Genomic DNA, 112,768 nt, shown 5'->3' with positions numbered 1-112,768 from the left:
TGCGGCTGAAAGAGGTGGAAAGAGAAGTCAGAAGGATCTCATGGTCCTTTCCATCATTCAGAATAGTCTTGAAACCTCTATCTTGGAAGCTTACTCCTACTGTGAAACTTCCAAGGAGCTGTGGGATACTCTCCAGAAGGTATATGGAAATATATCTAACATCAGTAGGGTGTTTGAAGTCAAGAGGGCTATCAACACTCTCAGTCAAGAGGACACTAAATTTTCCAAGCATTTTGGGAAGTTCAGATCGTTGTGGGCCGAGTTAGAGATTCTAAGACCGGCTAGTCTTGATCTGGATGTACTTAATGAGAGAAAGGAGCAAGACAAGGTCTTTGCTTTGTTGTTCACTCTCAACCCGGGTTATAGTGATCTAATCAAACACATTCTAAGAATTGAGAAGCTTCCATCACTTGAGGAGCTTTGTGCTCAGATTCAAAAGGAGCAAGGCTCAGTGGGACTCTTTGGTGGCAAAGGAGACCTTATCATAGCTAACAAGGCTGAAGAAAATGAGCACAAACATGAGGGCATAGCAAACAAGGGATATTACAAGCCAGAAGACAAGAAAGTGTGGGTGTGTGACCATTGCAAGAAAAAAGGTCACGGCAAAGACAAATGTTGGATCCTTCACCCACACCTCAAGCCTCAGAAGTTCATGACACCTTACTCTGATGCAAGAGGGAATTTCTCTGGTGAAATGAGCGAGCCATCTACTCCTCGTCCCATGAACTCGGTTGCGGCTGGAGAAGGGAAGACCTTGGGATTCAGTGGCTGTTCTATCATGAGGACTACCCAAGATGAGACAATCAAGAGGTCTGACCTTGATGCTCTCATCAAAGCCCTCAAGGAGAACTCTGGTAACACACTTGGTTTATCTTTGAATGCCTCTTATAAACTGTCCAATGTTCTTGTTACAACCTTGAATGCATCTGATAGCTTTAAGCCAGTAGTTATTGATTCTGGAGCTTCTCACCACATGATTAGTGATGCTAGGTTAATCAGTAATGTTAAGCCTGCCTTAGGCAATGTTATGATTGCAAATGGCGACAACATACCAATAAAAGGTGTAGGAAACTTGAAACTATTTGAGAAAGATACTAAAGCATTTTATATGCCATCTTTTGCATCTAATCTATTATCTGTCAAGAAGGTTGCCACTGATCTTAACTGCAAGGTTATTTTTAGTCCTAATGATGTCGTATTTCAGGATATTGAGACTCTTAAGATGATCGGAAAGGGTGTTACTAAAGGGGACTTGTACCTGCTTGAAGACACCACGACTAGATCATGTTTACCTTATGCTTTTAGTTCAATCCCTGTCTTAGAAAATGATGTATTGTGGCATGCTAGGTTAGGCCATCCCCATTCTAGAGCACTGAGCCTGTTATTGCCTAATGTTTATTTCAAAAATGATGGATGTGAAGCATGTATTCTTGGCAAACATTGCAAGACTGTGTTTCCCAAGTCATCTACTATCTATGAGAATTGCTTTGATCTGATACACTCTGATGTCTGGACTGCACCATGCACTTCTAGGGAAAATCATAGATATTTTGTCACCTTCATAGAGCAGAAATCTAAATATACATGGCTGACTATGATACCATCTAAAGATAGAGTACTAGATGCATTTATAAACTTCCAGAGCTACATAACTAATCAGTTCAATGTTAAGATCAAAGTATTCAGGTCAGATAATGGAGGGGAATATACAAGCACGGCTTTCAAATCCCACTTGGCCAAGCATGGAATAATCCATCAAACCAGCTGCCCTTACACTCCACAACAAAATGGTGTAGCTGAGAGGAAAAACCGACATCTGATGGAAGTGGCCAGGTCCATGATGTTCTACACCAACATGCCTAAGAGGTTCTGGAGTGATGCAGTCATGACAGCATGCTATCTCATCAACCGAACTCCAACAAGAGTCCTTGATGATGCCACACCTTATGAGGTATTGAACAAAAGAAAACCATCTACTGACCATTTACGGGTATTTGGGTGCTTGTGCTATGTATTGAAAACAGGTGATCATAGGAACAAACTTGAGGCCAGAAGCACAAAGGCAGTGTTCATTGGGTATTCTACCACTCAAAAAGGTTACAAATGCTACTTTCCAGAGACAAGAAGAGTCTTAGTATCCAGAGAGGTCAAGTTTGTGGAATCTAGAGGCTATTATGAGGAGAAGAGTTGGGACAATCTCAAGGATCTATCTCAAGGGGCCTCAGATAGGGCAAACAACCTATGGATTATCATGGAGAGCCTAGGTATCATCATGACACCAAATGAAAGAACTACTAGTTCAGCAAATAGTTTAGATCAAGCCAATGGTATGGATGCGGCTGAAGAGGCTTCTCATCCTAATCCTGAAAGGGGGAATCAAGAGGATTCGTCTACTGGTCAAGAGGAACCACACATGGGTCAAGAGGATCCGCAGACTACTGATCAAGAGCAAGAGGTTCATGATCAGGATGAAAGCCAACAACAAGAGGAATCAGATCAACAAAATGAAGTTGAAGCTGAGATTGTTGGAGAGGTCCAGCCGCTTAGGAGAAGCACAAGGGTGAGAAAGCGTCCATCAAATTGGAAGTATTTCAACAGTCAAGCAGTAGCCCATCCCACTCAAGCAACTTGCTCCCTTGCTTACTATCCAAGAGATCATCAAGCCTTCATCACCAATATAGATCAAGAGTATATTCCGAGGACCTATGAGGAGGCAATGGAGATAAAGGAATGGAGAGACTCAGTAGATGATGAGGTCAGTGCCATGATCCGAAATGGAATTTGGTTTGAGAGTGAGCTCCCCAAAGGCAAGAAGGCTGTCACAAGCATGTTACTATTCACTATCAAGTACTTGGCTAATGGGCAACCAGAAATAAAAAAACCAGACTTGTTGCAAGAGGCTACACTCAAGTCTATGGTGAAGATTACCTTGACACCTTTGCTCCAGTAGCTAAGCTTCACACGATACGGATTGTACTCTCATTGGCTGTGAACTTAGAATGGGATCTGTGGCAAATGGATGTCAAGAATGCTTTTCTACAAGGAGAGTTAGAAGATGAGGTCTACATGAGACCACCACCTGGTATGGAACACCTTACCAAACCAGGAAATGTATTGAGGCTGAAGAAAGCCATCTATGGTTTGAAACAATCACCAAGAGCGTGGTACCACAAACTAAGCACCACACTCAATGGAAGAGGTTTTGTCAAGTCTGAAGCTGATCATACCCTATTCACCCTCACTAGCCAGCAAGGAATCATTGTCATTCTCATCTATGTTGATGACATTATCATCACAGGCAGTGACAAAGAAGGGATCATCTCGACCAAAGCGTTCCTTAAGGCTTCATTTGATATCAAGGACTTGGGAGAGCTCAAATACTTCATAGGGATCGAGATGTGTAGGTCTAAGGAAGGGTTGTTTCTATCTCAAAGGAAATACACCCTTGACTTACTAAATGAGGCTGGAGATCTTGGTGGAAGAGCTGCCAAAACACCTCTAGAGGAAGGATACAAAGTGATGCGTGAGGGGGAGATTGAAGACAAGTCATATGAAGATGTAAACCACTATAGGAGAATGGTGGGAAAACTCATTTATCTTACCATTACCCGACCAGATGTATGCTTTGCAGTAAACCAAGTAAGCCAACACATGCAAGCTCCCAAGGTACACCACTGGAACATGGTTGAGAGGATTCTCAGGTACCTAAGAGAGGCACCAGGCCAAGGAGTATGGATGGGATGCAATAGAAGCACTGAGATTGTTGGGTACTGTGATGCGGATTGGGCAGGAGATCGAGTTGATAGGAGATCAACTACTGGATATTGTACCTTCATTGGAGGCAATTTGGTAACATGGAAGAGCAAGAAGCAGAAGGTGGTGTCTTGTTCAAGTGCTGAGGCAGAATATAGAGCTATGAGGAAGCTCACAAGCGAGTTGATTTGGATCAAGGGACTTCTTAAGGACTTGGGAATTGAAGTTACAACGCCAATCACGATGCATTGTGATAACCAGGCTGCTATACACATTGCTAGCAACTCAGTCTTCCATGAAAGGACCAAACATATAGAGGTAGATTGCCACAAAGTGAGACAAGCCGTGGAGCAGAAGATCATATTGCCGTGCTACACAAGGAGTGAAGATCAGCTAGCTGATATCTTCACCAAGGCAGCAAGCACTAAGGTATGTGAGTTCATTCATCCAAAATTGGGACTCACAGACCTATCATGTCAATGATCTCTTTTTCATGAAGTGTTCTACTCTTTTTCCTTGACTTGGGTTTTCTCCCAAAGGGTTTTACCTAGTTGAGGTTTTAATGAGGGAATACTTCATGGCTTCCAAGCTTGACTTGTTCCACATGGTCAAGCTTGAGAGAGAGTGTTGACATGAAGCAGAATTAAGAAGTTAGACTTGAGAATTAAGCTGCCAGACTTGAAAATACTTATAAGGTTTTATAAGGTCTTATAAAGGTTTTATAAGGTTTTATAAAGGTTTTATAAGAAGCACCAGACTTGAGTTTAGAAGCAGAAGACCAGACTCGAGAAGCAAAGAAGAAGAAGAAGAGAGAAGAAGACCGTTGAGTATTTTAAACAATAAATATTTTATTGTATTGTGTATAGAGGCAACTTGCCTTTAAAAGACTTGGATCTAGATCCACAATTTAAATTTTTAAAGAAATATAGTTTCTCTCAGATCTACTTTCTCTCTCTCTTCTTCATCTACGTCTCATTATCCTCACATTCTTTGAAATGGAAAGTGGAAACTACTACTCTAACATAAGTAACAATAATATCAATGTCATACATGTTCTGGTCTAGAATAGAAGAAACAACGTTGCTTACACGATTACATTCGACTATTACATCAAAGCATTTTAAATAACTAACTAAAAAACATCCAGGCTGGCCGGGAAAATGTAAAAAGCTGACGCCGTGAGGTGCCTGTCCGGCGAAACATTGATAACCAAAAAAAACGAAGAAGCCCAAAGGCCCACTATACGAATCAACGATCGACGGAAAATATTATTTTTATTGTCAACATAACTATGGTTTTAATCTTGTTAGTAATCGTCGTCGTCATCTAAGTAGGATCGGAGAAGCATTGTCGCGCAGAGACGAATAATACAGAGACGAGCGTGTTGTTGTCTCATCAACGAAGTGCATTTGGAAGTGAAGCTGTTCCTCGTTTTGGAGTTTGAGTTTTTCCCAGCCATTGGTAATAAATCGATTTCGATATGAAAATATATCTATGAATCATCCCCTTCATATATATATATATATATGGGATTTGAAGAAAGCTTGTGTCCCTGAACTTGGTCTGGTTTTCGTCTCTACAAAACCTTAGGGATTTTGCGCGTGAGGCAATCTCGCCGTACATCGATGGAGTAACCTTACGTTTTCTTAACTTTTATTCAATCGATAACAGACGATTCTGTTTGAGAAAAGAAAAAAAATCAAGAGTTAACTTCGGTTTCACGTTTCTCTTTTTACTACTCTTTGTAGTTTTCTGGACAAGTAAGTTTATGTTCAATGTATGTCAATGAGTTTACCAACGCAAAGAAGTTTCCAGGAAGATACGTCTGTTTGGTTTCCTCTAAGCTAATGCTAATAATCCCCATAGATTATTACACAAGTTATCTTAATAAAACATAACTAATATCATATTTTATTTCAAGACTACCTAGTTCCTGACTCTGTTTTGTCCTTTTGGGAAAATAGTTACAACATGCTTTACATGTTCTGCAATGTTTCTGAACAATTAATGTCCAGAATCAACTGTTCTATCTTCTCCTCTCTGTACTGAACTTGGATTATGTTGTTTACTTCAAGGTGATGCAACAAAGTCAATATCTGCAGAATATCAAAAAATATTCATGTGAGAATCTGAAAAAAGTGAATGAATGTTGGAAATATCAGTGAAGAGTGTGTATGGATACAAACCTTTGTTGGATTTTTCTTCTTCTAGAGGAGTTTCTGAAGTGATGGAAGAGGAAGAGAGGCTTGTTGATGATGCCCTAGCTTCGAAAATCATAGCCACAACTTCTCTCATGGTTGGTCTACTAGCTGGAGAGTTGCTGGTGCAGAACAGTGCAATCTTTAGTACTAGAGACATCTCATGAACCGTATGCTTATCTGTCCTATCCAGCCTTTCATCAAACATTTCAACTGTAGGAACCATGTTTCGGATTGATCTTCTAACCCAATTGACTAGATCCCCTCCTTGCTCCAACGGTTGTACAGGTGGCTTTCCTGTTATCAGCTCCAAAAGCACAACTCCAAAGCTGTATATATCGCATTTCTCTGTCACCTTCATCGTGTAAGCATATTCTGAAACACATCAAAACATAGAATCAGTATTCGGGTATCTGTAGCATAAGCTTAGGAATCCTGGTTCGGGTAATTCTAAAAGTTCGGTTCAGTTAGATTCAGTATCCGAGTAGTTTGTTTTAAAATATTTTACCAAAACTAACCAAAATTTTTGGTTTCGATTATATTTCGGTTAAAATATGATTAAATTAAGGTAATTTCGGTTAGTTTGGTTTGAAATTATTAGTTAATTCAGTTGGTTTGGTCCGAAACTTAGTTGGTCTTTTTTTAAAAAACCGAGCTAAAAACCGAGTCAAAAACCAAAGCTTTTTTTTATAAACCTGCCAAACTGAACCGAACTCATAACCGAACTAACCAAAAATTTCAGTTCGGTTCAAAACCGCATGCCTAGATAAGCTTGTGTGTGGAAAAAGAAACCTTAATTTGATATTAGACTCACCTGGAGCGATGTAGCCATAAGAGCCAGCAACAGCAGACATAGACTTTGAGTAAGAGAGATCAATCAACTTAGCAAGTCCAAAATCTCCCACATGAGCCTGTAGCCTCTCATCAAGAAGAATGTTATTCGATTTAATATCACGGTGAACTATCTGAGGTCTGCAATCATGATGGAGGTAACACAACCCCTCTGCAGCCCCCAGCGCGATTCTATACCGAACATTCCAATCCAACAAACATGCCTTCCCTCCTCGCTGAAGCTGCTCACCAAGACTTCCCTTAGATATGTACTCATACAAGAGAAGATTCGAGTTCTGATGATAGCAGAAACCATATAGCTTTACTATATTCCTGTGCCTTATCTTTCCAAGCGTTGATATCTCAGCTCTGAAGCAATTATCAGAGCTAGCTCCCTCGCCGCGAGAGTTCAGTTTCTTAACTGCAATCACTTCACCATCTGGCATCTCAGCTTTGTAGACCGTTCCACACGCCCCTCTCCCTAAAACAACGTCTTCGGAGAAGTTTCTAGTTGCGTCCACTAGTCCTTGGTATGTGAAACCTTCTTTAGGGAAGTAGTAGCTGTCCATTACATCCGGTTTTGTTTCATCCTCAAGAGCAACAAACTCTGGCTCTCGTCTCTTTATTACCAAACAAATACTAATAAAAGCAAGAAAAGAAACAGAACCTATCACAACACATGTGATTGTCAAGATCTTTTTCCCTTGTGAGCCTCTCATCAACCAACTCAGCTTTGAATCAGAATGTGTGACAAGTGGTTCTTCTTCACAATGGCTTCTCTGAGGGTTACACAAACGGTTGTTCCCAGCAAAGTTCGATGAATCCATCCTCTGGAAAACAGCTGTGTCCGGTACCGTTCCCGCCAAGTTATTGTTTGAGATGTTGCAGATGAGGAGGCTCATGAGATTCCCAATAGATGCAGGGATCACACCTGAAAGCTTGTTGTCGTCGAGGTAAAGTATCTCCAGCATCTGAAGGTTTCCTAAACTGTCTGGAATCGCGCCGGAGAGATTGTTATGACTGATGTTGAGTGAGATTTGAAGAGAGGTTAACTTACCTAGCTCCAAAGGTATGTTTCCAGACAAGAGATTGCCCCCTAGCTGTAACTCCATGAGCCTTGTAAGATCACCAAAGCTATGAGGTATCTCACCGGTCAGTCTATCATCAGACAGCTTCAAAATCTCTAGGTTCACTAACTGACCAAGCTCTTCAGCTATGTACCCTGAGAACTTGTTGCCACTAAGGTCAAGCCTCTGGATGGTGACACAGCTCCCCAGCTCTCTAGGGATGTGACCTGTGAGGTGATTTGATGAGATGTTTAATCCAACGATCTTTGTGAGGTTCTTGATCTCAGGAGGGATCTCGCCGGTGAAATTGTTGTTAGCTAAACGCAGTCTTTCTAAGCTCTTCAGCTTCCCCAAGTCTGCAGAGATGTTCCCTGATAACAAGTTTTGGTGTAGCTCTAATGCTGAAAGGTTATTAAGATTAAACAACTCAACGGGTAGAGTTCCTGTTAGCATGTTGTCTCCTAACATAAGCTTTGTCAGTGACTTGCAGGTTGTGAGATCGCGAGGGATGTTTCCTGATAACTTGTTCGAGCCAAGACTCAGAAGTATCAGCTTCTGGAATCTGCAGAAGTGAGCAGGGATAGAACCAGAGAGGTTATTAGCAGACATGTCAAGAACGGTAAAGTTGCTGTAGTAACCAATGAGAGGAGGAATGGTCCCTTCAAGGTTGTTGTCAAAGAGTTGCAGATCCACAAGTGAAGTTAAACGCTGAAGCTCTTTTGGGATGGTGCCGGTTAGTCTATTGATAGACAAGTCTAGCTTCTGCAAGAGTGATAACTCTCCAAGCTCCCTAGGGATTGAACCATGGAGATTATTCTCAAAGAGATGAAGTAACTTGAGATTTAGAATCTGACCTGACTCTCTTGGGATGTAACCTGTTAGCTGATTCTCTGAAAAATCTATCTCAACTGCATCTGTCAAGTTACCTATCTCGCAAGGTATCTCTCCTGTTAACTGGTTTGTGTACAGATACAGCCTTTTTATATTTACCAGCTTCCCTATCTCCTTAGGGATTGTTCCAGTGAAGTAGTTTTCGTGCAGCGCAAGCACCTCGAGGCTAGTGATGTTACCTACCGAAGAAGGTATCTCTCCGGACAAACGGTTTTGCCAGAGGATCAAGTCAGTGAGATTGAGAAGCTTTTCAAGCTGCTTAGGAAGAGAACCCTCGAGGAGATTCTCTGCTAATCCAAGTACCTTTAGGCTCACGCAACCGCTGATCTCAGACGGGATCACACCGGACAACATGTTCCTTCCTGCTCTGATGACTCTGAGCTGTCTTAACTTCCCTATGGAAGAAGGGATAACGCCGGTGAGGTTGTTGCTGTAGATCTCAAGCTCTTGTAGCGAACTCATGCTCCCGATAAACCTAGGGATCGAACCGAAGAGATAGTTCTCGCATAGAGAGAGCTTCTGGAGAGTGTTGATCATGGTGAGCTGGATCGGTATCACTCCATGGAACCTGTTAGTGCAGAGATCGAGAATCTCTAGGGTTCTACAGAGAGAGAACTCTCTAGGGATTGGACCAGAGATGAAGTTGGTGGAGACGTTGAAGTAACTTAAACCGTGAAGCTTGCAAATGAGAGGAGACAGTGTACCTGATAGATTCATCCCACTGAGATCAACGGAAGTTACGGTTCCGAGACGGTTACATTCGACTCCGGTCCAGCTGCAAGGGTTTGAATCTGAACCGTTCCAGCTGATAAGATAGCTATTGGAGTCGTTGAGAGATGCTTTAAACTCAAGAAGAGCTTGTCCTTCTTCGTTTAGTGATGTGACTAAGATGAAGGAGAAAGAAGAGAGAATCAAGAAACGTATGATACTACCACTCATTTTTTTTTTAGGTTTTGTGAGGAGAAAACAGAGTTTGATGTGTGCCTTAGCTTCTACGCATCTGGATAAATCTTGAAGAAACAAAAAGAATGAAGAAACATAAAGTTTGGAAATTTATGGAATGGGGGAAATTAAAAAAAAAAGGACTGATCTTGATTGATCAAGAAAAGACAATCTTGCAAAATGTCTTTGTTTCTGTCTGTACAAAGTCAACTTCTTTGTCGACGACACCTTCCGGTTTGGTTTACCATGATTTTCAGCGGAAAGTGGGTTCAAGTCACGTGGTGGTGAGAAGCTAGGTTTGTACAGATCCATTGAACTAAAACTCTTTGGATCCGTATTTAGTGTTTCTCTGGGTTGTCAAAACAGAGGATATCGTGTTTGGTTGGGACGGTGAGGATTTGATGAAGACGACACGTGAAAAAGGGATGATTTTTCCAGGACAGTGATCTTTAAAGCGTGCTTTTAATTTTCTTTGGTCACGGGTGAGAGAGAGAAGTGTTGGAGTCTTGTGAGCTCATGATGTGTATCGTTGACCGTTAAAGCCCCACACACACGCACAACAAGTGGAAGTGTGATCGCTGTCTCTTTCGCGCCCATCTTGTTGTCTGTTAAATAGCCACTAAAGCGTTGTTCTTTGACACTCGTACCCCTCTGCCGACTCACGAATACATAGTGCTAGACTGTATGTAGCTCACATGAAATGAGATAATTTTTTTTTTTTTTTTTTGAAATGAGATAACTTTACCATGATAATTGATACACTTACTATTTTGAGCATTATGAGTAAACTTCTAAATAGCCCTTTGGCAAATCAAATGAGTACAATCAATTTATAACGGTGAAAATAGCTTTTGTTCAAAAACAGAACAGTGAAAATAGCTTAATCTAGTCGTTTGGGTAAATAATAATTTATTAATGTTTCTACGCTAAAAAATTTGGATAGAAAATGATTACATGTGATCTTCAACATATTAATGAAGAAAAATGTTATATGATTCAGATAGTACGTTTAGATATAAATATCATAAGACAATTCAGGTGTCACGTTAAGACAAAAATCATCATAAAACAGATATAATTGTCAGTTGTAATATTTTCGTAATCTTTAATATCACAATTAAACAATGTTAAAAATATAACTTTAAAAAGAAATCATTTTATAACACAAAACTTGAATTAAATGGAAGGATTTTATACAAATATTTAAATAAGTAATTACCTTTTTGATTTTCTTTTTCAACAAAACATTGTCACATTTTGCTTTTGTTTTTTTTTGGCCCTACATTAATCGACTGAATGTAGAAACATTTGCCATATACAAACATGAGATCATGCAAACAATGTACCAACCAAACTGTTGTGTGACTCAAAGCTGCACCATGTTTGCTTGAGCTTTCTTTGATGACTAAATTTACAGCTCAAACTCCAGCCTCTTCAATTGCAGCAGACATTGAAGCAGATGCTTCTTCTAGCGTTCTCCTCTTTTGAACAGCGTTAAAGGCCTCGATGGTGTCTCCTTCAATCCAATCATCATAGTCATCCATACCAATACCACATTCTAATCCAGCACCCACCTAAAACAATACAAACAAAGCGAAATTGATATTGACAAAGTAGGCAAGTCGAAAAGTCCACATTTGCGTGTAAAATGGATGTTGGTGGAAGGAAAATGTTTACCTCTTTCACATTTTCTTTGACACGTTTTAGAGAATCAAGGACACCGACATGGACAGTTTTACCCTTCCTGATAACCTTGATGCCACAGTCTTTGACAAACTTGCCTTCATTCACCATGCATCCAGCCACACGGCCGCTTCCACTGCTGAAAGTAGCTCGAACTTCTGCTGACCCTATTGGGATTTGTTCCTATCAACAGCCACATGAATCTTCAGTTTTCAAAACTCCAAATTGGCTTATCAAATGGAAAGAAGATATCTCATCATGTGTAACTCTAAATAGGCATGTTGATCAGTTCAGACAACAACAAAACGGTTGAGAAGTGCTTAAGAAATTGATGCTAACCTCAACAGATTCAAGAAGTCCTTCCATAGCGTTTCGTACATCGTCAATAAGCTCATAGATAACTCTGTACAGTCGGATTTCAACACCTTTGTTTTCTGCAGCTTTTTTAACGGAGCCAGATGCTTTGACATTAAATCCAAAAATGATGGCTTCACTCGCTGACGCTAGATCAACATCACTGTTGCTCACATCCCCTGTCGCTTGTAGCAAAAACTTCAATGTCACGTTCTCTTGGGGAAGGACTTGCAGAGCTTGTCTGACAGCTTCAATCGATCCCTAGTAGTCACATTAGTGATTTTCATAAGCATAAATTAGAAAAAGACATAGGAAACCAAAAACCTACTGATCAAGCTGGCTATTTACCTGTACATCGACCTTCAAGATGATATTAAGCTGATGCAAATCTAAGCCTGACATCTTTTTCGCTGATACAGCAGAAGCTAAGGATGAAAGCGTGACTTTTCCATCCCCAGCCTTTGCAGATATTCTTTCATCTCGTAGTGATACAGCACGTGCCTCTGCCATCTCACGCGCCACATCAAGGGAAGAGACTATCTCAAACTCATCACCAGCAATGGGTACATTGTTTAAACCAATCACCTACAATTTCAATAAAGATCCTCAGACAAGATAAATAAATCAATCCATACATGAGAAAATAAACATTTATTTAATGTAGTTAATGTATGAAACAACAAACCTGTACAGGAATGGAGGGTCCAGCTTCATCAACTCGTTCCCCGCTGTGATCAAATAAAGCTCGTACCTAAACACGGAAACATAGAAAGACCAAGGTAAGGTAAGTTCCTAGCCATTTCATACCATCTGCACAGTGTGGATTGAGGAGAATTCAAAATTCTGAATAGACCTTTCCGAAAGCTTCTCCACAAACAACAACATCCCCTCTTTTCAAAGTTCCCTTCTGAACAATGAATGTGGCAAATGGTCCTTTCGCTTTATCAAGTCCAGCCTCAATAACAATGCCCTTGGCATTTCTGCGTGGATTTGCTTTCAACTCTTGTAGCTGAAATAACCAAAAGACCGTCAGCTCACAAACATCAGCTAATGAGAAGATTTTGAGCCATTTTGGAGAAAGTATGTAAGCATTTTGTAGCCACTATATCATGCCTCAAAGAAGAAAACAAAATTAGGAGGAATAAACTTTAAGAAAAGTGATCACATCAACTTAAGACTATTTTGCCTCTACCAAAAAAGAGAAGAAGCAAAAATAAAATATCAAGCAAACCTGTTATCATGGGATGAATAACAAACTAACCTCTGCAACAAGCATGACAGTTTCCAACAGATCATCGATATTCTCCCCTTTCAACGCACTGATCTGTCAAAGGCAAATATGGAGAGGCGTGATATGAGACACCATGGCATACATAGAGACTGAAACATATATGCGATGAGAGTTTGTATTCCAACCTGAACCATTGGAACATCACCGCCCCAATCTTCAGGCATCAAACCAATTGAAGAAAGCTCTTGCATCACTCTCTCTGGACTAGCTCCGTCTTTATCTATCTGCAACAGGAAAAGGACTCAGAATGAGAGAAACTACGTATAATGGTAGAGTACAATGACCAAGCAGTACTCTGGGTGCTACATGGACCTATACCTTATTAATAGCTATGACTATAGGGACACCAGCAGCCTTTGCGTGAGCTATTGCTTCGTTTGTTTGAGGACGGATTCCATCATCAGCAGCAACCACAATGATTGCGATGTCAGTGACCCGCGCTCCACGAGCTCTCATTGCCCCAAATGCCTAGATGAGCTCTTAAAAGTCAGATAAGCAAATTTATGGTATGCGCAGCTATAGATGTGAGATACACTTGCAAGAAAAAGGATCTACCTCGTGTCCAGGAGTATCAAGGAAAACGCATGACTGAACCTTCCCATCAACAGGAACTGACACCTTATATGCACCAATTCCTTGTGTAATCCCCCCTGCTTCTGAAGCTGCAACCTGGCAGATATCCAGAGAAGAGACATTAGCTGAAACCACTATCTAGTACTAACCTTCACAATAAGCCAATGAATAAAGAAAAAAATATTTCAGATAATAAAGCAGAAATGTTAACACTCATGCTAACGGTCAGATGTATACTCAACACATTAATTGCTATCAGCCATGCTCTAAAAATGGTTAAAAAAAACCTAAGAGGTCACAATAAAATTTCCTGATAAACAAAAGGCAACTCAGTGTTATGTTGGATAGCTAAACTCATAGATAGAGAGGTTTCATACCTTGCTTTTCCTGATATAGTCCAGAAGAGTGGTCTGTAAAACAGATAAATTTAGAAAATGTATTATGACAAACCTGCTGCTTTAAGAAGTGAGAGTAGAAAATGGTTAGAGCAAACTGTGGCTACCTTTCCGTGGTCGACATGACCCATAATGGTGATAACAGGAGGCCTGTCTTCTAACTTGTCCAAATCTTCTTCATCAAAATTTTCCTTCTTCTTTGCCATTTCTTCAACTTGAACTGAATCAGCATCAAGGACCTCGACATCATAATCTCTACAAATCATCCTCACCATCTCTCTATCCAAAGTCTGCACACCATCAGGCCTAATCCCTTTCGAGTATAGATACCCAAGGATGTCACCTTCACCGATGGCCAAGTTGTAAGCCAAATCCTCTATAGACATGCCTTCTTCCTCAACCTCTAAGATCTCAGCTTTAACAGGCGCCGCATCCCTTGCAGCCTGGAGTCTCGCAGCCTTCCTACTAGCTTTACTCCACTTCCTCCCTTTCCTACCTGATCCAGGAATGGAGACGTTTAACTCCGACGCATCTTCGTCCGCGTCGTCTTGAGCAGCCATTCTCCTCCTTGGATTAGCTGATGCGTTTCTTTTATTACGGTGCTCAACTCTGAACTTGCTAGAAGGGGGACCTTTTCCAGGCTTAGTAGGAGCTAACACAGCTTGAGAGGCTGCAGGGTCAGCACTTTTTTTCTTGGAAGCAAACTTATCAACCAATATAGGCTTCCTCTCTTTACTTTTGTTGCTGGAATCAACAACCTCTTCGGAAGCTGGAGGCTTTGATGCCATACCAACATCTTTTAAGATGGGACCTGACGGTTTTGATGACATACCAAGATCTTTTAAAATGGGTTTCTTCACAGGTGGTGGAGCTACCATAGGCCTCCCTTGAAGCTGTGGCTGGGGTCTTAAAGGTGGTTGAGGTCTTAAAGGTGGCTGAGGTGGTCCCCTACTATCAATTTTAGGTTCTTCCTTGACAACTTTTTCCACAGCTGCAACAGCATCTCCCTTACGCCACACGCTCTTCATCGTTTTGGTCTTCCTTGTCCCTCCACCACTCGCAAAGGTTCCGTTTTTGGAGCCACTACCGTTGCCACTAGGCTGTGACGGTTTAACACCCTCGCCGCCTTCTTTGCTACTCGGTTTTGGAATCTCTAAACTCTCGGCTTTATCCAACACTTCGCCAAGAGATTCAATAACCTTATTCCTCTCATCTTCTCCATCAAACTTGGCCCCGTTTGACAACTCCTTACTCCAAGGAGCAGAAGAACTCGCCCCGGAACCACCCTTTTCCACTCTTGCCACAGGGGGTTTCAACACAGGTTTAGGAGCCTGCTTGAGCACGATCTCGCTAGTATCATCCCCTTCTTTACTTGCTTTAAAAGAGTTAGAGTCTATAGAAACTGAGTTGTTGTTGCTGTTTGCCTCAGCGATGAAGTCAGTAGTACTAGTAGTAGCTGAAGACGAAACGGAATATCTACACAACCATCTCTTACTTCTTCCTTTGACGCTTCTCCTTGACAAAGAAACCCTCTTTACTAATGCGTACGATGCATCCGACGAACTCGCTCCGGAAACACTTGCACCAGCACTAGCCAGAGAAACCAACGACGGCACTGTGCCAACGAGAACCAGCATCGACGTCATCTCAATCAACACAGAACACGAACAAAACAATAATTCACAACAACATCAGAAGCTTTATCTCATTCCAAAGGAACTCGACCAAGAAAACTACGAAATTCAAAAAGAAATCGACGAATTATAATCCGATAACAGAAGCTAATTTGAAAATCAATGAGCAATTTGGATAGAGAGAGAGGAGATAAGTGAAGGAGAGAGGAGGAAGAAGGAGAGGGATAACTTTGAAGTTGAGCTTGTGTGGGTGTGGCTGCTTCTATGCCTGAAAATTTTCGCGGATTTCCGATAAGGCCATTTTTTACAAAACAAAAAAATTAAAAACCATAATAAATCCTTTTTTTCCTCTCTCGATAGGTTTTGTCCGAAAATTTCTGGTCCACTAGATTTTATGTCTGAGAAGACAACAAGTTAAAGCTATTGGGCTCGATAATAAAAAAGCCCATTTATAACCGTCTGCTGCGTAACTGACACACGTGGCGATATTCTAGCCGTGAGTACTACGAAGGGCAACTTCGTCATTATCGATAAGAAACGGAGCATTAAACAAAAAAGTAAATTCGATTAATAAATAACGTAGAGAGAGAGAGAGAGACTGTGTGTTTGAAGGCCCGATTTAGAGAACGAGAGAGAGAGAGAGAGTATTGTTGACGGAGAAGGATGAAGGAAGACGATGTGAGTTCGCGAAACGTAAACCCTAGAAGCAACCGGAACAGTGTAGCATCGGCTTCTGCTTCCGCCTCTGCAGCTCCCGTTGACAGTCTCCGACGACGCGCCAGATCGCCTTCTCCCCCTCAGACTGGTGCCGCGAGGTTAACCAAGTCCTAGATCGAGTTCCAAAAGTGATGAATTGTTGTGTGATTTTTGATTTTAATTCGATTCGTTTGTTGAATTAGAACGAGACGTTTCTAGGGTTTTCGTTTTCTAGATTTGTTTAATTTGTTGCAACGATTCGAATCTTTACATTTTCTGGAAGTGCTTCGATTTTTTCGTTAACTTGATAAAGCTATGTTATTGATAGCTCTGTGGGAGCATCTTCTCCTGCTGTTCCGGTGAACGCTGGCAGTGTGGATTGGACAGGTCACGGGCTTGGATCCTCGGGGCGTTCGTGTAGGCCTTGGGATAGAGGAGATTTACTTCGACGCCTTGCCACTTTCAAGCCTTCTAATTGGCTTGGCAAACCCAAAGTAAGAGTCTTTGTTTTCTCTTTCGTATGTTCATGCTCACCAAAACTAGATCTTTTTGTAGTGCATTTTTGAAGTTCAGATTTTGTAGATTTAAAGTGATGGAGGAGTTTTTCCTTGGTCTCTGTAGATTCTTTGTCGGTTCCAACAGTATATTTAATGTGCCTTTGAGCTGAAAAGTCAAACATAAGAAGTCATGAAAATGATGCATGCGTTACATATAAACGGGAATTAAAAAAATGAGGAAGAATAGTTTAGGTTGCTTCATTTTGTGAGGTTATATACGTTTTCTTCTTTCTCTCTTTTCTTTTCGATTGGTCCTTTCTGTATCATGTGGTATATGTTCCAACTTCCAAGTTTTCACGGGTTGAAGGAGATGTTGTTTGATTAACATTTGTCTTGTCTTGTCATGGTATATTTTTTTTTATAGACGGCTAGTTCTTTGGCTTGTGCTCAGAAAGGATGGGTAAGTATTGACCTGGACAAAATTCAATGCGAGTACTGTGGATCCAGTCTGCATTACTCTCCCCCACAACATCAGTTGAATCATCCCCAAGGTCAATTCTTGTTATTGTAACCAAACTGAACTTCTTTTTAGTTCCAAATGCTCACGAATGCCTGATCAATAACCAACTTCTACCAATGAAAAAGAGTTTTTTTTTTTTGGGTCGTAGTGTCTGTCGCTGTGATTTCTTTTCTCAAGTAAGAAAGATTATTAGACATGAAATATGCAGCAACGTTTGATATTCCTTGTCTATCTTTTGATAACAGCTGATAGCAGCAGGGAAGAATTCTCCAAGAAGCTTGATGACGCACATGAGGGCTCTTGTCCTTGGATAGGAAATTGCTGTCCAGAAAGCTTAGTTCAGTTTCCTCCAACTCCTCCATCAGCCTTGGTTGGAGGTTACAAGGATCGTTGTGATGGGCTCCTACAATTCTATTCTCTTCCCATCGTTTCGGTGTCTGCAATTGACCAGATGCGTGCGTCAAGACGACTGCAAATTGACCGCCTTTTGGCACAGCCCCAAGTCTATGCTCATGATGATCCCAGTTTAAGAATGGATAATATCTTAGCCGCAGAAACGTCCAAACAAGAGGCTCTCAGTAATTACTCCCGCGTAAGAACTCATGAACATGTGACTTTAAATTTGTGAAACTTCACGCTTGCTAGCCATAGGCTACTATGTTTCTAATTTGAGTTTTATCTTGTAGGCTCAAAAGCTGATAAGCCTATGTGGATGGGAGCCTAGATGGCTTCCAAACATCCAAGATTGTGAAGAACACTCGGCCCAATCAGCTAGAAATGGGTGCCCTTCAGGTCCATCTAGAAATCAAAGTCGTTTTCAAGATCCTGGTCCAAGCAGAAAACAGTTATCGGCTTCATCCCGAAAAGCCTCCGGAAATTATGAAGTTTTGGGTCCAGAATATAAATCAGAATCCAGATCACCTTTGCTGGATTGTAGTTTATGCGGTGTAACCATCAGAATTTGGGATTTCCTGACCACTTCGCGGCCAGTTCCACTTGCGCCTATCAATGCTAATCTTCCCGAAACAAGCAAGAAAACGGCACTGACGCGTGGAAATAGTGCAACAAGTGGAGTCAATGGATGGTTTGCTAATGAAGGCATGGAACAGCAGCAAAACGAATATGTTGACGAGGCTGAAACATCAGTTAAGAGGAGAATAGCATCAAACGCAGGTATAAGCTTCTATCAAAGTGCCGCTGGTGCATCATCCTCTGCGCAGCTGAACATGTCTGTGACACGTGATAATTACCAATTCAGCGATAGAGGAAAGGAAATTCTGCTAAGGCAGCCATCAGGAAGTGAGGTGGGTGATCGTGCTGCTTCGTATGAGTCACGAGGGCCAAGTACTCGTAAGCGGAACCTGGAGGATGGTGGAAGCACGGCTGATAGGCCTTATCTACGAGTACAACATGCAGACAGTGTTGAAGGAACTGTTGTTGACCGTGATGGTGATGAGGTTAATGACGATTCAGCAGGGCCTTCAAAGCGTAGCCGAGGCTCTGAAGTGCATGAAACTTATCTTCCCTCTTATGGGAGAGAGTTATCAGTGGGTGGGCCAAGTCACTCAGTGGATGCTGAAAACGAGAGGGAAGTAAATAGAAGTGACCCGTTTAGTGAAGGAAATGAACAAGCTATGGCTTTCCCAGGTGCCAGAGACTCCGCACGTGCTTCCTCTGTCATTGCGATGGATACAATTTGCCACAGTGCCAATGATGATTCTATGGAAAGTGTGGAAAACCAACCAGGGGATTTTGGTGACGTAAATTATCCCCCTGCGGCTACAGGTCAAAGTGCTGATCCTTCTGAACTGAATTTCAGCAATCAAGCTCAGCAGAGTGCATGCTTCCAACCAGCTCCTGTTCGGTCTAACGCTGAAGCAGGCATTAGCAGCATAAATGACGGCGAGGAAGTAATGAACACAGAGACTGTCACAGCTCAGGGAAGAGATGGACCGAGTATAGGCGTCAGTGGGGGTAGTGTCGGAATGGGTGCAAGTCACGAGGCAGAGATCCACGGAGCTGACCTTTCAGTCCATAGGGGAGATAGCGTTGTTGGGGACATGGAACCTGTTGCGGAAGTCATAGAAAATCTAGGACAAAGCGGTGAATTTGCACCAGACCAAGGCGTTACTGATGATTTTATTCCTGAAGAAATGGACCGGGAAGGTAGGCTTGGGGATATTCAGGATAGGGTGTCTCAGTCCGTTGCGAGGGCGGACAGTGGCTCTAAAATCGTTGATTCACTGAAGGCTGAGTCTGTTGAAAGCGGCGAGAAGATGAGCAACGTTAATGCGTTGATGAACGAAGATAGTGTTCACCCATCATTGTCGTGCAATGCGATTGTGTGTTCTGGTTTTGAAGCATCTAAAGAGGAAGTGACCCAGACGTGGAACGAGTCTCCGCTCAACGCTGGCTTTGCGCTCCCTGGATCAAGTTACACTGCTAATGACCAAGGTCTGTAGAAATTTTATTCCTTTTGGTTTATCAAACTCTACTGATGCAAACTTCATCACTTTGAAAGAGAGTAATATGATATGTATAAAAGCATATGCTGATTCATTTTCAGGGCCGCCGAACGGAGATAGCAACGATGAAATTGTGGAGTTTGATCCAATAAAGTATCATAACTGCTACTGCCCTTGGGTAAATGAAAATGTGGCTGCTGCTGGATGTAGCAGCAACAGCTCGAGCTCTTCAAGTATCACTGAGGCGCTTTGTGGATGGCAATTAACTCTTGATGCCCTTGATTCGTTCCAGTCACTCGAGAATGCTCAAATCCAGCCAATGGAATCAGAATCAGCTGCATCTCTCTGCAAGGTTTTGCAACGACTACTCTTCCCTTTCCTTTAATTTCCTTTACCCAAAGATGATCTGGAAACTGACACTTGTTGGTTTCAACTGTCTTGTATGTAGGATGATCACCGAACTCCTTCCCAGAAGCTCTTGAAACGCCACTCTTTCATCAGCAGACATGGGAAAAAATAATAAATTTACTTGCAAGGTACTGTTGCAAAAAAAAAAAATCTCGATATATATATAGACCAGTATGATCACTGGTTAGGTTCTTTAGCTTGGGTTTATTCTCTTAGCAGTACTGTTGCAAAAAAAAAAAATCTCGATATATAAAAGAACTCTGCATAATTTCTCGGATCTGCAACCTTTGTTTTTAAGTTTGTGTAGTAGTGAAGTTAAAGATACTTAAACAGAGGTGAGAGGATGATACTCATAATCTTTATATTTAATTCTTGTTTCTAGTTATGTTTCTCCCTGCTTGATCCTGTTTATCATCATTCTGAAATCTGATCAACAACTTTTGTTGGATTCATATCAATTTACAAGATAATGGGTGCCTTGAACCGTTATTTTGAAATTAATTACAATACCCCGTAACAACTCATTTCTCCCATAACTTTTTTATTATTTCCATGTTATATCCGTAATGGTAAATGTGTTTCTTCCTTCTTTATCTGGCTTCATCATAATTCATAACTCTTATTCTAGTCCTAATCAACAACTTTGGTTGTACTAATTAATAACTTAACAACTGCCTTCAAACGTATGTCGAGGTTATAAAAAAATTTCCGTTCTCCAGTAATTTTGTATGATTCTCATGTCTAAAAACCACAGCAAGGCACGCGAAAATGAACATCAGATTACAAGCATTATATTCTTGATCAAAGTTATTAAAAACAGTAGAGACATTGTAAACACGACAAATTAGAGATGTCTTGAATAAAGAAAGCTACGGATCAACTTCCAAAGACAGCAACTTCGACGTTTTTGTTGGAGTCAACGGTGGCTGGAGGATCAAAGCGAGTAAAGAGCTTATAAGAGGAGATAAGAGAGAGAACGACATAAAAGCAAACCACAACGAATGTGATTATAACAGAAGCAGTGGCTTTATGGCAGAAACTGCCAAATGAACTGCACGCATCGCTCCACGTAATGGCATCGTCTCCTTTGTAGGCTAAGTATAGAACTTCAGTAGACACAGCTCCAGCAGCAAGAACCACGTAGGTCAGAATCTGACAGAACCATGTTATGAAATTACTTTAACTAGTTTTATTAACGGATGGTTTGATAAATAAAACCGAATGTACCAAGAACTAATATGAGACCTGGTCGAGACAGAAGATGGTCCAAACACGAGGCATAGTGGAAGAAGAACCAGGCATGGCTGCAATGGCTGCTGAGAGAAGAGAGTAGCCTGCACATATTCCATTTGCGTGCACCAAGTACCTAATCGTAAGCTCATTATTACCACTACTAATAGTTACTTTTTCATTTGGTTTAACGGTCCAAATTAATTAATAATTATGTACATAATAGGGTTCTGATTAGTCTACCAAAAATATAAATAGATGTAATATGAACATGTATACACATATGTAGAGTCAATCTGTTGGAACTACAGCGATAATCTTGTTTCCTATGACGTTAGTGGTACATCATCTCACAAACCCTAATGGTATATAATAAGCAAGAAGATGTCACTCTAACATAACTATATATCTAAGCATGGAGAAGATACCTGAACGCTGTGAGGTTGGAGTAAGAAACTTCGCCGTACTCATTAGTCTGAGAGTCTTTGAGCATGATAACAAGCGCCGCAACACAAAGACCCACCGGAGCTACCCGGAGCATTGTCTCGGCGGTTCGGATACCAGTACTAACCTCTTCCCACTTCTCTGTCGCAGCACCAGCGGAAACACTGTGGCTAGGCTTCAGATGATCATCAATCTTCTCCATTTTCTTTGATTTTTCCTTTGTCTCTAGTTCTTGTTATGGTTGCTTGAGGGTAAATGTGGTTGGTTATAAACAAGTGGTGATTTTAATGTGTGATATTAAATAAAAAGCAAGTGTTGGATCGATAGGGTTGGTGAAAGCATTTAATTCGATATTCATTGACACTCCTCGGATTTCCCTAGGAGAAACATTTAAGGGGTTTCTAAATTGACAACAACGCTACAAATGTGAACATTCATAGGTCCACTACGATCTAGCTAGACTGTATAAATTAATTTGTAAAGCTCTATAATTAGTTTTACAACTTTATATTTTGGTAAATAGTCATACTTTCTTACAATGGACTAAAGAGTTGATTGGCGAGTGCTTTAGAAGTGCTGTAAGATTTTTTTACAGCCTAAATTATTTCTACAGCCCAAAATTTTGTCAATCATGCTTTGTAAAGATTTTTTAAAGTTACAAATTTTTCTTTCCTTTTTATTTATTTTTAGCTGTGAAAAACCATAAATCTAGAGTACTTATTTTTTGCTTTAGAAAATTTATATGTACGTCTTTGAATCTTTTTAAACCTACAGCTAATATTGTACAGCAAAATTATCTACAGCCACAGCAAAGAAAATCTACAGATTTATTTCTAAAGCAAAAATATAAAGCTACAGCTCTTTTCGATCATCCCCTAAAACTAGAAAATCACCAAACCCTTAGGTTTGAACTTTGAAGCAAAGATTTCTTCGTTTATATTTTCAAAAACATAAACCATGTTTATGGGATATTGAAATTAGAAGCTGCTCCAATCTCGTGACCGACATAGATCCAAAAGTTAGTTGTTTTTATGCAGAGAACAAATTAAATAGTGTGATAGTGTCGCCATGTTTTATATGATTAAATGGTTAGCTAATTTAACAAAAGCAGCAAACTGTGAATTAAAAGTCCACGATGAATTTTTGGTGGATTAAATGAATACTCTTAAGTCTTAATCGGCTGTAAAATTTCATAAGCATAAAGCCGTATCCATTATGTTGTTGGTTGTTGAATAATGCCGTTGAGCCTTAGTCTTTTGAGGCCCACTAGTGCTAGGATTTTGCAGGACACAATTATATATATTTTGTGATTCCTCTAAACCTAGTTAACAGCTGTAGAGAAACTAGATCTGATCTTCTCGTAGACAGATCTCTGTAATTCCTCCATCAATAAAATCTCTCTTTGCCCGTGGACGTAGCCGTTAGAGGTGAACCACGTTAAATCTCGGTGTCTTTCTTTATTGTTTATCCATCTGTTAATCTCTATCTTCTCACATCCGTCACAACAAACTGGTATCAGAGCTTCGGGTTGAATCTGGTGAGAAGATGTTTGGGATGAATATGAAGATCGACAAGTTTACTGGAAGGAACAATTTCAGTCTCTGGCAAATCAAGATGAAGGCGTTGCTGAAGCAACAAGGTCTTTGGGCACCGTTGTCAAGGAAGAAGGTTGAACATGTTACTACTGAGATGGAGGTTACTGAAGAGAAGGCGTATTCAACAATTTTGTTGTGTCTGGCAGATGAGATCATCATCGAAGTTTTCGGTGTTGATGCTGCAACTGATTTGTGGTCGAAGTTAGAGAGTCTATACATGACGAAGTCTGTGACTAAGAAGCTACTTCTGAAACAACGTCTTTTCGCTCTGAGGATGCAAGAAGGTACACAACTCCAAGATCATCTTGACAGTCTAAATTCCATCTTGTTGGATCTGAGGAATATTGAGGTTAAGGTGGAAGATGAGGATGCGGCACTGATTTTGTTGGTATCACTACCAAACTCATATGAGAATTTTGTTCAGTCATTCATAGGGAGTAAGGATACAGTGATTATGGAGGAAGTCAGGTCAGCACTTCATAGCAGGGAGTTGCGACACAAGACATCTGGTTCTGGTACAGACGACCAAGCTTCTGGGTTGTTCGTAGGTGGTGGAAAGAACTTTGGAAAAGGCAAGAAGTCGAAAGACAAAATGTCGTTTTCAAAGGGTCCTAAACCAACTGATATTTGCAATTACTGCAAAGAGAAAGGACATTGGATTTCTGATTGTCCTAAGAAGAAGAAGCAGACTGGTTCCGCTGCGGTAGCCGAGAATGAGGCTAAATCTGATGAAGATATTGCGCTGGTTGCTCATGGAAAAACACATCCAAGAGATGTGTGGGTCCTGGACACATGCACATCTTATCATATGTGTCTAAGGAGAGAATGGTTCTCAGAGTATGAGGCAGTGACTGATGGCAAGATCAAGATGGCGAATGACTTTGCTTGCGATATTGCATGAATCGGTTCTATTAAGCTCAGGACACATGATGATAGAGTCTGTACGTTGACTGGAGTAGACATGTTCCATCTATGTCCAAGAACTTGATCTCAGTTAATCTTTTGGATAGCAGAGGTTTCAAGTATTCAGGTGGAGATGGAGTTCTGAGTGTCTACAGAGGTTCAAATGTGATTCTCAGAGGTTTCATTCATGGTACTTTGTATTTGCTGGAAGGTTCTACGGTTTTAAGTTCAGCAAATGTTGCATCTCCATAGGTTCGCAAGGAAGATATGGACAAGTTGTGGCATATGAGGCTTGGACATATGGGCGAGCGTGGGATGCAGATTCTGTCGAAGCAGGATCTTCTTTGTGGTCATAAGACCAAGAGCCTTGAGTTCTGTGAGCACTGTGTGTTTGGGAAGTTGCACAGAAAGAAGTTTCCTAAGGTTGTTCATAAAACAAAAGTCACGCTGGATTACATCCATTCAGATTGTTGGGGTCCCTCCAAGGTGAAGTCGCTGAAGGGTCACATGTATTTTGTGTCCATGATTGATGACTATTCGAGGAAGACTTGGATAACATTCATGAAGCACAAAAGTGAAGCTTTCAACATCTTCAAGGAGTGGAAGATACTGGTGGAGAATCAACTGAGAAAAAGATTAAGAGGTTTCGTACTGATAATGGTCTGGAATTCTGTTCAACAGAGTTCAATCAGTTTTGTAAGGATGCAGGGATTGCTAGGCATCATACAATCAGGTATACACCATAGCAGAATGGTGTAGCAGAGAGAATGAACCAGACATTGCTGGAGAGAGCGAGGTGCATGCTTTCTAATGCTGGTTTAGAGAAGAGGTTTTGGGCTGAGGCAGTGAACACGGCTTATTATTTGATCAATCTTGGACCGCATACAGGGATCGAGTATCGAATACCTAATGAGGTCTGGTCAGGCAGATCTGTTGATTATTCTATTCTGAGAGTCTTTGGTTGCACGGTTTACTATCATGTTAATGAAGGAAAGCTGGAACCAAGAGCGAAGAAGTGAGTGTTTATGGGCTATGGAGATGGTGTAAAGGGATACAAAGTTTGGTCTCCATCTGAGAAATGGGTTGTTATGAGCAGGAACGTTGTGTTTGATGAGAGTTCTATGTTCAAAGTTTCATCTGAGTCCATTTCAGAAGCAGAGCAGGAGGATGTTGACAAGCAGGTGGAGCTGCAGGAAGTGCAGTCAGACTACCCAGGATCAACCGATCCAGTGTCAGGGAGCGATCGATCTACGCTAGACACAGGATTGGGCGATGGCAGAGATCTCCGATCGATGTCCGACAACACGAGATCGATCGATCCTCAGAAAGAGAGCGAGCGATCGACGTCTGATGAGCAGCCTCAATCTTCCAATTCTGGAAATCAACGTATTGGGTCTGAAAAACGCAGTATTGCTAAAGACAGGCCAAGGAGAGTTGATGTTAGGCCACCAGAGAGATATCAGTTTGAAGATATGGTGGGTTATGCACTACAGGTTGCAGAGGAAGTGTACACTTACGAGCCGTCTACTTACAAAGAAGCCATTTCAAGTTATGCATCTGAGAAATGGTTTGCTTCAATGGGAGATGAGATGGAATCTCATGAAAAGAATCACACATGGGATCTGGTCACACTACCACCTGGGAAAAAAGTTGTGACTTGCAAGTGGATTTATAAGCTAAAAGAAGGTCAATCACCAGAAGAGGGAGTCAAGTATAAATCTCGAGTTGTTGCTAGAGGTTTCAGTCAAAGAGAAGGCGTGGACTACAATGAGATATTCTCACCCGTGGTCAAACACACCTCTATCAGAGTGCTATTGGCGATAGTAGCACGTCAGGATTGGAGTTGGAGCAACTTGATGTGAAGACTGCTTTTCTTCATGGAGAGCTTGAGGAGGAGATCTATATGACTCAGCCTGAGGATTTTCTATTTCCTGGTAAAGAAGATCATGTGTGCAAGTTGAGGAAGTCGCTGTATGGACTTAAGCAGTCTCCTAGACAGTGGTACAAGAGGTTTGACACCTATATGATCAAGTTGGGCTACGACAGGAGTCCTTACGATTGTTGTGTCTACATGAGCAAGGTGTAGGATGAGTCATATATCTACCTGGTGCTGTATGTAGACGACATGCTGATAGCTGCCAAGAAGAAGTGTTATGTTCAGAAGCTGAAAAACTACTGAGTTCTGAGTTTGAGATGAAAGATTTGGGTGCTGCGAGGAAGATTCTAGGAATGGAGATCTTCAGGGATAGGACGAAGAAGAAGTTGTTCTTGTCACAAAAGGCCTACATTGAAAAGGTCTTGACAAGATTCGGGATGCTTAATGTTAAGCCTATCGATACTCCATGTGCTGCAAATTTTCATCCTACCATGAGTGATGAAATGTCTGAAGGGGAAATAAATTATATGTCACGTGTTCCTTATGCTAGTGTTGTAGGAAGTTTGATGTATGCTATGGTTTGTACAAGACCAGATCTTGCACACGCAGTCAGTGTTGTGAGTAGGTTCATGGTTCAACACTGGATCGCTGTGAAGAGGATTTTCCGGTACCTTAAGGGTACATATGATATTGGTCTTGTCTATGGAGACAAGGATCCGAGACTGGTTACTGGGTATTCTGATTCGGATTATGCAGGAGATGTGGACAACAGGATATCTATGACTGGTTACGTATTTACTTTGGGTGGTTCTGTTGTGAGCTGGAATGCGACTTTGCAGTCGACAGTGACTTTGTCTACAACTGAGGCAGAGTATATGGCATTGACAGAAGCAGCTAAGGAGGCAATATGGTTGAGAGGATTGGTCAGTGATCTTGGTCTTCATCATGATCAGGCTACTGTGTTTTGTGATAGCTTAAGTGCTATCTGCTTAGCCAAGGATCAGGTTCATCATGAGAGAACCAATCATATCGATGTAAGATACCATTTCTAAGAGATGAGAAGAGGATTGAAGTGAAGAAGGTAGGAACAGCTGATAATCCTGCGGATATGTTCACTAAGTCGGTTCCTCATAGCAAGTTCAAGCATTGTCTTGATTTGCTAAACATCTCAAGCTGTTAAATCTGGCTCTGATGGGCGTTTGGCCCTGAGGGGCATCTGGCTCGAAGAGAGCATCTGGCCCAAGTGAGGGCATCTGGCTCTGATGAGCATCTGGTCCGACGGGACATCTGACATCTGAGTTCGACGGAACATCTGAGCAAAGAGAGAGTCTGGTACATCTGTATTCTGAGCACGAAGAAGTGCATTCTGGTACATCTGATTATGCATGATTCAAATCAAGGTGCAGATTTGTTGAATAATGCCTTGAATCTGTTGGGCCTTAGTCTTTTGAGGCCCACTAGTGCTAGGGTTTTCCAGGACACAACTATATATATTTTGTGCTTCCTCTAAACCTAGTTAGCAGCTGTAGAGAAACTAGATCTGATCTTCTTGTAGACAGATCTCTGTAATTCTTCTATCAATAAAATCTCTCTTTGCCCGTGGACGTAGCCGTTAGGGGTGAATCACGTTAAATCTCGGTGTCTTTCTTTATTGTTTATCCATCTGTTAATCTCTATCTTCTCACATCCGTCGCAACATTGGTTACCAGCATAAAATACATACTCCGTCTAGGCTTTCTTTCTTTTGTATCATAATCTGATAAAATATGAAGTACTACGAGCAGGTGTAGTTTATACGAGCAAGTGTAGTTTAAAGATCAAAATTCAAAAACAGTATCTTGTATAATTCTATTGAGATATTTCGTGACTTATTATCACTGTTCTAAAAAGCGGTCTAGATGGGCACTTAGGCGATATATTTAATATATTACTATAATTTATAAATGGCTAAGCCGCCTAACTAATAATCTAGATGTTTGTTTTATCTTTTTAGGCATTGGGTCACAGTCCGCTTAACACCTAGTTATTTTTCGAAGACTGCTTATTATCCTTTTTGGTGTGTTTTTACAAATATGCCCCTTTGAGTCTGATGTTTAAAATTTATGGAGGTGTATAATCAAAGAAATTAACGTTTATGGTCTACCAAAAGTCATTCAGATGAAAGAGGGAAAAAACATTTTTATCATGGATAATCCTACTTTTAGAAACTAGAAAGTATTAAAGAAAAACAAAAGAAAATACAAATTTCACATAAAACATAACATAACAGGCTTCTTGATATCAATGTGTTCAGACTCAATTCGACAACATGACAAAGATCTACTCAGCTCCCAATTTCCTCCTGAGAACGTAAGCATACTCGACAATCTTGTCAGAATCAGCTATTGACATAACCACGCTCTCTCTCTCTAAACACCTTTTGGTCCACTGAGTCAATTTTGGGAACTCTGCTTCGATACTGAACTCACCGAACTTCTCAATGGCTTTGAACCAGCTGTAATATCCCATTAGTGCAATGTCTACGAATCCGAAGACATCCCCACCATAGTAAGTTTTGTCTCCAAGCTCTGTTTCAAGTGTCTTGAAATGTTCAAGCAATTCTTTCTTGGCTGTAACTTGTTCTTCTCCCGTTGTTCCCCATACTTTCCATGATGGGTCGTAAAACTGAACACACACGACACAACATCAAAGTCATAAATCATTAGAAACTGTTGGATAATACGATATATTTAATTCAAAATGATGAAAAGAATATTAAAAATATCAATATCTAAGGAGGAGTTTTGACCTTTTTGTCGATGAAATCACCCCAGAATCTAGCTTGAGCTTTCTGGTAAGTATCAGAAGGGAGGATAGGATATGTATCGGACCAAACCTCGTCGATGTACTCGAGCTGGATAAGAGGTTCACAGATCTGTTTACCTTTGTGGATGAGAACCGGAATCTTCTTGTGAATTGGATTCGTCTCGATGAGCAAAGATGTCTTCGCCCTAGGGTCTGTCTCCTTATACTCATACGCCACTCCTTTCTCAGCCAAAGCTATCTTCGTCGTCCCCATCCCGAACATGCTTGGCCAATAATCAAGAAGAATCACTTCGTCGGCCATTTTTTGAGATCCAGTTTAGCTCTGATTGATCACAAACTGTTTTCAACTATACCCACTTACTATTATTATCTTTCTTGAAAATGTAGAATGAAGATATGAGATTAGTACCTTCTAGTTTTTTATATTATAGCATCCCCGACCACGAAATAAGGGTTTCCTAGTTTAGCGCTAAACGTAACATGACATGATTATTTCTTAGTATTCTGTTTTCAAATTATAAATACTTTATCCTTATAGAATACGTGGACTATGTTGTTCACGTTTACGCCATGACTTAATTATTTCTTACATTAAATGTCACCTAACATTACGATTCAGGTGGAGATATATCACACCATATTATTGAAGAGTTTTTAAAATGAAAGTAGTATTGTACGTATTTTTAATCGTAGAAAGTGCCCTTTTTGCATAAAGCAAGGCTACAAAGTTTGACTTATAATATGAATATATGATCAACTAAACCATTCCTTCGGTAGTAATTCAAAAAAAAAAAGCCATTCATTTAGTAGAAATTTTGTGAAAGAACGTCTAATGTTTAACATCTTAATATAATAGGAAACCAAAAGATGCATTTTTGTGGTACAGGTTTCACCTTTAGCCGTTCCAGTGTACTTAGTTTTGGATGCTTGCATTTAGTTACTGGACCTAGCCTATTCGGCCCGAGACAATAATCACCCCGGGCCAGTTTGGGTTGAACCATTGAAGCATTTATCTGACGGTAAACCATCGGTGGATGTTTATAATATTATGACGACTCAAAACAGAGCAAAAACACGACAGAAATTGAAAAAGGAAAAAAAAAAACAGACAGAACAGAAACTAAAATGGAACACATCTATTCCATACCAAGTCTTTTCTTTAGCTCGGGAACGTACTTAGTGATCTTGTCTGAATCAGGAAGAGACTTAGCCACACTCTCTCTTTTCAGACACCTTTTAGCCCAAGCAATCACCTTTGGACACTCTGCTTCGATGCTGAAGTTCGCAAATTTCTCATATGCGTCAAACCAGCAGTAGAACCCGATCAAGGCTATATCAACATAACCGAACGTTTCGCCTCCAAAGTAAGTCTTGTCTCCAAGCTCGGTCTCTAGCGTCTTGAGCACCTCGATGAACTCCTTCTTCCCCGCTTCTTGCTCCTCGCCTTTCCCTCCCCAGAGAACCCACGTCGGACCAGACACCTAAACCAAAATTGTTAATCAGATTAAACCAAACACTAATCTTGATTTTCTTGCCCTATGAACTCTTCTCTTTCTACCTTCTTGTCTATGAAATCTCCCCAAAACTTGGCTTGAGCTCTTTGGTAAGGATCAGAGGGAAGGAGTGAGTTTCCCCCTGGCCAAGTCTCGTCGATGTACTCGACCTGGATGAGAGATTCACAAACCGGTTTACCATTGTGGATGAGAACCGGGATTTTCTTATGAACCGGGTTCATCTCGAGGAGAATCTGGCTTTTGTTGAATAGATCTTGTTCTCTGTGGTCGAATTTGATGTCTTTCTCCTCAAGAGCAATCCTCGTCCTCATCCCGAACGCACTAGGCCAGTAATCCAGAAGAATCACTTCGTCTGCCATTTGTTGCTCTTGATAATTAAGCTCTCACTGAGATCTTTTATTTATTTTGTTCTGTGCAAAGTGTGGTGTATGATGAAGAAGAGAACCAAGTTTCTTTAATTTATAGCGGATATATGCCAAACATAAACACTAGTCGCATTTTGCTTGCTAAAGTCATATTTATATTAATATTCTAATTCTCCTGACTTTGATTTTGAAGCTAGTGAAAAAGATAAGTTCAGCCGATTCAAAACTGCATTTCCAAACAATTCTCTTTTTTTTTACCGCAATCCATGTTTCCAAACAAATTTCTTTTTTAAACTTTAATCCATGTTTTCAAACAATTTTTTTTTTTCAAATTGCAATCCATATTTCCAAACAAACCTAAGATGTTAATTTTGTTTAGATGGTGGCTTGAAAATCAACTGAAAATTTTATTTGTCCAAAATTAAATTGCTAGGAAATGTTATATTATATAGTATGTTCATTATGGACCATTCATTTATCAAATTGAAATTATTATATATTCTTTTCTTAAATAAAACCTATGGAAATACCTAATGTGATTAAGATATAAAGGCAATTAATGATTTTAAATAATAAATATTTGCTAACAGTCTGTATAATTTCTATCATTTTTGTTTAATTATTTATTATTAAAATAAATTACACAATTACATTAATCATATAATAAAAATTTAGATTTTTTTGTATATGTTGCATTTTGAATTTTTGAAAACGAGTATAAATTACTAAAATTGTTAAAAGTCTCACATAAACTTTTGTGATCAATGTTTAAATTTTTTTTCTATAATAAGATACAATGATTATAAAATCATATGAATAAATAATTTTATTTTAATAGGTGTTTATGTTAATATATAATATATATCATATATTTTAAATTAAACTATACAATATGAAAATACATACTTATATTTTGATATCTATGTTGAACATATATTGAAAAATTAATATTTTAATTTTGAAATCTTCATTGTTTTTTAAAATGATTATAAATTATTGAAACCACTAAACATTCCGAATTAAAAAAAAAAATCGTTGGTGTATAATTTTGTTACACAAATATGCAAATAATCATAAAATCATATGAGTAGAAACCTTATTTAATAAATATACGTATTAAAATTATACTATATTTCTATGTTAATACCATTTAAATTTAATTATATATCATATACGATAGATAAAATTGATTGTTTTGATTTATTTACCCTAAAATGATTGCGAATAAACAAGATCAGTCGTTTGATTTATATGCGCACACCAATTTATTATATAATAGTAACTGATTTCTTAGTTATTTAATATATAATTATTATTTTATTATTTCATAATATGCAAAAAACATATAAAAATAAATAAATATAAAATATTTATTATGCACAAGGCGCGGATCTTAACCTAAGTATGTATCTCTTTAATAATTTTAAATTTTAAACATTTTCTAAATCTGAGGTCAACATAAAATAACGAAATGAGGATAAACTCAAAAATCAATATTCAATAGCCAAAATTAAAAAGCGACACAAAAATGAAAAAAATATTGAAAATATATAGGATTGGCACGTGAACGTAAACTTCTCATGACCATAATTAACTTTTAAATTGCTAAATCATGATATAAAATCGAACTGACATAGTTTCATTGTAACCAAATATAGTAGGTCTGAGATTATTCGCCCTAAACTTTAGATTTTTATGTGATAAGTGACTTTTTGACATAAAATATTTTTAAAAATGAAATCAGTTTATCAGTAAACAAATTATATAATTAAAAAAAAAAGTTTTTTAAAAAGTTGTTTAAGGGCCAAAAATATTAATTCGATCAAGAATATAAATTTTATTTTTTTATACGATATTTTTTAAATGATTTTCATATAAATTCATTCTGCACAAGGCATATGTCTTATCCTAGTTTTAATTATTTAATGAAACTTCTACTTTGTTTTCTGCTAAATTTTTGATAAAAATTAAATCAAATGCTATTCGGGAAATCCTTATTTAAGTGGACCTACTCATTTTAAGATGTTGGCCACGTGTTTCACAAGAGCGACGGTTGATTACGCCACTGCTTACGTCGTTGGAACTTTTGACTGTGGATATCAATTAGCAGTAAAAGTCATGGCTACTTTAATGACACTGTTAATCAAATCATATCCGTGAAAGTCATAATAATTTTGATTAACAACAGTAAGCATGTTCTTTACCGGTCGGATAAAAATATTTTAGAACACACGAGAAAGTGGATTAATTTGCAAAAAAAAATTACATATTGAGGGTTTTTTTTTTTTTTGCAGAAAACCCTTTTTTGTATCAATTTTTTTTTGTTATAGAATTCCAATAGGATCATATGATTACGATCCCCTCTTAAAGTCTTCCACCACTATATGAGTCGTGATAGAAAGTCTTTGGAAAACGCCACAACTAGGTCTGGAACTTTTATCCGAGATCCGGATTCGATCCGAGATTCGATCCGAATCCGATCCGAAAATCTGGATATCCGGAGAGGCCAAATCCGGATCCGGATAGTAAAATGTTGGATCCGTCAAAATCGGATCCAGATCCGGATATCTTAATTTTTAAGTCCGGTTATCCGGATCCGTAAGTTTTATTAATAAATATTTCAAAATAGTAATATCTATATATAAAAATTAATTTTATTTAATATATTTTTATTTTTATAATAGTATATATAAATTTTATGTAAATTTTGTAATATTATACATAGAAATAATTAAAGACATTATATATATATATATATATATATATTTTTAAAAAAATTATTGATAATATTTTATATATATATTAATATTATTTTTTATTTATTTTAAAGATCCAAATCCGGATATCCGTTCTAAGTAAGTTTAACGTGTTTTGAACTAATCTAACTGCAATCATAAGAAATAGAATAAATGGACTGCTGCTTGTAATTTCATGATTTGACATAGATCCCTTATTATCGACTTTTCAACGAAATGAAAATTTATATCCAAATACAGAAAAGATAGAAAAAAAAAACAACCGAGCAACGGATCAACACATGCACTTAAACAACCTCACAGAATCGCATTATTAAGCAACAATAAACCTTAAAAACACAACAAGAGCAGACATAGGACAACAGAACACCGTAAGAGGATGATCTACTCGACGCCAAGACGTTGGGAAATGAACGTAGTGACCTTCTCCGACTTAGGCAGGGTTTTAGTAACGCTCTCTCTGTGCAAACACCTTTTGGTCCACGCAGTCAACGTTGGACACTCTGATTCGATACTCATATTCCCAAACTTGTTGTAGACTCCAAACCAGCTGTGGAATCCGATGAGGGCTATATCCACATACCCGAACGTCTCACCTCCAAAGTAATGCTTGTCTCCAAGCTCGGATTCAAGCATCTTGAATATCTCGATTAACTCCTTGGATGCTTCTTTCTCCTCACCTTTCGTCGCCCATATTCTCCTCGCAGTAACATTCACCTTATATAATCCATTTTGGTTAAAGAAGTTGCAATATATGGTGGAGAAAAAGATCAAACCAAATTAATCCAAGACACTTAAACCGAAACCAGAATATATTTTTACAAAATGAAAATACCTTTTTGTCGATGAAATCTGCCCAAAACTTAGCATGAGCTCTTTGATAAGGATCAGAAGGAAGGAGTGGGTTTTCACCGGGCCAAGTCTCATCGATGTACTCGACCTGGATGAGAGACTCACAGACCGGTTTACCATTATGAATGAGAACCGGGATTTTCTTATGAATTGGGTTCATCTCGAGGAGCAAGGAGCCTTTGTTCCATAAATCTTGTTCTCTACAATCGTACTTGACTTTTTCTCCTCCAGAGCGATCCTCGTCCTCATCCCAAACATACTCGCCCAGAAGTCCAGAAGTATCACCTCGTCTGCCATTATTACTCTTTGATTAAACTCACCAAGAAGTTTTTTTTCCCTCTTGCGTAGTTAGCTAATAATATTGTGATGTGGGGACTGAATTGAAGAGAACTATAATCGGTTATATTTATAGGGGTTTTGAATCGCATTGTGCTTGCCCTTAAAATAATAAGAAATTGTATAATCGAGGACAATTTGGATTCAACTACTCTAAGCTTTTAATTGTTATCTTTTTAAGCATAGCCAAGAGACTCGATACTATTATTTTATTTTGCTTTCCCTTATGCGGTTTGGCGCGTTGTATTATACTCCTATCATATATTTTGGTAGTGTTATTGAATATATGTATTATTTTCATGAGATTTGTAAAATCAAAAGGTAAAAAATTAGTTATTCAAAATTCTTTTGTTATGCTCAAAATAATTTAGTTACTTAAGACACGATCAATTTTTTTCCGAATTAATTTTTCCCAACATGTGTAGGTCATAATTTTTGTTTTTGTTTTTGTTTTTTTGCTTAAATGTAGCTCATAATTTGTTATGCTCAAGTAATTTATTTACTTCATACATGATCAATTTTTCCGACTTTTTTTTTCCAACAATGTCTTACGTTTAACTGATAATCTAACCTATATGATTGGTTTTTGATAATTGCGTTTGCTTAGGCCACTGCATGCGTCATCTTACTTTTATAACGGTGGATACTCGAATTAATTTTGTTTTTGGGTACAGTTTTACTCATTTTAGAGCGTGAGTCTCATGTAAGGATGACGCGCGTCTAATGAACTCTTAAGTAGTTAAGTTCAATACTTCAAAGTTCGAATCGTAATATTATCCAAAAAAAAAAGAAAAAAAGTTTCTGCGTTGACTCCGGCGAAAAAGCGTACGACGATGATGAAAGGGATTTCACTTTCTCAGTCGAATACTTTCCATCCAAACATCAAATTCAATCGATCGAATCCTCCTCCGATCAACATTGTCAATCCAACCCTCCGCGTTCCCGGAAGATCCCTCCGCGTTCTCTCCCTCTCCGTCGACCCAACGGCAAATGCTAAATCAACCGTTAAATCCCACGCGCCTCCGCTGGTGGTCGTTGGATCCGCGAACGCCGACATCTACGTGGAGATCGAAAGACTGCCCAAGGAAGGCGAAACGATCTCGGCCAAGACAGGGCAAACGCTCGCCGGAGGAAAAGGCGCGAATCAGGCGGCGTGCGGGGCCAAGCTGGATTATCCGACGTACTTCGTCGGTCGTTTGGGAGAGGACGCGCACGGGAAGCTGATCGCTGGTGCCTTGGGGGATGGATCCGAAGGGTGCGGAGTCCGCTTGGATTACGTGAAGTCGGTGACGGACGAGCCGACGGGGCACGCGGTGGTGATGCTGCAGTCGGACGGTCAGAACTCGATTATTATCGTAGGTGGTGCTAATATGAGAGGATGGCCTGAGAAGATGAGCGACGATGAGCTTGAGGTCGTTAGGAATGCTGGTGTTGTGTTGCTGCAAAGAGAGATCCCTGATTCCATCAATGTTCAAGTTGCTAAGGTTCGTTTAAAGTTTGTGACTTTCTTCCATTCCAAGTTTGATTGACACTCGCAGCTTTAGGTTTAGTCATTAGATAATGCAATGGTGTCTTGAAAAATAATGTAGCATTTGAAATTGGAATATGGATTTGATCATATACAATTTGAATCATCTGTTGTGAATGCGAATGCGAATGCAAGATTATGTTGAGTCGATTTTTGTAAGGAGTTTTGGTGGGTGGATGTTTTGCAGGCTGTGAAGAAAGCAGGTGTTCCGGTCATCCTCGACGTGGGAGGAATGGATACGCCAATTCCGAGTGAGCTATATGGTTCCGTAGACATCTTGAGCCCTAATGAAACTGAGCTCAGTCGCTTGACCGGAATGCCTACTGAAACTTTTGAACAGATTAGCCAAGCTGTTGCACAGTGCCATAAGTTGGTAAGTCCAGTACTCAACTCCAGATTTTGGTTAATCCTTTTCTGGCAATTTGGATCTGTGAACAAAAAAAAAACGGTTTAGTGGGTTTAGGTTGGTAAGGTTCAATCTAATGTTTTTTTTTTTTTTTTTTTTTTTTCTCAGGGAGTTAAGCAGGTCCTAGTGAAACTTGGTTCCAAAGGGTCTGCGCTATTTATAGAAGGGGAAGAACCGATCCAGCAGTCAATTATACCGGCTGCGCAAGTGGTGGATACTACAGGAGCCGGGGATACTTTCACAGCAGCGTTTGCAGTGGCTATGGTAGAGGGCAAGTCACATGAGGAATGCTTGAGATTTGCTGGTAAATTTGTTACGAACACTAAATAATATAGTTTCCTAACCCATAATTCAGATTAGTTTTGTCTTACTTTTTGGGTTCAATGGTTCTTATTTTTTCCGGTTCCTACAGCTGCAGCTGCCTCTCTGTGTGTCCAAGTAAAGGGTGCAATACCCAGCATGCCTGATCGAGCATCCGTCTTGAAGCTCCTTCAGTCTAGTACTTAAAGACTGATACTCTTTCAACTCAATCTTCTTACGAATAAAAGCTAGTCAGGTCACGAGAGAAGAGGTTGAATTGGATCTCGCGATGGTACTCATCAGTGGTTGCATTAGCTACACCAGATCAATGGTTGTCAATAATGTGGTCTTTGTCTCTGTTTCTTTGTCCATCAACTCCTTTTAACTTGTCTAGTCTTGTGAGTTGACTAATTTTATCATTCTCAAAGAGTCAAAGTTACCAACACAATGTTATCACTGAGAGATATCACCAATGAAAATAAAATAAAAATGTCATATTAAGCTCTCTCTTTGGGACTGACTTTTTACAATCACATCTACACCAGTAATGAATAAATACCAAAATCAACTAACGATAAGCTCAGTTTAAACAACTCGGAGGAAACATCTTGCCACGAGCAGAACCATTAACGTACTCACACAACGCGGTGGCTGGACCGTCAGATCCATTATGTATTAAGTTGATGTCAATTAACTGAATATCTTTGCATGGAAAGCTTTTACTACATTGCAGATTTACAGCCACTTTGTCCCTCGATGTTCCCCAAATATTCTTAAACGTCACGTTTCTGATCTGAACATGAGAGTCTCCCTGCAGACAACAATATCATGATCTATCTGATTAAAAAACTGAGCAAAATTAAGAAAGATAAGGCTGTTTCTTGCGTAAGAAGCTTACTAATTTCAGGCACGGTGGGTAAGGACAATACTTCTGGTCGATGTTGATAGGATGTCGTGTCGGACATCAACCATCTTGATATTCTCGTACAAGAATCCCGAAACGGTGATCTCAGCAACCGAAGATTCCCATGTCTTGAACCTTATACCGTCGCTTGTCCCAGTAAAAACCGTGTCCCTAACCCTAACATTCTCGACGTTCTTTTCTTCTTTGTGCTTTCCCAAGCTTCCGGCACTGATCCCATGTCCAGGACCACAAGTGATGTTATGGATATCAAAGTTAGTTTTTCCAGAGAGATTGCGATACAATCGTCTCCGGAACCAATGTGACTGTCCCGAATCTTAACGTTGTTGGACATACCAATCTTGATTCCGTCAGTGTTGGGGCTGTTTCCAGGAGCCGTTAAATTGACGTGAGAGATGTTGAAATGATCTACGCAGAAGAAGTTCAAGTGTTCCGATTTGCTGTTGAGTGATATTAGTCCATTAATTCTTGATTTTCTCACGAAAACGAATGCCATGTTCTGCAAAAAGATTAGAGATTAGAGAATATAGGCTTTCTTTAACAAATATTTTATCAAAATTTAAATTTAAAACTAAAGACGAATATCGTACCGCTGGTAGTCTACGATTCATGTCGAAGTTAGTGGAGGACCAAGAATGGCTTCCTAAGCCGTCGATAGTTCCGTGGCCGGTGACTACGAGATTGTCGATGTACTGGAAATTTATTCAAGCGTCTTGTTTGATATGCTTGGGATGTAGAGGAGCCAGTAATATTCTGGTCCCTTGAATATGACAGCACTCATATAGAACTTTTTTCTTGGTATGTAAATTTGATTTCTTCCACTATGTGCGCATGCATCTTCCCAGGCTTTTATGAATGACTCAGATATCTTAGAAACACAAAAAGTTATAAGAACAACTTTTCTTATTAGCTTTAGAAACTACTCAAACTAAAACTCTCGATATGTTTCTCTTAGATCATATTGAACACCTCTCCATTAGACTTATATTTATATGAAAGACTATTTCCTTTAACATGTGGGATATGAAAAATACAAAACTAACCTAAATAGAAACTTCATTTTCCTATTTCTAGGTTTTTTTTATTGTGTTTATCTTAACATATTAAACATCTAATAATATGTTAAGTTCTTAGAATTATCCAACATTCACCCCCTTAATTCCAACTTGAATTAGGGAGATCAATTTCTTGAACTCCGATTAAGCTCCTCATTTGCTTGAACATAATCCTTGCTAATGGCTTGGTAAGGATGTCGGTCTTCTGCTCAACACCCGGCACATGCTCCACTTCGATCTGCCCGTTCTCCACACACTCACAAATGAAGTGATACTTCTTGAGTACATGCTTACTCCTTCCATGGAAAACTGGATTCTTGGTTAGAGCAATGGTTGATTTGTTGTCGATCCTAAGCTTGACCTTCTCGCCTTCTTTGCTTAGTATCTCACTCAACAATTCCTTGATCCATATAGCTTGCTTCGCTGCTTCTGTTGCTGCCATGAACTCGGCTTCGCATGATGACAATGCAACTGTCTGCTGCTTCTGCGATGTCCAAGTGATCAGTGATGAACCGTAGTAGAATGCATGACATGACGTGCTCCTCCCGTCATCGAGATCAATGATGTTAGGAGTTTTCAAGGCTCCTAAGACAAATGTTGTAGTATAGTGAATGTCGAACCAGTTCTGAGGGAATTCGAAGCAATGAGAATGCAAGTACTCACTTAATCTAAGTGCAACCAATGATTTAAGAGGTTTCTAAACTAATGATTAACGATAAATGAAATGACTTTCTTTACTTAGGGAAAAGAGAACTCATGGGCATAGGGATTAGACCTTGGGTGATCAAGTTTCGAACTAAGGATGGCAAACGATCAATCAAACTATCAACCTTAAGCTTAGACACAATCTTAAACAAACTCTATGTCTAGATGAATGTTCATTTACTAACATATCTCAAACATCAAATGTCTTTGGTTGAATAATATGAAAGCAATCATTACTAACAAGTCTATTGGCTATCTTAACACCTTTAACAACAAATGTCTTTGGTAAAGTATGTTAAAAGCTTAGGAGAGTTGTCTCAGGCATTTCATCAAACACCTTGTGGGTGGGAAATGCCTAAAGATCAACTTTTGAGTGGCCAACTCAGAAGATGCATTATGAATACTCTACTAGCAAGGAACAAGAATGATCTACACTAAAACATCCTAGAACTAACCTAATCACCCTTGATCTCCCTAACCCATGAATTCAAAAGGTGATTACTCACTAATCTCCATGATTCCTCTTAATCCCATATTGGATTTCAGATTAATCATGTAGAGAAATAGATAAGAAATCAACAAGAACACAAGATGAAAGCAATGAAATCTGAATCAAAAGAAGTTTTACTAGTTGTTCTTTAGAAAAGAGATTAAGATCCTTCTTCTGGTGGCTTCCAAAGGTACTTAAAATATAGGTTTTTGAAAAGTAAAAGCGTGCATAATGAAATGACCAAAAGACCCTTGAGAAATCATGAATTCGCAAACAAATAGACGCGGAGCGACCTCGGCACGTCGCTGCGAGAGGTCGCTCCCGGGTCGTTTCTTCGCGAGCAACCTGGCTGTGTCGCTCCGAAGACGTCGCTCCTGGGTCATGTCTTCGCGAGCGACCTGGCTGTGTCGCTCCGAAGACGTCGCTCCCGGGTCGTCTCGTCGCGAGCGACCTCGCTGTATCGCTCTGAAGACGTCGCTCCCGGCTTCGTTTTGTGTCGTCTCGCCATGGAGACGCAAGCGACCTCGGAGCGTCGCTCTGGCCAGGTCGCTCCGGGATGTGTGTCACAGCGACTTCACGGTATCGCTCCGGTGAGGTCGCTCTGGTGCGCTGCTCGTCCGTTGATCGCTTTAAACACTTCTTTTGAGCTCCAAATGCGCCCAAATGTCTCCAGGAACTCCATGTGGTACTCCAATACCTAATAGAGACATATGTATGCAAAATGCAACCTAGACATGGCTAAACCCTAATCTATATGATAAAAATGCACATGAATAAATGTATAAGACAATGTAAATATGCAAGATATCAACTCCCCCAAACTTATTATTTTACTTGTTCTCAAGTGAACTTTCTAGAACTCATAGGGAGAGAGGTTTGAAGGTGGGAGCTCATAGCCAAAATAAACACACAAAGCACTCAAATCAACATCTAAATTCAGCATTAGTACACCTTCTCTTATTATACTCTAGCTTCTCTAGGCCCATCTCAACTCTTTTCATCCCTACACTCATCATCATGCATTCACACATGCAAATTAGCCAACTCTCAAGTTCATTAAGCATAGCATCAAGTGAATTCTTGCAAATGGTCAATTGGTCCAAATCATTTGGGTAAGGGGAGGCTTTTTAATCAAGTGAGTCAAGGGGTTCAAGATATATGATATTTAAGGTGGTATACTCTCAAGACATGTAGCCTTGACATTGCACATAATATATGTAAGAAAGGGATCAACTCATGCATACAATGCTCAATCTCCATTGTTCTACCATTTTCCCAAACATATATGATACACATTCATTATCCCATTCCAAACCCAACTCACATCTCTCACCCAAGACTTCAAAAGCATTTCCCAACATAAAACTCTTTTTTTTTTTTACAAGGGATTTCTTACACTTTTTGAACATCTCTTAGCTCATACTAATTTTGCTAGCCCCTTTTTCTTTATTCTTTCTTTTTTTTTTCTTTTTTTTTTCTTTGGGGGCCAAGACTTTTCACAAATTAAGCTAGAAGTTTCTCTACTTATCCCATAAAGACTAGTCAATTAAGCACAAGAGTTCACTCTTTTCCTTCTACTTTCTCATACTCCCAAATCAAACTTTACAACACTCACCCCCATCCTATGGCTAGACAATAATGTGCCTAATCTAGCAAGAATGAAGATCAAGCATTGTCGTTCCCGATACTCTCAACATTATGCACATGTAAGGCTTTCCGAAAAAGGCCTCACTCATCAAATAATGAAAGCTCAAAAAGAGGGAAGAGTTTTGGGAATGGTGTACCACTCGAGTTTGTCAAAAAGATTGGCATAAAGGATGTGACAACTCAAGTGTGTATATCCATGACTCAGTACACAAGGGACCATAAGCAAGAAGCATTAAGTTCGTTCAGTTCAAACAAGGTTGTAGTTGGCTTCAAAGGTTGAGTTTCAGCAATCAACAAGTTTCAGGAAGAGTTTTCAAGGCTCGAAGCATACAAGTCTTTTTGAGAGGTGCATAAGCTACTCAGATGCAAAGTAATGTTCTTTACAAGGCATCTCAAATCATTGCTCCCAATGCAAGTAAATGCAACCTATATGCTCTAGACTCTCCTAGAAATGCAAATGATGCAAACTAAATGATTTTTTTTATGCAAATAGGTATGCAATGCATGACTCAATGAAACAACATCAAAGCAAACGTGATCAAATACTTGGTACCTCCCCCAGACTTAAATGACACAGTCTCTGTGTTGTCAAGGAGAGAGAGATACCCAAAAAGAGAAAAATAATATGCAAAAACGAAATGGTATATACAAGGGAAAGTTGTGGGTTACCTTCTATGGGGAATGAGTAGAGGGATATGCTCCCTCCTCATTGTCTTCAGGTGGTAACTCTTCAAGGGGTTCATCAGCAGGAGTGCCCATCTCTTCAATGTAGAAGGCTTGCCCGAACACAGTTGGTTTCTTCATTTTCTCCTTGATGTCAAAGTGGAGAACATGTCCTTTACCCAAATGGAGATCAACCGTGCCCTCTTTCACCTTAACAATTGCTCCTGCTGTAGCTAAGAATGACCTTCCAAAAATCAATGGGTCTTGAGCCTCCTCACCCATCTCAAGCACCACAAAATCTGTAGGTATCTCATACCTTCCAATCTTCACAGGTAGGTCCTCTAAGATGCCCACATGGTACTTCACTGAACGATCAGCTAACACCAGAGAGAGTCTACACTTCTTGTACTGAGTGAATCCAAGCTTCTTTGCAACAGACAAAGGCATCACGCTGACACTAGCTCCCAAATCGCAGAGACATTTCTCAAATACCATAGGTCCAAGAGCACAAGGTAGTGTGAAGCATCCTGGATCCTCTAACTTCTCTGAAACGTCAAGCCTCTGGATGATGGCACTGCACTCATGGGTAAGAATCATCATGCTTTCCATTTTCTTCTTCTTTGCAGCTACAACATCTTTCAGGAACTTGTTGTATTGAGGAATCAACATGAAAGCATCGATGATGGGCATTGCAACCTGAGCTTCACTCATTTGCTTCTCAAACAGAGCTTTGTACTTCTCTAGCAGCTGCCTCTTGAATCTACCAGGGAATAGAAGTTTGGGTTCATAGGGAGGAGGAACAAAAGAATTCTCACTTGCTGGAGCAACAACTTCACCATCTTTCACTGTTTTCTTTTCTTCCCCAACCTTTCCTTTACCTTTAGCTTCCACAATCTTCTCCAAGATTTCATCATTGATTTTCTCATCAACAATCACCACTTCATCATCTAAGGTATTGAATGTTATGAGTGGAACAACGAAAACGCATGGCGGAACAGAAATCATGGTACCATTCATCTCTAATAACTATACAAAACACATGATGTGGTTTAAAAGTAAAAAATAATAATAAAAAAAGAAACAGGAAGTGCGTTTCAGAATACGCACGTGAACCACAGAAGTAGCAAAGTAGGTGTGGTTTGTTAAGTGGTTGAGTGGTTAAGTAGCAAAGCACGTGAAACACATAATTTTTTTTTATTCTTTCAGAAATTTTGTTCGTGTATAAATAGATATGAAAGAGGAAAATTTTGCAGACACAACTTCAAAGCAACGAGCAAAGGTATGGCAATATATCTGGGGTTTTCTTTATTTCAGTTTATTTTTTTTATTTAATTTCATTAACAATTTTTTGTCATTTCATTTTTTTTTGCAGGTGCACCTTGAAATCACATTTGAATTTTGGAAAGGTACACCCATGAATCTTTAGTTTATAAATATTAATAATTAAGTTTAAAATATATATTTTAATCTTATTTTCATATATGAAACAAAAAACTGTTATTTTAAAAATATAATAATACAATATAAACTACTATATATTTATTTATCAAAACTTAATTATTTAAGTTAAATTATTATAGAAAATTTTTAATTGCGTAAAATATATTAATGTTAATTTTCTAGTTGGTGGTTGTTTTCTCAAAGTGTTTTTTAAAACATTTATATTAAGTTCATCAAGTTCTACTTGGAAGCAATTGAATTGCTTACACCATTTCAAGTTTGTGTGTATGAATTTTTTTTTCATTTCAAATTTTTCTTTTTACATTTCATTTTCATTAACTTATAAATATATGCAATATACATAATATAAAATAATATATATGTAAAGATTTATTTATTGAAGTTAAAAATGTACGCACAATTTTAGTTGTGTAGAATATATAATGCAAATTAATGATAATTTTTGTTATTAATTATATTTTTACTGTTTAACAAACCCTAGATTTTTATGTGTTAAGAGAACTATATATGTTTATGAGTTAATTTATCATAAGAAGTATTGTTAAAAACATGATAGTGTTTACATAAAAATATTTTTTTTATTGTAGATAATGCTTTATAAGTAACCATATTGAAACACATAATTTAAAAAAAATAAAAAATATATATATATATAGATTCTAATAGTGTAGAATGTCGTCTAGTCATCGATGCAGTGCAAGTTCTTCCAGACAAAGAGGCCGAAATGTTTCTAATGAAACTAGAACAAGAGTAAGTTTTAATTCTAAATATTTTATATATGCAAAAATATTAGCTAAAACATATATATTATAATTTGTAGAGCACGGACAGATTCAAATGGACATATGAACAAGAAAAAAAACTCATTGAATTGTTTGATCATGCAATCTCTATGAACAAGTATACTCTGAAAGATCCTACGGCTCTTGGCAGAGATTATATCGTTGAACAATTCAATCTTGCATTTAACATGAATATAACTTACGGGTTTTTCAAAAATAAGCTCGACGAATTCAAAAAATCATACAAGATGTGGAAGTTTCTGATGAAATCCACCGGTATTTCGGTTGATCCTGAAACATCAATGATTTAAATCTCCGGAGTGGTGGGATAATCACGAAGCGGTAATAACCACTAAATATTATATTTACATTATCAACTATTAAGATACATATTACAAAATTAACATAATTATACTTATATATATATTTTGAATAGGGATGTAGATTAACAAAATCGTTCAACCGAGAGCCGCCAAAATTTTGGGATATAATGGTATGATGTTTTGCGTTACATGATTTATACTCGCAACCCCAACATTCTGCACGACAAAGAAGACAAGAGATAATGAATGAGAGAGGAGGTGATGACTCCACACATGGATACTCAGATTTTGATGGGAATGAGATGCTACACACTGAAGTTCCAGACACACAAGAAAATGAAGAAGTGTATCGGGTCAACCTAGATGATGATTCACATCCTTCAAATGAATTTACCCATGATGCAGTTGGAATCAATATTGGAAGAGGTGAACAACGTGGAAGACGTGGGAGTAGTTCACACTCTAGTGGCAGACGAGGGGGTAGTTTGCACAGATCAGGTGGAAGCTCAGGAACTAATTTTGGAAGTGGTTCACGAGGAAGTCGGCGAAAACAATCATTTGAGACAACAATGCAAGAAACTATTACTGGATTTAAAGATTTTCAACGACAAAGTCTACAACAACTTCTTCCTGGTGCGTTTGATCAAGATGATTACGATGAATGGAAAAAGGCGGAAGCGTTATTCCTTGATCTACAAGTTACAAAACATACTAAATTTTATTGGAAATGTCTTAATACACTCCAAGAGTTAAAATTTTGGCGTAAGTATTTTATTGATATAGCTTCAAACACTGACGAGGACAAGCTACAATTGCTTGAAGCTATGACTGGTGTTTCACGAAACAACGAAGATATTCCAAAACAGTTGGGTTTGGGACTATAATTCTGGCGGTCAAAGCTCACCAGGTTTATGGGGTCCTGGATTTCAACAGTGGGGAACACCACCAAACGCACAACATTGGGGCACACCGCCAAATGCGCAACAATGGGGCACACAGCCAAATCCACAACAATGGGGTGTACAGCCTGGTTTTCAACAGTGGGGAACACCACCAAATGCGCAAAAATGGGGAACACCGCCAACTGGACAGCAGTGGAGCGCACCGTCAACTGCACAACAATGGGGCACACCACCAACTGCACCACAGTGGGGCACACCACCGAATGCTCAACAATGGGGCACACCACCGAATGCTCAGCAATGGAACACACCGCCGAATGCTCAGCAATGGGGCACACCACCGAATGCTAATCAATGGGGAACACCACCGAATGCTCAACAGTGGGGTACACAATCAAATGTTCAACAGTGGGATACACCAACGAGTGCTCAACAGTGGGGCGTCAAAGACCTAATCATGGAAATAACAAATCAGCCGGAACGAATCCAACTCATGTTCAATATGGATTTTCGTTGGACGATCATCATGAAGTTTCAGATAGCGCAACAAAAAGAACTTCGCCTGATACCCAACAACCACAATCACTCGGTCTTGGTTTCACAAGTCGTTTTGATTCTGGAAAAAATTCACGACAACCCAGAACAGGAGGTCTGTTCAACATATGGGGAAACACACAAGATAATCAAAGTGATGACGAAGATGAAGATTAGTTTGCTATAACATTAAATATGTTTTGTATGTTTATGTTTTCTGTGTCATGTCATTGTAAAATTTAAATTGAAATGTTGCTTATGGTTTTATTTTTGCTTTTAAAATTTTCAGGCGTTTCGTATATGCCAACTGCGGTCACAAGGTGTTCACAATCTAAGCTACGAAGAGAGAGTTGAGTTGTGGAATTTGGAAAATGAAGAATTTGAGGAGTTAGTAATTCAACCAAGTTTGAATTATTATGATCAAAATTTCCAAAGAGCGCCGCAACGAACTGGCAGAGGTTTGGGATGGAGAAATATTTGGAATCGGTTACTAGAAGATGATGCAGCTTGTCTTCAGTTACTAAGAATGTCACTTCCATGTTTCACAGCACTGTTTAACATTCTACAAACAAATTACGGTCTACAACCGACATCCAATATAAGCATTGAAGAAAGTGTGGCTATATTTCTAGTGATATGTGGACACAATGAAGTTCAGAGAGATGTCGGTTTGAGGTTTGGACGAAATCAGGAGACTGTGATGAGAAAATTTAGTGAAGTTTTAACAGCAACTGAACTTCTTCCATGTGATTATATTAGAACTCCAACAACACAAGAACTACAGCGAATTCTTGAAAGACTTCTAGTAGACCGAGTAAATTATCCGTATTTTAGCGGTTGTGTTGGAGCGATGGATGGAACGCATGTTTGTGTCAAAGTCACTCCTGAGTTACAAGGAATGTATTGGAATCGACATGATAATGCATCATTGAACATCATGGCAATATGTGACTTCAATGTGTTATTCACTTATATTTGGAATGGAGCTCCAGGATCATGTCACGACACAGCTGTTCTAACCATGACAAAAGAAAGTGATTCTGAGTTTCCTATGCCTCCACTTGACAAGTATTATCTTGTCGATTCCAGCTATCCCAATAAACAAGGGTTTCTAGCTCCCTATAGGTCATCACGTAATAGAGTTGTGAGGTATCATATGTCACAATTTAACTATGGTCCCCCTCCAAAAAATAAAGAAGAACTCTTCAATCGGCGTCATGCTTCTTTACGTTCCGTAATCGAGAGGACTTTCGGGGTTTGGAAGAAAAAATGGAGGATTCTTTCTGATTTTCCAAAATATGATATTGATATACAAAAAAGAGTGATAATGGCAACTATGGGACTACATAATTTTATCAAAATTTCAAATTTTGCAGATGCAGATTTTGCTGAAGTGATGATAGAGACGGGAATAAACGACACAAACTCGGAGAACGATTTAGACGACACAGAAGCATTAAATGCTACAAATACAATAGATGGAGAATATATGGCTCGAATAAGGGATAATATTGTAAATATGTTGTGGAAAAATTTAAATTCTTGATTGTATATTTGTCTATGTGGTGTAATAAGAAGAATTTAAATTTTATATATTTATTAATAATAATTATATCTTTTTTTTTATTAAAATATATTTAAATTTAAGTTTTATCCGCACCGCTTATTCTACTTTTACCATTCTACTTTTGGTTATGTACCGCACTTGCTTTTTGTTACCATTCACATTTTATTTTGTACCGCTTTTTTTTTGTTTAACCGCTAATAATCCGCAGTTTACAAAACCGCAGTTAAACCGTACCGCACTATCCAATCCACTTGTCCCGCACCGCTCAATCCGCTGTTACCATTCGGAGCCTAAGTTGATGGCCACCTCCTCACCTAGTTTCTCAGCATCCCTTGTGAGGGTTGTAGGAGGTAACTGCTTACCACTCCTAAGGGTGATAGCTTTGGCCTCCTTGGGGTTTTGGTCAGATTTTCCAGGTAGAGATCCTTGCTGGCGATTCTGGTGAGTGTTCATGGAAGCAAACTGATTCTCTAAATTCTTAACTGTAGAAGCAAGATATGAGAACTTGTTGTTGAGCTCATTGTAGCTCCCATCAATCTTGGAATAAAGGTTCTTCAACTCATAACCAACATGCTTCTCACTTCTAGTCTGAGACTCCAAGATTTGTTTCAGTAAGGTATCAGTGCTGATATCTTGAGGAGCAGAGGAACCAGATGAGGGGTTTTGCTGAGGTTGATAGCTGCCTTGCTGGTTGTTTCGAGGCGGATAACCACTCTGTTGGTTGTTGGGATAGGATTTCTGTTGGTAGTTGTTGTACTGAAAGTTGGGCTCTTTTTTGTACCAGCTACCATTGTTGTTGATTAAACACAGCTCTTCCTGACCTTCCAAACCCTCAACCTCATGGACAACAGGTGGTGTCTCTTGGCTTGGGTTACCAACAAAGTGCAGCTGCTCTTGTGTGGCTTTATCAGCAAGGAGGATGTCTATCTTATCCTGTAGAGCTTTCAACTCCTTCCTCGTCTGCTTATCATCTGTTCGACTGCCTCTGTCGTGGTCTCTACTGTAGACTGCATCACTCTTTACCATGTTGTCAACCAGCTCCTCTGCATCTTCCTCAGTTCTCCCCAAGAAGAACCCATTGCTAGCTGTATCCAGTCTGGCCCTGTACTTAGGAAGAGCACCACGGTAGAATGTGCTCAGCAAGCTCTCCTTAGAGAAACCATGGTGTGGGCATTGAGCTTGGTAGCCCTTGAATCTCTCCCAGGCTTCACTGAAGCCTTCCAAGTTCTTCTGTTGAAAGCTGGAAATCTCATTTCTCAGCTTAGCAGTTCTTGAAGTAGAGAAGAACTTCTCCAAGAATGCTCTCTTGCAATCATCCCAAGTGGTGATAGAGTCGCAGGGTAGAGACTTCTTCCACTGACGTGCCTTATCCCCCAAAGAGAAAGGGAATAGCTTGAGCTTTAAGGCATCTTCGGACACACCATTGGTTTTTGACAACCCACAGTAGCTGTCGAACTTGTCCAAGTGATCAAATGGGTCCTCTAGAGCCAAGCCATGATACTTGTTATTCTCGATCACGTTGAGGAGCCCTGACTTGACCTCAAAGTTGTTGGCTGCCACAGCTGGTGCTCGGATTCCTAGTCTATGACCATGAATGTTGGGCCGGTCATAAGTACTAATGGGTCGAGCTACCCGCGGTTGGTGTTCTGCCCCTTGCGGTTGATCTTCCATATCAATATCGAATCTCTGCAAGTGGGCTTGTTGTTCTTCTTCTCTTCTAGCTCTAGCACACTCCCTCTCAAAAGCTCTGATGTTTGATACTATTGGAACTAGGTTTGATGGACCCCTGCTCCTCAAGTTCATACACCTGAAAGTGAAAGGTAGGTGAAGAAGAAGAATCAGTAACAAAACAAAATTAAAATGACTTAGTCTCACGCAAGTGACTAAATCTCAATGTTTAAATCTACTCAGAAGTTGGCAACGGCACCAATTTGATGTTAGGAGTTTTCAAGGCTCCTAAGACAAATGTTGTAGTATAGTGAATGTCGAACCAGTTCTGAGGGAATTCGAAGCAATGAGAATGCAAGTACTCACTTAATCTAAGTGCAACCAATGATTTAAGAGGTTTCTAAACTAATGATTAACGATAAATGAAATGACTTTCTTTACTAAGGGAAAAGAGAACTCATGGGCATAGGGATTAGACCTTGGGTGATCAAGTTTCGAACTAAGGATGGCAAACGATCAATCAAACTATCAACCTTAAGCTTAGACACAATCTTAAACAAACTCTATGTCTAAATGAATGTTCATTTACTAACATATCTCAAACATCAAATGTCTTTGGTTGAATAATATGAAAGCAATCATTACTAACAAGTCTATTGGCTATCTTAACACCTTTAACAAAAAATGTCTTTGGTAAAGTATGTTAAAAGCTTAGGAGAGTTGTCTCAGGCATTTCATCAAACACCTTTTGGGTGGGAAATGCCTAAAGATCAACTTTTGAGTGGCTAACTCAGAAGATGCATTATGAATACTCTACTAGCAAGGAACAAGAATGATCTACACTAAAACATCCTAGAACTAACCTAATCACCCTTGATCTCCCTAACCCATGAATTCAAAAGGTGATTACTCACTAATCTCCATGATTCCTCCTAAACCCATATTGGATTTCAGATTAATCATGTAGAGAAATAGATAAGAAATCAACAAGAACACAAGATGAAAGCAATGAAATCTGAATCAAAAGAAGTTTTACTAGTTGTTCTTTAGAAAAGAGATTAAGATCCTTCTTCGGGTGGCTTCCAAAGGTACTTAAAACATACGTTTTTGAAAAGTAAAAGCGTGCATAATGAAATGACCAAAAGGCCCTTGAGAAATCATGAATTCGCCAAACAAATAGACGCAAAGCGACCTCGGCACGTCGCTGTGAGAGGTCGCTCTCGGGTCGTTTCTTCACGAGCGACCTGGCTCTGTCGCTCCGAAGACATCGCTCCCGGGTCATATCTTCGCGAGCAACCTGGCTGTGTCGCTCCAAAGACGTCGCTCTCAGGTCGTCTCGTCGCGAGCGACCTCGCTGTATCGCTCTGAAGACGTCGCTCCCGGCTTCGTTTTGTGTCATCTCGCCATGGAGATGCGAGCGACCTCGGAGCGTCGCTCTGGCCAGGTCGCTCTGGGATGTGTGTCACAGCGACTTCATGGCGTCACTCCGGTGAGGTCGCTCTGGTGCGCTGCTCGTCCGTTGATCGCTTTAAACACTTCTTTTGAGCTTCAAATGCGTCCAAATGTCTCCAGGAACTCCATGTGGTACTCCAATACCTAATAGAGACATATGTATGCAAAATGCAACCTAGACATGGGTAAACCCTAATCTATATGATGAAAATGCACATGAATAAATGGATAAGACAATGTAAATATGCAAGATATCAATCAATGTTGTGACTGCTGTCACTATAACCAACGACACTCCTTGACCCATTTCTCTTGAAGAACAGACCGTAGTTTGTTGTTTCTTTCACATACCGCAATATGTGCTTGATGGCTTGTCCGTGAGAGTCTCTCGGATTGTGCATGTATCGGTTAAGAACACCTACTGCGTAACACATGTCGGGTCTTGTGTGAAGCAGATACCTCAAACATCCTATGATTCTTCTGAACTCGGTAGCATCTATCTCTCGTTCATCTTCAGCTTTTGAGATCTTTAAATTCGACTCCATTGGAATCTGAGTTGCGTTACACGCTTCCATCTTCGTGTCACACATGATTCCTTGAGCATACCTTTCTTGTTTTATTCTGATTCCGTCTGCTCCTTGAATCACCTCTATGCCAAGGTAATACGTTAGCTTACCTAGATCTGACATCTCGAACTTCTTAGACATCTCCTCCTTGAATTGCCTAATCACCTTAAGCGAAGTTCCTGTCACAAATAGATCATCAACGTAGATGGCTATGATCAAGACGTCTCCTCCTTCAGTCTTGCGGTACACTGATGGTTCCTTCGTGCACTTCTCAAATCTCATCTCCTTGAGAACCTGATCGAGTTTCACATTCCATGCCTTGGGTGTCTGGCGTAACCCATACAAAGCCTTGTGTAACACATACACTTGATCCTCTTCTCCTTTCTTTTCGAAACCTTCGGGTTGAGTTACATACACTAACTCCTTTAGATCTCCATTCAAGAAAGCGGTCTTCACATCCATGTGATGTATCTCCCAACCGTTCGTTGCTGCGAGGGCTATTAAGAGCCGAATAGTTTCAATTCTTGCCACTGGTGTAAACACTTCATCGAAATCAATTCCTTCACTTTGTACATAGCCTTTTGCCACAAGTCTCGCCTTATACTTGCTCACTGTACCATCCGCCTTTCTCTTAATCTTGTAGATCCACTTCAACCCTATAGGTTTCACTCCAGTCGGTCTATCCACAAGCTCCCATGTCTTGTTTCTTGTGATAGACTCCAACTCTGCCACCATCGCTTCAACCCATTCTCGTACGAGTTCAGCTTCAAAATATTTTTCTGGCTTGCCATCCACTGTGAGCAACAACATTGTACTTTCTTGATCTGCAAGTAACACATAATCATCAAGATATCTTGGTTTTGTTATGGTTCGGCCTTGTCTAGTCACTAACGGTTGACCTCCACCGTCTTGATTTGCATTGTGATCTGCATCTTCTTCTTCTTCCTTATCTTGGTTTATAGCTTCATGTTCATGATCCTCACCTTGATCATTACCTTCTTCTATGTCACCCTCATGTGGAAGTTTAAGCATGCTCGGTTCACAATCAGCTTGGTTTGTTGTAGACGCCCAGTCCCCAGCTTTCTCCTCATCGAAAATCACATCTCTACTCACCATCACCTTCCTTGTGTCTGGATCATAGAGTCTGTAGGCTTTGGAACCCAGCTCAGTTCCAAGATTGACCATACTCTTTGATCTCTCATCCAACTTCTTCAGATAAGGCCCAATGATTTTCGTATGAGCTACACAACTGAATATCCTCAAGTGCTTGATATTTGGTTTCTTCGATGTAAGGCACTCGTATGGCGTCTGATTCTTCAAGGCTTTTGTAGGAACTCTGTTGATGAGGTAAGTTGAATGCCGTACAGCTTCACCCCACAAGTAGTTCGGCATCTTCATTGCCTTCAGCATACTTCTTGTCATTCCCATCAAGGTTCAGTTTCTCCTCTCCACAACACCGTTTTGTTGAGGTGTGTAAGGCACGGTTAGGTGCCTTTTAACTCCATTCTCTTCACATAATAGATTGAACTCAAATGAGGTAAACTCTCCTCCTATCTCGGTGCGAAAGGTTTTGATGGTTGACCCTGTCTGCTTCTCTACACTCTCTTTAAACCTTTTAAATCGATCGAATACCTCACTCTTCTCCTTCAATAGCATAACCCACATATACCTAGAGAAGTCATCGATCAAGACAAAGACATACTTATTATTTGCTGGCGTTGGTGGTGTGATTGGTCCACACAAATCTCCATGCAATAACTCTAATGGCTTTGTCGCACGAAACATGGCTTTGTTCGGGAATGACTGTCTGATCTGCTTCCCTGCGAGACATGCGTCACACACGCTTTCTTCATGTGTTACACACGGCATTCCTATGAACATCTCCTTCCTTACCATGTTGTTCATCACTCCATAGCTTATATATCCTAGTCGAGCATGCCACCTCCATGTAGCATCTGCGTCCCTGACATGTAAACACTTCGGGTAGCTTATCTCCATAGGGGTCTTGTAGAGACGGTTTGGAGATCTTGTCACACAAACTAGCAATCTTCCATGCGAATCTGTAAGCGTTAAGTAGACATCTTTCATGTTAACCTCACATCCGCTCTCTGTTGCTTGCCCAAGACTCAATATATTGTGCTTCAGATCGGGTATGTAGTATATGTCTTTGAGTGCCTTCTTCTCTCGAGTCTTGCACACAAAGGTAACCACACCCTTTCCTACAATGTTAACACACGATCCATCACCAAACTTCACCTTCCCTTTGGTGTTGAGATTTAAACTCGAAAAGAACTCCTTGTTCCCTGTCATGTGATTGCTCGCTCCATTATCCAAATACCAGACACTTGCATTGCCTTTGTTGATATTAAGATTCTTCGGAATCACCTTATCTTCGTTCAAAAAACACCACCTCGTGTACATACAGTGCATCAGCCTCTTCTGTCTCATTTAGGTTGGTTCCTTGATTCTTCTCTGTCTTCTCGGGACAGACAGTTGCGTAGTGACCAGGCTTGTCACATCTCCAACATATCAGCTTTGAACGATTCTTTTTTGAGTTGTTATCTTTGGTGTGTGACGCACGGTTTTGGTTGTGTGACCTACCTCGACCTCTGTCTACCATTCCTTCCTCTTCCTCTACCACGGGAATTCTCATAGCCCCTCTGACTATGCTCTTCATTGTTTGAAAACAGCAGCTTCCCTTGGTCTTCTTTCTGAGTTTCTTCTCATACATGCTCCTCGTACGCCTTAAGCCTTCCAACTATGTCTTCAAACCCCGTCGAGTTGAGATCTAGGACTTGCTCAAGTGATGCTACGATCTGGATATATTTGTCTCAGAAGACCCTTCAAGAACTTCTTGACCATCTTGGATTCTTCTATGTTTTCTCCCAAAGAGGTTGCTTTGGATGATAGGCCTGATATCTTCCCCGCGAAGTCATCGACCGTATCTGAATCATCCATCTTCAACCTATCAAACTCCATCATCAACGTCTGAAGTCTCGCCTCCCTTACACGATCAGCTCCTAGGTGTCGCGACTTGATGGCGTTCCAGATCTCTTTTGATGCGGTTTGTTCTCCCACCTGGAGAATCAAAGTCTCTGGAACAGATTGAAACAAAAGAGCTATCGCAACATCGTTCTTCTTTTGATCATCTGAACCGGGTTCGATCGTGTCCCACACTTCATGAACACGAGAACCTTCATCCTCATCGACCAAACTGTATAGTTTGTCGATGACAACATCGGACATTGGATGGATGTAGATCCAAAGTCCTTTGTGCGTGGAGACCTAGTCACGTCCGCCATCTTGCTTACGCGATCTCTTGTTCACAAGCACCAGGATCTTAAGCTACAACTTAAGCTTAGATCGAGTCTCCAACCTGAGGCTCTGATACCAATTCAGATCTCTTAGAAACACAAAGGCTCTGACTGGTGACTTTTTCGGGAACACGAGGAATGAATAGGAAAGGAACGTATAGGAATAAAATTGCAGGAATGAAAAGGAATGCTTGTTCCTTATCAAATTTAACAAAGAATGCTTTTGTTCTATATTTCTCTACAAAAAAAAGAATGGGGAGGAACAAGAAGGAAAAACTATTCCTTGTGAATGGTGATTTTTTTGGGAATGATAAGGAATTCAGTGTTCCCTTTCGTTCCTTGGTCACCATTCAAAGCCAAAGAGTTATAAGAACAACTTTTCTTATTAGCTTTAGAAACTACTCAAAACTAAAGTTTTCAATATGTTTCTCTTAGATCATATGGAACAGCTCTCTATTAGACCTATATTTATATGAAAGACTATTCTCTTTAACATGTGGGATATGGAAAACACAAACCTAACCTAAATATAAACTTCTTTTTCATATTTTTAGGTTTTTTTATTGTGTTTATCTTAACGTATTAAACATCTAACAATATGTTAAGTTTCCACAAGCTTGGAATTATCCAACATGAAACACCATCGTAAAAAGCCAAAAAAGTAAATATTAAATATTTAGATCTTTTTAAAAATAAAAAAAATATTTGGATCTTCTATACTAAACAAAGGAAATTTGCTTCTTCTTTTTTTGTATCTGTATACCAATCTATTGGGTTTATAGGATTCTACAGTACTATATGGAGAGACGAGCTTAAGCTTTTGACATGTATATTTATGGTTCAACCAGTTAATATGTGTCGTTTCAACGTTTGCGTGCCCAGCTTCAAATTTTCCTTGAAAATATGACTCTTCTATTGTTAGAAACATTAAACCCTTACGGGATACAAAAGTAAATTCTAAACTATCTCATAACAATTTGAGTATGAAGGATAATGGTGTTTTTAGATGTAAACTAATCATAGGAAAATTAAACGGGTAAAAAAAAATTAATGTCATGTACATTGGCATTATCAGTTTTGCCGTCGCCTTTGGCACCATATTTTCGGACATCAAAGATTTTCCACGTGCCCGATCGACTTGCAACCGCGACGACCAAGAGAAACATACACAAATTCTTAAACACATAACTAATGCAAGCCATGTTTGATTTTTGGAGGATATCAGAAATCTAATATGAGTATTATTTTGTCTTGTCTTGGTCAGGTTTAGATCTTGAATCTCCCATCCAAGGGAGTTTAGGATCTCACGAAAATAATCCAATTTTGCCACTGGCTTCATTCGAGCTAGATTGCTAGAAATACTGTATGTAGAAAACAGTTTGACTAGTTGACAAAAAAAAAAAAAAAACAATTGCGACTCAGTGATCTATACAAAGCTCTTTTCATTTAATACAAAATTTTAATTAGCAATAAATAGACACTTTATGTATAATCTAGATACGGTGACTTTAATTAAAATATATATTTAATGCCCTGTTTTTATAAATTTCTTTAATTGTAAATTTGTTTCCAAACATAAATAACTATCACTTCGCACTATAGTAAAACATGTATAAATTAATAATGTTGAGATTTTAATATTTTATTAATTTATAGAGATATTAATTTATAAAAAAAAATTTAATTAGATTTCTTAATTTAAGATATATTTATTTTAATATAAAAAAATATTTGGTTTTAGTATATAGACATTAATTGTTAGTTTTTGAAATTTAACATTTATTTTAATTTTATTATATTAGTGTATACAAAATATATTGCACATATCTTAAACGTAGTTTTAGATATAATATTACTAAATATTATCAAAAATATATTAAGTGTTAAGGAAATATAAAGATAATTCAATTATGAATATAAAATAAACAATATAATAATAGGTTTACTTATATAAAATATGTATACATATAAATTATTAATTTATAATTTTAATGGGACTATATATTTACATATAATTTTCTAAAAAATTATTATCTTATTATTTTATCGATTTATGTCAAATTTTGAACCGGTCCAAGTTGGGACCGACAAAAATTATTAATTTATAGAGATTATTAATTTACCGAATATTAATTTATAAAAGTTATATTGTATATCTTTTTTTCAGTTCTTACTATATCGATGTCTCCATAATGCAAAAGCATTTGTATAACATAGAAATAATGAAGTATAAAAATTTGTTGATCTACTTTCAGGATCTCATCACAATAAAGAAGAGCATCAAACCTTATCAGTTATATTGAAGTTTTGCTACATTATAATGTCCTTGAAATGTCTTGTTCCGAATGAATATGCCCTCTGATAAATCATGATCGGGATTGTTGGTTAATCACTAATTTGGCAGTTTAGCAATTAAAAGAACATAGGTTGCGAATTAGATTTTTTAAAATAAAATTTGAATTATTTTGGGGGTATACGCATTCTGTATATATCAAAATTTGCCTGCATAGAAAATAAGAAGATACAAGTGTTCTATAGGTTGGTTTCACGTGATGTGATGTGATTCCATATTCCATCAAACAAGGCGTGCTTAGTTTGACCCAGTAAATTATATAATATGGTTCTTTGTAGATCAATAGTTTCCTGATAATAACACCAAAAAATCCATTTATTAATTGGTCCGTCAAGGCTGCTTGAATGCTTGACAGTCAAACCTGTTCTCCACCCATACAAGAATCACGTCAAAAGACCGCATCTATAAAATAACACCATAATTGACCATATAAGTTCTTGACTTCTTGTTTTCTTCTTTTGTTATTGTCAAAAGACCATAAAAACTTTTGTTACTGTCAAAAATCTTAAATGTTAATCATCTATAAAATTTGTTTGCTAAAAAATATATCAAATCTGTCTATGACAGCAATGAATGAAAGATAGCAAAATGAACCTTTCACGAGCACCAACATTCTTAAAATAAGTAATAGTCTCTAATTTCATTTGACCCGTTGTTTACTAAACTCTAAATAAAAGTTATACCTGGGTCTACTAAAGACACAGACTTAATCTCTGGTTGGGAGGTGCAATCCACGACAGATCCTCTTCCGAGTTTTCATACAGACGTATCTGCAGCCGTGGTGAACAGAACAATGTGACTTAGTTTCCGCATCAGGAGGATCGAACCCGGAATGTGATTGCATCGAAAACCCGTCCATTGCCACTGGACCACAAGGCCCGCAATAAAGGTTTTTATAATGCAACTTTAGTTAACTGAGTCTAACCTCGTTAGTAAGTGGAAAATCTGCACCAGACCTTATATTAAAACTCGTTAGTCGTGAACGTAACTCCATACGTAAGCATGTTCCAGAACAAAATATCATTCGACTTACATAATAAAAATTTGCTATTATCCATATAGTTCGTAAAGGAATCGCCACCAATTGTTTCTGAAGATATAATTAAAATAAATACACCATATATAATTTTTGTTGTTGTGTCTATATATATAAATATTCCCATATATTTGTCTGCGCATATAAATAGAACAAACATCTAGAGATTCGAAAGGCAAAGTACTCAGAGAGCCAAACCGAAACAAGATAAAAATCAGATTCTAGTTCTGTTGTGTCTACAAGAAAAGCCAAATCATCAAAACATGTCGAGAGTGAGATCCGAGCCGATGAAGGTTGTTTTCATAAACACACAGTACGTCCAGACAGATGCTCGAAGCTTCAAGACGGTTGTTCAAGAACTCACCGGTAAAAACGCCATCGTCGCTGAAGGTCCTTTCGAGTTCTCAGGCCATGGTTACGGCAGCAAAGACTCGTCACCACAGTTTTCGGGAGGCGGAAGAGAAGCAGAAGGAGGTGTGGAGACGACGGAGTTCGATAACTTTTTCAGGGAGATGCCTCCGGTCGGCGAATTGTACAATCTATGGTCAGAAAGCTGAGCTGTGGCCAGAAAGCCCATTGGGCCTGTATCAAAGCCCTAATTTACTTAATTAAGAGGCCTATGTAAAACACCGAGTGATCCTTTCTGTTTAATGTATATAAAGAAATGTTGTTCGTTTTTTTTCCTTCAAAATTGTGAAACTCTAATAACACCGAAACTCACGCGCGAAAAAGGCGCGTGAAGAGGAAGAGTGAAAACAAAGAGAGATGACGATTCTTTTCTTCACTCTTCCACCGTTTCATCTTTATCATCATCATCATCATCATCATCATCACATCATCATCTATCTCTCTCTTAACTTTCCGTCAAAAGATGATACGAAGTTCTCTTTGTGAATATACACATTATACGTAGAGAAGCACACACACACTCTACTGTAGCTCTCTCAGAGACCAAAGTTCTGATCAGAGTTATCTATCTCTGCCCCTGAGATTCTCTAGAAGCTTGTTAAGGTTTCTTCTTTGGTTCTTAATTCTCATATTCATTATCTTCAAGGTTCGAACTTTGTTCTGTGAGCAACCAGTTGAAGTGATTTTTTTCGTTTCAGTTCGTATGAATTGTCGGAAATTAAGGTTTTAGTTTGTTAGTTTCCGAAAAAGGAAACATTTTTGGATTGGTAAGAGCTCTAAATTTACTAGACAGGTTTGATGGGTAATAAGCTGGGAAAGAAGAGACAGGTTGTGGAGGAAAGATACACAAAGCCACAACAAGGTTTATTATACATGAACAAAGATGTCGACTTCAAAAAGGTTAAGAAACTCATCTTGGAGTCTAAGCTTGCTCCTTGCTATCCTGGTGCTGAAGAAAGCTCTTGTCATGATCTTGAAGAATGTCCAATTTGCTATCTGGTACACAAAAAAAAAATGTATTTTCTTTCTTCGTGAGTGCCTCTTGTTGACTGCGAGTGTATCTTCTTGCTGTTATGTGTGTTTTCTAGTACTATCCGAGCCTCAATAGGTCAAGATGTTGTTTGAAAAGCATTTGTACAGGTAAAGAAATTATTCATCAACCATAACTAAATTTATAATCTTTTGCATTTTTTACCGTATCTTTTGGTTTAATCTACAGAGTGTTTTCTGCGGATGAAGAATCCTACTTCAGCTCGACCTACTCAGTATCCTTTTGATTGCTATTGTTAGGCATCGAGCTTTTGATTGTTATGTTAAGCATGCAAATTTAGTGTCTCTTTTGTGTCCTCCTTAACATATACGAGATGTCCGTATTGCAAAACATCAAACTATGCTGTTGAGTATCGTGGAGGGAAGACTAAAGAGGAGAAGAGCATTGAACAAATTGCAAGTCACATAATTATAACAGTAACTTTCCTTTATATGAGGGATGAGTATTTGCCTGATTATGCCAATTTTGTTTTTACTATGTTGTGAAGGAAGAGCAGCGAGTTATAGAAGCCAAAATAAGGATTAGGCAGAAGGAAGTTGACGAAGAGAAAGAAGAAAGAATGCAGAAACGTCTGGAATCACCTTCTTCTTCTAGGACAAGTGAAGTGACAGCTAATACTGCATATGGTTCTGCTGCAGGTTAGTTCTCTCGGTTCAATATTACTTGCATCCTTTTAAATTTTGTTTTCTCTTGGTCAGCAATATCAGTGACATAACTTTTTGAGCAGATGAGGATGAGGAAACTGTTTCATCTCAAGACTCATGTGTTACTTCACACCCCCGGGTTAGCAGGTTAGTGTTGAGATAAAACAAACATACTTCTGCAATTTTTTTTACTTCTGTTAAAGGATTTTGATACTTTGGGAACAGTTACATGTAACAATGAAGAGATGACTATATGGAGGGTCTTGTTAAGTTGTCTCTTTATCAATTGCTTATTATCAGGTGACTGATTTTGAAAATACTCTTTCAGGGATGGTGAGTTTGACTATGATCTTGAGGATATAATGGTGATGGAAGCAATATGGCTCTCGGTTCAGGTGATTTATTCAGTTACTATTTTCAAGTTCCGTCATTTTTGTTGAACTAAGATAAGCCTTTAACCCTTTTTTTTTTTCTTTCTTTCTGATCAGGAACCTGGAAGTCAGATGAATAACTCTCCTGAAGAAGATCATAATGTAGGACCATTGATGCCGCCGTCTTCATCATCTTCCCCATCTGGTGGGCTAGCTTGTGCAATCGCTGTTCTTGCTGAACGCCAGCAAATGGTTGGCGAATCTTCCTCCAATCAAAACGTTAACATTTCATCACACAACATGGGTCCGGGCATGTGCAACAGCAGTCATTACAATGCCATGGAACAAGATAGTAACCATTACCGTCAAGCAACAGGAATCAGCGAATCTGATTTGACTGACGATAGTGGCAGAGAGGTTTCCAGGGAAGTTACATGGCAATAGTGTTTCCCAAAGGAAAGCTAAAGCTCTTCATAGTCTTTGCTTTATGTATATGTTAGTGTGAGTTTGGTGATCTTGGGTTGTAGTTTTCAGGATGTTTGTTGATCATTTCATACATGTACCAATAGGAAAAATATTAAATGTTTTTCAGTTTTTTTTAATATAAAAGGTTTTTATTATCAATATGAACTAATATTGTTATAGGTTGTGACTTGTGATGGATAGGATAATAGTGGGAGGATGATGCTAAGGGACCGAGTTAAAGCAATTAGTTAGTAGTTGAGCAAAACGAAGAGAACATGCTTTGATCTCTTGCTTTGGTCTCTTTGGTATTACATGCAAAGATGAAATAAAACACCAACCTGTGTTAAATAAAAAGGTCGCTTGATGATGCAAGTTTTGGACGTGATTACTGCTAATGTGTGAGTGCTCTCTCACAAGAAAGCCTCAAATAGTTTAGGTTTTAATTAGTTTATGCAATATCTCACTTTAAAAAACCACCAACCAGTCAACCACTAAAATATATGCACAAAACCAAACAACTGAAAACCACATCCAATTTTCCGCTCATTATTTCTCCGCAACCCTCTTCCTTGCAGCCTTCCTCTTAATTCTTCCTCCAAGGCTTCTTCCAAGAGTTCTTCTAAGTCTTCTTCTCAAACTTATTCTCCTCAGTAAGAGAGAGAGAGAGAGAGAGAGAGAGAGAAACTGATCTATCCAGGCCAGTAGTAAAGATCAACCACTTCTATTTCAAGAGAAACCAAATGTGAGGATCTAGGTTGAGGGAAAAGTTGCTAAAGTTTAGTGTCTTTCAAATTCTTGAATTTTTTTTAAACCCGTTGTCTACCGTGATTATTATGGTATTTTGTGAATCCGGATTCTGGTTAAGCCAATCGTCTATAAAATCTTTCATCAGCAACTTGGTTCTATTTTTGAACAATATCAGTATCAATATATTAATTTTATGATGAAGAAGTGTATGTTTTTATTGATGTTTAGTCGCTATCTGTTAGGGCATGATTATTGGTGGGACTAATTTCTAAGTCCTTAGATTAGTTTAATATTATTTTGATGTTAAGAGAAAAAGCTAAGAACAATGCTAAAAGTTAGGATTATTGGTAGGACTTTTAGATATCTCTTAGTTATTAAAGTATACATTTTTAATAAATAATGACATTTTAAAGATAAATTTAAAATAAAATATTTAACATTAAAATATAAAACATGAGAAAATTACAAACTTGAAAAAAAAACAAGGAAAAAAATTACAAACATTAAAAAAAAGCAAACTAACATTTTATTGAATTCATAGAAACTTAAAAATTCTAGATATTCGGGAAATGTCCAAAATTAGCCCATATATTTTCAATCAAATCTTCTTTTAATTGTTGATGGTCTTGTGTATTCCAACCTTCTGCTCGACGTCCCATTGTAGTACCGAGATTTGTAGTCCGTTTGACTACAAAAGTGGGATCCACATCTTCTCCTTGTTGAAATTCTGAAGCGTTAGTGTATGAGTCTCGTTCATCTTCGACAATCATGTATGGAGTATGATACATGTTCTCATAATATTTTCTATTTTGTTTTTATCCCATAAATTAGATGGATTTCTAACAACCGCGAATCTAGCTTGGAGGACTCCGAAGGCACGCTCAACATCTTTTCGACGGCTTCTTGGTGTTTAGCAAATAAACAATGTTTTGGACCTTGTGGGAGTCGGATAGATTGAATAAAAGTAGTCCATTTCGGATAAATACCATCGGCGAGATAGTAAGCCAAATGGTACTCCCTTCCGTTGACATGGAAATTGACTTCCGGAGCGTTTCCGTTAATTACTTCATCAAAAACAGGTGATCGATCAAGAATATTAAGATCGTTCATAGTACCTGGAGCTCCAAAAAACGCGTGCCATATCCAGAGGTCGTACGAAGCTACCGCCTCCAACACAATTGTGGGTTTTCCGGTTCCTCGTGAATACATTACTTTCCAAGCGTCTGGGCAATTCTTCCACTCCCAATGCATACAGTCGATGCTTCCAACCATTCCTGGAAATCCACTTTGTTCTCCAATATAAAGTAGTCTTTCCAGATACTCCGGTGTTGGACGTCTTAGGTATTGATCACCAAACAAGTAGATTATTCCAGCGGAAAAATGGTGCAAACATTTTCTAGCTGTTGTTTCACCTAGCCGGACATATTCGTCAACGGTATCAGCCCCACCACCATACGCCAATTGACGAATTGCTGCGGTATATTTTTGGAGCGGAGATAGACTAGACCGTCCGGCTGCATCTTCTCTTGGTTGAAAATACTCAATTTCATGGGAGAGACGATGCACAATACCCAAGAACAATGACTTGTTCATTCGAAACCGTCTCCGGAATATATTGTGCGGGAATGTTGGAGTTTCGCTAAAATAATCATTCCAAAGCTTCTTGTGACCGTCTTCTCGGTTTCTCTCAATAAAAATATGTTTTTTCGCTCTTTTGGTTCGGAAAAAATATCTGGGATTTCTAAGAATTCTTCAAACATAGATTCGAATTCAGCATCAACATCTTTGTGGTAGTGATAATGGGAAGATGATGCCATTGTGAAAGGAAAAAAAACAAAGGTTTTGAATGAGATAATTAGAGAGGAGAAGTATGTTTTTAACGAGAAGTGGATATATATAATTGTGAAGTTGGTTTCTCTTATTTATAGGAAAAAGAAGATCATACTCTTTGATTGTTTCTTGTTAGTCTTGTGACCCTTTACTACAACTTGTGACCCTTTAACTTTATTTCTTGTCACAATACACTCACGAGCACACTTAAGTTTTGGTGTTATATTCAATCACAAGACCGTCACTCACGAGCACACTTGACAATACAAGTTCTCACACACTTGACATGACAAAATTAAGACAATACATAAGACATTCACGTAAATACAAAGAGTTCCAATAGTCATAACACATTATAGCTTAGATCAATGATCAATTCATCAAAAACATAAGTCATTATACAGATTACATAAACATGATCAATGATCAATTCCTCATAAACAGATTACATAAAGATGAGGACAATACGTATTACAATAATGACAATGGCCATAACCGCAACAAAGTAATCAAAGCTAGACATTGATTTATTCTTTGCCAACTCAAACACAAGGTTCTCTAGCCTAACCAGCTTCTGCTCAGTCTCGTAGTCACTCAAGAAGTTCAGAGAATCTGCCTTTAGGCTAACTGAAGTGTGTGTCTATCCCTGGCTCTCATCTCCTCCATTACAGCCTCATCCCACCATTTCCAAACATGGCACTCTCCATCATCAACGTTAGAACATGTGTAGTATCTTCTACCTGGATCGGTTCTACTATGCGATGTAGCTAGCTGGGGTTGACTACCACAGTAGCATGTCTGTGGAAAACCGAATTCAACCTCAGGCTGCGGATGGTACATAATCTCCTCACGTAACTTATCTCTGCCTGGTCTTGACGAATCAGCGCTTCAATTTCGCTGTCACTTTCCGCCTCATCCCCACCAAACTCCTCAGATTGGGAAGGTTGGGTGTAGCTGTAGTCAAGACCCATGTTTGATGAAACCTGTAAAAAATAACAAGGGTAATATTAGAGAGTTAATTAATAAAGAAGAACATTCATTTTAATTAACCAACGACCAAGTTCAACAACCACAAAGCACATACATTCATAGATTAACCAACATAAAGATAGAAGTACATTAAAAACATAGAGGATCTTGTTCTTGCGACATTAAAAACATAGAGGAGCTCGTAACCAAAGCAGTACATTAAAACATAGAAAGCTAGGCATAAATTAAAGACACTTAAGGAGGTGGTTTATGCGACACTAGAAAGCTATATATACTCGGCTAGTAGCTTGTTTTTGGCAACTTCTTCAGCCTCACTGAGTGGTTCTTTTTTGGCAAGTAAAGTGTCTAGTATGGCAAGCTTGGAGAGTTTTTCTTTCCTCGCGAGATCCTCCTGCCTCATTTCCCAAATGCTTGTATAATCAGCAACCGACTTCCCCTGACCATTACTCCTTTTAGCTTTTGCAGCCTTGACACCTTCAGGCCGGATCTCATGGTCAGTAACACTGGTGGAAGACAGTTGGGAACCTGTTTCACCGCTTTTCCTCTTTGAACTTCCACAAGCTTTAGTGGTGTTGAGGCTAAGCCATTTATGTTCATGCCTCAACACACACCAAGCATGCTCAAGTGTAAATTTCGATTCCTGATCAGAGTAGAAGATGTCATGGGCCACCTTCAGAACATCGTTATCATTCTGACCACTACTAATTTGCCTCTCTGCAGCCGCATATACACCACAAAACTTGTTAGTTTGATCATTGATCTTGTGCCACCTCTGCTTATAATGGAGATGTTCGCTACTTTGACGACCATCTCTTCTAAGTAGTGCCGCTAAGAAATAATCTCCTACTCGTTGCCAGAAGGTCCCAGACTTTTGGTTATTGCCGACTATAGCATCCTTAGATGTGTTTAACCAGGCACTGATTAGAAGCTCGTCATCCGCTGGGGTCCATTTGTGTCTCTTCCCACGCTCCACGGGTATATCTGTAGGTGGAGTTGGAGCCTCACATTGTTGAGAACTGAATTGAAAGATTTCTGAAGATCCAGAATGAAAACTCTCATAAGGAGAGTTTTCATGGAGAACACTTTCCTGTTGACTGTGAAGAAGGCCCATATAACCAGAGGACTGGCTATACGGATTCATAGCAGTAAGAAGAGAGAAGGGACCCGAGAAGAGAAGAGAAAGAAAATGATGGTGAAAAAATTATCTCCTAGAAGCTCGGTTAATAGGTGAAACTGTAATTAACACAACCATAATGACCTAACTACCAAAGTACATCTCAGTTAATACACATTACACAACCAACTTTGCAAGTGCATTAAGTAACCGTTAATGATGACATTTACATAATAGACTTGGTCTCAATCAAACTAGCCTTTCATTTCAAACATGGCAAACTAGCAATATAGGTATACAAACTAGCATAGTTCATTAGCCTTTCATTTCAAACATGGCAAACTAGCAATAAAGGTATACAAACTAGCATAGTTCATTACAGAAACAAGAGTCCAAGTCTAGACGATTTGGTTGCAAACAAACTAGAGAGTTATTTCAAGAATACAAACTAGATTACTATCATGTCATTATACGAACAAGATTACTTTGAGAGCTGAAGAGAAAGTCAATTACCTTCAACTTTGGACGAAATGATTGTTCTTCTTAGAGTTGTTTCCTTTCTGTTAAGCTAAATGGGCTTCCAACCTAAAACCAACTGGTGATAAGTGGAGTGCTCCATCTATCTTATATATTACTAAAGATCCCTTCCAACTACCGATGTGGGACCTTTGTCCCTAATACGCCCCCTCGAGATGATGGCTCTTTAAGTGTCAATCTCGGAATGTTTGGGCAAGGATCGATGGCCAACTTTGGGCCGGGTCGATGTGGATCGGGTTGGACTGCGTGGATCGGGCTCTGATACCATGTTAAGCTAAATGGGCTTCCAACCTAAAACCAATTGGTGATAAGTGGAGTGGTCCATCTATCTTATATATTACTAAAGATCCCTTCCAACTAGCGATGTGGGACCTTTGTCCCTAATACTTTCCCGGTAATTGCAGACGAACCACACCTAACAAAACACTCAGAATCAAACGAATAAAAAAATTCAGTTTCATCAAATTAGTATTGATTTCCGAAACACATGTTGAATACTTTCATCAAATAAGCACACTCTCTCACACTCTCACAGACTAGAAAGCCGATTATAGATTTTTGAAATCCCTAATTCTACAACGCGATGCGAATCCTAATACATGCAAAGACTCAATACGGAGGAGGAACACCTACCCTCTTCAACTTCGAATCGATGAATACGCTGTTGAGTCGAGAGAGAACCGCTGTTGAGTCGAGAGAGAACCGTCGAGAGTCGAGAGAGAACCGTCGAATGTCGAGAGAGAACCGTCGAATGTCGAGAGATCGGGAGAGAAGAGGAGAGATCGAGAGAGAAGAGAGAACCGAGAGATCGGGAGAGAAGAGGAGAGATCGAGAGAGAAGAGGAAAGTGTTTCTCGTTCCCAAATTGATTTTGCCCTACCCTTTTTTTCCGGCCATTCGTGACACGATACGTGTCTCCTTAGGACGCTACCTTAAAACTCTTAACTAAGGTCGTCCCAGTTTTAATTGCATATTTTTCATTTAATTATAATCCTATTAATGCTAAGATATTCTAAGTGGAACGCCGATAATCATGGTCTTATGGTTCTTACTAATATTTTATTAAAATAATAATTAAATTATGACACCGGTAAAAAAAAAAATTTGGATCCGCCACTGTGCTCATGTCTAGACTACTACTCCTACTAGGAAATGCGCACACACACACCTTAAGCATGTGACCAAAGCGCCCCATGTGCTCGTCTTTGAGTCATCACATCTGTTACTCCTTATTTCTTACCTATCTTCTAGAACTTTTACCCAACTCTTTGCTCACCACGCTTTTCTTCTCTGCTGGGCTCTGTTGGGCTTCCCTTGGATGAGTGGGCCTTCCTGCGAGCACACTGGTGGAGTATAGAACGGTGACAGACCTCATACGTAACACTAGCCTGACCAATATCCATATTAAGATTTCAAATGTTGTGTATATATATTCTTTGCATTTGTGAACTTCATAGCTGGGAGATGATTTATACTAAGAGTGTATTTGATGGTAATTATGCTACTTTTCATGTCGGCTCTTGCTTAGTGGTAATTTGTATTTGGTTTTCTTTTTTTAACATCAAATTCCATGTATTATTAATTCAAGTCAAAAAGGTTTGCCACTGAGGCTAACCAAACCGGAATCATATGGTTTACACGAGAGAAAATAGAATTTTGAGCTCGAGCACCCATTTGTATTTGGTTTAAAAACAAGATTTGGACAGCTGTTCGTGACAAGGTTTCTAGCATCATGTTTGTGGATATAGAGGTTTTGGATTTAAAAGTCAAAAGATGGCTCAAATATTGGACATATTTGTTAATTATTATTTTATTTTTTTGGTAACTCTGGTATCTGGGCAGCCACATTCCCAACTATCCCCCGTAGGGGGTCCAGCGCTCCAACGAAAGAGATGTTAAATCCGTTGTGGCCAAGGCTCGAACCCGGGTGGCGGGCAGTACAGTTGTACCTCTTTTACCACCAAACCACGAGCGCTTGGTTATTGTTAATTATTATTTGTTAAGTAGATCAAATTAATTAGGAACTAATTTGATATTGATATCGTAAATCAAATCAAGACTTCATCGAACTTAATATATTAGCAATAACAATAGTTTTTCCAGTTAAGACTTAAGATCACGTTTCAAGGCCAATGCCGATCTCTTTTGGTGTATGCAGCTGAACATTTTTTGCATTGTTTAACAAATTACAATTTGTTTTTCTTTTTCTAAAATTATTTTGTATGTTATGTATCTTTAATATTTTAGTTTTGAAAGTAGAAAATGAAGAGGACATAACGTATGATGATGCATAAATAACATTGAGAAGAGAGTTACTCTATTTTACGGCCTTGCATGCTAATGATGAAAATTTGTCTATTGAAGACTTTGGTTTAAGACCATTTTTCAACCCCATTGGCCATTTGTGAGTTACTCTACAAGTAATTAATTGGTTTTATTAATGAATAGTGAGTTTTCAAATACATTTAATTCTTACAACAAATAAATGTAAATGTAAATGGAGTATTAGATTTAGCTAGAGCACTAGATGGATCTACTACCTCCCATCATGATGCTTTGGCCACCTCTGCTGCTACAGCTGATCGCCATGTTGGATCACATGTGTCAAGCGAAGCTTTAAAAACAATCAGAGTTATCTTTCATCATGATTCGTCCCTGGTGGTTCCTATCACAACAAACTTCCCGTCAGTTGAAAAAGACGTGGATGTTGTGAAATCTCTTGTTAGATCCAAGGTTAAGCTTTTGAAGGAGGGCGTGGAGCTTCGTTTGCTTCATGTGTTTCAATCGAAGATCTAGAGAATCATAACAACTTCGAAAAAGTTAGAGGATATGTCTTGGGTTTGTGTTGAAGAATGTCTTGAAGGTGAAGTGACCACTGGTGGCACAGAGATGGCGATCTTCGGCCACCATTGTGAGCTTGCAAAAAGCGGGAATAAGACATTGAATTATATCTTGGTGATACTTTTGTTCTCTGCATCCACAAATGCGAGACTCTCTTGCAAATAAAGAAAAAGTTTGAGATCAAGCATGGTGTCTTCGGGGAAGATATCTGGAAGTGGAAGTTTGTGTGCGTATCAACGTTTGTGCGTTACCTCATGGACTCAGAAATCCCCCATTCCTTCTGGAAGCCAGGAGCCAAGTTGAGAGTGGAGCATCCTAGCTTCTAGCTTTCTTCTACTTTCTAGCTTCTATCTTCTATCTTCCTTTTCCCAGCAGTTTTATTCATTATGAAAACTTTGTAATTGGGTACGTTACTTGAGTTTCTTTGATCTGATTTTGTGCAAAACAAAGGAGTATTAGATACTAGTGTTTATTATAGTCACATTTCTAACATTGTCCAACATATGTTAGTTCGAATCCTATCGTGGTGGGAAATTGTCAATTAAATTTTTTTAAAAACCTTTACAAACCTCATCCATTCATTAAGTATACAATTTGTCAATGTTTACAAAGAAATCAAACTTTTAAAAACCTCATCCTTTTTTATATGTCAATATTTGGTAAGTTTTACTCGTTATTAAATCAACAAGTTTATTTGTTACTCTCCCAGTTTCATAAAGAGTGTAACTTAGATACTTTTCACACATATTAAAAAATCATTGAGATGTATTTAAGTTTTCATTAATTACAACTAGTTAACCAATATTATTTGAAATAAATAAATTTATTTATAAGATCGATACATTTTACAATTTATTTGGATGAAATTGATTATAAATTGCATTAAAATAGTAGAACAACACATTTTATGTAACATAGAAAAAAATGATAAAGTGACACTTATTAAAAAACAAAGAAAATATCTTTAATTTCTCGTAATCATCTCTTAAACAGAAAACAAGACATTTTGAGATTCGGTAGATTCAAGTTTGCAATTATTGTACTAACTTATAGCCAGTTTCAAACACATGAAACTGGAATTACTTTAGGTGAATCATCTAATTAGGCATAATTTAAACACATGATATAGCCACCCAACCTAAAACCACTAACTCTTGACCTAAAAATGAAATCCTAATCACTTAGTGTAATATCTAATAAAATATTTAGCTACAATTTTTTATTGATATGGACACTTGCCATCAATATTTTGATTTTCTTTTGTCGGCTATGTAATGTGAATTCAACGCCCACAAAAAAAAAAGATAATATTTGTAGGTTAGTTTTGATTTTATTTATTTTTAAAAACCTTAAATAGACATCAAATTGGCTTCTCGACGTGTTGGAGATCACAAAAAAAAACGTCGACACTAGTGGAGAGTGATAACAAAATAGTGCTTGTAAACTGAACTTTGTAGAAAACCGACGGAAAAAGAAACAAGAGTGTTAGAAATATTAATTATGTAGGTGTAAATCCATGTATGTTTAAAGGCTTCTACACCCAGGTCTGGGGTTCGAATTCCAGATTATGCAATTTATTGCAGATTACAGGAAATCCAGGTTTTAAGTCCCGGAGAAAGCGATTTATTAAACAATTATGCAGACTACGGAAGAAAGGCTTACAAGAGATCTTCAACATGGTGCAAGTAAATCTGGCCAGACGTGGATCTTCATAGGACGGCTCAGGTGATGCAGTTAGGCGTAGGTCTTCATAAGGCAGGTAGTATTGTCGGTTGTCGAATCGTTTATGTAATCTTTCTCATATCATAATTGTAAGATCATAATAAATCAGCGTTAAAAAAAATCCATGTATGTGTGTGTATATTTATTATAAACATTTTTCTACATAAATCCACATTTATATCACCAAAACAAATATGCACGTAAATAAAATCAAATACTATCTTAGATTCAGTTCTCAAACTTTATCATTACATACTCATTTTCTAATAACCATTGTCAGGCTTTGGTATAGGGATATTCACTCGTGTGTTATTGACTTATTCGAACCCAAAACCAACCAAAAAAGAGCCGACTTATATAATGATTATAGAAACATGATTATTATATGTCTTACGTGATTCAGAGACTGGAAATTACATGTTGGTCCTTATTGGCCCCCAATAGTCCCTAAATTTTAAAACTGAAAAACTTCACTACACCCAATTTCGTCAACAACTTTATTTCAAACTAGGGGAGTGTTCGCGCGGAATATTGTTTTATTGTTGTTAAAAGTATGATTTTTTGGATAATGTAATTATGTGATCACTTTTATTTGTTAAGAATGTTATTTGGTATTTTTATTGTGTTATGTAGTAGTAATAGTGATATGTTAATATATTTTGTTTTTGTTTTTTTTAATAATGTGTTTTATCTGTATAGTATTTGTTAGCAGTGAAGTGAGCCTCTAATATAAAAATATATTGAATTTCAATAACTTTGCATTTATGCATTTGTTGATTCTAAGATTTACGGTTTCAGCGTCAAAATTTTCTTTTAATTTTTTTTATATTTTTGAACATTATAACTTTCAAGATGTTTTCGTTTTTTTCCCATATTTTTACATTGAACCTTCAACATCTATGTATTTTCTTTACGTTTCTGGTATGCGGTGTTTCTCATCATCACCAAAAAAGACTCACCTCATGCTCTTGTTCTTTATCGCCTTCTTCACTTTGAGATTTCTGGTATTTATTGTAGATCGGGTTTAGGAGTTCCCAGTTGTGCGGTTGTTTCTCGCATCATTTTAGGCTGCTCCATGCAATATTGGATGCTCCTCTTCTTCCTTAGATTTTAGCTGATGTTAGGAACTGCATCTCTTTGGGTTGAGTCAGAGTTTAGTCGTCTTTGAAGTTGTTTTCCTCGTCGTTGGCTTACCATTGTTACTCCCCTCTCGTCTTGGTTTTCAAGATATGGTTTTTGGTGATATGACTTCTATAGCTCGAGGACGGCTCCACGATTTGATGATTTCGTTTTGTCTACCCTTCCAGCTATGTTCTTTCATCTCGTTGCAGCTTTCAACCCTGCTTGCGTCTCTGTGACTCTCTCTCTCTTTCGCCATGTTTGCCACTCTAGGTTTGGATAGTGTTCTCCTCTGAGTATGCTCTGTAGATTTGGAAGATTGTTTCTGGTCTCAAGTCTGGACTCATGTTTCTCGGGGGTTGGCTTCATTTCTCCCTCACTCATGTTGTTCTCTTCTTCCCTTAGTATAAATGTGTGATATTAGACTCTTGGAGCTTTGGTCCCTTCTATCCAGAATTTTGTGGTTCTTCCCCGGCATAGGCGTCTTGTTTGTGCTTGTTTAGTTTGTGAGATGCTTCTTACCTCTTAGCTGGTGGTTGTGCTTATCGTTTGTTATATATGTCTCTTCCTGCTTCGTGGTGATTTTGGCCTTCTGTTGATTATTCTTACTCTAACCCGCTTTCTTGGTTCTTTGCATTGGTCCTTGATCACGCTCATTTGTGTTCGAGGGATTGCTTTATCTGAAGATTATATTTCTACATTTTACTGACTTTTGATTGTTCTGGCCAAGATACTCTATGATAAAGTGGGGTAAGTTAGTTTTCGTTCTTGATCGCCTTTGAGCTCGGACCTTTATTGAGTTAGTGTTTCTTTGGCATTTTTTTTCTCTGAGATTATGGTGGTTTTATGTTTAAATTATGTGTTCTGCTTTAGTTTGGTTAATATTAAGATAAATATATAGTTGTAAATGAAATAATAGAAAATAGTAAAAAATAATAAAATAACGAAAGTTTATGTTATTTTTAGCTGCGAATAAATTAAATATTTAAAGTACATTTATATTTTTTTATTTATTTTTTTATTCGTTTTGCAATTTTTGAACAATAAAATAGATTAAAATATATTAGCAAAATTCAAATGATGATAGTTAGTGTGAGAAGGATTAGATAATGTATAATTAGAAAATAGTGAACCAAATTGCAATAATCTAAAAGAAGAATGATCTAAAATGTAAAAAGACAAAAAGATGACACGTGGCAGCAAACCCCCCCTGGCACTTGTCGAAAGAAGGGAAAAAATCTACTTTATATATAAAGATCTCCAAAACTCAAATCTCTCTCCATTTTTTTTTTTTTTTTAAATTTCATCTCTCTCCATTTCTCTCTATGCTTCTTGATTTTTGAGTGTGTCTTCAAATAAAGCTGTCTGTTTCGAAAATGTGCATGCGTTACATACAACTCTCTCTCTCTCTCCTCATCTTGGGTCTTCTTCTGGTTTTATGTCGTTGTTACTTGTTCCTATTAACTCACAATCAGCCAACGACAATCATCTTTCTTTCGTTTTCATATTTAGTTCACACACTCTTTTAACTATTTCTACATATTCTCCAAGTTACCTCCTGAATCTCAAATGCAAAGACCTCATCTTTCTTTAAGGTAAGTTTCAAACCTTTTTCCTGTTGGATCCATGCTTATAAAGTGAAAACGAACATAAAAAGGAATAATCTTTTCAAATTTCTTGTAGCTTTAGAATCATCTTCATAGAGAATGATTATTACCTTGTCTAAGTTCCTTGAAAAGTTCCTACATGAGTCATGGCTTTGATAGTTGCTGTAATAAATGACATTTTCTGGTTTTATATATTCTTCAGATTTTCATAACAACTACATAACCTTTGAGCTTCCACCAACTTTGGCTTCTGTCTTAGTTAAATCCTCTGCAGAAAAGACCCAAAATGCCAAGACCAAGGTAAAGATTTTGACTACATATGATATTGATCTCTGTATGTATGTGATGTGTGACTAATAAAGGTTGTTATGGTGTTGTCTTCTTTAGAGTTTCAGATCGAGTTGTCTCAGAGGCAAGCTCCGAAGTTGAGGACATCGTCGTCTACATCTGACTTGAGTCACCCCAACCGTTTGATCAATACTGACCGGAGTTCTAAGCTTGGTGTTGACCGTAGATCTCCTAGAAGCGGTGGGCCTCGCAGTGAACCTCTTGGTCAGAAGAAACTTGGGGGCCGAATATCGGATCTGGAGTCGCAGTTAGGACAAGCACAAGAAGAGCTGAGATTGCTCAAAGAGCAGTTGGCTAACGCTGAAGCTGTCAAGAAACTAGCTCAAGATGAGCTTCATCATGATAACAAATCTAAGAAACCAAACCCTCCGGCTCGAGTGGAGGGACCTGCTTATGAGGCTGATACAATCGATAGAGACGAGATCATCCCTGGAGATGCGCAGAAAGAGACTGATGTGTTTGAGGTTCCTGTTGAGAAGATTGCTGTAGTAAAAGATGAAGAAGCTGAGAAGTTGGTTGCAAAGGAAGATGAGATCAAGATGTTGAAAGCTAGACTGTACGATATGGAGAAAGAACATGAATCACTAGGCAAAGAAAACGAGAGCTTGAAGAGTCAGCTGAGCGATTCGGCGACAGAGATGTCTAACGTGAAAGCTAATGAAGACGAGATGGCTTCAAAGGTGAGTCGGATGGGGGAAGAGTTAGAAGAAAGCAGAGGAAAGACAGCTCACTTAAAGGAGAAGCTCGAGTCCGTAGAAGAAGCGAAAGAGGCTTTAGAGGCTGAAATGAAGAAACTTAGAGTTCAAACCGAGCAGTGGAGGAAGGCGGCAGATGCTGCAGCTGCGGTTCTTTCTGGAGAGTTTGAGAGGGATCGATCTCGGTCAGCAGAGAAGTGTTGTGCAGGTGGGTTGTTTGACCCGAATGCGGAGGTTGGGTTCCTGGAACCGCCGGGGGTGGCTGAGGATTCTGATGATGGATTGGGAAGTGGGAAGAGGAGGAGTTCCGGGATGAAGATGTTTGGTGAGTTGTGGAAGAAGAGAGGACAGAAGTGAGTTGCAGTTGCTCACCATTTCTGTTTTTTTTTTTTCTTTCTAATCGGGATGCATTTTGCTGTATTTATGTGAAGACTTTTGTAAGTTGGGTCAGCTTCATCATCAGAAGCTAACTATCAATCCAAATCATTAGCAGATTCTCTGGCTATTGTCTGTAAAATAATTTTATGAACACTCAGGAAATATGCATCGTATGATCGTACTATCAACTCAGTTATAATAGCACATGGATGGATTCAATTCTAAAACAGTGATATAGAACTTTGAGAGTGCGAAACCTGTTGGCAACCGAAAATAAAAATCAATCCTCGTCTTCATCACTGCCATAGTTCTGGAATAAAGAAGCCAATCCGGCGTTAGCCACAACGTCAGTCTTCTTCTCCTCCGGTTTTGCAGGAGCAGGAGTCGTCGAAGAAGCTGGCTGAGACTGCTTCTTGATGACTGTTATGTGAACGGATTTGAAGGGTTGTTTGCTGGTAGCTCGTTTCTTGGGCTCCTTCGGGTTATCTGATTGAAATGGAGGTAAACTTGAAAAAAGGAAATTAAAGTCAATAAACTTGAAAAGAAAAATTGATAACTAACCTGCAGATGAACTAGTCAAAATATCTGTGGGGTTGCTTGGACTTTCTTCTGATGCCTTTCTCTTCTGTATCAAAATAAAAAGAGTTAACAGTTAGTCCTGATTCCAATAAAAGAGACACAAGATGAGCCATGTCTGAAAAACGTTTAGAGAAATAAGTTCAGATGGAGGAATAACCTTTGAAAGATCTGAACATGATCCTTCTTTCTTCTCCTTCTGAAGGTTGGGATAATCATCATCATCATCCTCATCGTCTTCATCTGCAATTCTCCTAACAACTTCTTTCTGTTTCTGCATTTATATGAAACAAGAGATACTTTGTAAGTTAAGTAAAACTAAATGTCATGTGGAGAACCAACATTTACGAAAGAAGGATATGAACACTTACACCAAATATCGACTTTATAACTGCTTCATCTTCTTCTTCTATACGTTTGACCTTCTCAGCGCCTGTTCTTTGCAAGGCCTCCAGCATAGCATCCACGCTCACAGTAGCGTGTCTAGACTGCAAAAAAAAACCGAATAAAAGAAAAAAAATCAGTACATAGACAGACTGATTCAAGCATGTAACTGAAGCAAAATATAAGCAAATCTCAGAGTCGACCACTGAGAGAGAGACAGAGAAAGGAAGAAGGCATCAGTCACATACCTTCATTGATTTCATCTCATCAAGTGCGGCTATAATATCCATCTCTCTTTTAGAATCCAAAGTTCTATTCTCCAAAGACTTCATAGCGTCCCCCATCTCCTCGGCATCTCTTTTCTGTTGTTCCTTATCAACCGCCTGTACACAAGAAAATACATAGTAATTTAGTAAACTACAAACTTGTAGTTCAACAACACAACAACCCTCAAAGAGCTAAACATTGTCTGAAGTCCTTACCTCGTCTTCAGCACGCCAGGGTTCATAATTACGACTTGCCCCAGATTCCACAATATAATCAGAGTTCTGTGGATCCGTCTTCATCGTGAGCTCTGCAGAACACTTGGTGCACTTGAAGTAAAATCTAAAGATTTGAATCCCTAGATACGTCTGCAACAAATCGAAACAAAACCAGAAACTATTGATTAGAAAAACAGCACATCAAAACAACACAAAGTATAACTACTGAAGTAGTTCGAAACTAGGTTATGTTCAAAGTCATCTCCTTAAACTTGAGACCAAATCATCTAAACCCTAAATCCCCAAATCTGAAATCTTTTTCGGGGTAAGTTTCAATTCAAGAACTGAGCACAATAATTACCCTAATTAATTTCACTGGAATCCCATTAAAATCAAATAATACTCCTAAGCTTCCGAATCAAAACGATAAGCGCTACATATTAATACGATCCGAAGAAAGCTATTACGTTGAAGCGAAAGAGAAATTGATTCAATTACCTCGCCAATGACGTCTTCTTTACGCGAATTAAACTTGGTTCCCATGTAGATATAGTTTCCGCAGGTGTTGCATCGGACACTCATGGGAAGCATCATCCGCACCTTGATCTGCTGGTTCTTCGGTCGCCTGAGCCTGGGAAGCTTCGAGGGATCGAAGTCCGGCGGGTAATACTTATTAAGCACCTTTCGCTCTCCCATGTCGTCTCTTTCTTCTTCCTCTTCAAGCTCCTCCCTCTAAACAAAATCGCAGGTAAAGAAAGGAAAATTATGATTTTAAGCTTTTGGTTCTTTCTCGGCTTCCTCCGTATTATTTATATCTTTCTGAAGCACCGGCATTATATATCGGGTCATGGGCTGTGGTTAATTTGGGTTATACTTAATGTTGGGCTAGGTAACCACCGGCTCAGGCCCAAGCCCAATAACAAGATCATTCGTTCGGCTTACTACCGGTACCTCCCTCGGGTCATAATCATAATGATCTAGAGCTAAGCCTTATACTACATTCGCAAGAGGACATAGCTATAATTTCAAGATAAATCAAATATATTTTTTTTTTGAAAGAATTTTAAATTTATTCATCTAAAAAAAAAAAAATTTTACAGACAGACGGCAAATTTTTCTATGATTTTATACACAAAGTTTTACTTCTTTTACTACTATAATCTATTTTCTCACCATCCAAACTTCCGTAGTCTTCTCATACTTCCTCTCATTCATTCTTCTCAAAGAGGTGATTCTGTTCCTCACCAAATTATCCAACCTTGCAATCAAACAAGAGACTGGTTGCGCCTTCTCCTCAACTCTTGTGATATTTCTCTCATGCCATAGCGCATAAGCAACCGCCTGAAAACAATATCTAAGCAGGAACTTCGAATATTTCTCCCGAGAACCATTCACCACCATCTGTAACACTTGATCCCATTGGTATATAACTCCATTATCCGCGAGATTTCCAATGGTCTCTCTCCAACCTTCTTTTGAATACACGCACACAAAGAAAATGTGGTCTCTCGTTTCCATCTCCATTTTACAGAGCCAATAAGTGGAGATTGCTTGAGGATTATATCTTAGAACCCTATCCCCCGTAGCTAATCTATTATGGTTAGCAATCCACACTAAGAAAGTAAATTTCGGAGTAGCTTCAGGAAACCAAATCCCTTTACTCCAAGGAACTTTAGGTGCATGAACTCTTGTGAGATTCCAAGTTTGAGACGTGATGACCCCTGTTCTGAAATCTCCATTCTCCCTTTTCCAAAGACAGTCATCCTCCAACATGTTAAGCCCTCTGTTTTTTAGCTTCATAATTTCTTGCTCAATCAGCCGAAACACAAGAATTCGATGTCTTCTAACTCTGTAAGTTTGTAATTCTCTTTCCACCGTAGCATTTAAAGGAATGCCCAGAGCCATACACCCTCCATCTCCTGTTAATTCAATCAGCTTCCCTAATGGTGACCATTCTTCTAACCAGAAGGAAGTATTTGAACCACTATTAATCTCCATTTTTGTTAACTGCTGAGCCAAAGGTCTTAGCTTCAACAGCTTCTTCCACATCCAAGACCCCAAAGAACTATTCTCCTTCACACTCCAAAAAGAACCCTTCTTTATGAGATACTTCCAAATCCACTGAACCCATAAAGATTTTCTCGCATATAACAATCGCCAAATGAGCTTTAAACAAGAAACTCTATTCGCTTCATACAAGTTTCTCAATCCTAACCCTCCTTCATCTTTAGGCATACACACATCTGACCATGCTATCTTAGCTTTCTTTGTGGACAGGACTGGACCAGACCATAGAAAAGCCGCACATATGCTTTGTATCTCTTGAATACACGGATTCGGCAGTCTATATGCTGACATCCAAAAGTTTGTTATACTGTATATAACCAAACCAATGAGTTGGAGTCTACCCGCAAAAGAAAGATGTCTCGCCATCCACGAGGAGATACGAGCCCCTATTCGCGAAATGAGAGGGTTATAGTCTTGGACATTCATTTTCTTGGTAAGAATAGGAAGCCCAAGATATCTTACCGGAAGAGAACCAGCTTCAAAAGGAAACTGTTCCAGAATTGCAGCATTATCTTCTTCTCTAACCCCAGCCAGATATAAAGTAGACTTTTCAAGACTAATGTTGAGCCTTGACATTCTTGCAAACTGCTGAAACACTGCCAAGATGCCTTCAATGGATCTCTTCTTCCCATCTGAAAACACTAGCACATCATCCGCAAAACATATATGGGTTAACTTCAAGTCCTTACAATACGGGTGATATCCAAGCCTCTTCTCCATTGCTGCTTTATCAAGCAGCTTAAATAGAACATGCATGCATATTACAAACATGTTGGGTGACAGGGAGCAACCCTGGCGCATAACCCTCTTCCTGTTGAAATAACCAGCTAGCTCTCCATTTATCTGAATAGAGAAAGATGCCAGTTCGATACACTTCTTGATCCATATTATAAACCTCTCTGGAATGTTCAAAGCAGCCAAGACCGTTAACAGAAAAGACCACTGCACCGAATCGAAAGCCTTCGATATATCTATCTTGACTGCACATCTTTCTGAAAATGAATCTTTGTGATAACTCTTGACCAGTTAAGACGCAAGAAGAACATTCTCCATAAGAAGTCCATCCTTTACAAACGCTAATTGATTTAAAGATATGAAAAGAGGAAGCAATCTCTTCATGCGATTAGCCAAAATCTTTGATATTACTTTGTAAATCACATTGCAGCAAGATATGTGGCGGTAATCCTTCATGTAGGTAGCCTCATTATTCTTTGGGATAAGCGCCAAGATGGTAGAATTGACTCCCTTAGGAAGAAAGCCTTTCTCGAAGAAAGATTGAATTGCTATCACAAAATCCTTCCCGGTGATAACCCAAATAGCTTTAAAAAATTCTGTAGTATAACCGTCGGGGCCTGGTGACTTATCTGCAGCAATGGAAAACAGAACCTTTTTCACTTCCTCACTACTAACATCTGTCAACAACATATTCCTATCATCCTCCGAACATTCATAGTTAAGCAAAGATTTCAGATCCTCCAAGCTTGCCCCTTCATAATCTGCCGGAGAATGAGTTAAGAACTTATAGAAATGATCCACTGCTTTTTCCTTAATGTCTTCTTGAGTGTCTGCCACTGAACCATCAAGACGCCTGATCTCTCGTATAGCATTTCTCGTTTCTCTTACTTTGGCTGCCCTGTGAAAACTTTTTTTATTTCCATCACCAACGTCAAGCCAATGAATCTTTGCTCTTTGACTAAGAACCCTTTCCTCTATTCCTGATAAAAACAACCATCTACTGTACGCATTGGTTTAGCTTTCATATTTATCTGCCCAGGATCCTCCAGTGTCTTTACTTGAGCTTCACAAAGATTCTTATAAGCCTCTCTTATCTTCTTAAAAATATCTCTAACCTTCTCCTTACTTAATTCTCTCAAGGCAGCTTTCAAGACATTTCTTGATAATCTGAAAAACACTAAAGTATAGTTATAAAGCGGAACTGTCTCTGACCAAAACCCCTCTACCAGAGCAAGAAACTCCGACATATCCACCAAAGCGTTGATAAACTTGAAAGGCTTTCTCGGCTTCATGATCTCTCATTTTATCATTATTCTACACCTGTGATGATCTGAACAACCTTCAGCCTCAAAAACACAGTAAGACTGTGGAAAACACCTCAATCAAACATCATTTATTAATGTACGATCAAGCTTCTTGCATATAACCCCATTATATCTCTTGTTGCACCATGTGAACCTCGGACCCTGATAGGACATATCAAGCAGCAAACAATATTTGACCATGTCCTGAAACTCTCTCATTCCCAAAGTATCTTCAGAAGCTCCTGTGACTGAGTGTTCAACTTCATTTAGAATCTCATTAAAATCTCCCTGAATAATCCATGGTGCCTTCTTTATAATAGATGAGTCATGATGACCCTTAAGATCCGTCCAAAGTTCTTTTCTTTCCTCTGCCAAACTCTTGCCATAAACGAAAGAGCAGAAAAACTCTTCCACCAAACCCTCCATAAGAACAGAAACAGTGATAACTTAAGCACTCTGAAAGCAAGGCGTAATTCTCACTTTTGGACTCCAAGTAGTCCACATTCTTCCAAGTCTATTATGCTCAAAATTCGCAATAAACGACCAACCCGAAACAACATTCTCCAAAATCCCTTTAACTTTATTCTCCTTCACTCTAGTCTCAATAATACACCCAAACTGAAACCCACACATTCTTATCCAATCCTTCACAATCAGTTGCTTAGATGGCTTGTTGAAGCCTCTTATATTCCAAAAAACGCTGACATACTATTGACGTCGGGGTTTCTTTCTGTTCAGATAGCTTGGACCTGCATCCTGAGCTTTCTACGCACCTTTCAAATATCTGTGATTAACCTTTGAGTCTCGAGGTAAACATTGCCGAGGAACTATTATCTCTTCTTCTTTCTCCTCTGACGAACTCCCTTCTTCCTCCTGTTCCACTTGATCATTTTCATGGTCAGGTAGATCACCTTCATCCACTGGAGTTAGCACATAGAATCTAGACTTCGTGAGGATAGATACATGTCCAAACTCCAACTCTTTTTGTCTAGTATTTGGAGATCTACTAGTTTTTTCAGGTGTCACATCTTCCCATTCAAACTTACTTTCCAACTTCTTACTCTCTGGCGTTTTCTCCACTTCTGATCCCAAATTAATACTTTCCTTACTTTTAACCTCCTGATTAATAGCTACTTCTACTACCTCATCAAACTCCTTCGCCTCATGAACCTCCTTTTTCTTTACTTCCAGCATCTTTTCGCCTTCCTTTTGATTTTCCTTCTCTTCATGCTCTTTCCTCAAGTTATCTTTTTCTCTAGGGCAGGTTTTCACCGAATGACCCCATTTCTCACACTTTAAGCACTTCTTTGGTAGCCACAGGTAGTGATATTCCACCATTACATCCTCCCCTTGGATGTTAAAATTCAACTGCGTGGGCAAATCCTTTTGTTAAATCCACATTCACAAAAAAATTTCGTCACATCCAGGTTTAAGCATTGAGCTGTCTCCAGATGTAACCTCTCTGGCACTCCCAAAGAACTTGTTACAAAACTTAGACCATGCTATGAAAACATCTTTAATGGTACACGCTTAACATGAACCCACATGGGAATAGATTGTGTTGGTGGTTTCTCCTTCTCCACTACTGAGACCATTTCATCATTACGACCGGAACCCCCACAAGATTCCACATTCCTCTTCGCAAAATCCTACTCTTATTAGCCTGATTTAGAATCCTGAACTTCATTGTTGTTGAGTTCACCTCAAACACCTCTATCTTCTGAGCCTTGTCATTCATCATCCAAATTTTATTCACTATCGCGTGCACCTTTGCGATATGTGGAGCATTATCAAGGAACTTGCCAATCAAGAAGTCATCCCATAGCGGAACCACATCCTTTGTTATCTCCTCTAGAACCTTCACAGATCCAATACCATCCTTCATCTCAATCGCCACTTCGTACTTTTTTTAGAACTTTTTGACCTTGGACCACTCCGACCCACGATCCATTCAGCCTAGCCGAAATCTCTCCCTGAGCTATTTGATTTTCAGTCTTCGCATCCAAACCCCGTGGAGATTGAACACTCAACCCATCCTCAGAACTCTTTCGATCTACTTCCTCACCCCGCGTCTGAATCGCGGCGAGATCCAAACCTTGTGTTGTAACTTCATCGGAACCTTGCGCCTCCCCAGTAATGTACCATCTTTCATCAGAGAAAGAGGTAGATCCGGCGGATCCGCCGTACTCATACCGTTTCGATCGAGAAAACCTCAAAATCGCCAATCGCCTTATTTTTCGCCAGTCAAATCAAATATTATTGTAACCTAAATACAAGAATATTGAAATTACATAAGAAATCATGAGATTTTATACAATTTGAAGTTTTGATCTTTAAACTTTTCTTCCTCCACCGAACGATCCGACAAGGAAAAGATGCACTTGCGGCTGAGCTTCCATTAACCAATTCGGAAACAAGGTCGTGCCAACGAGTAACAAAAAGAGAGTTGAGATTGATAGATATAAAGTTCCAGTCTTTAGTTTGATTATAGAATAGTTATGGACTGGTTATGTAAATAACGATAAAATTGTAGTTAAACTCGTGCAAGATTCACTGAAAGAGGGTGACAGTACAGCCCTAGAACTGCGGGTCCCACCTAAGTTTTTATTGAAAGTCGTCTTATAGAGTATCCAACGGCCAGGATTCGAGATGTGAAACTAATATCGCCTTTTGAGATGAATGGTACAAAACGTGGGACCCGTTTCACTGACAAGTTTAGAACAAATAGCTTGACGCCACGTGACGAATGTCTATTACGAGATGATGCCACGTTCGTGGATGAGCTTGACTAACTTTGCTATTTCAAGAAATCTGCAATAAACATTATTCGTTTCTAAATTTTTTCTTGATTATTCATTTTTCATTTATTTGCTTTGCTTTGCTTACGATTATTTATTTTGTTGATAGTACAATTTAAAGTAAAAAAGTAAACGTATTACCGTCAGAAATAGTTTTAGATCTTCTAACAAGTCATTTTCATACTTTTTTGAAAAATTACGTAAAGCATATTAACAGATATACATGTGTTTTGGAAAAAAAAAGAAGAAGATATACATGTATTTTAGGACAATGAAAGTCTATTCTATAGTAGAATTCACATACGTAATAATAAACTCCATCCAATCCTCACATTCATAAAGAAATATTCCGACATTAATTGTCATACCTATATTTTGGGTTAATAACCAAATTAGCCCTATATTAGTTAATTAACCTAATTTGTCTGCTTTAGTTTTTTTTTAACAGTATCCTGAAGGACGGAGACAGAGTATGCGAAGAGTGTGAAAGCGAAGAGCATAAACTACACAGGACGAGGAGAGAGAAAGTGTGTTTTAGAAAGAGAGATAGAGATAGAGAGAGAGAGAGAGGCTGTTTGTGTCTTACCCATTTGAGGAATCAAAAGCATCTTTTTTTCTTTCTCGAGCTCACAAAGAAGACGAGACAGAGAGAGAGAGAGGGAGATGAGGGGGGAGAAGCTAGGGTTTCTCTTTCTTTCGCATTCGTCTAGCTAAATAAGGTATTTGCCCAAATTCTCATAAAGCTTGACTCTTTCCTTTTAATGTTTGACCATTTCTCTCAGCTTTTGTACTTTTGTCAAACTTCTTCCTTGAACTACCGTAATGGTTAGATTCTAAAAACAATGGAGGCTTTCACGAACCTAAGATTGCTTTTTTTTTTCATAGCTAGAGTCGTCTCTCCTTGAGGTTTTGAGCTGCTTCAGTAGAATGATCCGTACTCATTTGGACTCTTTCCTTGGATCGTGACTGTTTTTTTTGGGCTAAACGATTTGTTTTGTATCTAAAAATTTAGGGATCATTTCTTACTTTTGACACCCACTTTTGCTTTGAGTCGGTGGATTTAGAAGACCAGTGAGATGCTTTATCATGTTTTGGGGGTTTCTTCGATTTGAAAAGAATAGAGAGTTCGACGTTGTAAATCTGTATAAACGGAGAGTAGATTCAATTTAATCTGTAAATCAGATGGATAATCAGAAAAGTTATATATTTTTTTTAGGCTAAGGTAATGCGAAAATAGGGGTGTTCATTGAGTTTTCATGCGTCATTAAGCTAATCAATCACTTTTTTAACGGTTTTGATTATTATGGTTCTATGTTTTTTTTTTTTTTAATGTACAGAAACTCATTCAGTTGGTGTACTTAATTGCAGTGTTTGTCCATATTGGGAAGTAGGTTAGGTAACCTGAACCTGGAAATAAAGCTTCATAAGAGAGTGATTTGAGGATTTTATGGCTTCCTGAGCTCATGTAGTTTGCCGAGACACCTCTCAGAAGCTGTAAAACCGGGTCATGAATGCGTGGCTAGTGACATGCTCGAACCAAGGGGAGCGGACATACCAATATTGTTCCTGGTTCTGGTTGTACTTCCTGTTGTAGCTTACATACTGTTAGGTAAATGGAGTGATATTAGCGAAAAAAGAGGAAGGGCTAATTTGCTGGCTCAGATGGCTGCTGAAGAAGCTTTTAGAGCTGAGACCGATGTTAGGGGTGTAAGATTTGAGACTATGGCTACTGAGAATAGGGCTCCGAGAACCAGGAACAGGACTGTTCCTGCTGCGAGTGGTTCTGTAAGAGCCGATTTTGTTGCTGAGCTGAGACCTGATTCTGTGGCTGCTACTTGTGGAGTCCCAGTTAATAATCAGGGACATGTATGTGCAAGGTGTTTCAACCCTGCTAAGACTCGCTGCTCGAGATGCAAATCTATTAGATACTGGTATATTTTTCACATCACGTTTCTTGGCTTTTCGTTGTCCTTCTTTGAGATTAGTTGCAGAGATTTTAACCTATGATATCTTGAATTTTTGACGTTTGCAGCTCTGGGAAGTGCCAGATAATTCACTGGAGGTTAGCTCATAAAGATGAATGTATCCCTGCGGATACTTGCTCTTCTTCATCAGAGAGGGTTTCCTTTGAGAATGATTCTGTCTTCATCAGAGAGGATTCTTCTACAATGTTTAGTAATAGTACTAAGCAGACAGCGAAGGGAAAGACTTCAAAAAGCTCTGTAGAATTTGCAAGCGAAGGTATCTCTCAAATTGATATCACACCACGAATCAACACGCAAGGGAGAAAAAGCATAGGAAAGCCAAATTCGTCCAAGTCCAGCAGAGAATCATTTAGTGGTGAAGCAGCTGCTTCTGCTGGTGGCGATAGCAAAAAGGGTCACACTAGACATAAGGTAAGCTTGTTCTTAAAACATTTATCTCCATGTGCTTGAAATCTAAAGCCTAGTGATTTTGCTTGCAGTCAAGAAGCAACATCGGTGCTGTGGAAACCAACTCTAGAAGGCATTCCGTTGATAACTCTTGTATGCAAATGAATGGGCAAACTTTTGAAAGTGGTATGCAGGAAAGTTACAAAAACAATTTGGGAGCGAGCAGCGGTAAGGCCTAACTCCAGAAGCTAATATAAGTTACTCTAGTTGAGGCTGATACAGTTTAAAATTTGCATCTTCTAATGTTGTCTGAGTTAAACAGGGATCAGAGCAGCTACACTGCCCAAATCTGGAGAACAATCATGGACAGAGACAAGTAAGAAGGGACAAGTAGCTGCGGTATCAAGTGAGTAGTCTCTGAGACTTTGCTTTGGCATAAGAATTTTTTGGTAGCAGTGTCTTATGTTTATATCTGTAATCCAGAGACTGTTAGGTCTAAGGATACAGGTATGGCTGAAGAAAGCAATGGCATCTCCTCCTCCTCAAACATGGGTTCAAACTTGATGAAAATGATGGGTTTAAGAAATTTCTCAAAGCATGATGATCGACATAAGAACCTGAAGGTTAGTTCCCTTTGGCTCTTTGCTAATTCAAGTTTTGTATCTTTAGTTTTCTACTTTTTTTTTGAGTCAATATCTCTTATTTGCAGATGCTTTTTCCGTACGAGGAGTTTGTTAAGTTCTTTCAGTGTGAAGTGTTTTACTTATCACCAAGGGGCCTTGTCAATTGTGGAAACAGGTTTTACTTCTTTCTAAATCTGTTTTGTGTAAATGGCTTCTTAATTAATACATTAAATCCCTTTTCTTGTCCAGTTGCTATGCAAACGCTGTGTTGCAGTCTCTAACATGTACAAAACCACTTGTTGCTTACTTGCTTCGAAGATCACATTCAAGATCATGTAATGGTTTTTTCCCAATTCATCTTTTGTAACATAAAATTCTTACAGGTTTAGTTACATGGATAATGTTATTCTTTTGGAACAGGTTCTGGGAAAGATTGGTGCCTTATGTGTGAACTTGAGCAACATGTAATGATGCTTAGAGAATCTGGAGGTCCACTTTCTGCTAGCAGAATCCTCTCACAGATGCGAAGTATAAATTGTCAGATTGGTGATGGGAGTCAAGAAGATGCTCATGAGTTCTTAAGGTTTTTTCCTTACTAGTCCTTTCAGAATTGGATTTGTTTGATACTTTCTTCTTAAATTTAATTTGATTTCTCATGACATTGCCTTGTCTTTTTGACTTGAATGTAGGCTTTTGGTTGCCTCTATGCAGTCCATATGTTTAGAGAGACTTGGAGGTGAGACTAAAGTTGATCCGAGGCTGCAAGAAACAACTTTAGTTCAACATATGTTTGGTGGGCGTCTCCGCTCAAAGGTGTTTGAATCTCCTGTCTCCCAAAATTATGTCTATTTTGACTGTACATAGTCTCACTCTTTCTGTTGAAACCAGGTGAAATGTTTGAGGTGTGATCATGAATCAGAAAGATACGAGAATATAATGGACCTCACGCTGGAGATCTACGGATGGGTAGAGTCTCTTCAAGATGCGTTGACTCAGTTTACTAGACCAGAAGATCTCGATGGAGAAAACATGTTTAGATGCAGCAGGTTAGATCCAAAACACCACAATGCTTGTTCTTTTTTTGTTGGTATTGAAACGAAATCGTAATTGAAAATGCAGGTGCGCTGGATATGTAAGAGCAAGGAAAGAATTGAGCATTCATGAAGCACCAAACATTCTTACCATTGTTCTCAAGAGATTCCAGGTATCAGTTATTTCAAGATGACGCAAGACTGATTATGCGCTGTGTTTTTTTTTTAATTTTCTTCAATTTTCGTTTGCAGGAAGGAAGATATGGGAAAATAAACAAATGTATAAGTTTTCCTGAAATGTTGGACATGATACCGTTCATGACAAGAACAGGAGATGTTCCTCCGCTTTACATGCTTTACGCTGTTATAGTTCACTTGGATACTCTCAACGCATCTTTCTCCGGTCATTACATTTCCTATGTCAAAGATTTGAGAGGCAACTGGTTCAGAATCGATGATTCCGAGGTAAAAGACTCCTCTTCTTTATGTAGCAAGCCAAACCGGTTCTGAACTTGTGCAACTTTCTGTTGAAACTCTGCAGATTCATCAAGTGCCAATGACTCAAGTTATGTCAGAAGGAGCTTACATGTTGTTCTACATGAGGTAATAAACCACCTACCAGTTTGTGAACTTCTAATGTTTGCTTCTGAAAATATATAACTTTTTGCAGATCGTACCCGCGTCCTCAAAGAGGAGAACACAACAGCAAACCTCAGGCTCGGCATCCCCAACCAAGAAACGAGATGAAGGAACAGAGGAAACCAGTTAACCGATTCAAACCGAGAGCGGACTACAACAAGAACTTAGTAGAGTCATCATCAAGCGAATGGTCTCTCTTCACGAGCTCAGACGAAGCAGCTTCATTCACCACAGAATCAACCAGAGACTCTTTCAGCACCGTTGACTACGCAGACGGCTGCCACGTCCTGGACTCTTCTTCCTCTCCTTTCTCCATCTTCAACAACTTACACCACAACGTGGAGCCGTCCCCACACAACACCGTCGCCTGCAGAATGTTCTCGGGTACCAAACCCGAAACCCGGTATTTCGTGGAGGAAGGAGAAGCAAATCACAACAACAACACGGTCGTGATGGACGACACATCATCCCACGGTTATTACCAGCAGAGTATGTATGTAGATTATGAGACTAACTGTCAGGAACAAACTTACAGTTATGAACAAAACTGGTAGTTAGAATAATTCTGTCTTTTAAATCTCTTTAGGGGTAACTTAACTCGAGTTCCCTAACCGAAACATTTTGTCTTTTCATGATAATCAACATCTTGTCTGATTTTTATTTATTACATAATTAAAAAAAAAGAGTTTCACTTAATCAATCATCCATTTGAAAGGGTAACCAAATCTCATTGACACGACCAATGAACTCGAACGGCGAGTTGTACTGAGCCACCGTGTAAGCTGAATCAGCCCCAACACCACCGTCTTCTTTGCTTTTCTCTATGGCATTGGCCCAAGCTGTACCTTCGAGGCTAGCAGACAGCGCTGCAGCTTCTTCTCCGACGTTATAGTCGGAGACGAAGCCGCTGAACTGTCTCACCGCCACGTGCCTAGGGGTCCATTTCTGGATGTGGAGATTCTCAGCTGGAGCTGGATCAGGCTGGTTCTTTTTGGGGACGTAGAAGGAGACAGTGAAGGAAGATTCACAGAGAGGACCGTCGCTTGGTGAGACTTGGCTGATCACCGGAGCTGTCATCTCAATTTTCTGATGATACTCGTTCTTCCCTTGTATGTACGCAAACAACCTGTCCCCACATTGAAAAATTCAATCTTTTATCCGAATTATAAAAAAAAAAAATCATTTTGACAAAAAAAAAAGACAAGACAAGACATGAGTTTGTGTATTTACTGGAAGAAAGCTGTTCTTGTGGCATCCTTGAGAGAGATGTCTTGAATCGGTTCAGTGGAAATCCAGACCGTTGTATCGTACCGGCGAATCTCGTACCCGTTTCCCGCGTGAACCACCTCGTAGTTTGGGCACTCGATTCTGTTACACGTCGGCGGGAATTTCCCGAGAAGACTCGGTTCGGATATTGGGTTTAGAAGGTCTGAACCGCCGGAGAGGAGGCTGAGGAGGAAAGAGAGCTTGAGGAAGCTTAAACCGGCTAGTTCCATGGCGGTTTTCAAGGTGTGTGTATAGAGCTAACTGCTCGCTTTGTTGCCGGACTTATTATAGTAATGGAGATTCTTGTTACGTCTTCTTAGAATGTGTGGTTGATTTTAGGATAGGTTTTGTGTGTGTGTAAGAATAAAACGTTTGGATCTTTTCTCTCGTTTCTTTTTCACGTACACGTGTAGCTAAAAAAAACTACAGGGTGCATGTTTACATAAAAACAAAAGTTTAGGAAACATTTGTAATAAAACTAAACTATAGATTACTTCCATAATGAGGAAATAAACATACTACCAAAACATAAGAGTGATAAAGAAAAATCAAGGGAGTATTATCATTAGTAACACCATAAAACAAAGTGAAGGGACTATCTGTAACTAAACAAGGAACATTGTGATGAACCAAAGTTAGGGGTGATTATGTTTTATAAAAAGTACAAGGATTAGTCGGTAAGAAACAAAACTAGAAGGATCATCCTGATATTAATACTGCAGGGGACTATATGTGGACTGTGAAGAACGCTGAGACGTGTTTGCCGCTCGAGCAAGGCCCCAGAGAGGGAGAGAGAAACTAAACATTCGCTAATAAACAAAGTTGTACCCACCCGGCCCAGAGCGGTTCGGCTCAGAAACATATCATTTCCTTCGTTCTTGAACGAGCATTGACATGCTGGTGGATTATGTGCGTTATGTTTTAAAGACATGTTTCATATCTTCCAGATCGTTTGAATCCTCAAGTTTTCTATGGATAATTGATGTTTTAGTATCTAAACATTCATGCATGACTTTGAAGAATCAATCATACCGACTTTTCCAAGCAACAAAGATGACTCCTATAAGTCACGAAATTTTTTAACCGATGTTTCTCATTTTTTAGACCATTTCAAAACATTATGCATTTGTCTTTTAGTTTATTTTCTTTTATCTCAATTTGGGATTATGAAAAAAATGGAATGGCGGGATATAAGACTAAGAATTGCCCACCTCAGCTGCTGAAGGTTCTTAGATTAATCATCTGAATCTCTTTTGTACTTCATGGAAGTCATTGGCACGTTCTTGGTTTAAGCTTGCCATGTTTTTAAAAAAGATTTGACTTTCGTGATCAAATGTCAACTATGTTTTGATGCATATATGTCTTTCAATCTATATTTTCGAATTTCTTGATGTATGAATTGGGCAAAGTTTTGATATCCAAAAGGAGAAAGTTCAAAGCGCTTGAAGTGTTGACAACGATCAAGCAAATAGTTAAGGTCTAAGCTTTTTATATTCTATATTTTGTTCGTTCATGGCTTTCGAACTCGATCGTAGCTGTCCTTACAGAACGTTACTTATATTATAGATCGGCGCATTTTGAACCTTTCTAGATAATGCAAGTAATCAATGATAAAGTTGTGTGGTTATTGCGACAAATTAATCTGTGAATCAGATAAGTGGTCCGTGGAAGAACAAGTCTAGTTTTACTAATTCAGATTGCCACAAAGCTACTCTTTTAAAATGAAGTTTTATTTTGTAGTAATGGTTTTCTTGACGTATACATAATCAAATTTAGAAGTCTTCAAAGCCTTGCAAGAAAAAAAAAGTTCGCTAAAGATCATTTATCCACGCTTAAGCTACATACTGAATGCTATCACCAAATATTATTTGTATAAGAAAACTCTTTTCGCAAACCCTGAACGAACCGGTCACTGAAATAGACATGCATGGTGATGATGATCTTTTCAAATGTTATTGCCAAACCATGATGGAAATGTGCAGTTGAAGCCAAAAATAACCTTAGAACGCAATTCACTAATCTGAAAACACAAAAGAAGTTGATGTCTCTCTTTCATAATTATGTGCTTAAACTTCTTTAGAACTCCGAAATGTGTAGTGAAGTATGATTTCTTAAAACAATTTATAGATTTTTTTCCTTTAAGGAACTTAACATATTTTGTGGAAAGGAAAGAAAGAGACAAATGCTCTTGTCATGCTTACCCACCTTTATCCGTTGAAAAATCTCTCCACCGCATACCCCAAAATATATAATTTGTACTCTTTATCCTAAGTTTTTTCTTATAAAGAGATGTGTAACACTAAACATTTTCAGATTTTACAAGCTTTCTTCTTATATCTCCCAAGGGGACCAGATAATCAATCAATATACACATAAATTGGTTCCACCACTTTTCTTGATTTCTCCATTTGAATAGATTCTGTGTTTTTTTTTCTGGTAAACCAACACGATCATGATCAGTTCCCAAGAAGAATGGATGCTTACACTTGTATCGTTGTGATCCTCTGCATAGCCTTGTTTGCAATCAATCTAGTGTTTTCTTGTTTCACTTGCTTTTCCATTCTACATAGCTTCATGACACAGACAGACCAAGACTTGAGTGAACTCAGAGAGAATCTTATTGAACCGGAAGAAGCTGAACCAGAGGAGAACGTAATAACCATTGCAGTCTCAAGTAACAAAGGATTTTCTGACTCCATCGAAGGTGATAATTGTGGCCAAGATTGCTCGCATGATATCTGTGCTTGTTGAAGAAAAGTTGATTCATATTTACATTTCACTCTTCTCTTCATCTTTTGCAAATTTTCTTGGGTATCAAAATCCAAAATTTCTTTATTTCTTTCCCTTTGTGTATCATGAGAGATATAATATAGTCTGAATATAATGTATTTATACTATCTATATATACATTTAGGTCAACATGTTTTGATACATGCTCTGTGCAGCATATACATACCACTTTTTTCTTGAAGTTATTTTTTCTGCAGTATATACCATCGAAAGTAATATAAAGCTCAACAACGAAGTTGATAGTTGACAGAGACATCAATTACAAAAGAAAAAATATTAGGAAACCAGAAACACAAAGACAACTTAACTGCTTATAGTGACAGATTTCTCCTTTTTGTATTATATATTATATCGTTCAGTAACTGTATAATAATAAGAAACAAAACTGAAAGTGATAAATCATTTTAAATGATCGATTAGATAGATGGTAAAGAAAGCGATGTGAAACTTTAATGATTAAAGAGCAATTAGTTAATGTCATAATCCTTACCACGAACTCGAAGCTTCGATGGATGAATTTAGAGTATTGATCATAACCCACCACATGTGTACCTTCCATTAATAAACAAATAAATGTAATCTATCGTTTTCCAGAAACAGTTGCATTGTTGTGCATCCTCAACAAGTCATCAGGAGTTGCAAGAAACCAGCCTCCATCTTTCTGAGCGGACAGCTTCTGGTTCACTGAGTCAATAACCACACTCACATTCCCAAACCCATATATATCTGAAGACCATTGTGCATTCTATTCGGCTTAGGTTTGAACAGCAACTCCTTCTCCTGCTCAAATACTTCCAACACTTCTTTCAAACTCAGCACCTCATTGTCATCCACCTGAGCCTTAGCCTGAGCCCGAACCGGCTCAAAGTGTTTCTTATCTTGTGCCTTTGCCCTTGGCTGAGACACTTCAACTCCTTCAACAGCTTCCATCAACATATCTAAACCACATTTCAACTGAATCCGGATCCTCTCGTTTGCTGAAAGCTCCTGCGGGAATAACCCTTTCCATCCATAATACCATTCGTGGATCTCTTCGAACCTCGGTTTAGAAAGTAACCAATGGTACAACACATCCAGCCATTTGGGGAAGAAGAACCTCTCCATCAAATCAGCCATCAGGTGTATCGGCACTGCAGATGCCCACTTCATAACCCAATTGAACCGGTCTAAATCCTGGTTTGCCGGGTTTATCTGAAACTCTTGCATGGCCAGATGAAGTTTGGGACCTATGTAACGTCGCATAAGTTGTTCCCAGCTTGTAGCATCAAAAACCGTCTTCCATGGAGAAAGAATAGTGTAGGCGGAAGGATCACTAGGATGCCAAGCATCAAGAACGCTACTCAATTTCATCTGAATGATCTGATACAGAAACTCCAACTTCTGACCAAGTATTGGCAACCAAGGATGCACCCAAATATGGATGGCGACAAGTTCCCTTCGAGGATCCCAATATTCAACAGCATTTGACAGTTTTAGCAGCACTACTGTGTCCAGAATCGTATGCAAGACAGATGAAGGCAGCAAATTGTCCCATGTCTCTAAAAATCTAAGCATCGGTTCAGGGTCTCTTGGTTCCCAGGTATTGATGCCTGCTATACGCACAGGAGGTAACACTACCTCCGAGACTAGTTGGCTATAAGGCGTTGATAATACCCATATACTTTGATTATCCTCGACTTCCAAAAGCTTTCTCCAAGAGGATATAGCCTTCAGACCATGCACTGCATCTCTTAGAGGGTCCCAGCCCTGAAACATTCTGATAAAGAGAGGCAAGGCCAGTGAGCAAGCAATGGTGGACAAGTTACAAAGGTTATATTCATCAGGATAACTTGTTTGCAGATCCTCGACACGACTAGCAAGTGAATCAAGTGTCAAACTCCCAGGCGTATTCTCCAGCTCGATCCGACTTATTTCATCTGAGATATATTCCATGTTGTCTAAATGCGTTTTTTTGTCTCTCTTTCTCCTGCTGCAAGCTTAAGGCTGATTCCCTCTCGTTCCTCAAGTCTCTATCAATCTTCTGAATTTCATGTTCGATTAGATCAACAATCAGTGGCAAGTTGTGCTGTAGCTCTGGCATTGGAACATCTGCTTCTCTTGCTTTCTCCTCTGCATCTAAATTTTCCAAATTTGTCACAATCCGAACCTGAGGTCCTCGCATATCAATAATGGTCTGCCCACCACCAAAACCCTCTTCCTGCTTCTTCTCCAACAACTCCTCTGCAGTGACATAAGCCTCCTTCCTCGCCTTCTTCTTCTTCTTCCAAAGATTCATCCCTCCTCCATCATTCCAACTTATACTGACCGCAACAGTCTTCTTCTCCTCCACCTTGTTTAAATCAGGCAACTTCGCCTCCTTGAAATCATGGTAACCCACATCCGTATTACTCGGCTTCAAATGTGCTTCAATAGGAGCCACAATACCTTGCTGGTTCTTCCCAAGCCCACCTCCCGTGTACCCCATCTTTGCAAGCAGCTTCATACCAATTCCTTTAGTAGCCTTCTCAAACTTACCTATATCACCATCCTTCTTCCCTCCCTTTGCACCACCTCTCTTCTCCATCTTCGCCTTCTCTCTCATCTTCGCCCCCTCAGCTATCTTCTTCCCAAAAGCACCCGACAAGAGATTATCCTCCTCATTAATATTAACATCAAACCGATTAATCACATTATCCTCACAATCTATTTCATCACTACGATCCCTAACAACCTCCTGGTTAGGCATAACAGTACCTGTAGAAACGAAATTGACAGGCTTGGTTAAGTCGGCATCCCTTCCCCGAGTCCCGATCCATGCGCCGCCTCGTCCTCCGACCTCCGCCGCTAGAATCATCGGAATACGAATCGCTCTCGGATAAGACTCCGTAAGTAGCGTCGTCCATGGCGAAATCAAACAGATTCCAAAAACTATCTGCGATTGAACCCAAATCGAGCAATTCGGGTTTTTACTTAGGGTAACATTATCTTAGGCCCATTTCTTAGTGTTTATGGGTCGAAAATTAAATCAAAAATACTTAAAAAGGATACAAACGGACCTTAATTAAGAAGTTTTCGGTTTGGTCCTTAAGTGCCATGTGGAAGCAGGCGATTGGGTGTCAAGAAGAAAGCAGAGAGAGAGAGACGCAACAAAACCTGAATGATTGGGAAATCCAACAACCATCTCTGCTTGAGGACGAAGAGCACGGCGTAGAGCAATCCAGTCACAAACCCTCTAAACCCTACTCTCCCAACCACTCCAGCCTCCAGGCAGAACACGGCGGCGGAGCAGAATCCGGCGAAGCCCGTGGCGGAGACGAAGAACGCGATGTGGAGGGGAGACGCGAGAAGATCCGCAGAAGGCGTCTTCTTCAACGTCACAACAACCTTCCTCTGACAAGAAACCCGAAGATGCTGAGATCAAGCCTCAGGTTCGTGTATTTTGATTTGGATAAGTGATGAATGAACAGTAAAGCTTCCACCTTTCTCTCAGATCATTCAAGGGTTTGATCTTGAATTGACTCAATGATTCAATTTTGATCAGGATTCGGATCATGGTGTTTCTCCAAAGTATCCGGTTTTGCTAGTATCTCTTAACAATGTCTATTACTCTAAAAATAATAATAATAAAAGTTAAGAACTCAAAATTTTGTCCCACCAATAATGTTGCTCTTGTTATAAAAAAACTAGAATTTTATTGTATCGAAGAAATTTAAATAAGGGCAAAATTTTATACCCGTATGAGAAGATAACACTGATAGCAAGAGAGGATGTGTTATTAGAAGAAGAAGGAATGTGTGTGATTACAATCGATCGAAACGATCGTTTATATAGAAGAGAAATCACTGTGCAAATAGTGCAGCGGGCCCCATATCTTTTATATTTTTCAACGTTTGCGGCTAATCTTTCAAAACACTCCCCCTTGGGGACCGGTGTGTCACCATCCACTCTCGCTTAACGTCTATGTTGCCTCGTTAAAAACCTTTCTAGGAAAACCCAATGGGAAAAAACCATAGTAGGTTAAAAAGAGTACAAACTACGTAAGCTCCCCTCGAATGAGCAGTCATAGATCCTTCTGATGACGCATTCCAATGTTACGAACATGTTTCTGAATACTGAAGTCGGAAGTGATTTTGTGAAGAGGTCAGCTGCATTGTCGCATGATTGGACATATCTTATTTCAATCTCTTTCTCTTACGAACTCTTGAGTGTATGAGAGAGAACTTCGATGAATATGCTTCGTTCTATCGCTTTGATATATCGTCCTTTGTTTGAGCAACACATGCTGCATTATCTTCATATAAAATAGTTGGCTCCGTATTTTCGCCAATTCGCTGCTTGAACAGATGTGCCGGCTCATTGATCTCAGCCATACACATTCTCTACTTGCTTCATGGAGTGCAATGATCTCAGCCATGATTTGAAGAAGTAGCCACGAGCGTTTGTTTCTGGGAACGCCAAGATATAGCAGTGCCTCCGATCGTAAAAAAACGTATCCTGTTTGCGATCGGGCTTTTGTGTGGATCTGAAAAAATATCCTGCATCTGCAAAACCAACCATTTGACCTTTTGAACTTTTAGGATAAAATAAGCCCAAATCAATTGTCCCTTGGAGGTAACGAAAACAACATGTTTACTCCCATTCCAATGTCTTCGAGTGGAGATGAGCGAATCTTGCCAAAGGTTCACAGCAAATGATATATCAGGCCGTGGTACAATTTGCAAGGTACATCAGCGCTCCAATTGCACTTAGATATGGTACTTCCGGACCAAGTATCTCTTCTTTCTCCTCAGGTGGTCTAAATGGATCACTTTCAATATTAAGTGACCTAACGACCATCGGGGTGCTAAGAGGAGTTGATTTATCCATGTTAAATCGTTTCAACACTCTTTTAGTGTTTTGTGGATTGATGCAAGACCATTGATCATGAGATCAAAACTTCCAACCTCTGTATGGGACATGCCATTTTGCATGCAGAAGCACTCATTCGGATCAGACCAAGTGCATTACCATAAGTATTCCCCACTACAATTAGCGTTTGGTCGAGAACCAAACATTTCCCACTTTAGAATCTTTGGTGTGCGGTATATGTGCCTGTAGCACCACCACAACGTACAAAGATGGGACCACAAAGAAGATTGGGATATATGTTGGTTTTGATTCCCCATCATTATAAGATACTAGAACCACAGACTGGTGACGTCTTTACAGCACGTTTTGCTGATTGTCATTTTGACGAAAATGTATTCCCAGTTCTAGGGGAGAAAAACAAAAATGTTGGAAGTGATATAAAATGGAGTGTACCATCATTGTTATCTTGATCCTCCTACTAAAGAGTCAGAACTAGAAGTTCGACGAATTATGCATTTACAGAGTATAGCTAACCAGCTACCTGATGCATTTGTAGATACCAAGACGGTAACTAAATCTCATATACCAGCTGCAAATGCTCCTGCTCGTATCAAAATGCCAAATGAACAAGAAAAGGAGGATGACACAGAGAGCCAAAACACACGCTGAAGCGTGGTAGACCTGTTGGTTCTAAGGATAAGAATCCTAGGAAACAAAAGAAAGCTGAAATATATGATGCACCCAAAAATAGCAGAAAACTTTTGGAAAAAAACAAGAAATAAATGATAAGGATTCTGATGAATCAGAGCATCATGAATCAGAGCATCATGAATCGAAAGATAATCATGAGATTTCTATTAATTACATCCATAATAAAAGGATATGGAATAGAAATGAACAAAATGATATATTTGTAGGCCAAGACAATATTGTGTCTGTCCAAGATCTTTCATCTCAAATTCTCCTTTGAGATGTCTGATGCCTTTTGTATTTCTTTGGCATTTGCGAGATGATAATAGACAAACGTGTGACCATCTACTGGATGCGTCAATTAATACCATAAAATAGTGGAATGGTCCACAAGGTGGGTGTATAGGTCCACATATATCGCCTTGAATTCTTTCAAGGAACTTTGGTGATTCTTTATCGATTTTGGTTGGCGATGGCCTTACGATCAATTTTCCTAGAGAACATGCAAACACATGTCATTTTATTCCCTTGAGAAATCTCCTGGATTTCAGTGGATGACCATGTGAACTTTTTATGATTTTACGCATCATTGTAGTTCCTGGGTGGCAAGGCGATCATGCCATAACGTGAACTCTTCTGGGTTCCGTTTACTACAAGATTTGATTCGATCTCATTGATATAAGTATGATGTAACCCCGAAGGAAGCTCTGGAAACTTTCCAATATGTGTTTTCTGCCACATTCTCAGAAGTTACATACATGTATTTCTTTCCATCCTCAGTTGCAGACTGAGTATCATATCCGTGAAGATATATGTCTTTAAAACTCAACAAATTCCTTTTAGAACTTGGAGAATATAAAGCATTATTTATGGAAATTTTGTTCCATTCGGTAAAGTAAAGTTTGCTTTACCAGTTCCTTCAATCACGTCTGCAGGACCTGATATTGTATTGACGACAATTCTTGTTGGTTTATATCAGAGAATATCTCTTTTGTCTCAGAATAGTGTGCGTTGTTCCACTATCTGGTATGCATATTTCACGAGTCCGTTTCTTGGATTTGGCTTCATTACCATTCTGATCCATTTCCGTATGAGAAGATAACACTGATAGCAAGAGAGGATGTGTTATTAGAAGAAGAAGGAATGGTGTGTGTTGATACAATCGATCGAAACGATCGTTTATATAGAAGAGAAATTCACTGTGTAAATAGTGCAGCGGGCCCCATATCTTTTATATTTTCAACGTTTGCGGCTAATCTTTCATAACACTCCCCCTTGGGGACCGGTGTCACCATCCACTCTCGCTTAACGTCTATGTTGCCTCGTTAAAAAACTTTCTAGGAAAACCCAATGGGAAAAACCATAGTAAGGTAAAAAGAGTACAACTACGTAAGCTCCCCTCGAATGAGCAGTCATAGATCCTTTGATGACGCATTCCAATGTTACGAACATGTTTTCTGAATACTGAAGTCGGAAGTGATTTTGTGAAGAGGTCAGCTGCATTGTCGCATGATTGGACATATCTTATTTCAATCTCTTTCTTCTTACGAGCTCTTGAGTGTATGAGAAGAACTTCGGATGAATATGCTTCGTTCTATCGCTTTTGATATATCCGTCCTTTGTTTGAGCAACACATGCTGCATATCTTCATATAATAGTTGGCTCCGTATTTTCGCCAATCCGCTGCTTGAACAGATGTGCCGGCTCATTTCTCAGCCATACAATCTCTACTTGCTTCATGGAGTGCAATGATCTCAGCATGATTTGAAGAAGTAGCCACGAGCGTTTGTTTCTGGGAACGCCAAGATATAGCAGTGGAATTGGCGAAAATACGGAGCCAACTATTTATATGAAGATAATGCAGCATGTGTTGCTCAAACAAAGGACGGATATATCAAAAGCGATAGAACGAAGCATATTATCCGAAGTTCTTCTCATACACTCAAGAGCTCGTAAAGAAGAGAAAGAGATTGAAATAAGATATGTCCAATCATGCGACAATGCAGCTGACCTCTTCACAAAATCACTTCCGACTTCAGTATTCAGAAAACATGTTCGTAACATTGGAATGCGTCATCAGAAGGATCTATGACGCTCATTCGAGGGGGAGCTTACGTAGTTGTACTCTTTTTACCTTACTATGGTTTTTCCCATGGGTTTTCCTAGAAAGTTTTTAACGAGGCACCATAGACGTTAAGCGAGAGTGGATGGTGACACCGGTCCCCAAGGGGGAGTGTTATGAAAGATTAGGCCGCAAACGTTGAAAAATATAAAAGATATGGGCCCGCTGCACTATTTGCACAGTGAATTTCTCTTCTATATAAACGATCGTTTCGATCACTCTGCGATTCGGTAAAAATTATTTGTATCATTATACCTGTTATAATGGTCGGTATACCGCCTCTATATTTTTATATATCATGTTATAATGGCCGGAATACCGCCTATATTATTTACTAGTTATTTAATTTATTATTGGTCGGCAGAGCCGCCTCATATTCTGTTTATTATTTATTGGTCGGCCGAGCCGCCTCATATTCTGTTTATTATTATTGGTCGGTGAGCCGCCTTATATTCTGTTTATTATTTATTGGTCGGCTGAGCCGCCTTATATTCTGTTTATTATTAATTGGTCGGCCGAGCCGCCGTATAATTTATTATTACTCTGCATTGATCGGCTGAGCCGTCGCATGATTTTATTGTCATATTTTTTACTTTTATGAAATTTTATAGATTTGATTGACCGTTTAATGCGATATTTTCAGACTGATTTTTAGTCACACTCGATTTAACCCCAACGGTCACACAAAGATTTTTTTTCAAAAATTTCCCCTTTCTCCAACGGTTATGAACAGTGTTTTCATCTATAAATACAACTCATTTTCACTCCATTTCATCATCCAAAACATTCATCTTCTCTCAAAAAATTTCAAATCGCTCTCCTCCGATTTTTCATTTCAAGAAAGATGATTCGCGCACTTTTTTTTTGTGCCATTTTATTTGTGTTTCTATTATGGTTTATTCGTTGGAGAATTACTCGAGTGAATTAAGATGAATATCGGTTTAATTTTCTTTACATCGCTTCTCCTTGTAATTGCTTGTATGATTAATGAAAACGGTTTTTAAATATGAAGTTCTAATAAAATATTATTTTGTGTTTTAGAAATTCAAATGGCAAACATCGAGAAACTCCAGTCCCGGCTCTGAAAGTAACCGGCGAAAATTATGTCAGATGGGTCACAAATGTGAAACCTTATCTTGTAATAAAAAAGATAACTGAAACGATAGAAGTCGGGGTAACAAATCGCCACCCGAGCATATAGCCGAAGCGATTATCTTCCTGAAGAAGCATTTAGATGAGAATCTAACTCACGACTATGGAGACGTTGAGGACCCAGCCGTTACTATGGCAAGCTTGAAAGATAGGTTCGATAATCAAAAGGAAATCAATCTCCTCACGCTCTTGAAGAGTGGAAAACCCTGAGGTTTCAGGATTTCCAAAGGGTTAGAGATTACAATTCCACTATCTTGAGGATAGTTGCACAATTAAAATATTGTGGTAAACCTGTCACCGAAGCAGAAATGCTTGACAAGAATATAATACTTTCCACAAAGAACACAACGTCTTATCCCGAATTTACAGAAAATGTGGGTACACCAATTTCTGAATTGATGGTAACACTCATGTTGGCTGAAAAAGAACGATGAGTTACTAATCAAAAACCATAATTCCCGACCTACGGGAGCCAAGGCATTTCCTGAAGTGAATGCTACGGCGGTAGAATATTCGGGAAGGAGAAACCAGACCAACCGAGGTCGTGGTCGGCGTTTCAACAACAAACGTGGAAAGCCTTACTATCCTAAAAGTATTAGATCTAACAATGGGTTAGATCTGAACAACCTCCTAAAGGCAAAGAAACCGAAGAGGATACCACAAAGAAAAGTGAGACTGTATGTTACAGATGTGGATGTAAGGGACATTGGTCCCGTACCTGTCGTTACTCCCCCACATTTGTGCAAGTTATATCAAGAGTCCATAAAAGGAAAGGCATAAAGAGGTGAACCTCACAGAAAAGTTGAAGGGACTTCATACCTTGAATCCTCCGACTTCGCTAATGAGCTGGACTAGATTACTCCTGAAGAGAATCGCTATGCCTATGATAAGAGTATTGAATAGTTTTCAGTATTACCATGTATAATTATTTATTCATGTTTTAAACAAATAATGATGTTTTAACATCATCTATTGTATAATTATTATGTGTTTCCTATATGAATGAATTTTATGTTTTCTTTTATTTATATTTATGACAATTTCAGAAATGGATCAGAATGCTAATGAAGCAAAATCCAAGAAACGGATTCGTGAAATATGCATACCAGATAGTGGAACAACGCACACTATTCTGAGACAAAAGAGATATTTCTCTGATATAAAACCAACAAGGATTGTCGTCAATACAATATCAGGTCCTGCAGACGTGATTGAAGGAACTGGTAAAGCAAACTTTACTTTACCGAATGGAACAAAATTTTCCATAAATAATGCTCTATATTCTCCAAGTTCTAAAAGGAATTTGTTGAGTTTTAAAGACATATATCTTCACGGATATGACACTCAGTCTGCAACTGAGGATGGAAAGAAATACATGTATGTAACTTCTGAGAAATGTGGCAGAAAACACATATTGGAAAAGTTTCCAGAGCTTCCTTCGGGGTTACATCATACTTATATCGATGAAATCGAATCAAATCTTGTAGTAGAACGGAACCCAGAAGAGTTCACGTTATGCATGATCGCCTGGCCCCCAGGAACTACAATGACGCGTAAAATCATAGAAAGTTCACATGGTCATCCACTGAAAATCCAGGAGATTAGATTCTCAAGGGAATAAAATGACATGTGTTGCATGTTCTCTAGGAAAATTGATAGTAAGGCCATCGCCAACCAAAATCGATAAAGAATCACCAAAGTTCCTTGAAAGAATTCAAGGCGATATATGTGGACCTATACACCCACCTTGTGGACCATTCCACTATTTTATGGTATTAATTGACGCATCCAGTAGATGGTCACACGTTTGTCTATTATCATCTCGAAATGTGGCATTTGCGAGATTTCTAACTAGATAATCAAACTGCGAACACAGTTTCCTGATTATACTATTAAAAGAGTTAGACTAGACAACGCTGGTGAATTCACATCCCAAGCATTCAATGACTATTGTATGGTAATGGGAATGAAGTGAAATTCGGTGTGCTCAGTTCATACGCCAAAATGGTTTGGCTGAATCTTTAATTAAGCGTCTGCAATTGATTGCAAGACCATTGATCATGAGATCAAAAACTTCAACAACTCTGTATGGGGACATGCCATTTGCATGCAGAAGCACTCAATAGGATCAGACCAAGTGCATACCATAAGTATTCCCCACTACAATTAGCGTTTGGTCGAGAACCAAACATGTCCCACTTTAGAATCTTTGGTTGTGCGGTATATGTGCCTGTAGCACCACCACAACGTACAAAGATGGGACCACAAAGAAGATTGGAATATATATTGGTTTTGATTCCCCATCAATTATAAGATACCTAGAACCACAGACTGGTGACGTCTTTACAGCACGTTTTGCTGATTGTCATTTGACGAAAATGTATTCCCAGTTCTAGGGAGAGCAAACAAAAAATGTTGGAAGTGATATAAAATGGAGTGTACCATCATTGTTATATCTTGATCCTCCTACTACAGAGTCAGAACAGAAGTTCGACGAAATGCATTTACAGAGTATAGCTAACCAGCTACCTGATGCATTTGTAGATACCAAGACGGTAACTAAATCTCATATACCAGCTGCAAATGCTCCTGCTGTATCAAAATGCCAAATGAACAAGAAAAGGAGGATGACACACGAGAGCCAAAAAACACGCCTGAAGCGTGGTGGTAGACCTGTTGGTTCTAAGGATAAGAATCCTAGGAAACAAAAAAAGCTGAAAATATGATGCACCCAAAATAGCAGAAAATATTTTGGAAGAAATAAATGATAAGGATTCTGCTGAATCAGAGCATCATGAATCAGAGCATCATGAATCGAAAGATAATCATGAGATTTCTATTAATTACATCCATAATAAAGGATATGGAATAGAAATGAACAAAATGACCTTGATGATGCTTATATATTGTGTCAAGTGAAAAAAAATGAAGAAATCGATGATCCAGAACCAAATCTGTTCTGAATGTCAAAAGAGACAGATTGGGAACAATGGAAAAATGCAATACAAGCTGAACTTGATTCGCTTAATAAACGAAAAGTATTTGGATCCATTGTACTCACACCTGCAGATGGAGACCAGTTGGCATCATATATTTCAGCTTTCGTTTGTTTCCTAGGATTATTATCCTTAGAACCAACAGGTCTACCACGCTTCAGGCGTGTTTTGGGCTCTCGTGTTCATCCTCCTTTCTTGTTCATTTGGCATTTTGATACGAGCAAGCATTTTGCAGCTGGTATATGAGATTTAGTTACCGTCTTGGTATCTACAAATGCATCAGTAGCTGGTTAGCTATACTCTGTAAATGCATAATTCGTCGAACTTCTAGTTCTGACTCTTATGGAGGATCCAGATATAACAATGATGTACACTCCCTTTTATATCACTTCCAACATTTTGTTTTCTCCCCCTAGAACTGGGAATACATTTTCGTCAAAATGACAATCAGCAAAACGTGCTGTAAAGACGTCACCAGTCTGTGGTTCTGGATCTTATAATTGATGGGGAATCAAAACAATATATATTCCCTCTTCTTTGTGGTCCCATCTTTGTACGTTGTGGTGGTGCTACAGGCACATATACCGCACAACCAAAGATTCTAATGGGAAATGTTTGGTTCTCGACCAAACGCTAATTGTATGGTGAATACTTATGGTATGCACTTGGTCTGATCCGAATGAGTGCTTCTGCATGCAAAATGGCATGTCCCCATACAGGTTGGAAGTTTTGATCTCATGATCAATGGTCTTGCAATCATTGCAGACGCTTAATTAACGATTCAGCCAAACCATTTGCGTATGAACATGACAACACCCGATGTTCAACTTCAATTCCCATTACCATACAATAGTCATTGAGCTTGGGATGTGAATTCACCACCAGCGTGTCTAGTCTAACTCTTTTAATAGTATAATCAGGAAACTGTGTTCGCAGTTTGATTATCTGAGTTAGAAATCTCGCAATGCCACATTTCGAGATGATAATAGACAAACGTGTGACCATCTACTGGATGCGTCAATTAATACCATAAATAGTGGAATGGTCCACACGGTGGGTGTATAGGTCCACATATATCGCCTTGAATTCTTTCAAGGAACTTTGGTGATTCTTTATCGATTTTGGTTGGCGATGGCCTTACTATCAATTTTCCTAGAGAACATGCAACACATGTCATTTTATTCCCTTGAGAAATCTCCTGGATTTTCAGTGGATGACCATGTGAACTTTCTATGATTTTACGCGTCATTGTAGTTCCTGGGTGGCCAAGGCGATCATGCCATAACGTGAACTCTTCTGGGTTCCGTTCTACTACAAGATTTGATTCGATTTCATCGATATAAGTATGATGTAACCCCGAAGGAAGCTCTGGAAACTTTTCCAATATGTGTTTTCTGCCACATTTCTCAGAAGTTACATACATGTATTTCTTTCCATCCTCAGTTGCAGACTGAGTGTCATATCCGTGAAGATATATGTCTTTAAAACTCAACAAATTCCTTTTAGAACTTGGAGAATATAGAGCATTATTTATGGAAAATTTTGTTCCATTCGGTAAAGTAAAGTTTGCTTTACCAGTTCCTTCAATCACGTCTGCAGGACCTGATATTGTATTGACGACAATCCTTGTTGGTTTTATATCAGAGAAATATCTCTTTTGTCTCAGAATAGTGTGCGTTGTTCCACTATCTGGTATGCATATTTCACGAATCCGTTTCTTGGATTTTGCTTCATTAGCATTCTGATCCATTTCTGAAATTGTCATAAATATAAATAAAAGAAAAACATAAATTCATTCATATAAGGAAACACATAATAATTATACAATAAGATGATGTTAAAAAACATCATTATTTGTTTAAAAACTGAAATAATAATATACATGGTAATACTGAAAACTATTCAATACTCTTATCATAGGCATAGCGATTCTCTTCAGGAGTAATCTAGTCCAGCTCATTAGCGAAGTCGGAGGATTCAAGGTATGAGTCCCTTCAACATTTTCTGTGAGGTTCACCTCTTTAGCCTTTCCTTTTATGGACTCTTGATATAACTTGCACAAATGTGGGGGAGTACGACAGGTACGGGACCAAGTCCCCTTACATCCACATCTGTAACATACAGTCTCACTTTTCTTTGTGGTATCCTCTTCGGTTTCTTTGCCTTTAGGAGGTTGTTCAGATCTAACACATTTGTTAGATCTAATACTTTTAGGATAGTAAGGCTTTCCACGTTTGTTGTTGAAACGCCGACCACGACCTCGTTGGTCTGGTTTCTTTCTCTCTTCTCCTTCCCTAATCTACCGCCGTAGCATTCACTTCAGGAAATGCCTTGGCTCCCGTAGGTCGGGAATTATGGTTTTTGATTAGTAACTCATCGTTCTTTTCAGCCAACATGAGTGTTACCATCAATTCAGAAAATTTGGTGTACCCACATTTTCTGTAATTCGGGATAAGACGTTGTGTTCTTTGTGGAAAGTATTATATGTCTTGTCAAGCATTTCTGCTTCGGTGACAGGGTTACCACAATATTTTAATTGTGCAACTATCCTCAAGATAGTGGAATTGTAATCTCTAACCCTTTGGAAATCCTGAAACCTCAGGGTTTTCCACTCTTCAAGAGCGTGAGGGAGATTGATTTCCTTTTGATTATCGAACCTATCTTTCAAGGCTTGCCATAGTACGGCTGGGTCCTCAACGTCTCCATAGTCGTGAGTTAGATTCTCATCTAAATGCTTCTTCAGGAATAATCGCTTCGGCTATATGCTCGGGTGGCGATTTGTTACCGACTTCTATCGTTTCAGTTATCTTTTTTATTACAAGATAAGGTTTCACATTTGTGACCCATCTGACATAATTTTCGCCGGTTACTTTCAGAGCCGGGAACTGGAGTTTCTCGATGTTTGCCATTTGAATTTCTAAAACACAAAATAATAATTTTATTAGAACTTCATAATTTAAAAAACCGTTTTCATTAATCATACAAGCAATTACAAGGAGAAGCGATGTAAAGAAAATTAAACCGATATTCATCTTAAATTCACTCAGAGTAAATTCTCCAACGAATAAACCATAAATAGAAACACAAATAAAATGGCACATAAAACAAAAGTGCGCGAATCATCTTTCTTGAAATGAAAAATCGGAGGAGAGCGATTTGAAATTTTTTGAGAGAAGATGAAATGTTTTGGATGATGAAATGGAGTGAAAATGAGTTGTATTTATAGATGAAAAACACTGTTCATAACCGTTGGAGAAAGGGAAATTTTTGAAAAAAAAATCTTTGTGACCGTTGGGGTTAAATCGAGTGTACTAAAAATCAGTCTGAAAATATCGCATTAAACGGTCAATCAAATCTATAAAATTTCATAAAAGTAAAAAAATATGACAATAAAATCATGCGACGGCTCAGCCGATCAATGCAGAGTAATAATAATTATACGGCGGCTCGGCCGACCAATTAATAATAAACAGAATATAAGGCGGCTCAGCCGACCAATAAATAATAAACAGAATATAAGGCGGCTCAGCCGACCAATAAATAATAAACAGAATATGAGGCGGCTCGGCCGACCAATAAATAATAAACAGAATATGAGGCGGCTCTGCCGACCAATAAATAAATTAAATTACTAGTAAATAATATAGGCGGTATTCCGGCCATTATAACATGATATATAAAAAATAGTAGAGGCGGTATACCGACCATTATAACAGGGTATAAATGATACAAATAAATTTTACCGAATCGCAGAGTGATCGAAACGATCGTTTATATAGAAGAGAAATTCACTGTGCAAATAGTGCAGCGGGCCCCATATCTTTTATATTTTTCAACGTTTGCGGCTAATCTTTCATAACACTCCCCCTTGGGGACCGGTGTCACCATCCACTCTCGCTTAACGTCTATGTTGCCTCGTTAAAAAACTTTCTAGGAAAACCCAATGGGAAAAACCATAGTAAGGTAAAAAGAGTACAACTACGTAAGCTCCCCCTCGAATGAGCAGTCATAGATCCTTCTGATGACGCATTCCAATGTTACGAACATGTTTTCTGAATACTGAAGTCGGAAGTGATTTTGTGAAGAGGTCAGCTGCATTGTCGCATGATTGGACATATCTTATTTCAATCTCTTTCTTCTTTACGAGCTCTTGAGTGTATGAGAAGAACTTCGGATGAATATGCTTCGTTCTATCGCTTTTGATATATCCGTCCTTTGTTTGAGCAACACATGCTGCATTATCTTCATATAAAATAGTTGGCTCCGTATTTTCGCCAATTCCACTGCTATATCTTGGCGTTCCCAGAAACAAACGCTCGTGGCTACTTCTTCAAATCATGCTGAGATCATTGCACTCCATGAAGCAAGTAGAGAATGTGTATGGCTGAGATCAATGAGCCGGCACATCTGTTCAAGCAGCAGAATTGGCGAAAATACGGAGCCAACTATTTTATATGAAGATAATGCAGCATGTGTTGCTCAAACAAAGGACGGATATATCAAAAGCGATAGAACGAAGCATATTCATCCGAAGTTCTTCTCATACACTCAAGAGCTCGTAAAGAAGAAAGAGATTGAAATAAGATATGTCCAATCATGCGACAATGCAGCTGACCTCTTCACAAAATCACTTCCGACTTCAGTATTCAGAAAACATGTTCGTAACATTGGAATGCGTCATCAGAAGGATCTATGACTGCTCATTCGAGGGAGAGCTTACGTAGTTGTACTCTTTTTACCTTACTATGGTTTTTCCCATTGGGTTTTCCTAGAAAGTTTTTTAACGAGGCAACATAGGCGTTAAGCGAGAGTGGATGGTGACACCGGTCCCCAAGGGGGAGTGTTATGAAAGATTAGCCGCAAACGTTGAAAAATATAAAAGATATGGGGCCCGCTGCACTATTTGCACAGTGAATTTCTCTTCTATATAAACGATCGTTTCGATCGATTGTAATCACACCATTCCTTCTTCTTCTAATAACACATCCTCTCTTGCTATCAGTGTTATCTTCTCATACGGAAATGGATCAGAATGGTAATGAAGCAAAATCCAAGAAACGGACTCGTGAAATATGCATACCAGATAGTGGAACAACGCACACTATTCTGAGACAAAAGAGATATTTCTCTGATATAAAACCAACAAGAATTGTCGTCAATACAATATCAGGTCCTGCAGACGTGATTGAAGGAACTGGTAAAGCAAACTTTACTTTACCGAATGGAACAAAATTTTCCATAAATAATGCTTTATATTCTCCAAGTTCTAAAAGGAATTTGTTGAGTTTTAAAGACATATATCTTCACGGATATGATACTCAGTCTGCAACTGAGGATGGAAAGAAATACATGTATGTAACTTCTGAGAAATGTGGCAGAAAACACATATTGGAAAAGTTTCCAGAGCTTCCTTCGGGGTTACATCATACTTATATCAATGAGATCGAATCAAATCTTGTAGTAGAACGGAACCCAGAAGAGTTCACGTTATGGCATGATCGCCTTGGCCACCCAGGAACTACAATGATGCGTAAAATCATAAAAAGTTCACATGGTCATCCACTGAAAATCCAGGAGATTTCTCAAGGGAATAAAATGACATGTGTTGCATGTTCTCTAGGAAAATTGATCGTAAGGCCATCGCCAACCAAAATCGATAAAGAATCACCAAAGTTCCTTGAAAGAATTCAAGGCGATATATGTGGACCTATACACCCACCTTGTGGACCATTCCACTATTTTATGGTATTAATTGACGCATCCAGTAGATGGTCACACGTTTGTCTATTATCATCTCGCAAATGCCAAAAGAAATACAAAAGGCATCAGACTATCTCAAAGGAGAATTTGAGATGAAAGATCTTGGACAGACACAATATTGTCTTGGCCTACAAATATATCATTTTGTTCATTTCTATTCCATATCCTTTTATTATGGATGTAATTAATAGAAATCTCATGATTATCTTTCGATTCATGATGCTCTGATTCATGATGCTCTGATTCATCAGAATCCTTATCATTTATTTCTTCCAAAATATTTTCTGCTATTTTGGGTGCATCATATATTTCAGCTTTCTTTTGTTTCCTAGGATTCTTATCCTTAGAACCAACAGGTCTACCACGCTTCAGGCGTGTTTTTGGCTCTCGTGTGTCATCCTCCTTTTCTTGTTCATTTGGCATTTTGATACGAGCAGGAGCATTTGCAGCTGGTATATGAGATTTAGTTACCGTCTTGGTATCTACAAATGCATCAGGTAGCTGGTTAGCTATACTCTGTAAATGCATAATTCGTCGAACTTCTAGTTCTGACTCTTTAGTAGGAGGATCAAGATATAACAATGATGGTACACTCCATTTTATATCACTTCCAACATTTTTGTTTTCTCCCCCTAGAACTGGGAATACATTTTCGTCAAAATGACAATCAGCAAAACGTGCTGTAAAGACGTCACCAGTCTGTGGTTCTAGGTATCTTATAATTGATGGGGAATCAAAACCAACATATATTCCCAATCTTCTTTGTGGTCCCATCTTTGTACGTTGTGGTGGTGCTACAGGCACATATACCGCACAACCAAAGATTCTAAAGTGGGAAATGTTTGGTTCTCGACCAAACGCTAATTGTAGTGGGGAATACTTATGGTATGCACTTGGTCTGATCCGAATGAGTGCTTCTGCATGCAAAATGGCATGTCCCCATACAGAGGTTGGAAGTTTTGATCTCATGATCAATGGTCTTGCATCAATCCACATACACTAAAAGAGTGTTGAAACGATTTAACATGGATAAATCAACTCCTCTTAGCACCCCGATGGTCGTTAGGTCACTTAATATTGAAAGTGATCCATTTAGACCACCTGAGGAGAAAGAAGAGATACTTGGTCCGGAAGTACCATATCTAAGTGCAATTGGAGCGCTGATGTACCTTGCAAATTGTACACGGCCTGATATATCATTTGCTGTGAACCTTTTGGCAAGATTCAGCTCATCTCCAACTCGAAGACATTGGAATGGGATTAAACATGTTTTTCGTTACCTCCAAGGGACAATTGATTTGGGCTTATTTTATCCTAAAAGTCCATAAAAGGAAAGGCTAAAGAGGTGAACCTCACAGAAAATGTTGAAGGGACTTCATACCTTGAATCCTCCGACTTCGCTAATGAGCTGGACTAGATTACTCCTGAAGAGAATCGAAATGCCTATGATAAGAGTATTGAATAGTTTTCAGTATTACCATGTATAATTATTACATTTCTTGTTTTAAACAAATAATGATGTTTTAACATCACCTTAATGTATAATTATTGTGTTTTTCCTTATATGAATGAATTTTATGTTTCCTTTTACATTTATGACAATTTGAGATGAAAGATCTTGGACAGACACAATATTGTCTTGGCCTACAAATGTACCATTTTGTGAATGTTCTATTTGTAGGCCAAGACAATATTGTGTCTGTCCAAGATCTTTCATCTCAAATTCTCCTTTGAGATAGTCTGATGCCTTTTGTATTTCTTTTTGAGTTCCGATAATGTTAAGATCATCAACATATACCGCGATTATCACAAATCCGGATATTGTTTTCTTGATGAAAACACATGGGCATATAGGATCATTCACATATCCTTCTTTTGTTAAATGATCACTGAGACGATTATACCACATACGTCCAGATTGCTTTAACCCATATAATGATCTTTGCAATTTTATTGCACATAACTCTTTAGGTTTGGAACTTAATGCTTCTGGCATTTTAAATCCATCAGGAACTTTCATGTAGATATCAGTATCTAATGATCCATATAGATAAGCTGTAACAACATCCATGAGACGCATCTCTAGATTTTTATCAGCTGCTAGACTCATCAGGAATCTAAATGTAATGGCATCCATAACTGGAGAATACGTTTCTTCATAATCGATTCCAGGTCTTTGAGAAAAACCTTGAGCCACTAGACGAGCTTTGTATCTCGTAATCTCATTTTTCTCATTTCGCTTTCGAACGAAAACCCATTTGTACCCAACTGGTCTCACATCTGCAGGTGTGAGTACAATAGATCCAAATACTTTTCGTTTATTAAGCGAATCAAGTTCAGCTTGTATTGCATTTTTCCATTGTTCCCAATCATGTCTCTTTTGACATTCATAGACAGATTTTGGTTCTGGATCATCGATTTCTTCATTTATTTCACTTGACACAATATATGAGAAAGCATCATCAAGGTCATTTTGTTCATTTCTATTCCATATCCTTTTATTATGGATGTAATTAATAGAAATCTCATGATTATCTTTCGATTCATGATGCTCTGATTCATGATGCTCTGATTCATCAGAATCCTTATCATTTATTTCTTCCAAAATATTTTCTGCTATTTTGGGTGCATCATATATTTCAGCTTTCTTTTGTTTCCTAGGATTCTTATCCTTAGAACCAACAGGTCTACCACGCTTCAGGCGTGTTTTTGGCTCTCGTGTGTCATCCTCCTTTTCTTG

At 38.7% G+C, this 112,768-nt stretch overlaps 19 protein-coding genes, 1 non-coding gene and 3 pseudogenes across 26 annotated transcripts; 12 read left to right on the top strand and 11 right to left on the bottom strand.

Annotated features, from left to right (window-relative positions):
* Positions 1-5,641: 5,641 nt before the first annotated feature.
* Positions 5,642-10,338, bottom strand: LOC106447237 (leucine-rich repeat receptor-like serine/threonine-protein kinase At1g17230). The gene is made up of 3 exons (XM_013889114.3): positions 6,766-10,338; positions 5,940-6,326; positions 5,642-5,849 (listed from the first exon to the last, which is right to left on the bottom strand). The coding sequence occupies exons 1-3, from the start codon at positions 9,677-9,679 to the stop codon at positions 5,824-5,826; spliced, it is 3,327 nt and encodes a 1,108-aa protein (XP_013744568.2). The 5' UTR covers positions 9,680-10,338; the 3' UTR covers positions 5,642-5,823.
* A 552-nt stretch (positions 10,339-10,890) lies between these two features.
* Positions 10,891-15,962, bottom strand: LOC106447236 (translation initiation factor IF-2, chloroplastic). The gene is made up of 12 exons (XM_013889113.3): positions 14,086-15,962; positions 13,961-13,993; positions 13,566-13,679; positions 13,329-13,478; positions 13,136-13,234; positions 12,981-13,043; positions 12,573-12,728; positions 12,405-12,470; positions 12,068-12,304; positions 11,705-11,980; positions 11,360-11,548; positions 10,891-11,256 (listed from the first exon to the last, which is right to left on the bottom strand). The coding sequence occupies exons 1-12, from the start codon at positions 15,622-15,624 to the stop codon at positions 11,101-11,103; spliced, it is 3,078 nt and encodes a 1,025-aa protein (XP_013744567.2). The 5' UTR covers positions 15,625-15,962; the 3' UTR covers positions 10,891-11,100.
* Positions 15,963-16,166: 204 nt separating this feature from the next.
* Positions 16,167-20,583, top strand: BNAC05G13390D. Its single transcript, XM_013889112.3, has 7 exons — positions 16,167-16,427; positions 16,637-16,802; positions 17,230-17,356; positions 17,571-17,917; positions 18,012-19,779; positions 19,892-20,142; positions 20,239-20,583. The coding sequence occupies exons 1-7, from the start codon at positions 16,276-16,278 to the stop codon at positions 20,308-20,310; spliced, it is 2,883 nt and encodes a 960-aa protein (XP_013744566.2). The 5' UTR covers positions 16,167-16,275; the 3' UTR covers positions 20,311-20,583.
* Positions 20,584-20,956: 373 nt separating this feature from the next.
* On the bottom strand, positions 20,957-22,150 carry LOC106447234 (CASP-like protein 2A1). Of its 3 annotated transcripts, none has more exons than XM_022703896.2 (3): positions 21,857-22,150; positions 21,444-21,588; positions 20,957-21,350 (listed from the first exon to the last, which is right to left on the bottom strand). In XM_022703896.2, the coding sequence occupies exons 1-3, from the start codon at positions 22,072-22,074 to the stop codon at positions 21,075-21,077; spliced, it is 639 nt and encodes a 212-aa protein (XP_022559617.1). In that variant the 5' UTR covers positions 22,075-22,150; the 3' UTR covers positions 20,957-21,074. The 3 variants fall into 3 exon arrangements, with proteins under 3 accessions (XP_022559617.1, XP_013744563.1, XP_013744564.1); XM_013889109.3 differs by having other exon boundaries at positions 21,444-21,564; positions 21,857-22,147; XM_013889110.3 differs by having other exon boundaries at positions 21,444-21,532; positions 21,857-22,144.
* A 6,254-nt stretch (positions 22,151-28,404) lies between these two features.
* LOC106450171 (glutathione S-transferase U26-like) lies at positions 28,405-29,560 on the bottom strand. The gene is made up of 2 exons (XM_022703674.2): positions 29,035-29,560; positions 28,405-28,910 (listed from the first exon to the last, which is right to left on the bottom strand). The coding sequence occupies exons 1-2, from the start codon at positions 29,350-29,352 to the stop codon at positions 28,566-28,568; spliced, it is 663 nt and encodes a 220-aa protein (XP_022559395.1). The 5' UTR covers positions 29,353-29,560; the 3' UTR covers positions 28,405-28,565.
* Positions 29,561-30,065: 505 nt separating this feature from the next.
* On the bottom strand, positions 30,066-31,050 carry LOC106447233 (glutathione S-transferase U25). Its single transcript, XM_013889108.3, has 2 exons — positions 30,610-31,050; positions 30,066-30,532 (listed from the first exon to the last, which is right to left on the bottom strand). The coding sequence occupies exons 1-2, from the start codon at positions 30,922-30,924 to the stop codon at positions 30,188-30,190; spliced, it is 660 nt and encodes a 219-aa protein (XP_013744562.1). The 5' UTR covers positions 30,925-31,050; the 3' UTR covers positions 30,066-30,187.
* A 2,807-nt stretch (positions 31,051-33,857) lies between these two features.
* LOC106450170 lies at positions 33,858-35,095 on the bottom strand (annotated as a pseudogene).
* A 535-nt stretch (positions 35,096-35,630) lies between these two features.
* On the top strand, positions 35,631-37,609 carry LOC106447229 (ribokinase). The gene is made up of 4 exons (XM_013889107.3): positions 35,631-36,358; positions 36,590-36,775; positions 36,917-37,112; positions 37,221-37,609. The coding sequence occupies exons 1-4, from the start codon at positions 35,708-35,710 to the stop codon at positions 37,313-37,315; spliced, it is 1,128 nt and encodes a 375-aa protein (XP_013744561.1). The 5' UTR covers positions 35,631-35,707; the 3' UTR covers positions 37,316-37,609.
* Positions 37,582-39,532, bottom strand: LOC106447232 (annotated as a pseudogene).
* A 3,920-nt stretch (positions 39,533-43,452) lies between these two features.
* On the top strand, positions 43,453-46,859 carry LOC106422648. Its single transcript, XM_048757182.1, has 3 exons — positions 43,453-44,801; positions 44,872-45,141; positions 45,520-46,859. The coding sequence occupies exons 1-3, from the start codon at positions 44,724-44,726 to the stop codon at positions 45,907-45,909; spliced, it is 738 nt and encodes a 245-aa protein (XP_048613139.1). The 5' UTR covers positions 43,453-44,723; the 3' UTR covers positions 45,910-46,859.
* Positions 45,985-46,859, top strand: LOC106447231 (snake venom metalloprotease inhibitor 02A10-like; the record flags this gene model as incomplete). Its single annotated transcript, XM_022702419.2, has 1 exon — positions 45,985-46,859. A coding segment is annotated over one exon (795 nt), but the record flags the coding sequence as incomplete, so codon positions are not given.
* A 150-nt stretch (positions 46,860-47,009) lies between these two features.
* Positions 47,010-48,507, top strand: LOC106447230 (putative nuclease HARBI1). Its single transcript, XM_022703356.2, has one exon. It carries the CDS (start codon positions 47,119-47,121, stop codon positions 48,136-48,138), a length of 1,020 nt encoding a protein of 339 aa, XP_022559077.1. The 5' UTR covers positions 47,010-47,118; the 3' UTR covers positions 48,139-48,507.
* Positions 48,508-49,315: 808 nt separating this feature from the next.
* LOC125588251 lies at positions 49,316-49,422 on the top strand. Its single transcript, XR_007324638.1, has one exon. It is a non-coding gene; the product is annotated as a small nucleolar RNA R71 (small nucleolar RNA).
* Positions 49,423-58,811: 9,389 nt separating this feature from the next.
* On the top strand, positions 58,812-59,231 carry LOC106447228 (VQ motif-containing protein 1). Its single transcript, XM_013889105.3, has one exon. The coding sequence runs from the start codon at positions 58,812-58,814 to the stop codon at positions 59,103-59,105; it is 294 nt and encodes a 97-aa protein (XP_013744559.1). The 3' UTR covers positions 59,106-59,231.
* Positions 59,232-59,337: 106 nt separating this feature from the next.
* Positions 59,338-61,648, top strand: LOC106447227 (E3 ubiquitin-protein ligase DA2L). 4 transcript variants are annotated; one of them, XM_013889102.3, is made up of 9 exons: positions 59,338-59,559; positions 59,750-59,955; positions 60,045-60,096; positions 60,176-60,221; positions 60,321-60,402; positions 60,495-60,645; positions 60,735-60,798; positions 60,980-61,046; positions 61,140-61,648. In XM_013889102.3, exons 2-9 carry the CDS (start codon positions 59,755-59,757, stop codon positions 61,464-61,466), a joined length of 990 nt encoding a protein of 329 aa, XP_013744556.1. In that variant the 5' UTR covers positions 59,338-59,559; positions 59,750-59,754; the 3' UTR covers positions 61,467-61,648. The 4 variants fall into 4 exon arrangements, with proteins under 4 accessions (XP_013744556.1, XP_013744557.1, XP_048614155.1 ...); XM_013889103.3 differs by having other exon boundaries at positions 59,746-59,955; XM_048758198.1 differs by having other exon boundaries at positions 59,655-59,955.
* Positions 61,649-65,319: 3,671 nt separating this feature from the next.
* On the bottom strand, positions 65,320-66,195 carry LOC106448847 (glutathione S-transferase T3-like). The gene has a single exon (XM_013890675.1). The coding sequence runs from the start codon at positions 66,193-66,195 to the stop codon at positions 65,320-65,322; it is 876 nt and encodes a 291-aa protein (XP_013746129.1).
* Positions 66,196-74,301: 8,106 nt separating this feature from the next.
* LOC106447224 (interactor of constitutive active ROPs 1-like) lies at positions 74,302-75,683 on the top strand. Its single transcript, XM_013889100.3, has one exon. The coding sequence runs from the start codon at positions 74,362-74,364 to the stop codon at positions 75,391-75,393; it is 1,032 nt and encodes a 343-aa protein (XP_013744554.1). The 5' UTR covers positions 74,302-74,361; the 3' UTR covers positions 75,394-75,683.
* LOC106447225 (splicing factor YJU2) lies at positions 75,542-77,690 on the bottom strand. The gene is made up of 7 exons (XM_013889101.3): positions 77,355-77,690; positions 76,857-77,006; positions 76,623-76,757; positions 76,362-76,478; positions 76,151-76,264; positions 75,976-76,039; positions 75,542-75,900 (listed from the first exon to the last, which is right to left on the bottom strand). Exons 1-7 carry the CDS (start codon positions 77,550-77,552, stop codon positions 75,695-75,697), a joined length of 984 nt encoding a protein of 327 aa, XP_013744555.1. The 5' UTR covers positions 77,553-77,690; the 3' UTR covers positions 75,542-75,694.
* Positions 77,691-84,147: 6,457 nt separating this feature from the next.
* Positions 84,148-89,121, top strand: LOC106447222 (ubiquitin carboxyl-terminal hydrolase 15). 2 transcript variants are annotated; one of them, XM_013889098.3, is made up of 15 exons: positions 84,148-84,479; positions 85,152-85,691; positions 85,793-86,156; positions 86,225-86,360; positions 86,455-86,538; positions 86,616-86,755; positions 86,842-86,930; positions 87,005-87,090; positions 87,176-87,338; positions 87,445-87,568; positions 87,644-87,801; positions 87,875-87,959; positions 88,039-88,251; positions 88,328-88,389; positions 88,457-89,121. In XM_013889098.3, the coding sequence occupies exons 2-15, from the start codon at positions 85,288-85,290 to the stop codon at positions 88,977-88,979; spliced, it is 2,631 nt and encodes an 876-aa protein (XP_013744552.1). In that variant the 5' UTR covers positions 84,148-84,479; positions 85,152-85,287; the 3' UTR covers positions 88,980-89,121. The 2 variants fall into 2 exon arrangements, with proteins under 2 accessions (XP_013744552.1, XP_013744550.1); XM_013889096.3 differs by having other exon boundaries at positions 84,153-84,479; positions 85,129-85,691.
* On the bottom strand, positions 89,034-90,150 carry LOC106447223 (heme-binding protein 2). The gene is made up of 2 exons (XM_013889099.2): positions 89,656-90,150; positions 89,034-89,551 (listed from the first exon to the last, which is right to left on the bottom strand). The coding sequence occupies exons 1-2, from the start codon at positions 89,919-89,921 to the stop codon at positions 89,122-89,124; spliced, it is 696 nt and encodes a 231-aa protein (XP_013744553.1). The 5' UTR covers positions 89,922-90,150; the 3' UTR covers positions 89,034-89,121.
* A 221-nt stretch (positions 90,151-90,371) lies between these two features.
* On the top strand, positions 90,372-92,649 carry BNAC05G13230D. The gene has a single exon (XM_048758197.1). The coding sequence runs from the start codon at positions 92,164-92,166 to the stop codon at positions 92,440-92,442; it is 279 nt and encodes a 92-aa protein (XP_048614154.1). The 5' UTR covers positions 90,372-92,163; the 3' UTR covers positions 92,443-92,649.
* Positions 92,650-92,880: 231 nt separating this feature from the next.
* Positions 92,881-95,458, bottom strand: LOC106447221 (annotated as a pseudogene).
* Positions 95,459-95,552: 94 nt separating this feature from the next.
* Positions 95,553-96,104, top strand: LOC125587510. The gene is made up of 2 exons (XM_048758196.1): positions 95,553-95,888; positions 96,002-96,104. Exons 1-2 carry the CDS (start codon positions 95,554-95,556, stop codon positions 96,042-96,044), a joined length of 378 nt encoding a protein of 125 aa, XP_048614153.1. The 5' UTR covers position 95,553; the 3' UTR covers positions 96,045-96,104.
* The last annotated feature ends 16,664 nt before the right edge of the window (positions 96,105-112,768 follow it).

This window comes from Brassica napus, chromosome C5 (genome assembly GCF_020379485.1).
Source record: "Brassica napus cultivar Da-Ae chromosome C5, Da-Ae, whole genome shotgun sequence".
NCBI lineage: Eukaryota > Viridiplantae > Streptophyta > Magnoliopsida > Brassicales > Brassicaceae > Brassica > Brassica napus.
Note: the sequence above shows the minus strand (reverse complement) of the source record. Positions and strands in the feature narration are given on the sequence as shown.

Excerpts from the sequence above, each read along its gene's own strand:
- LOC106447228 (XM_013889105.3), top strand. The coding sequence starts at position 58,812 with ATGTCGAGAGTGAGATCCGAGCCGATGAAGGTTGTTTTCATAAACACA.
- BNAC05G13230D (XM_048758197.1), top strand. The coding sequence starts at position 92,164 with ATGGATGCTTACACTTGTATCGTTGTGATCCTCTGCATAGCCTTGTTT.
- BNAC05G13390D (XM_013889112.3), top strand. The coding sequence starts at position 16,276 with ATGAAGGAAGACGATGTGAGTTCGCGAAACGTAAACCCTAGAAGCAAC. Across the intron at positions 16,428-16,636 it reads CCTCAGACTGGTGCCGCGAG|CTCTGTGGGAGCATCTTCTC; the intron begins GTTAACCAAGTC and ends TGTTATTGATAG. Across the intron at positions 19,780-19,891 it reads TTACACTGCTAATGACCAAG|GGCCGCCGAACGGAGATAGC; the intron begins GTCTGTAGAAAT and ends ATTCATTTTCAG.
- LOC106447230 (XM_022703356.2), top strand. The coding sequence starts at position 47,119 with ATGTCACTTCCATGTTTCACAGCACTGTTTAACATTCTACAAACAAAT.
- LOC106447236 (XM_013889113.3), bottom strand. The coding sequence starts at position 15,624 with ATGACGTCGATGCTGGTTCTCGTTGGCACAGTGCCGTCGTTGGTTTCT. Across the intron at positions 11,549-11,704 it reads GACTTCTTGAATCTGTTGAG|GAACAAATCCCAATAGGGTC; the intron begins GTTAGCATCAAT and ends GGCTGTTGATAG. Across the intron at positions 11,257-11,359 it reads TCAAAGAAAATGTGAAAGAG|GTGGGTGCTGGATTAGAATG; the intron begins GTAAACATTTTC and ends GTATTGTTTTAG.
- LOC106447229 (XM_013889107.3), top strand. The coding sequence starts at position 35,708 with ATGATGAAAGGGATTTCACTTTCTCAGTCGAATACTTTCCATCCAAAC. Across the intron at positions 36,359-36,589 it reads TCAATGTTCAAGTTGCTAAG|GCTGTGAAGAAAGCAGGTGT; the intron begins GTTCGTTTAAAG and ends GATGTTTTGCAG. Across the intron at positions 37,113-37,220 it reads GGAATGCTTGAGATTTGCTG|CTGCAGCTGCCTCTCTGTGT; the intron begins GTAAATTTGTTA and ends CGGTTCCTACAG.
- LOC106447237 (XM_013889114.3), bottom strand. The coding sequence starts at position 9,679 with ATGAGTGGTAGTATCATACGTTTCTTGATTCTCTCTTCTTTCTCCTTC. Across the intron at positions 6,327-6,765 it reads TTATGGCTACATCGCTCCAG|AATATGCTTACACGATGAAG; the intron begins GTGAGTCTAATA and ends GATGTGTTTCAG. Across the intron at positions 5,850-5,939 it reads AGAAGAAAAATCCAACAAAG|ATATTGACTTTGTTGCATCA; the intron begins GTTTGTATCCAT and ends GATATTCTGCAG.
- LOC106447233 (XM_013889108.3), bottom strand. The coding sequence starts at position 30,924 with ATGGCAGACGAAGTGATTCTTCTGGATTACTGGCCTAGTGCGTTCGGG. Across the intron at positions 30,533-30,609 it reads GAGATTTCATAGACAAGAAG|GTGTCTGGTCCGACGTGGGT; the intron begins GTAGAAAGAGAA and ends ATTTTGGTTTAG.
- LOC106447225 (XM_013889101.3), bottom strand. The coding sequence starts at position 77,552 with ATGGGAGAGCGAAAGGTGCTTAATAAGTATTACCCGCCGGACTTCGAT. Across the intron at positions 77,007-77,354 it reads AAGAAGACGTCATTGGCGAG|ACGTATCTAGGGATTCAAAT; the intron begins GTAATTGAATCA and ends GATTTGTTGCAG. Across the intron at positions 76,758-76,856 it reads CCTGGCGTGCTGAAGACGAG|GCGGTTGATAAGGAACAACA; the intron begins GTAAGGACTTCA and ends TCTTGTGTACAG.
- LOC106448847 (XM_013890675.1), bottom strand. The coding sequence starts at position 66,195 with ATGAATCCGTATAGCCAGTCCTCTGGTTATATGGGCCTTCTTCACAGT.
- LOC125587510 (XM_048758196.1), top strand. The coding sequence starts at position 95,554 with ATGTGGAAGCAGGCGATTGGGTGTCAAGAAGAAAGCAGAGAGAGAGAG. Across the intron at positions 95,889-96,001 it reads ATGCTGAGATCAAGCCTCAG|GATTCGGATCATGGTGTTTC; the intron begins GTTCGTGTATTT and ends AATTTTGATCAG.
- LOC106447222 (XM_013889098.3), top strand. The coding sequence starts at position 85,288 with ATGCTCGAACCAAGGGGAGCGGACATACCAATATTGTTCCTGGTTCTG. Across the intron at positions 86,157-86,224 it reads AGGGTCACACTAGACATAAG|TCAAGAAGCAACATCGGTGC; the intron begins GTAAGCTTGTTC and ends TTTTGCTTGCAG. Across the intron at positions 87,960-88,038 it reads TTGTTCTCAAGAGATTCCAG|GAAGGAAGATATGGGAAAAT; the intron begins GTATCAGTTATT and ends TTTCGTTTGCAG.
- LOC106447227 (XM_013889102.3), top strand. The coding sequence starts at position 59,755 with ATGGGTAATAAGCTGGGAAAGAAGAGACAGGTTGTGGAGGAAAGATAC. Across the intron at positions 60,222-60,320 it reads ACTTCAGCTCGACCTACTCA|ATGTCCGTATTGCAAAACAT; the intron begins GTATCCTTTTGA and ends AACATATACGAG. Across the intron at positions 60,799-60,979 it reads TCACACCCCCGGGTTAGCAG|GGATGGTGAGTTTGACTATG; the intron begins GTTAGTGTTGAG and ends ATACTCTTTCAG.
- LOC106447223 (XM_013889099.2), bottom strand. The coding sequence starts at position 89,921 with ATGGAACTAGCCGGTTTAAGCTTCCTCAAGCTCTCTTTCCTCCTCAGC. Across the intron at positions 89,552-89,655 it reads ACAAGAACAGCTTTCTTCCA|GTTGTTTGCGTACATACAAG; the intron begins GTAAATACACAA and ends ATGTGGGGACAG.
- LOC106447234 (XM_022703896.2), bottom strand. The coding sequence starts at position 22,074 with ATGGAGAAGATTGATGATCATCTGAAGCCTAGCCACAGTGTTTCCGCT. Across the intron at positions 21,589-21,856 it reads TCCAACCTCACAGCGTTCAG|TGGTAATAATGAGCTTACGA; the intron begins GTATCTTCTCCA and ends AACTATTAGTAG. Across the intron at positions 21,351-21,443 it reads CCATCTTCTGTCTCGACCAG|ATTCTGACCTACGTGGTTCT; the intron begins GTCTCATATTAG and ends TGGTTCTGTCAG.
- LOC106447224 (XM_013889100.3), top strand. The coding sequence starts at position 74,362 with ATGGTGTTGTCTTCTTTAGAGTTTCAGATCGAGTTGTCTCAGAGGCAA.
- LOC106450171 (XM_022703674.2), bottom strand. The coding sequence starts at position 29,352 with ATGGCCGACGAAGTGATTCTTCTTGATTATTGGCCAAGCATGTTCGGG. Across the intron at positions 28,911-29,034 it reads GTGATTTCATCGACAAAAAG|TTTTACGACCCATCATGGAA; the intron begins GTCAAAACTCCT and ends GTGTGTGTTCAG.
- LOC106422648 (XM_048757182.1), top strand. The coding sequence starts at position 44,724 with ATGTCGTCTAGTCATCGATGCAGTGCAAGTTCTTCCAGACAAAGAGGC. Across the intron at positions 44,802-44,871 it reads CTAATGAAACTAGAACAAGA|AGCACGGACAGATTCAAATG; the intron begins GTAAGTTTTAAT and ends TATAATTTGTAG. Across the intron at positions 45,142-45,519 it reads ATCCTGAAACATCAATGATT|ATGATGATTCACATCCTTCA; the intron begins TAAATCTCCGGA and ends GGGTCAACCTAG.